Source organism: Equus caballus, chromosome 26, assembly GCF_041296265.1.
Source record: "Equus caballus isolate H_3958 breed thoroughbred chromosome 26, TB-T2T, whole genome shotgun sequence".
NCBI lineage: Eukaryota > Metazoa > Chordata > Mammalia > Perissodactyla > Equidae > Equus > Equus caballus.
In genome coordinates this window covers 44965171-45107281 of record NC_091709.1, presented here as the reverse complement: position 1 = coordinate 45107281, position 142111 = coordinate 44965171, and the positions used below count along the sequence as shown (strand labels likewise).

Sequence of the window (142111 nt, the reverse complement as noted above, 5' to 3'; positions counted from 1 at the left end):
GTCTCAGAAGTCGAGCAGGTAGGTGGACGCACATTCACTGAGTATTATTTTGTGACAGGTACTGTTCCAGGTGTTAGGAGCACAAGGTTCCTGCCTGCACAAGGCTTATTTTCTGGGGAGTGGGGACCACTGTGGTTGGTAGATGATCAGGAGGGCCTCTGAGGAGATGGCATCTGGCCTGAGGCTGACTGATGAGAAGGAGCCAGCCTCGAGCAGGCACGGGGCAGAGCTTTCCAGCAGAGGAGACAACGGCGGTGGAAACAGCCTGGTGACTGTGTTGGACTCCGTGAAGGCCGCAAGGCCTACGGGGCTGGCCCCTCCACGTCCACTCTCCATCCTGCTTCTGCTGTCCTGGGGCTGCCCATATGAACACACCAAGAGGCCTCCTTATCTTCTGGCTTCTGGTTGGGTTTAGCCAACAGGGAGTGCTGGCAGGAGCTCCAAGGGTTGGGGTAGATCTCAGGGCCTTTGGTCCCTGTGACCTTGCTTCTGGCTGTTGTCTCTTGACTGAAGGCCTCTGCTCTGCTCAAGGTGGTCTCCTGTACATGGCCATCTTCTTTCAGGTTCTTGGTAAACACTTACTCCCTGACCACTTTGGCCCAGGGTGGTGACAGCTCCACCACGACTGACTCCAGGTTACTGCACCATTCCTTGGGCCTCTCCTGTACCCTGCCCACACCTTTATAAATTCTAGATTTGTTTCCTGTTGGGGTCCTGAGAAGGTAGTTAGTGCAAGGAGTGGCCCAGAAAACAGAGCCTCAAAGTGGGATCCAGGATTGTGTTGGTCATATATTCGGGGAGCCCAGGAATAACCTCCTTGGGGTGGGGCAGCGGGCGGGGGGAGGGAAATGGGGCACAGGTGAACACAGGCGAACCCAGGTGATGCGGCATCTCGATGATTCCCACAAGCACCAGTGTCAGCGTGGACTAGAGCGAGGGGGAGGTGGAGTCCTCGGGGAGGACGTGATGTTGTGATGACAGTGGTGACGACTGAAGAAAACCCGGTCTTCGGGCTTCTTCCTACCCACGTAAGGAAAGGGAGAATTAAAATGAATGGACATGCAACTAAGAACCAGAGTGGCGGTGCTAAAGGAGCCCTGTAACCCCTGTGTCTCCGGAAGAGTCCGCCAAGACCAGGGCCCAAGGGCACCTGAACGTGGCTGAGTCTCTGATGCCCAGGATGTGCTCTCAGACTGGGGAGGACGTGTCCTCAAGTGTGATGTTACCTCCCAGGGGACATTTGGTAAAGGCTGGGGATATTTTGGGTTGTCCCAACTGGGGAGGGTGCTCCTGGCATCTAGAGGGTGGAGACCAATGACGCTGCTCAACATCCTACAGCGCACAGCCTGCTCCCGCAGCAAAGAAGTCTCTGGTCCCAAATGTCACTGGTGCTGAGGTGGGAACCTCTGGGCTGAGATGAGGGCCCGCGTGGGTAGAGTGGACCCCCGAGACATGGGATGAAGACACGTGAGCTGAAAATTTTGAACTTTCAAGTTCCCTGGGCCTCCTGTCCTTCCAGAGACAGTCTCTCCCCGTTATCTGAGGACACCGCCCTCCTCTGCATAAAGCATTGGCCTGGAAGCCTTAAAACCAGAGTGTTCCTGGGCTTGTATGCATACCACTTGGATCTCTGTTTCCATCTTCCCATCATCTTGCCCTCTGTGTGTCTTCTCCCTTCTCTTCTAAGGACACTTGTCAATGGATTTGGGGCCCACCCTAATTCAAGATGATTTCATTTTCAGATCCTTAACTTAATTACGTCTGCAAAGACCTTTTTTCCAAATAAGTCACATCCATAATTTCCAGATGGATGTATCTTTTGGGTGGGTGGGGGCCACCATTCAATGCACTACACCTGGCTTTCATGGAAACCAACTCACCAATAATATCTTCAAAATCTACTGGTTTGCTAGATCCTATGTTTTTAGGGGTTTTTCTATTGCCTATTTTTTTAGAGCATTTTAAGGTGCACACCAAAATTGAGGGGAATTTCAGAGATTTCCCATATACTCCCTGCCCCCCACATGCACAGCCTCCCCACCATCAACATCCTCCACTGGAGTGGCACATCTGTGACAAGTGATGAATCTGCATTGACTCGTCCTAACCACCCAAAGCCCATAGTTTCCATCAGGGTTCACTCTTGGTGTTTTTAATTGAGATTTTCCCATGTTTGACAATTTCTCTTAACCAAGTGGTTATCTTAAATAATTTTTAATTAAGTTGAAGTAAAAGGATAATTCATTCCGTTTTGATATAAATAAAATAAACCAATAGTGTTGTGAGTTTTGATACACCTACTTTTCAACTTTTCAAAGACTTGAATGATCTGGGGAAAAAATTACCACATAAAATCTGTTTCTAGGGTGCATCCCCTTCCTTTTGCTTCCAGCTCCGCTATGGGTTGGCTCAGCACTGCTCAGGTATCAGACGCGGGTGGGGACAGCTGGAAGTCACGCTGGTGGCCTGGCACTGAACAGGTCTGCCACAGCGACCCCCAAAGATGTAGTTTGGATTAAAGGGGCAACCCGTGTTGTCCCTCATGCAGGCCACTTTGACTATCCCAGTGTCTTTGCTGTAGAGGGACACCTAATGGAGACTTCCTAGCTAGGAGCTTGACATGGAACCATTGTCTGATCCCCGTGTGGGGCTGGGTGGGTCCCACATGCAACTGCCATGGCCGAGGCCCTGATGGTGCCCCAGATGGACAGGAGTCACGTCCCAGAGTGTGGGCTCTTCTCCTCAAACCTCTGTTGGACTCACCCTCTTGGCATGGATTCCTAGGCTACAGGAGATGTCCTGTCCTCGGAATACACTTAAACAAGGAAGCTTGAGACAAATTGTATGTTACTTTGGAGTCCTCAGTGGGGAAGGAACACAGACAATTTTATGTAAAAACACACTGAAGTAGTATATAATTTGAACAGCTTTCGACTTTGAGCTGCTTCTCTGCTGGATTTGTAAAGGCTGGGTAAATGCCTCTTTTCTTTTCTTTTTTTGGTGAGGAAGATTGGCCCTGAGCTAACATCTGTTGCCAATCTTCCTTTTCTTGCTTGAGGAAGATTGTCCCTGAGCTCACATTTGTGCCCATCTTCCTCTTACATGCCTCTTTTCTGATTTTACAAACTGGGCCCCAGGTGTCAGCATGAAAAGATCCTGGACAGTGAAAGATTGCAGGTGGGGCCAGGGACCCCACTGCAGTGATGGGCTCTGAGGCTCCCCGAATCCATGGTAAAAGCCAAAATTCTGTGTGGATCAGGTCCCCAGAGGGCTCCCTGCCTCACTGTGGAGAAGGGCCTCCGAGGACAGGTTTAGTGTCTGTGGGCCGAATGGCGGCCCCTTCAAAAGATACCTCTGACCTGCACCGTGAGTGTGACCTCATCTGGAAAGAGTCTTGCGGATGTATTTACGTTGAGGATCCCGGCACCAGATCGTCCTGGATTTACTGTGGGCTCTAAACCCAAGGGCAGGTGTCCCTCCGAGAAGGAGAGGACATGGAGACACCGAGGGGATGGCCGTGCGAAGATGGAGACAGAGACTGGAGTGACGCATTTGCAAGCTGAGGGTCGCCAAGGACCGCCGGGGGCCACCAGGAGCCGGTACAGAGCACGGGACAGACTCTCCCTGTGGCCTCCAGCAGGAACCAGCCCTGCCGACAGCTGGATTTTGTCGTCCCGGCGCCCAGAACTGTGAGAGGACGCATTCTTATTGTTCTAAGCCACCTCCTCTGTGGTCAGTGGTTACGGCAGAATTAGGAAACTAATACAGTGTCAAAAGGATTTCTACAAATCCAACTTTTGTTTATGACTTGAAGTGTCGGTCCTGTTCTGAAGGGCGGGAGAGTCTTGACTGAACTGGGTCTCAGAGATCCAGCCCTTAGAACGTGTGCGGGGCGGGCGGGGGGCTGGGGACCAGACGGGAACCGTGGCTGAGAGTGAGGGAGACGGGCTCCGGTTCCGTGTGTCCAGCGCTTCTGCAGACCTTAGTCAAGGGGGAGGCCGGCTGAGGAGCGGCCCCGGGAGAGGGACTCCAGACCGTGCTGACTTCCGTCCACACCACCCGCCCCGCCCCGCCGGCGCCTGCTGTTGTCCTCCTCGTAATACCTCACTCGCGGTTTTAAAGCTCCGGACCTTTCTCGCGGCCGCGAGCACAGTCCTGCGCGTGTCAGTGCTCCGCGGGAAGTTCCGCTCTGTTGCTTCAGTGAGACTATTTCATAGACGCCTAAACGCCCCACACAAGCTGGGGTCGTGGAACTTTCCATTCCTTCCTGGACGCCCAGTCCTGGAGTTGGAGGCACATAATTTAGCTCGGCCAGGCAGGCTGGATGCCAAGTGTGGACGAGAAGCAGGGACGAGGAGTCTGTCCTGGAGGAGGAGCAAAGGCAGAGTTTGGAGCTTCCAGGGCTGCAGGCAGTGTGGGCTCCAGCAGCCGCAGCATCCTCGGCAGATGGGGTCAGCGGCCCTGGCTTCATTTCTACCCGTTTTCCCAGCCTGGGTCTGATGCCTTCCTGCCAATGGAATGAGCTGCCCAACAGCCTTCAATAATCCCTTTTCTGAGCAAATCTGCCGGAGAGCAGAACCCGGCCAATATGTAGGAAACAGTGTACCCTGTGCTCATGGAGAGTAGGCCGTGTGTGCTGCCCTCCACCCGCAGTCTCCTTGACCCCCTGTCCCTCCTGCCCCCTCACGTTGTTACACACTAAACCACAGCTGGAAGTCCCTCCCACCTCGAAAGACCAAAGCTCGGGAGTCCTTTGGTGCGGGCCCTCCAACACTCGGCTGAGTGCCGGGCCATCCCACTGTCCGAGAGATGGGATCCCGACCCCAGCGGTACCCGTGTGAACAGCACAGGCATGGGTGAGGCGGGCAGGCCCAGGAGAGCCTTGCAGTTCACTTACTCCAAGGGAGCCCCAGACAGTCGTGGGGCTGGAGAGGAGGAGATGTGGTATCAGGGCGAGGGTAGTGACTTGGGAGAATCAGGGGCTCCTGGGGGACAATGTTCTTGTTTTTGATCTGGGTGCTGGTTAGACAGGTGTGTTCTTGTGTGGAAATTCATGAAACCAGGGGCCGGCCTGGTGGTGTAGAGGTTAAGGTCATGCACTTCCCTTTGGTGACCCAGGGTTTGCAGGTTTGGGTCCCGGGCATGGACCTACACACCACTCATCAAGCCACACTGTGGCGGCATCCCACATACAAAATAGAGGAAGATTGGCACAGACGTTAGCTCTGGGACAATCTTCCTTAAGCAAAAAGAGGAAGATTGGCAACAGATGTTAGCTCAGGGCCAATCTTCCTCACCAAAAAAAGAAAAAAATTCATGAAACTGAATACTTATGATTTGTATGCTTAGCTTTATGTAGGTTATTCTTCAATAAAGAGTTAAAGTGGATTCAGAGGAGACAGAGCTTGGGGGTGGGTGGGGAGGTGCAGAAAGCTGGGTGTGGCTCAATAAACCCTAAACTCCTTGTCTCCCTCAGGCTGTAGCACTGTCACAGGAAGGGGAGGGAGGAGGGGGAGGAGGATGGTGGGGAAGAGGAGGGGAGGAAGGAGGAGAAGCGGAGGAAGCTGAGGAAGGGGAGGAGAGGGAGGAAGCTGAGGAAGGGGAGGTGGAAGGTGTGGAACAGAAACGAGGGGCGCCAGCCAGTCGTGCTGCACCTGGCTGGGAGCAGCAGGCTCTAAAGAGGGCTGGGGAGGCTGGCTGGCGCCTGGACACGGGAGGAGCCTGGGCAGGTGCCCTGGGGAGCAGTGGGAGTGGAGCACAAGCCCACGGTCGCCCACATGAGCCTGGCTGTGCTGTGGAGAGGAGAGACCCCCGTGTCAGACCCGGGTGTCAGTGGTGATGCCCGGAGGGCGAGGACGGAGCTGAGGCTGTTCAGAGGAGGTGAGCGTGTGGGACCTTGCTGAGTGGGTAAAGCCAGCGCAAGAGTATCCAGAAAGAGGAGACGGAGCAGAGTGCAGAGACCCTGCAGGGGCGCAGGCCTGGCCATTCCTGGAGGCCGGTGGCTGAGGGTACAGGGAGAGCTGGGGCCTGGTGGCGGGGGTGCTGGGAGGATGGCTAACGGTGGGGTTGAGCTGCTGGAAGCTGGCAGTTTACGGCCGGGATGGTGCAGCTGAAGTTGCCGTCTCAGTGAGCCAGAACACATGTCCTGTGTGCCTGTGGCCACGAGCCGCCTGGGGGACATGGGCGTCCTCCCACCCCACCCCCGCTCTTCCTGCATGCCCAAGACTCCAGCTCAGAGCCCTGCTGCTCCTCTCTCCTTTCCTGCCCTGGCCCCGGCTAACGCCGGCCTCCCTCCCTGGGTCTCAGCCTGGCAGCCCTTCGGGGGCCCCTGCTCTCTGGCCGCCCTCCTGTGCTTCTCCAGCGCCCACAGCAGACCCTCGAGAATCTGTGACCTGGGAAGGTCACAGCTCAGCACCCCCTCGGCCACATGCTGGGTGGCTGCACCTCATCCTGCCCAGCCTCGACTCCGTGCTGGACCACCATGAGGCTTGGAGGTGAGTGGGGGATTCAGCCGCATGGGGGAGAAGCCCAGTATTGTGGTGGGGTGGGGGCTTCCCAGGACTTAGAGTGGAGCGGGCCAGGGGAGGGTTCTCCCTCGAAGGATGAGGGCAGAGGACCAGAAGGGGCGGCAGGATGGAGAGGGGGTCGTGTTCGAGCTGGGAGCCCCACGCAGCTGCGACGCCAGAAAAGGGCCTGATGCAGAGGAGCGATGAAGATGCGGCAGAGAGGGCCATGGAGAGTCAGCTTCCGGAGCCCCGAGCCCCTCACCGTGCTCCCACTCGGTGCTCCTCACTCCGGATCAGCGGGAACCTTACAAAGGGCTCTGGGCGGGAGCACATTTACAATTTACTAACGTGTCGCTCGCTGGCTCCTTTCTGTGTGTTAAATGTGAGGGTTTTGGCACTCTCAAGGTTGGCTTTTGTACAGAAAACACAATTCAGAAATTGGCTTTGGTCTTAAAAAATAATCTTTATTTTACCAAATTTGAGAATTTGAATAACTATTTTTTTCTTATATTTAAGTTCGGTTTATATTTTGGGTAACTGGAAGCTGTCCCTTTAATAGGCCTTTGATTAACATAAGCAAATCTTAAACACCTTGGAATATCTTAAACTGCATATGTAAGTTGAGCGGAGTTGATTTTCTCCGTGAGCACTTCAGGTATTCAATTAAGACGCCAAACTTTCCCATGGATCTAATTATCTAAGGAATTAGCCTTATAAACACGGTGATTCTCAAGTTCTCTTAAATGTTCCAATACTGAAAACAAATTTAGTAAAATTTCTGTGTAACATCGCAAATCTAAATCCATTACTTTTATTTTAATTGAAAAAAAAAAAAAGCCAGGCAGGTCTTTTATTTCAATGAGCCAAATTATGAATACATGAAACTTCAAATATTAATAAATTCATTGACTTGAAAATATTGACTATGGGTTTGATCTTCTTAAAATTTCTGTCCCTTTTACCTTCTGTAAAAGGTCCTAAGAGGTGAACCCTAAAAGGCCACTATGGCCACGATGACACATCCGTAACCACTTTGGGGGCAGCAGGGTCATCCGGGGGCCATTACGTGGTGACCATCTCTACCAGCCAGGATGCCAAGTGAATTATTTTCGACAGTGCATTTGGACATATTGAGCCCCACTTACAGTCTATAAAAGGGCTGGTTTCATAACAAAATCCCTTATTTAAAAAGTCCTGTCTTGTTTTCACATCCCCAATATTTAAGCTACATATGACCCGATTTTTCTGTCCACTCACAGAAGTCTTCAATTCCCACCAATATTGTTGCTAGTTCCCTTCGAGGCTTCGCCGAGACTGGCCTCTCTTTGGTGCTGAAGATATTATAGTTATGAAAATTCCCAAATATGCACAAAATTAGAGCAATAGACCCTCTGCCTCCACCATCGGTTCCATTCACTTAAGATGCTGAAATAATTTTTGATTCTTCTCCATCGACCTTTAACTTTATGGAATTCTGTACTTTTTCAGTCTTTCTTCTTTCTCATAGATATTGAAGTGATACATGAATGAATTCTGGATTTGTCTCCTGTTTATTTTTTTTTTTTTCTATTTGGTTACAGCTTCTAAAATGAGGGGAAAGGATCGTAGAAAACATCTAAAAGAATCCTAAAGAAGACAAGAAAGAAGAGGAAATGGTATAGAAAATGGTGGGCAAATGGAAAACAACTGACGAGATGAGAGTCACAAGCCCCAATATTAGAAATTACTGAATTAGATGAAAAAGGTCTAAAAAGTTAACAGGAAAAAAATGGATCACATAAGCATCACGTGAACTTGAAGACAGAGTTTCTACTTCCCGCTTCATCTGCTGCCTGCTCTCTGGCTTCAGGCGAGCCCTGCCTGTTTGCAAACCAGCGCTGCTCCTCGGAGCCAAGCTGAGGGGGTGAGAGGAGCATGGCCCATCCCTCCCAGACCCGAGCCTGGTCTAGACGCCGCCCGAGAGATGCCCAGACTGATGCAAACAGTGCAGCCCAGGAGCACTGGAAGGCAGGTGCGCGGTGAGGCTCCCAGACAGCACGTGGAACACTTTAAATAGAGTGTTTAGGAGGAAAGCAAGAGCACAGCAGTGCGGGAAGTGTCTAAATGTCTATTCTTCCCGCCTACACCTGTCGAGTGACACTGCACTGAAGAAGGAGACGCTGGGGCCGGAAGGAGGAGCTCAGAGCTGGAAAGAGACAGGCTCGCACCCAGCGACGGGCTGCAGCTGAAAGCTGAGGCCTCGTGGCACCAAAGGCCAAGCAAGGACTCCTCACCGATCAAGGACCTGTGGTCACTACGGATCGCATCCTCCTCCGACCCAGTTCACGTTCGTGGAGGTCAAACTGGGATACTTCCCTGCGTCTCCTTTTCCAAATGCCTCTGGGGTTTCAAAGATTCTCAGGAGCATCTGCCTCTATACCTTGACTTTGAAAGCTCACGTTTCCTCACAGGGCCCTTTTATTTATTTATTACTTTTTTAAGGTATGTGTTTTTTGGTGAGGAAGATTGGCCCTGAGCTAATATCTCTTGCCACTCTTCCTCTTTTTATTTTTCTTTTTTCTCCCCAAAGCCCCAGTACATAGTTGTATATCACAGTCATAGGTCTTTCTAGTGCTTCTATGTGGGAGGCCGCCAGAGCATGGCTTGACGAGCGGTGTGCAGATCCACACCCAGGATCTGAACCAGGAACCCTGGGCTGACGAAATGGAGCATGCAAACTTAACCACTGTGTCACCAGGCTAGCCCCAGGGCCCTTTTAAATACGATGAGACGGCTGACTTTGTAAGATGAGACAGACCCGTGCTGGGGCTGCCACCTGTCTAAAGACAGAGTCGACACCCAGGGCAGGCTTTTTATGAAGCCTGGAGGAGACTGACCCCACAGAGGTGTCTATAAGGTTCCACATCTCAGAGACGGAGTGGAGGTGCCCGCACCCACAGAAACAGGAGCCACAGCAAGGCCCTCACCCACTTTAGTTTGAGGGAGAATGCCACGCCCTTTAAAGTTGCCGGAAAACAACACCCACTGAGGACTGGCTGAGGTTAAGCGGGAGAGGGAGGGAGGGCTGCCCTCCGGGGCCCACGGGCTGCAGTTTAAGAGACAGCGTTCCCAAGAGGGTGGAGGCAGTTGACGCGGTGCTCTCTCTGAGCCCAAAGGAGTTTCTTTCTCTTCCCAACACAAATACGTATTTATTTATTTAAATTGAGGTCACATTGGTTCATAGCATTATATAAATTTCAGGTGTACGTCACTGTATTTTGACTTCTGTATAGACTACCACATAACCCAGCTATTCCACTTCTGGGTATTGATCCAAAGAACACGAAAACACTAATTTGAAAAGATGTATGCACCCCTACGCTCATTACAGCATCATTCACAACGGCCAAGACTTGGGAACAACCTAAGTACCCACGGAGGGATGAATGGATAAAGAAGATGCGGTCTAGATACACGGTGGAATACTACTCAGCCATAAAAAAGCACAAATATCTATTTTAAAACAAACAAACAGCTTCCAACCCAGCATTTAAAAAATCTGTTGGGCAGTCTTTAACCCAGAAGATCAAAATCCCAACAAAAAATAATCCACTGCCCAGAGATCCACGAAATAAAATGGCCCATTCCTCCTGGGTGGGGTAGTGGGGACCTCCGACTGCCCAGGGGATGTCTCCAGTGCAGTGACACTCTCTGCCACAGGGACCTCCTTTGGTCATGATCCCCCCGCACCGACTTCGGAGGGTTAAGTGCGTCATCTGGGCATAGATGTAAACTCTGGATTCAAAGCGAGGCTCTGGGGACAGCCCGGCCAACTCTGCAAGGCCCTGTGTTTTCCCGCCAGCTTCACACCCTTCCTCAGCCCAGGGAAGGCTGTGTGGACCCTGCTGCCCCTCACAGGCTTCTCCCTTCCAGGCGGGCTTCCCTGTCCTGTGAGTTGACACAATTGTAGCGGTTTCATTTGTCATCTGCACGCTTTCCTCCTCTCTCTGTGCAGACCACGGCCATAGAAACCCTCCCCACTGCTTGAAGGCAGCAGAACGCCTGTTTCATACAAAATTTCCCCGTATACATTGGTGGATAGGAGCAGCAGCCATTTCACCATATTGTTTTGGAAAAGAAAGAATAGTTTCTGGTGTGATACAAGCTAAATTAGGTCAAGAATTTCACAAGAAGTCAATATTTTAATTCAAGCAAAGCTGTTCTGAGGGATGTGTTCCAGACCCGGGGACAGGCTGAGTCCAGGGGAAGACAGTCTGTTAGAGCTCTGAGTCCTCAATGTGGGAAAGCTTTTCTAGCGGAGTGGGGGTTCTCAACTCTGGGTGCCTTGGGTGTCCGCTAGGGAGTATTTGAAAATGCTGATGCCTAGGCCCTACCCTAGTCCAAAGGAAGCAGAATCTCAGAGGGCCGGCCTGGGGATCTGCATTTTTAAAAGAGCATCCGGGTGGCTCCTGAGAACCACTGCGTGGAGCTTCTCACCACTGCAAAGTCAAAATCCAACTGGGAGCCAAGAGTTTTGTGGCTGGGGCTGTGCTGATTGGGGGGTGTTGCTGCGGAGGAGTGGGGTCCCCTTGAAATGTGGGTCCCAGCCTCCACAGTCAGGTTCTGTGGGAAATCCTATTGTCTCTGCCCCTTGGTCAGAATTATCCAGGTGGGAAGGACGATTGTCGTACAGGGAGGTTACAAGGTGACCAACACTACCCAGGCCCATCCCATCCTGACAGCATCTCAAAGCGGTCAAGCCCTCATTAGTTCCTCTTCAATATGAGTCATTATCCAGCTGCCCCTAAATTAGTCTGTGCAGATCTGCATGCGTTTCAGAAAAGCGGTGACTGACAGCTTGTCCCCAAATGGAAATGCAGATGACAGAAACTCAATCAAAATAGAATAGGCAGTATTTTTGAGACCCCACACGTTGAGGCACAGCTTGCACTGGCAATGAAGCCGACGCGGCCTTGAATCAGAGTGAGCTGAGCTACGAAACCGTGACTCAGCAGTACGAGGGCACGTCTCTCTGGGGGTGTCCCCCACTCTGATCATGTTTTACCCCCCTATGGACTGAAACTCCTCCAGGGCTGAGACTGTGTCTTACTCATCTCAGTGATCTCCACAGCATCCGGAGTGATGTCAGACACTCAACAGGAATTCAACCTTTTTTTGAGGAATGAGTGAATAGAGTCAGCGATGTCTGGAAGGTAGAAGATGAAACCATCCTCCACGAGGCTAACGGGAAGCCCATCTCACTGGAAACTGAAAGATTCCTGCTTCCCCAGGACCACCAGGGAAAGAGGCACCCACCAGCTGGTGTTTTCAACATGGCGGTGAGCCATCCTGTACTAAGTTTGTAACAGCGAGATGGTAAGTTAACACGAGGGAAGCCATCTTGGGGAAAAGAAGCAACATTGTAACTCTGACCCTGACTCCCTAGTCTCTGTGAGTACATTCGAGCCTGCTCACAGCCTAGATGATTAAGCACCTCTCGCTTTTACCAAATACCTGATCTGCTAGTTCTATGACTCTTGCTTACGCAAGTCTCCCAGCTGTGATAAGACAACTTTGTTCTCTGAGGTCCCCAGGAACATGACGATCTCCAGAAAGAAAAACTCTGCATTGGTGCCCATCACGAATGACAGAAGACAGAGATAATGTGGCGCCTTGAAGTTTGTCACACTGGAGGGTCAACATCCCTAACCCGCCCCTTCCCCGCCCGTTTCCCCGTCTAACTGCCTCAGGATCCTGTATCATTGGAAGACGGTTCTTCAGGACACTAGTCTGCCATCTTCCGACAATGCTGGCTAATCGTGTAAGTTTTCCTTTCTCAACCACCGGCTTGTTTGCCATGGATTGGCACCAGATCGCAGCGAGCAGAACGAGTCTGTTTTTGCTCGGTTATAAGTTCAGTCATTGGAAGGTGGGAACAAGGGAGCAGAGGGCACTTGAGCAAGTCTTCAAGTTCAACAGGAGTGGGTGTGTTTCAATGGCTAGATCTTGAATGTCAACGAGCGCCGGGCACTGAGCTGGGCCCAAGGATCCAGGTTGAGTGACCGTGGCTTGCCCTCATCAAGGTCATGGTCTAGTGTGGAGACAGACTCGGACACAAACAGTTCCCACTCCATTTGAGGGATTGAGATGGTGCACGAGGGGCACAGGGACCCCAAGGGGAAGCACAGACCCTGCGTGGAGAGGGGAGCGGCCACATCCGAGGGCTTTACCGACCTAGAGGAATGAGGGCAAGGATGCGTGAGGTCCTTCTGCTCTCTGGCATTCTGACCAATTAACATTCTGGCTAAACGGTGCTGACTTTAGAAGGACAGTGGGAAGAAGGCCTGGGGTGGGGGGAAGGGTGTCCATCTTCAGAGCAACTATGCAGAATCGAATATGTTAGAACTGCCAAACGGGAGTATTGGACTCCTAGTTTACTATGAAGTAGAATGAAACGCCTACCTCCTGAAAAACTGCAGTCACTAAACCGCCAGCCTTGGGTGACAAGAACCAGAGGGCTTTTCCTGGTTCATGATGGTCAAGGGCAGTGCGAGCTGTTTGAGGATGGAGAGTGGGTCTTCCATGTACAATTTCATCATCTTTACTCTCTCACCCACGTCTCCCGCCATTTCCCAAGAAAGTGCTGCTGATCAGCAGGATGAGCTTAACGCTTGAGCGAGCGCATGCCCCTCCCTGGGACAGCTTCTGTTGCCCCTGTCGAATGTCTTTGTGTTTTAGTGGTAGACATTTTCTTATTTTCAGCTTTTGACTGCATTTCGTTGGAATACTAGGACAAATGAAGACGGTTTCGATTTTGGGACGGGCTCTCGCGAGTCCACACGGAAGACGGTAGGCCTTGGAGCAGACGTTTACGTTTCCGCTTGAGATCCGTTATTTCACCAGTTTCTGCTGCCAGAACCTGTGCCTTGTCATCTTCTTGAAGCAGGGAAACAGATCAGGTTTTTCATCAACTTTACACAGAACATACAAGTACTGGAGAGAGGAAAGATGACTTCGCTCCAAGGGCACAGCTCTGTACCACGGCGTCACTTTGCAGGGGACATCAGGTAGTGCCTGCCAACGCCAGCTGACAATCATTCCTGTGAGCCGTGGCCTCATCACTTCACCTTCACACTCCTTTGCACAACGAGGGGGGCTTTCAAGGGTCTTCGCTTTGAACGAATCACATTCACGTGGGCATTTCCAACGCAGGCCACCCCACTGTGACAACAGGTCAGGCCTCAGTGCTGTGCCTAAGAGAACAATGGACGGTGTGAGCTGCTGGCAAGGGGCACAAGGTGAGGGGTCAATCCTCAAAGGGCTAACGAGCAAATTTTTCCAATTTCAGAAGTCTGAGTGAGTAAATGGGCCCGTTGGAGATTTTTGCTTATGTACACACCTGAATTCTCCAGGAGGACCTGTCTGCATGTGAGACTCGGCTATTTTGAAGCCACTTAAAATAACTTCAAATCCTTGTTTTGCCTGGAAACACCACAACGAGAAGCGAATTAAGCAAAAGAGAGGGCTGCGGTCTGTGAGCATGAAGGGGAACTTGCTCCCGGCGTGAGGATTTGGCAGCCCCTGGGGGCCTTCGTAAGCAGACTCACGGTGGTGAAACCCACTTTAATTTGCCAAGTGAGTCCTTAAGTCTCCTTTGTAAAAGTTCTTCAAGAGGCAATGCCTTCCGGGAAAGAGGCGAGCTTTTGTACCAAGACACAATCGGGCAGTAACGAGCCGCCAGGGGGTCGTGAGAGCGAGCATTGTTGAGTAAAACAGGCAGTGATGGGTGTGCGCCAGCGGTTCAGGACACGGTCTGTTTCTCCTCTTCTTAACAGACAATGACGGCTTCGCTCTTTCTGATGAGAAAAATCATCAATCGCAGGGAGTTTCCTCTGCGACAAAAATGTTTTTAATACATCATTAAAGAGTAAACGATATTGACCATGGTCTAATGGTTGGCCTGCAACCTAGAAATAAAGTCAGAGCTAATTACACCAGCATAACAACAAGCCTGCTTGTGGCCGTGAAGACTGTGTACACTCGGGGTACCTGCCCAGTGGTCTAGTCAGGGGTACCTGCCTGGTGCATACTCAGGGGTACCTGCCTGGAGTATACTCAGGAGTACCTGCCCGGTGGTATAGTCAGGGGCACCTGCCTGGTGCACACTCAGGGGTACCTGCCTGGTGCATACTCAGGGTACCTGCCTGGTGTATACTCAGGTGTGCCTACCTGGTGCACACTCAGGGGTACCTGCCTGGTGCACACTCGGGGTACCTGCCTGGTGCACACTCAGGGGTACCTGCCTGGTGCACACTCAGGGGTACCTGCCTGGTGTATACTCAGGTGTGCCTACCTGGTGCACACTCAGGGGTACCTGCCTGGTGCACACTCAGGGGTACCTGCCTGGTGTATACTCAGGTGTGCCTACCTGGTGCACACTCAGGGGTACCTGCCTGGTGCACACTCAGGGGTACCTGCCTGGTGCACACTCAGGGGTACCTACCTGGTGTATACTCAGGGGTGCCTACCTGGTGCACACTCAGGGGTACCTGCCTGGTGCATACTCAGGGTATGTGCCTGGTGCACACTCGGGGTACCTGCCTGGTGTATACTCAGGCGTGCCTACCTGGTGTTCCAAACAAAAGCACCAGCCTGGATTTTTGTTTTGAAACAACAGAAACCCACTCTCACTGAGTCACCCATAAGCCCAGAATTGAGGAGAAGCCGGAAAACCAGGCTCAGGAGAGGCCGGGGGTCTAGGCAGGCCCGGCAGCTGGGAACACAGTCGGATCATCCCCAGGAGGGCCCTGCCACAGCTCTGCTGCCCTGAGACATTGGCCATTCCGGCACAGCCGCCTCTGGACACACTTTTCTCCCCCTCAGCTGCAATCACGGACAGCCCCCATCCACACATTGCCCCTACAGCCGTCTGGCCAAGAGCCGCAGACCCACGTCCGAGCTTCCGGGGAGCGGGGAAAACACTTCTCTTCTCCTCCTAGGCTTTTGTGGGAAATGGTGGGTCCCTGCTTTCAACTTAGAGAGATTCCCGTGACAGGAAGGGCGTTCGAATGTGGAATCGCCAAAAAACAACTGGAAACTGCCTGGTCAACTCTGTTTTTCAGAAAGACCACAGAATCATCGGATGGGGCACTACCAGATTAGTGAGGCGTTATTAAAGTAGACATTGGCATTGATTTGGTCCAAGCCTTGCTTCTTCCTCTCTGGCTTTGCGTCTATCACCGGTAACGTTGCCTAAAGAAGGAGGTAGGATAAACACGGCTATTTGTACGATACTGTCCGAAAACAGCCATGACAGGTCCTCAGTAGATGTTCATTGAATGAATCAATTATAATGTTGGGCAGTGAACAATCAATTAACTCTTTTAGACACTAAAAATGTCACCCTTAAATCTAGACCATGAGATTGGCACCATCAAACTCCTTCCACCACCTGGTGACACTCTATTCTCGTATTAGTTTAATTCTTTCATATGGTAGCAGACGTTGTTGGCTCCTATCCTTTTTTCTGGCTGACAAACCTCAATTTTATTTGACTGCAATTTTCCCTGGCCCTAGGATTAAGCATACTCTGGTCCAAGCCAAGCGTGGCTGTCTTGTCCGTCTGTCCCAGTGAGTGTCTAGAAGTCTGCATGTGACCCAGCTCCGGCCAATGGGATGTCACTGGGTGCTGTGGAAGCCACTTGATAACTGTGGGAAGGACATGTTCTGACCCTCTGGGGGTGGCAGAGTGGAAATGCAGAGGGAGCTCGAGCTCTGTCGTTCTGGGGTCCTGACATCTTGGGGGGTGGGGTTAGCGGTTGGGTAAGTTTTTAGCGTCAGCGTTAGTTGCTTTGTTGCAAGCTTATCAGTCGTCGATTCACAAGGCCTCCCCACGTTAGGGCTCAACGTTGAGGGTTTCTCTTTCCTTACAATGAATCCGGACCACGAGAGACCCCATCAGCCACACTGAACAAACGTCTGTATGTTAGCGGAATGTCTCAGTTAGTTTGGGCTTCCATAACAAAGTACCACAGACTGGGTGGTTTAACCAGCAGACACTTATCTTTCACAGTTCTGGAGGCTGGAAGTCCAAGGTCAAGGTGCCCACAGTTTCGGTTCTTGGTGAGGTCCTCATCTTAGCTTGCCGACAGCCAGCTTCTCACTGTGTGCTCACGTGACCTCTTCCTCATGTGCGAGGAGATTGACAGCTCTCCTCTCTCTTCCTCTTCTTACAAGGGCACTAATCCCATCGCGGGGCCCCACGCTCATGACCTCATCTGACCCTAATCACTTCCCAAAGGCCCCACCTTCTACTATCATCACACTGGGGCTTAGGGTTTCAATATATAAATTTGGGGGCACGCGAACATTCAGTCTGTGACAAGGAAACAGCAGAAAAAAAGTGTTGCGCCACCTGTCCTGTTTTCCTGGGATCCTGTTGTCCGATGTCTCCTATGATTGCTGGGCAGCCTGGGGCTGGAAGAGCACCGCCCGCCATCAGCCCCGTCCAGCACAGGACGGCCACTGACCCGCGCTATCCCCCTCAGGGGTGCATTTCTAGGATGCCTAGAAAAATATATCTCCAGCAACTATGACAAAAACTTGTAAATGTTTGTAGTGTGTGCAACGTAAAGAGCTTATTCAAATCAGTAGACAAACTATGCAGAGACGGAATCAGGAATCCACGGGGGCTGTAAATACATCCACAAACACATAAAACATCTTCCGCCTCACCAGTGATGCCACACATGCAGAATGAAGGAGCTGTGGGACATCATTCTTTATCTATCACATTGGCAAGGATTAAAGAGAAGTTTGGAACTTTTACGTTCGCAGGTTGCCTAAAAGGCTTCCAGTAGGTTTTGTGGCATCACCTTCCTGTGCTGCGCTTCTGTCCTGCAGAGGGCTGTCTCTGTGCCTCGGCTCCATCCTTCTGTTTCTGAAACTGCCACCCTTTAGAGACCTTTGCTGCTTCTCATTCACAAAACAGTTTCATTTTCTCTCTGCGCTCGTGATGAATGGGGGCCAATGTTACACCTTTTATTATATCACAGGACAACTTGGGAATAGATGGAGAGAGAATGTTCCCTGATCAAAATGATAAATATTGGTGGAGCTAGAACAATTAGTGACCAATGCAAGGGTGACCTTGGTCACGGACCAAGTGTACGTGTGCTTGCACGTGCACACGTTTCCATGTACACACGTGTACATGCACATGTACATGCGTGTGTGAGAGAGGGGTCACATCCAGCCCTGGGTCGGGACAGTGAGACAGCGAGGTGGGCTGGAGGGCGGGCGGGAACGGGCTGCAGGAAGTCGTGTCCTGGCTCTGCTCCCCTCTTCTTTGGAATTTTGAGCAAATCATTGAATCAGCTTCTGTGTCAGAAGTCCCTAAATCCCTTTCAGCTTGGGTCTTAGGCTCTGCGTGCGATCCACAGGGATGGGTCGGCATTAGCAGAAGTTTTTGCCGTGGAGGGGCTGGTCTGGAGGTACATATGGAGCCCGCCCCATGTGGACACAATGCACTAATGACCCCATAGGCCATGCTGGCTGCGCCAGACCCGCAGGTGAGGTCCAGGGCAAGGCCAGTCGTGACCATCTGAGGAAGCACAGAGAGTCACTGCCAGAACGTAGTCTCTGTCCACAAAACACCTTCCTGTCTCCTGGACTCCTGTGGAGTTTGCCAAGTTGTGCTTAGAAACCAAGCCATCAGGGAATAAACAGCTCATACTTGCAGGGGTCATAAATGTCAAACGTCCCCTCTTGCCTGTAAAACCCAGAGAAGTCCCTTTTGGAAAAAAATTCAAGTTTGGTTTGTCCAAAAATAGCCCCTCGGTGAATGTGGTTTTTCTATACAGAACTCTGATCAGACAAACCCCATAAACCACAAGAACAGGGTTTCATGGAGAAATGCGAACAGCGCCCGAGGCCTGTGAGCGGAGCGCCGAATGTGGGGCAGGGGCCCTGGGCTGGCCAGCTGTGACCTCGCAAGGATTCTGGCCTCCGTGGGCCTCACTGTCTTCATCTGTGAGATGGCGACAGCCACGCTGACCACACGGCGTGGCGTGGGGAGGTGGCGAGGGGCAGGCTCGGCTGACAGTCAGGAGCTGCACAGCTCTACGGTGCTTTGAGGACCCCCGAGCTTCTCCGCGTGCCCCTCTTGTGGCTACGTCAAAACTTGGAAGGTTTGCTGTTTATAGAAAAATTGAGTGTAACAGACAGAATTGTCCGTTAAAGTGAACTGTAGGCAGCCGAAAGCTGCCAGGAATGAAAACTTGACTTGGACTTGTTTTTAAATGGATAATAAGCATAATAAAAATAAAGAAGAGCAGCAGCCCCATAGCCTGTGAACGTGTTTGATTCATCTGAGACAAAAATCTAAAAACTGTGACTCCAGAGAACCCTGGTCTTACAGATGCCCAGTTTATAAACACTCACCAATACCAGAGGTTACATACCCCAGGGAGCCCCTCCCACTCCCATCCCCCATCTCCCCCATCACTGAGCGCCTTTGGTACAACAGGGACACCCTCCAACCCAGAGCCACTGGAAACGATCCAGACTCCGAACTTGGAGAGATGCCTAGATTCAGTGTCGGAGGGAGAGAAAGCGCTGGAAAAATCCCTGCTCAAGGGAACCGAAGAGATGAAGTTTAGCTTCTCTCCCCCAGATAATTCCACCAAGGTTCCCTGCAAGCTTTCTCTTCAGTGTGACCTCTGCCACCTGAAATGGTCGAGTCACCTGTGGTAACAGGTGCCTTTTCCAAAACTTCAAATACAGACGGGCAGAATATCGGTGTGAATCAGTCACAGCAGCTTCCTCCCTCCGTCCGCTCTGAACCGAGCTCGCCTGCAGAGAGGGAATTTGAGATTTTATTATTGGAGAGCAGTGAGATGAGTTGGGAGCCATGGAGCACCTGGGGTGGGGGTAGGTGGGAGAGACTCTCCCGTGGGTCCTGGGACCCCAGGAAGGCACAGGTGTCTGGAGGCTGGTGCTCAGAATACACAGAGAGGCGGGCAGATGTCAGGGCAGGGCGAGCCTATTTATGTGTTTTCCTGAGCCCTCCTCTCCTTGGCAAAGAGGAGGCACCTCACGTCTCTTCTTTTTGTGGTTCCCCCCCATCTGCACCCCTGACTCCACGGCACAGAATTCATGTGGCCTCAGTGGCTCAGCCCCACAATGGGCTTTTTGCGGGCTGGCCTGTCCTATGTTGTGGGGACATACATTCTGAACTCTAGACAACCCACTTACAAATGAACTTTGGGATGGAGACTATTCAGAGTTGTTAGTCAGTCTGCACTCAAGCTTCTGAAGTCTGTAGGATGTTTGGCTGTTTTTTTTTTCCCATTTGTATTCAGAGTATAGAACCATGTAGTCAGGCTGCCAAAGTGAGTATATTTGAAGCTCTGATCTCTTGATGTCAGAGGAACGAGAGTCACTATTGAATTCACGGCAAGAAAAACAGTGTGAACACTTCTGTTTCCAGTGACAGGGAGCTGAGCAATTTGGACCAGCCCTCCCTCTGAGGACAGCTAGATGTATTTGAACAAAATACCTGAAAAATATTCTTGAATACTGATGCACTTATAAGATAGTGAAAAGTACAAGGCCAGCATCAGAGAGAAGGTAGAAATTTGGAGAGACGAGCCCAGCATCTGGGGCAATTTTTCCACTGGGAGTGTTTGCCGATCGCGGAAGAGTCAGCTGGGGGGCTGAGCTGCACCTTCTGCCATCCCACAGGGATGGAGGACAAGATGCTCCAAGTTTGGGGGTCATTGAAGCCCTTCCTTGGGTTGGGACCCTGAAGAGTTGCATCTAAGGAAAAAGGTGAACTGGAACTAAACAAGCCCTCACAAAAACTTCTGTTTTCAGACATCTGGATGTCTCAGAATGTTGCATAAAATTAGACTAAGATGATTGCACATTGTGAATACATCCAGGTGCCTGGCAGTCACAAAACATCCTCAGAGAAAGATTTCACCATCAAATTATTTCTTCAAAATGCTTTTTTCCCCAAATGCAATGTCCAGTATGCAATCTAGAATAAACAGACACACAAAGAGAAGTGATGACAAGGACCAAATGAAACAAAGGACAATAAAATTAGATCTCAGAGGCTCTAGACATTGGAATTAACAGGGAAAATGCTAAAATAAGTGCAAATTGAAAACTATATAAAAAATAACATAACACATTTGAAAATATACAAATACAGATTTGATAACTGCAATATACAATTATTGAAATTAAAAATCCAATGTGTGGGCTTAACAGAATGTTAGATCAACTAATGAGGAAATTAGTGAATTTGGGTTAAAAGAAAATATCCAGAATGAAGCAAGGAGAGACACAAAGATTGAACATAAAAAATAGAGGGCAAAAGACATAGGGGAGACCATGAGAAGTTTCGTAAATATTTACTGGTGCTCGAAAAGGCGAGAAAAAAAATGGCAGAAGCAGTATTTGAAGAGATACTGGCTAAGAATTTTTTTTAAGTTGAAGAAAGGTATTTAAGACGAAAAATTTCTCTTGAGACATCCCGTCTCTTTTTGCTGCATCCCATGATGTCTAAAATGTAAGGATAAAAATGGTTTAAAACAAAATAAAAACATGCTATGTGAACATCCACGAAAAGAAAACTAGCGTACATATATTAGCAGACAAAATTGACTTCAGGCGTAAAATCACTAGAGACACAAATTTACTGGAGACAAAGAGGGACACTTTGATTCACCAGGAAGATACAGCAATTTTAAATTTGTATGTAGTTAATAACATGATTCCAAAATATATTTAAAAACTGATGGAATGAAAATAAGTAGAAAAATCCACAATTGCAATGATAGCAGGAGATGTTAACACACGTGTTTCATTAACTTGTAGATAATATAGACAAAAAATCAGTAATGATATAGAATATTTTACTAAAATCAATAAACTTGACATATACCTGGAACATTGCACCAACCTCACTAAGAAGTCAGTGGTGGCCTCCTCTGTAGACCAGGCTCCCTGTAGGACAGGCCGTCAGAACCTGGCTCACCGGAGGGACCCAGGGAACCAGGCTCACGGTAGGAGGTGCCGTGGGAACTCTGAGAGCAACGGAGATAAAAACAGAACTGCAGGAGCAGGTGTCAGTGTGCAACTGTCAGAAGACGGGTGGATGTAATCACTGCCGTCAGAGAACAGACTGGTCGGTGTGGCAGCCAAGGGGCCTGACCTGCAGGGCTGTAAAGATGGTTAATGGAACACAGCATCCTTAGGGAAAAAATATGCATGCTAACAAGGGTACCCTTCAAATCAGACCATAGGAGAAAGCAAGGATGGATGATCCGGAGGGTGAAGACAGGTGCCCCACTAAAGAGCCATGAGCTTTGGCCCCATTTCTGGACCTGCGCCATTTTCAGACCTGGGGCCTGTTGACTGAAGAGAAGGCTGAGTCTCCAGGAGAGAGGACCACGCAACCCCACAGCAAGTGAGCTTAGCACTAGCTCTCCCGTTCCTTCCCCAGAGAGACCTCCGGCCGTTTACTGGGGTAATTGTGTACTGGGAGAAGGGGAGGATTTCCAAACAGTGTAAGGACCGCTAACTACAGGGTTCGAGTCTGTGTTGGCATTGAAGGACCCAAAGCTTCATCATGGGCTGCTATTGAAGTGGGGGTATATGAAGGCCAGGTAATGATTGTGGTCTTAGCCAAGGACTGCCTTACAATGGGTCCACTGGGTCCCTGGCCCACCCCCCAGGGGACATGTCCTCCATGCCCAAATTATAATTAGGATAGACAAAGTTGGCCACGGGTGCAAGCTCACTATGAGTCCTTGGTCAATGGGGTAAAAACAATCGTAGTGGGGATGACAAAGGAAAGCCTCTGAAAGTGCCCCTGACCCTGGTCAGGACAGTAAATAAAAAGCAGTATCGCACCCCAGGTGGGGATGAGGGAAGCGAGTCCTACACTTAAGGATCTGAAAGATGCAGGGCGGCGGGCTCCGCCATGTCTCTGTTTCGTTGATCAGTCTGGTCCTTGCAGAAAGCAGGAGAATTCTCAAGAATGACAGTGGACTTCAGCACGCTGAACCAGGAAGAGCCTGAAGCGCAGCTGCCCTGCCTGGTGCAGCGTCTTTGCTGGAGCAGATCGACACCTGCTCAGGCACACGGTTTGGCCTCTTGAGTGGGCCAGGGCATTCTTTTCCATTCTCATGAGAGAACAGTCTGCATTCATATGGAATGCACCTCAGCATACATTTTTGCTCTGCCGCAGAGCTGTGTTAACTCACATACTCCACGCCCTAATGTAGCCCAAAGAGATCTGGGTGACCCGGGCAGCTCCAGGAACATCACGGCAGTCTACCGCATTGACGACATCATGCTAATTGGTGGTGAGCAAGAAGTGGCTAACACGTGGGAAGCCTTGGTAAGATACCTGAGCTCCAGCAGGTGGGAGATAAACCCTAAGAAGATTCAGGGAGCTACCGCACTAGTAAAATTCTTAGGAGGTCCCATAACCACGAGTGTACCGGGCAGGGCCCATCCAGAGTAAAGGACCAATGATTGCATCTTGCATCTCCACCATGAAGAGAGACAGACAATGCCGGGTATGCCTCTATGGATGCTGGAGGCAGACATGTTCCATACCCGGGAAGACTGCTCCAGCCCATATACTGTTGACATGAAAAGCTTCCAGCTGTGAAAAGCCCAGAGCAGGCAAGGGCTCAGCAGCAGGTCTAGGCTGCGTGCCAGCAGCCCTGAGCCTCGGGCCATACAACCAGCCAGACCTGTGCTGTCAGAGCTATCAGTGGTAGGAAAAAAATGCTGTGTGGCATTTATGGCAAGCCCTTATGTCAGAATCACAGTGCAAGACCTGGGGATTTTGGAACAAAGCCACCCCATCTGCAGCAGAAAATTCTGCACTTTTCAAAAAACAACTGCTGATGTGCTACTGGGCCCCATAGAATCAAAACACCTGATCATGCATTTGGACCCACCCGGGGTGAGCCGGATTCTATCACACCCGCATGTTGTAAGGTCATGGGGCTCAGACATAATCCATCACGGATGGGAAGTACATCTGGGACTAGCCAGAGCAGAGGGCCAGCAAGCAGCATGTTGCCCAGCAACCCCCTGGCTCACATCCAGGGCCCGATGGAGGAACCCTCCAGGTGAACTAGTGGAGGAGGAAAAAGCCCCACCTTGGTTTATGGATGGGTCCGTCCAATCTGTGGGGCCAGCCGAAGCTGCACGGCTGCCACAGAACAGCCTCACTCAGGTCGTCCTTTAAATAGAGCGAGGAGGGAAAATTCTCCCAATGGGCAGAGCTTTGGGTCCATCTGGTCCTCCACTCTGCGTGGAAAAAGAAGTAGCCCCAAGGTTAGGAGATATTTGAACTCATAAGCAATGGCAAGTGACTTGGCCTGCTGAACAGAGGTGGGGACGTGGAGAGATGTGAAGAGCAGGGACAAGGGGGTCTGGGGCTGAGGCATGGGGTGGGCAATATGGGAGTGGACAGGAGGTGTGGAGATCCTTCTGTAGTGGGTTAACACTCCCAGAGAGCATCCACCACGGACGAGGCGCTCAGCAACCCAGTAGGGAGGATGAGGCTTTGCTGTTTCGGCCAACGTCGGCCAACCCCAGGGGCCACTTTTGTTTCAGATTTCTGCATGGGGGAACCAGGGGTGTCTGGTCTGCACTGCAGTTCCACTTCTCCTTTGCCGTGTCCTTCTCTGTCCCCTCCTTCTCACAGCTGCTGGTCCCAAGGGCACTTTCTAATAAACGCCCTGCACGCTAAGTTCTGTCTCACAGCCTGCACCCCGGGAACCCATCTGAGTCACCTACCACACCCCCAGAGTGGAGAGAAGCTGAAGGAGCTGAGCGGCACCAGTGCCCATGCGTCCAGCCATGGGGCAGGGTTCACTCGCCTCCAGAGGAAGGATACGCCCTCCCTCGCCACCCCAGAGCTCCCCCTCAGCCCTGCACCAAGCTCTAAGGCTCTCTGGGTGGTATGGGGGAGTCTGCATTGACTGGGGGTGATGCCCAGGGTCCCCATTGGGTCCAGATGGGCCGCTTCTTGATTGTGAAATGAAAAGACAAGTTGTCCTCCCCCTTTCAATATAAAATGGAAGGACAGGCATGGGATGACAGCCTTCAGTGCCTTATGTGGGGAAAGGCAGAACAGCACACACCAAACAAGGGTGAGGATTGATTGACGAAAATGGTGTGACCAGAGGCTTGCAAAAACAAAAGGCTGTATTTCCCTCGGGAGTGACGGCTCAATATCGCTAATTCCGTGTCCATGCAGAGTCTATAGAATATAACTACTGCAAATAATGAGAATTGACTATTTCCTTCCAGGTTTGCAGTTTCTTTGGTGGGACCACCCTCTTAAGAATGCAGTCGGCTTCTTTCCTGCAATTATGGAGAGAGAATGGCTAGTCTCTCGAAGCCATGAAGCTTAGATGGGAGAGCCACCGCCTTCTTCTCTTTGCTTGTGCCCACCTGGAATGATTCACTGGGCATCACCTTGATCCACTCAGAGGTTTTAGAAATGGATGCAAGCCCACGCCTTGATGTCGTTCTTGAAAATGGCTGCGTTTACTCAGTGTTCCTTCCTCCGGGTGTTTCTCAGTCTTCTCGCTTTGCTGTTGGTGTTGGAGAAGCTGCTGCTTCTTTCGAACCTTGCAAGTTCCTGGATTTGTTCTCTCTCTCTCCTCTTTCATCCCTGCTCGCCAACCAGAGAATAACTTTCTGAGCTCATCTTTTTCCCATAATATCTTTCCAACAGAATCCCACAGCAACCAACACTCGCTACTAAAATCCAGCTCCCAACCGCATCCCCACTCACCACCCCGAGCTGCGATTTCCTTACGTGGAAGGTCTGCCGCCCACGGATACGCAGGTGACAGGTTCGCCGGGCGAGTCGCCACTGCCTGAGAATTACCGTCTTCCTGCCTCTGGTAGTAGTTCCCTCACTGCCGCCCACCAGCCCTTCCGTCCTCTAGGTCACGTGGCTGGGACCGTTGGGGACCGTCAGGGACCGTCGGGGGGCTCTGCCTCACAGCTCAGGTAGGCTTATCGAGCAGCCAGAAGTGACACGCGTCACCCCCACTCACAATATGTTGGCCGAGGAAGGCAGAGGGCTGGCAGTGCCATCGCTGTGTGTGCTTAGAAGAGGTGAGAACTGGAAATATTTGGCAGAATACGCTATGACCGCTACAGAGGACCAGAGAGATGGGAGGACTTTTCAGGGACTCACGAGGAGCAGACACGTTATAAGCCTAAGTGACATACAGCTGGGGCTGGCGGAACGGCCCTCTGCAGAGGGGGCTTGCCAAGGAGGTCAGGAGAGAGCGCACGCTTGGTTCACAGTCCGTCCCCTGCTGGGGCTCGCGCCGGCTGCCCCAGGATGGTGTCTGTGAGAGGGCTGACGCTCAGCTCTCCCGGCTCGAGTAACACACCTGGTCGCACCCCCGAAGGCCCTCCATGGTCCCTCTGCTGCCCCTGAGGGTCCTCATTCCGGGAGCAGGAGCTGGAGCCCTGTTCTAGCTGAGTTTGGGGGCCCTTGAAGCGCTGACCCCTCGCTGCTCCCCCTGCTGCCTTTCAAACGATTCTGGAGGCTGTGGAGGAGAGCTGGACCCGTCCCGGAGGCTGTCATTACACGACCCATTTGTGGCTGAATTGAAAGCCCTGCGGCTGTTCCGAGTCCTGATCAAGTCCCTCCCCCGGGCTCCTCTGAGTCACTTGGATGGTTTTCTTGCATTTCATACAATTCGGAGGCATCGATTTATCATTTCCCCTACTTGGTATTCTAGAGACATTCATATTGCATCTCATACTGCAGTTTCTAAAAATAAAGTTGGTGGTAACTGGTAGCTTGAGTTTCTTATTCATTTCTCTTCCCTTTCCACACCAGGTGGTTGGATTCACAAAATACTGCGGCTGAGGAGACGAGTGGAGGACAGTACCCTGGGCTGGTCTTGTCACCCATGCCCACCTCCTGGTTTGGTCCAGGTGGCACAGGGGCGATGACCTGCTGAGTGCGGTTCGCTCCTTCCCACCCACGAGGGACGTGCTGTGTGATGTCCCTCGCCTCTCTGGGCTTCCATGACTTCATCAGAATGGCGGAGAGCAGGGTCTGAGTTTGCTCCTACAGAACGAGAGCCTGAGAGAATGCCTGGTGAAGACAGTGAGGTCATTTGGGGCGTGGTGAGAGGACTCTAGAGTTTGCTTAAGATGCATAGCATTATAAGAGGAAAATGAAGATGAAGTGGCAGGGCGGAGATGAAACAGGAAACGCTAAGCCTTGAGGCTGGGTGACGGCGGGCACGTGGAGCTAATTATGTCATCCTGTCTATTTTTGGATATGCATGAAAATTCCCTTAATGAGAAGTGTAGAAAAACTAAAACAAAACCACAGGAAGCCTGGTTTGCTCCAGCCTCTTGGGTCAGAGAAGAGTGAGTTGGGCCTCCTGGCCTGGCTGGGGAAGGAAGGATGGACGGACGGATGGTGAGCTGTAGACCTGGGCTGGATGCTCGCCCTGGCTCAGCCACAAACGGCCGAAGGAGCTTCAGCAGGGTAACCTCTCTGGGCCTGAGTTCCTTCACTTTTTACTAAAAGGAGGATGACAAGGCCCATGAGGAATGTTGAGGGGAGTGCATGGGGACCGAATGTGGAAGAGGTTCCCCGTGGGGGAGCTGACAAATGTCGGTGGGTTTTCCTCCCCCGGCCCAGCCCTCCCCCTTCCCCGGCTGCGCCCAGCCCCCGAACTCCTTGCCTCTGCCTGCAGGCCCCTCCGCCCCCTTGTCCAGGCTCCTCACACCTGCCCTTCGGTTTCTCCAATCACATTAAATGAGACAAACGAAGCAACAGACCCTCTGACAGCCCCACCCTCGAGGGAGGCACCAGGAGGGGTTTGCTGGGGAGCGGGTGCCGGGTGGGGCTGCTGTGCCCAGGCCCGGGGAGGGGACCCAGGAGCAAGCGCCCAGGGTCCCAGATCTTCCCTGCCAAGGAGCGCCCCTGGACTCGGAGGCTGTCCTTCCTGCAGCTCCTTCAGCGAATTGGCCCTGGGAGGCCCTCTGGTGGCAGCAAAAGAATCTGGGTTAAATTAGAACAAAACAAAAGAAAACAAAACCTGGGGTCTCAGCCTTTCAGACTCCCAGGCCGGAGCAGCTCACAGGTCTCTGAGGTCACCAACCCCTCGGGCTGTGGGGGAGTCCTGGGTCTTTCGTCAGTGGCCAAGACCGTGGTGCAGTCCCTGGCTGGACATTGTGGCACCAACCAGCGTCCACCCCCAGCCTGTGGCCATGGCCGTGGTCGTGGAGCGTGGACAGCCGGCTCGTTGTGGAGGGCAGAGGCGGCACAGGGGCTGGGAGGGGGGAGCACCGTCAGGGCGTCTCCAGGTCGCCCGGAGTGGAGGTCAGCTGGAGGCTGTATCTACATAGGGCGGAGCAAAGAGCAGAGAGCAGCGCTCTGCACACCTGGCTCTGGTCTCCACTCGGCCTCTCTCTTTGGGCCTCAGTTTCCTCAGCCGTCGAGTGGCCCCTGCAGTCGCCGTCAGCTCTGAATTGTGATTCTCTTGCTAAAACTGAACCTGTTACTTTTCGCCCAGAAATGGCTTTCCTTCTGGCCACTCTGTTTCTGACTCTTCTCAGCGTCTCCTGTTCAACAATTTCCCCAACTTCCCCTCCCCTCTGCCCCCCTCAGCCCCTGCTCCTGCCCTCAATCCTGCACCCTTGTCATTGCTGACGTCTACACCATCTCCAGAGGCTCTGCGCCGAGGGCCTGCCGACCACCACCTTCTGCCTGCCCAGATCCGGTCCTCAGTCCACGGAGCCCACCCATTTCACCCTCCGTCACGCACCTCTTCACCCCGCTGGACCCAGCCTGGCCTCCAGGGCCTCACTTTCCCCTGCACTTCCTGGTCCTCCTTCCCTCCGCCCTGCTTGTCTGGAAAACCCTAATGCGGGCTGAAGCAGTGTCCCCAGGGACCCGTGCTCGCTGACCCTCCTGCCGGCTTCCCCGGGTCTGCACGGGCTTCCCCTAGATGGCGTGCTCCACCGTGTCACTGAGTTCTCTGCTCAACCCCCCTCCCCAAAGACGACCATCCCACGTGGAACAGTCTCCCTGTCCTGACCCCTCATCCGGGCTCAGTTTCTCCCTGGAACTTGCCCTCCATGAAATGGCTCTATCCATCTGTTTGCTTGTTGTGGCCTGTTGTCCCCACTAGGAGGCGACTCCACAGGGACAGGTCCTCACCCTGTGTCATGGTCTCCCCACACTCACTCTCAGCGCTTGGCAACATGTCATGAATGAATGAATGAATGAATGAATGATACCAGTCATGTACATAGACACACACACACACGAAGAGATTACATGTATAACGAGATTTATTCCAAGGAATTGGTTACACAATCGCAGAGGCCGGCAAGTCTGAAATTGGCAGTGCTGACTTTCAGGCTGGATGCTTCGGGCCAGGAGCTGACGCCGCAGCCCACAGGCAGCATCTCTTCCTCCTCGGGGCAGCCTCAGGTTTGCTTTTAAGGCCTCTGGACTGACCGGGTCAGGCCCCTCAGGTTATTGAAGAGAATCCCCTTTCCTTAAAGCCGGCTGCCCGAAGATGGTCACCATGTCTCCCAGCGCCTCCCGCAACAGCGGGGTTGGTTTTGATGGAGTAACTGGGCACCACGGCGCAGCCAAGCTGACGCAGAAAACGAGCCGGCACGACGTGAACAAAGTCTGGAAGGGGCTCTGCGGATCAGAAAGAAAATGACAAGCAGCCCAACAGGAAAAGGGGCAAGCCATAAGGAGGATGGCCCAGAACAGGGGGCCATGTGGCCGACAGACGGGGAAAGATGAGCGCCCCCACTCACTGCGTTAAACGAAAACGTTACGGTCAGAATGATGTTTACCTTTAAGGTCGGGAGGGCCCAGGGGCATTTCTGGTGCTGTTAATCCTCCAGTTCCTGCCCTGGGAGCCAGTTATGGGGCGTGAATGTACGGTGTTGAATCGTGCACGAAGGCCACAGGGGCTCCGGGGCCGGGTCTGGTCATCAGGACCGGGGTGGAGAGAAGGCAGCAGTGGGTCAAAAGCAGTGGGTCCCAGACAAAGTGGGTGAGCTTGCTCCTGAGCTGAAATCACGAGCCTTCACCAGAATTGGTTGTCACACAAAGTAAAGTTTATTTGTCACCAATGAAGGAGACTACGTAGAATTCTTTCCAGAGCTGTGGGTCCCCGAGCAAAGGGCAGCAGGTCCTTTTACTTCAGGTGGGAGTGACTATTGAAAAGGGAGGCTTTGTCACCACACCAGCGGTGGGTCTTAGCTGGTGCAGGCAGTCTGAAGACGTGCTCTCACGTACGTCGCACGTTAGGCTGACAAGGGTAGGCTCCTCCTGGGGCGCAGATCTCAATATTAAAATGAAGACAAGGGCGCCTCAAGGTCACCTCCCGCATCTGAGCAGGTGCTGCTCTTGCGCTGGGGGCTCCGTGTGGTTGGGCTGGTGGATGCTGGTATCTCTTCCTAACACAGAGCTGAAAGGCAGCCTTGAGGGAGTGTAAGCACGTTTAAAACTCCCTTTGAGCTGCTTAGGGCACACGCGAGTGACAGGAGCACTCAGCCTTTGAGGCTGGACTGATACCAGCTCAACAAAAGGTTGACATAATGGAAGCCATATTGTAGAAAAGAAACCATATTGTAATTTTGAATGACCTCTGATTAACTAGACCAGACATGCTCTGTAGATTTTAGGGCCCCTCCCAGCTGCTATAAGTTGATAACTTTGCTTCTGAGTTCCTTAGGAATGTGATGACCCCCGGGCAGAGAGTCTGTGCTGACAGACATCATCAATGACAACTGAAAGATCAGGGTATGGGGCATTGCTCCATTCTCTGAATCATGTCCAGTAAACAAAGGACAATCAGGAACTGGGAGCAGACGCCTCCCCCACCGGAGACCCGCCCCGTGTATAACCGGCCTGTAGTCTTTGTTCTGACAGGTGGTTCTTTTGGACCTGAGTCGGCCGTCTTCCCTCTTGCTGCAAGCTGTAATAAAGGCCTTTCTCTCCTACCTCCCTGACTCCTGACGAAGGGCATGTCTTGCGGCGGGCAGACGACCCCCTTGAGTGGTACCAGGTCCACGCACACGTTTACACACACAGGATGTGTCCGGCCGTCCTGCGAGCCACTTGGTGCTGCGAGGACCTCACCGGTAGGTCAAAGCCAGTGGGAAGAGGAGAGGCGGAGAGGCGAGGACAGGCCTACTGAGGCCTCTGGACTGGAAAGGAGGGGAAGTGAACGCGTCAACAGGTGCAGAATAGAGAGGCTGCGCGTGCGTGTTTCCCGGCCTGGCTCCTGTGCGTTGTCTCCCATGTGGCTTGCTATTGCCCCACACGGTCAGCAGACTGGGCTCAGCGTGGCTCCCCGCACGGTGCGGGTCCGTGGGGCCCTTCAGACGGTGGGGAGCCTTCCTAGCCTGTGTCCGGGCCGCTCACTCCCGTCGGCCGGCTCCTGAAAAGACCCAAAGATCTGCCGGATGTGTTTACTGTGCGGGAGGCTGAAGACCTCAGGCTTACGGTAGCCTGTGTAGACTCCTCGGCCATGATGTCTGGCCCCGCAACGTCCCAGGAGCTCTACGTGCAGGCAAGGTAAATGCCAAGGTTTTAGCTCTCACCAGAAGGAACTGCAAACAGCTTCTGGAATGTGCTGACAAACCAAGTGAGAAAGATTCAGAAATGGAGTGTCCTCCCCAGGAGTCCAGGGTGACTCTGTCCGTCTGTGAAGTGGGGGGGACACTCCGTGGGGAGCCCTGTCCTTCCCACCTGTGCCCGAGGCAGCCCTAACACCAATAGCAGGTGGATGCTGGCGTGAGGATGTGGGGACGAGGAGGAAGAAAGCCATAGCGAAAACTGGTGGACACGGGAAAGAGAAACCAAGCTGACGTCACAGGTAGCTCCTGGGAAAATGACCGCTCAGTGAGGTCGGCAGACCCAAGACCACTGTCTCCTGGGAGCCTTCTGGAGGAGTCAGGAAATAAAAGAACATGGCGGCCATACTTCCACTGAAGACACGCTATTCACGTGAATGGGTTCCTTCATAATATTTGTTTAACAAATGAATTAATTAGCATGTAAATATAAGAAGTGCTATTTTTCAGACATTTAGCTCTAGAACTTTAGTGCTAAAAGGTGCCCGGGAGTCAATCTGTTTGAAAACCCTCATTTTAAACAGGCAGGGCTTGGGGGTGGGCGTGGGGGTGGGAGTGGGTGTCGTTATTTAATGGGCATGGCAGCCGGTGGCCTCCCAGATCCACACAGCTCCTTCTGATGGACTCGAGGACGTTCTGGGGTGTATGGGGCACATCTGAAGACCCTGAAGCTCTTTGGGCCATGGGCACAGTGATTCCGTAAGAGCACATTCGAATTCTCTGCGCCTCCACTCACAGCCTATCTACCCAACACGCACATAAGGCACGAATTCTAACAAATAGCGGAATATCCCATTTGGGCCTCATGTTAGAACTCCGAAAAGGGGCAGGGCTGTCTTGCTTACTAACAAGTCAAAGAAGAAGGTGACAGAAACTCAGGTTGCGATTCTGAGTCAGTTTTCATTAGTAGCCCCAAACAGTCATGACGTCCCAGTCAGCGATCCTGTCCTGGCTGACAGATCCCCTTGTGCCTAGGCCAAGGCATGACCATTTCAAAGGTGTCCTAGAGGAGGTTGGGGACCAAGTCCCAAGATCAGGGACTTCTCCATCGGCCCATGCTCCATTCCCTTCTTCCCCTGGAATTTCTGCCCAGGGCGTGTCGCCCAGCCCAGCCCCGATGCAGGGGATGACCGTGCCCCACTGCCTGCCCTCACCCTCTGCCCACCTTCTCAGTGGCGGGACATGGCCCCGTTCTGCCCACGGTGGCCTGTCTGCAAGTGGCTCAGTGGGGACGGGACCCTGACAAAAATTCACGCAGCACGGAGCAGGCACGCGAGTTTTGAAGGTGATGCTCTTGGGCTGTTGTGGAGTCGTTTCAGTGGGAAGTGACTCAGCAGTTTGAGAGCTGGGCTTCATGCCTGTCACGCGTGCCAGCTCCTTTGTTTTGTTTGGGGCGTGACGGAGTCCAGCTCCCTGGTCTGGAATGCGCTGCATGGCTCTCAGAACCTCTGCCCGTGAGCACTTGGTAGGGTGGCTCTGCATCAGCTGGCACCCCTCTGCAGTGACGGGGAAGGGACAGGTCTGGGGATGGGGACAGGGCCAGCAGCCCTTGACCCACAGAAGCATATGAGAATGTATGAGCCTTCAGGCGACAACGACACCAAGCTGACTGGTTAAGGATACTTAAAAGGAAGCAATGGGCTCCAGTCAGAAGCCACGCTGGCCCCGCTGGAGAAGGCTTTGAAAGACGAGCTCGGAAACCTGCTTTCCTTCTTTAGCAGGCGGGACATTTTGGTACACACTGGAAAAGGGAGCCCATGTGGTGGCACTTAACCTGAACTGGCTGCGTAGTATCGAGGGGCAGCACCAGGGGAAGCAGACCAAGTGAACCCCGCCTTCCCGACTGGGGCCCGGTGCCAAATGAAGACACGGGCCCCTTACTCAAAAAGCAGAACAGAGTGCTGTTCAAGGTACTAAAATACAAAACGTTTTCCTTTCTCGCACTGTAGGAGGCCATAGGAGGCAGGATCACGGGGGACCCAAGGCTCCAGTCCCCCAGCACCTGCTCCTCTGTCCCACCCAACTTCACCTGCAAACCACAAAGGCAGAGATGACACCATTCAGAATTCCAGCACAGCAACCACAGGGCATCAGACCCCAAGCACGGGGCCCTTCTGAGCGCAGGGCCCTGTGTGACTGCAGTGGTCATGTGCCCATGAAGCCAGTCCCGCTGTCACAGCAAAATGACACTCCCTCCGACATAGAACAGGAACTGAAGGCCAGATTGAGAGATGGGCTGGTCCTAACAAGCCCCCAGTTGGAGGAATAGAAGGCTGCCTGCCTTTCCTGGCTTGGCAGGCCCGGGGGTGCCCTGGCAGTCAGGCTTCGAGGCTCGTTGGGGACACTCCATGCAACACATGGTGGGAGCCCCTGTGTACCGAAGGCCAGCCTCCAAGCCCTCTCCCTTGCAGCAACCCTCCGGCCCCACCATCACCTGGCAGGGGTGGGGGGGTCCCCAGGCCACAAGCCCTCTCCCACGCGCCTCTCTCTCCCACTCAGAGTGTGGTCCAAGGGTGTCTGTGAACCGGCGCAGTAAGATAAGCAGAGACTGGAGTGAGCACGTACAGACCTCCAAAACAATGCGGCAGAGTGGTTTTATGTATGTTGACCCTATTGATAAAAAGCCAGCACTTGTGTTTCTTTTCAGTTCATTGTTTCTAGTAATTTATTTTTATTGGATTTTACAAGCTGGCGATTGGAGGCGTGGTTCTGCTTTCTGGCTTCAGGGTGCTCTTTATCACGGAGAGCTTCCAGGAACGGCTTGTCCTCCCTTCGTGACTGGGGCGCTGTAGTCCCCCATGGCTCTTTCACTGCCCCTGTCACGAGCGTGCACTTCAGTCGTCCTGGGAATTTTTGGCAGATCTGAATAGGAAACCCTTAGGGACATACAGATTCACGAAAGGCAGAGCCACATTTCCATACCAATGCGGGCACGTGTGCATCGTAACCGGCTATTTGCAGAAGGAAATCGTCTCAGCTGCTGCTCGGGATGAAACGAGGGCGTATTTTTATATTGAAATCACGTACTTTTTTCCCTAAAAGTCATGATGAAATCTTCCATTCATGGATCCAGAATGTGTTTCAGCTGAACTGATTTAAAAAAATAGCCGTGTGTGGGGCCGGCCCGGTGGCACAGCAGTTAAGTTCACACGTTCTGCTTCGGCAACCCCTGGTCCGCTGGTTCGGATCCTGGGTGCGGACATGGCACCGCTCGTCAAGCCATGCTGTGGCAGCGTCCCACATACAAAGTGGAGGAAGATGGGCACGGGGGTCTTTGGGGAGAAGAATAAAAAAAAAGATTGGCAATAGTTGTTAGCTCAGGTGCCAATTAAAAAAAAAAACAGCTGTGTGTACTCCTCACTTTCGAAAGCGGCCGACTGTGTTTCAAAGGGCGTCATTCGGGCTCCCTCCGCGGGCCCGGGACTGCATTGCTCATCCTCTGGGGGCTGGGGGACTGTCTTTACTTTTTAATCCCTGAATTGGGGAAAACCAGCCAGAACCTAAAAGCTGCCTGTTGCTGAACCACTGTAGATGGTGGCACTTCGGGGAAGGTGTGACCCTGAGGTGGGCTGCTCACCTGGCCGTGTCACTGGGCAGGAGAGCACGGCTCTGCGGAGGCGGGCGGCGAAGATCTTAAGAAAGTTCTCTGTGTATTCCCGAATGGCACGTTTATGTCAGTCTCACGCCTCCCTTTGTTTATTCAATTTAATGTCGAAACGGACCAGCTAGAAGGCCAGAGGCTGCGTGGTGAGCAAATGAGCTGCAGCCTGCAGGGGCGTGGACAAGCCCAGGCTGCCGTTATCCCAGGGGGCCAGGTGAGTCAGGGTGCGCAGAGCCAGGGGCGGGGAGGGGACAGGGAAAGGGGCCACCCCTAGCACACGGCTAGAGGTGCAGGAGGGCACACAGACGGGAGAGGAGCGGAGGGAGAGAAAGACGCGAGCTGAGAGCCTAAGAAACGGTACGTAACCCACTTAGCATTTACGGAAATTCTATTTTCAGTAGTAGGGAATGTTTAAACTGTGTAAGTAACTTCGGTTATTGAAAAATGCCAGCCTGGTTGTGGGGACGACTGCCTTTCAGGAGACCCTCATCTCCTCTGCCCTCTCTGGAGAGCGTGCAGAGCCAGTGCCCTTGTGACAAGGGTGAACTGCGGCGTGGCCTGACCTCCGCCCTTGGGCTGACAACAGGAAGCCTCGGCATGCTCTTTCCGTGCACAGGCAAGTGCCGACACTCGGCACTGTCCGGGGGCAAAGGTCCGTCATGCAGACGGAGAAGATGCCTGTTTCTGAGAGGAAGCAGGATAGCCTGCACCCCACTGTGCAACTTGACCAGCAGCCCTGCGCCTCTTGGTGGGCTGCTTCATGCTCCAGGACAAACCTCCTGATAGCCCTTGAGTTGCAGGATTTGCAAACTATCCAGCTGCGCTTGCTGGGGCCCGGGCTCGGTCTTCTGTGCGCACCAGGGGCCCCTCCCCAGCGGGGTGGCCCCTGCTCTGCGGACGAGGTCTCAGCCTCCAGCTGCACAACTGCTGTGTCCAACCCCGAGAAAACCGAGAACACGAGCTCTATTTGGAAGTTTTCTATTTAACATGATGGAAACATAAGCAGAAATGATCAACATTCTGTTGACTTTTTTTTTAAAAACATTTTATTTCAAAGGGCACATAAGTATTTTGCTGGGTAACAATCGAGAAAACAAGTGGTCAGAGGACAATTGGAGCTGGTCTGAATAAATAATAAACTGCCGTTTGTGTTTCTGAAACTTCTACAGCATAGAACACGTTTCAAATAAATAAGCTCGCCCCGGCACTGTGTGGCTAGAGACAGGTCCGGTGTCTGGAGTCTGCAGTGAAACGAGGTGCTGGACTGGAGACCTGTCCCCTCCCAGGCTTGGCCTCGTCTTTCCAGCGACCCCCAGGGGACCAGCAGCGTTGTGGCCCTTGGGGCCCCGATGGCGGGACTCCTGCGGATGTCTGGGGCTGGCACTCCGACCTGGCAGGCTCAGACAGCCTGAGCGCTGGTCCCTCCTGGACCGTCCGTTCTCGGGTTGGTCCAGAGGAGGAGGTGCTGGGCAGGTCTTTTGGGGGACGTGACGGTCTAGGTTCCGCCGTGGGTGGGATCCAGCTGCCGGGTCTCCTGTCCTCACAGAGGCCGGGCGCTTTGCTGGCTGCCTTCCAGGCACGCAGCATCCTGACTGTTGTCTACACGGCACCTCCAGGTGGCACCTGGTTCCCGCCGGCGCAGTGCTCCCCGCCTCACAGTCCATCTGAAACACCCGAGAGACCGAGGCGCCCGGTGCTGTCACACCAGGCCCGCGCTGTCACACGTGCCAGTGGCGCAGCTGCCAAGCCCCAAGAGTGCCCGCTCACCCAGCCGTCTGTCCCGGGCTCAGCCTCGGCAGACAGCCCTGCTCACGGCCTCCTCGCTGCTGTCCTGAGCTCACGGCTCGTCTGAAACAGCACCAGGGCTTCTCACGGCGACGTTTGTGTCTTTTCCAAGTGCATGTGCAAAAGGCAAGGTACATGAATCTTTTCAACACAGGGTCCTTTATTTGAACTTTTCCTTGAAGAACAGTATGTGGAGGACGGGCCCAGCCTCCCTCCACGGGACTCGAGAGCTCACTGTTCCTTAAACCTGAAAGAAGAGCGTTAAAGAGCAGCTGGTTACACAGCCAGCAACGGCCACAGGACAGACGTGGAATCCACGCCAAGTGCACAAACCCCCCGAGCGCCAGCCTCGCCCCGCTTCTGCTGGGGTCCTCCCAAAGCGAACTGGGTGACGAGTCTTACCGTCTTACTGCATCCCCACAGCCTCGCGGGGACACAGAGAGAGAAGAGGAAGAAGGGGGCGGGGGTGGGTGGGAAGGAGGCCAGGCGGAGCTCAGAGAGAACAAAGGAGGCCATCTGCCTTCCACTTTTCACTGAGATTTTGAGGAGAGATTGGCATCATCATATCCACCCTGAGGCATTTGTCAGGACAGGACAATGATTGTGGATGAGCCGTGCAATGACAGAGACAACCGGGGAGTTTCCTTTTCTTCCTTCTTTTAGGAAAGCCAGGTGTGGAAGGCAGATCAGCCAGAGTGACACTCCAGAGCTGCGCTTTCCTCACACGGGGAGAAGGGCCCGATCGAGGACTTACGGAACTTGGTTCCCCATTGCAGACCGCGGGCAGCTCAGCTCCTTGTGTATGAGGCGGATCAGGAACTGCACCCAAAACAAGGAGGAGACCCCCGTTATTGCCTGAGTAGATGAAGGGCGGCCTGCTGGCACCGCAAAGATGCCAGAGTCAGCCCCATGCCCATGGGAGCCCACTGCGCATCCAGGGGTCTACCCCAGGGAGACACCATTTCTTCAGGACACAGGGACAGCCGGCCTAAAGCAGAGCAGCAGGGAGCCTCCAGCCACCAGCCTGAAGGCCCAGCCTGATGGCTGCTGCTTATCAGTCCTGTGGATCACCACCGAGGCTGTGCTCCTGGAAATACGGCTTCAGCACAGATTCAGGCAGAACGACCTCCGGGTTCAAGTAAGATTTAAAATGAAATGACTCCAGTCATAATTTGTCAAAATTGGAAAAAGAAGATAAAGACAAGGGGACGCGCAGGGATGGTGACAGCGGGCGAGGCCTCTGAAAGCCAGCTGAGCGTTCACCAGCCGTCGCGCTGGGGGCTGAAGGAGCTGCCACTGGGACAGCCAGCTTTGTGGGGAAGCTTCTTGGCGAGCACCTGGCCCGTGGGACCCAGAGTGCTGCTCGGCGGCAGCCCCCGCAGTCCCGGTAAGGCAGGGCTGGCTCTGCCTGTGTCTGGGGCAGGCTCTTTTCCTTCAGATTCCTTTCCATGCCAACGGGCTCAGAGTCAGCTTACAAATCCAGACCAGTGACTCAGCGTCGCCCCAAACTTAACTGGTTTTCTTTGTGTCTGAGGCTGTGGATCAGCCTTCCCCGAGTGTGACAGCAGCCCCGGAAGAGCCCGACAGTGCACAGAGCCTGGGGCCTGGAAACGCGTTCTCAGGGAGTCCTGCTTCTAGCGGCCCCCACTTCTCAGAGGGCAGCGGGCGCTCTCAGGCCCAGGGGGACCACTGGGCCAAGAGGCTCAAGGCAGTGGGGGTACTGGAGGGGAGTTTTGAGGGGCTACTTAAAAACCCATGCAGCGACACAGGACAGCCTCAGTTGGAACTCTGGAGGGCAGAAACATTCATTCTGGATGTGCCGGGTGTGAGCTGGGAACCCTGCAGCTGGGCTGAGCTTTGTCCCTCTCAAATGGTTTCGGATTTGCTTCTGCCTAAGAACCAGATATATCACCTTTCAGGACCAATTTTACTCAATTTTTGTATATATTATGGAATATTTATATAACACAAGCTCAAAAATGAAAGCTCACTAGAGGCAGGTCCACAGCTAAAAATTCTCAGGAAAGATTTCCCCCAGCCTGGGGAACAGGCAAAGATGACATGGACGCTCGTTGTCTTCTGCAGCCATGTGCAAATGCACACCCCCCCACTGCGAGCACAGCCCTCTGCGGGGCCTGCTGCATGAGGAAGTCCCCGGTTCCCTCGCCCCATCTGTGCCAGCCCAGCACCTCGGCTCCCGTTCCTGGTGGCCACAACCACCCAGCCCTCGAGGCCTGAGACGGACAGCTGCCCGGGCTGCTCCAGCAGCAGCTGGCGGACTCGTCTGTGTTGCTCCACATTCTTGGGTCCCTCCTTTCTGAGGAGTTTAGCTAAGCATTTAAGAGGAAGTTTAATATATGTTACCCGGTATTTCTGAAATAGAAGAGTTGTCAGTCTTTGAATAGCCGTAATGATGGGAGTTTCATTACTGCTTAGTGCAAATGATCCGGGAACTTAACTAAAACCCTCAGGCCTCTCAAACAAATGATCTGAGGAACAGCCTTTTAAAACCTAACAGGTCCTTCAATTGGGAGTTGGTATTTGATTCTGTACGAAATGGGAGGAGCTGTGTTTTAGGGCTCCCTAGGATTAAAATATAAAACTTTCATTTAATTGATGGAGTTGATATTTCCAAAATCCTCAACTCATTTTTATTGGGATCCGGTTTTTTCTGGTGGAGCGAGAGGAGACGCGGGCCCCAGGTCTGGGGACTCTGCGTACAGGAGGACTCGCTCGTAAAGTACTGCCACGGCCACCCTCGCGGGTGTGCGCCCCACGACTGCAGCTTCACGACTGCTCTCCTCCATCCTAAAGAAAACCTCACACCTTCTCGGCACAGAGGGGCCTGGACACAGGGGCCCGGGGAACAGCGGGCAGAGACCAGAAGCACTCAGCGCCTGCCTCCGCGGCCTCGGCTCCTTTCCGCTCCTCCGTCCCTGTGGGTGCAGGGAGTCAGCCTGCTTCTTGACAGCAGGAGGAAAGCGACAATGGTAACGGCCGCCATTTAGGAGGCCAGCCATTGCGCATCATCTCTAACTCCCGCACTCGCCCTGTCGCTGGTGCCATGATCATGCCTGAGTATAACTATGGCAGCTTCGGGACAGAGAGGCCAAGGGGCCTGCCCCAGTGGCACACACAGCCGACAGGCGACGGGCCCGGGATTGACAGCCAGGGAGCCAGGCTCTTGGCCTCTAGACCATGCTGCCTGAAACTACAGAGCAACAGACCAACCTGCCTCTGCTTCCGGCATTTGTTTAAACCAGAAGGAGAAGGGGCCTTGGACCACGAACCTTTGGGGAGGCTGGGCTGTGTCATAGGCCCTGGCTTCCCTGAGCACGGCAGGGTCCACAGGAGAAAGTGTCACCAGTGTTTGGCTGGCATCCACAGAGAGGCTCATGAAAGGCTGCTTGCATCAAAAGGGAGCCGACTCACCAGTAAGGCACAGGCGTCCGCAAACATCAACATGTAGAACACGTTGTTCCATCCCGACGGGGAGAGGAGCCCGGCCAGCAGGGGGCCCAGGGCTGCTCCTGAAACGAGGCAAAGGGCGTGCGTGGATCTGTGAGGGACTCTGGTGCGCGACTGTCCCCAGCCCCACAAACACACAGGACGGTGCCCGACAGCCCCCTCATGGCTAAAGAAAACCACACTAAAACAACAAAACCGCATTCTTAGCTGTCACACGGGGGAGGGGTAAAAGCTTAATAACACTCAGCACTGGGGAGGGCAGGACCAACACCAGCTTCTTTGGAAGCAAATCTAAACATAGGTATTGACATGAAAACGTTCATTCTTTTGATCCAAAAAATCCCACATACACATTTATTATAAAGAAATCTGAATCTAATGTGCAACCTTAGATATTCTTCTGCTAAAAATATTATTTGGTAAAATATGAATAGGGTTTTTAGACACTAATAGCGTACCAATGTTAATTTCCTGATTCTGATAATTGTGCTGTGGTTATATCAGGGAATTTCTTGTTTTTAGGGAACACATACTGAATACATAGTTATCGGTAAAGGGGCAGGATGTCTGCAATTTACTCTTAATTGGTTCTGGAAGAAATACGCATGTGTATATTTATAACTGTGTATGTGTACATATACGTGTGTTATAAATCTGTGAGAGGAACGATAAAGTAGATGTAGTAAAGGTGAATTCTTTGTACTATTTTTGCAACCTTTCTGTAAGTCTGAATTTGTCAAAATAATTTTTGAAAAAACCTATAAAGACAAAAGGAAGCAAACAGTGCTGAACGCGCCGCAAGGGCCTGTCCGTCCGTCTAGGAGCACTGCTGCAGGAGCCCGGCTCTTCCTTTCCCAGAAGGGGGCTGGACCGGGTTCCCACGTCCCCGCAGGACGGTTTGCCGTTTGGGCGTGGGAAGAAGCATGGAGCCTCCAGCCCAGGTTACGACTGAGATCTGACCTCTGAGATGTGGGCTTACCTGGGTCTTCCCTACCTCATACATCCCGAGAGTGTTTCAAGTGCTTACAAAGAGCACTTACTACTTTTGTGATCTGAGAGCCACTGCATCGGTTTTTTGTCACAGGAGAACTTCCAGGTAAATATGGCAGACTGCTCATGGGTGCGTATCTCTCCACCTCCCAACACCACAAAATGGACCACAACTGAGTTTAAAAATTATAAACCCCGAGAGACGGGCAGATGAGAGAAGGCAGCGTTCCTGGAGGATGGCATTTAAAGGGCCTGACAACCGACAGAGCTCCGGTTCCCCTAGCTGGGGGGAGACTCCAGCGCCTCGGCGCTCAGGCCTGCCCGTCTGGGCGCAGGAGGGCGGGAGGGAGGCAGCAGAAGAAAACAAGGCCGCTGGCGGAGAACTGGGACAGCGCCAGGAGATGTGTCCCTCTGCCTCCTCTGGCCCTGGTTCCTCATCCTTGATGTCGCTACTGCGGCAACTTGCCCTCTGCAGAGCTTGAAGCAGAGGCTCTGGGCTCAGGGATACCAAGCCCAGTGCAGGGCAGGAATGAGGCATCAGCCGAGCACAGGGGAATGCCGGGAAGGCCACCAGTGTCCACCCAGCAGCACCCGCCCTCCCACACAATGACGAGAATGCTGGCAGCTAGGTCCACCCCGGGTACTGAGGGGTCTCTCCTCCTTGAGGTTCCAGTGGGATCCCACTACCTGAAGACCAGCAGTTGGCATGCCCACCCACACAGAAAGGGCTTCTAATGAGTACTTAGTGGCTCATTCTTAAATATGAATCTACAAGGGGATGGCCAAGAGGCACCTGGGTGTGAGGAAAGCCTCACTGTGAAAGCAACACACTAGCGGAGGGAAACCGACAGGAAATAAATCGAGGAGAAGGAAATTCCCTGGACATTATAACACTCTCAGAGAACTAACAGCAAATTAGAGTGGAACCATATGAAACTCCGACTTTCATATCTGAGAACAAATTCAACATCGGCAATTTCACATGATTCAATCTAACACACACTGCATCCAAGAAAAAAAAACTGGATGCACTAAAAGGGTGGAGAAACACCAATGAAGATGAATATTATGAGCGCCAAAATAAAAAGTTCAACAGGAAAGTTGGAAAGCAAAGTCAAGGACATATCTCAGAAAGTAGAAGAAAAGAACAAAAAGGCAGGCAGGAAGGGAAAGAAGAAAGAAAAGAAAATGGAAGGTTAATCCAGAAAGTTCAACATCTGACTAAGAAGTTTTCCAGGCAGAAAAAACAGATAGAGTAGGGAGAACTCATCAAAGGAAAAACAGAGCCCAGTTTCCCAGAGATGAAGGGTGTATGTTTCCAGACTGAGCAGCTGCCAGGGCTCAGGGCCCAGGGGATGAAGAAGTGAGCCCCCAGGAAAAGAAGTGGTCAGAAAGGAAGGCCTAGCCAAGGACGTCACAGATTTCTCCACGGTGACAGGGAAGCTGGAAGCCATTGGAACTCTGAAGAAGAAGGACTTTGGACCCAGAGTTGCATATCCAGACAGACTGTCCATCAAGCAAGAGGGCAGAATCCAGACACCACAGACCGCCCAGTTCTCCAATCTGCCTCCTGTGAACTGCTACTCAGGAAGCTTCTAGAAGACATTTTCCACCAAAGAGGAGTAAACACGGGATCTAGACAACAGGGCCCAATGTGGGCAAGAGATGAGGAATCCGTAGGATGCTGGGGAAAGCAGCTCTGGGATAAGAGCTGAGCAGCAGGTGGAGAGCAAAGCAGGGGAGGAAGGTGGCGGAGGACGCCCACACAGGCTGAGGCGTGGGAGGCTGCGGAGGGGCAACAACTGCCACAGAAACTCAAACAAAAGGAAAACATGAAGCATTCGTTAGTTTGGGGAAGAATGAAAATGTCCATATTAAAGATGTATAATTAAAGTTGAATTCTTGGCTCAAGAGCGAATGATATTAACACAGCCAGAGTACTGGATGGGGAGGAGGGAAAAGGAGTATGGGGGTGAAAGAGCCAGGTCCCCATCTTCCTTACTGGAAGGACAGCAGATACTGTCAAAAACTGATAATTCAAGAAACAGGTGGGAAAGACCAGAAGGAACAGGTGACAGTGACGGCTTCCAGAAAGAGGGGCTGAGGGGCATGGGGCAGGGGCCTGTCATTTTGCGTTATAATAAGCTTGTGAGACTATCTGGCTTCTAAAGTTACAGTATGTTTTACTTTGATAAAATAAAGATTAACCTGAAAAAATTCATGGCTCTATTTAATGGCTCTGCATAAAATATATCAGAACAACAAGGCTCGCAGCCTCCTGGGACGCCCTTCTAAGTGCTGTGGACGCACCAACTATGTCACACCTGTGCCACTAGAACCACACGGCTCTGTGAACTGCGAGAAGGCACTGGCGTATTTACAATTAGCCATGCTTGTCTCCATTGAAACCAACGTTTACACGTAGTAAACATTTGAACCACCTTGTCTCTGCCTTCTGTCCCACCGAGGCCTTTGTCTACAAGGGGTAAACGCCCTCGTGAGGGGTTTTTGCTGAACGGTGCGCCTCTCCACTCGAGCCTGGCTTTGCCTCTGTCTGGTTGGGAGCACTTATGGAGAGACACAATGATGGAGATGCAGTGGTGGACAAGCATGCGTGCCGTTTCCACGGCAACTGTCTCCTCAGGTCCTCGGGCTCTGGAGCTGGCAGGGCCCGGGAATCCAAGTGCCCACCAGCCCTCCGAGGGTAGGCGCTGTGGAAACCAAGGGGGGTTTGACGGCTCCACCATGGTCAGTACGTCGAGCAGGTTAGTGAGGAGGGCAGAGATGGTCCGAGTCGCCTCCTGCCATCCCTCCATGGGGTCAAAGGCACCCAGTGCTGTGCTTTGGTTCCTCCTATGGGGCTCAGAGCATGCCCTTCTTTACAGATGCAGATGACCCCTAGCCATGGATTTCTGCTTCCCCCTTGTTTATTTTTTAAATTATTTTTTATTTTTATTGAGGTTATAATAGTTTACAACATTGTGAAATCACTGTTGTAGATTATTATTTGTCAGTCATCTTATAGGTGCACCCCTTCACCCTTTGTGTCCACCCCCAACCCCCTTCCCCTGGTAATCACTAATCTGTTCTCTTCGTCCATGTGTTTGTTTATCTTCCACATATGAGTGGAATCATACGGTGTTTGTCTTTCTCTATCTGGCTTATTTTGCTTAACATAATACCCTTATGGTCAATCCATGCTGTTGTGAATGGGACCACTTTATCCTTTTTTCTGGCTGAGTAGTATTCCATTGTATATATACACCACATCTTCTTTATCCAGTCATCAGTCGATGGGCACTTGGGCTGCTTCCATGTCTTGGCTGTTGTGAATAATGCTGCAGTGAACATAGGGGTGCATGGGTCTCTTTGAATTGCTGATTTCAAGTTCTTTAGATAGATACCCAGTAGTGGGATGGCTGGGCCATAAGGTATTTCTATTTTTAATTTTTTGAGAAATCGCCATACTGTTTTCCCATAGTGGCTGCACCAGTTTGCATTCCCGCCAGCAGTGTATGAGGGTTCCCTTTTCTCCACATCCTCTCCAACATTTGTTATTTTTTGTCTTGGTTATTTTAGCCATTCTAATGGGTAAGGTGATATCTTAGTGTAGCTTTGATTTGCATGTCCCTGATGAACAGTGATGACGAGCATCTTTTCATGTGCCTATTGGCCATCCGTATATCTTCTTTGGAGAAATGTCTGTTCATGTCCCCTGCCCATTTTTTAATCCGGTTGTTTGATTTTTTGTTGTTGAGTTGTGAGTTCTTTATATGTTATGGAGATTAACCCTTTGTCAAATATATGATTTGCAAAGATTTGTTCCCAGTTGGTGGGTTGTTTTTTTGTTTCAATTCTGTTTTCCCTTGCCTTGAAGAAGCTCTTTAGTCTGATGAAGGCCCACTTGTTTATTCTTTCTATTGTTCCCCTTGTCTGAGAAGACATGGTGTCCAAAAAGATCCTTTTAATACTGATGTCAAGGAGTGTACTGCCTATATTTTCTTCTAGAAATCTTATGGTTTCAGGTCTTACCTTTAAATCTTTGATCCATTTTGAGTTTATTTTCATGAATGGTGTAAAAGAATGGTCTATTTTCATTCTTTTACACGTGGTTGTCCAGTTTTCCCAAAACCATTTGTTGAAGAGACATTCCTTTCTCCATTGTATGTTCTCAACTCCTTTGTCAAAAATTAGCTGTCCATAGATGTGTGGTTTTATTTCTGGGCTTTCAATTCTGTTCCATTGGTCTGTGTGTCTGTTTTTGTACCAGTGCTATGCTATTTTGATCACCACGGCTTTGTAGTACATTTTGTAGTCAGGGGTTGTGATGCCTCCAGCTTTGCTCTTTTTTCTCAGGATTGCCTTAGCACTTCGGGGTCTTTTGTTGCCCCATATGAATTTTAGGATTCTTTGTTCAATTTCTGTAAAGAATGTCATTGGGATTCTGATTCGGATTGCACTGAATCTGTAGATTGCTTTAGGTAGAATGGAGATTTAAACTATGTTTATTCTTCCAATCCATGTGCATGGAATGTCTTTCCATCTCTTTATGCTGTCATCAATTTCTTTCAGGAAAGTCTTGTAGTTTTCATTGTATAGGTCTTTCACTTTCTTGGTTAAATTTATTCCAAGATATTTTATTCTTCTTGTGATTGTGAAGGGGATTGTGTTCTTGAGTTCTCTTTCTATTAGTTCATTATTAGAGTATAGAAATGCTACTGATTTATGTAAGTTGATTTTGTACCCTGCAACTTTGCTGTAATTGTTGATTACTTCTAATAGCTTTCTGATGGATTTTTTAAGAGTTTTCTATACAAAAGATCATGTCATCTGCAAACAGCAAGAGTTTCACTTCTTCGTTGCCCAACTGGATTCCTTTATTTCTTTTTTTTGCCTAATAGCTCTGGCCAAGACCTCTAGTACTATGTTGAATAAGAGTGGTGATAGTGGGCACGCCTGTCTTGTTCCTGTTCTGAGAGGGATGGGTTTCAGTTTTTATCTGCTGAGTATGATGTTGGCTGTGGGTTTGTCATATATGGCCTTTATTATGTTGAGGTACTTTCCTTCTATACCCATTTTATTGAGAGTTTTTATCAAAAATGGATGTTGGATCTTGTCAAATGCTTTCCTGTGTCTATTGAGATGATCATGTGGTTTTTGTTCCTCATTTTGTTAATGTGGTGTATCACATTGATTGACTTGTGGATGTTGACCAAGCCCTGTGTCCCTGGTACAAAGCCCACTTGATCATGGTGTGTGATCCTTTTAATGTATTGCTGTATTCGGTTTGCCAATATTTCGTTGAGGATTTTTGCATCTATGTTCACCAGTGGTATTAGCCTGTAGTTTTCCTTCTTTGTATTGTCCTTATCTGGTGTTGGGATCAGGGTGACGTTGGCCTCATAGAATGTGTTAGGAAGTACTCCATCTTCCTCAATTTTCTGGAATAGCTTGAGAAGGATAGGTATTAAATCTTCTTTGAATGTTTGGTAGAATTCTCCAGAGAAGCAGTCTGGTCCTGGACTTTTATTTTTGGGGAGGTTTTTGATTACTATTTCAATCTCTTTACTTGTGATTGGTTAATCTATTAAGATTCTCTTTCTTCCTGATTCAGTTTTGGGAGGTTGTAAGAGTCTAAGAATTTATCCATTTCTTCTAGGTTGTCCAATTTGTTGGCATATAGTTTTTCATAACCTTCTCTTATAATCTTTTATATTTCTGTGGTGCCCATTGTAATTTCTCCACTTTCATTTCTGATTCTATTTATTTGAGTCTTCTCTCTTTTTTTCTTAGTGAGCCTTGCTAAGGGTTTGTCAATTTTGTTTATTTTCTGAAAGAACCAGCTCTTTGTTTCATTGATCCTTTCTACTGTCTTTTTTGTTTCAATTTTATTTATTTCTGCTCTAATTTTTATAATTCCACTCCTTCTACTGACTTTGGACTTTGTTCTTCTTTTTCTAATTCTGTTAGGTGTAGTTTGAGATTGCTTGTCTGAGATTTTTCTTGTTTGTTGAGGTGAGCCTGTATTGCAATGCATTTCCCTCTTAGGACCTCTTTGCTGCATTCCAAATGAGTTGCTACGGTGTGTTTTCATTTTCATTTGTCTCCAGATAATATTTGGTTTCTCCTTTGATTTCTTCAACGATCCATTGGTCATTCAGTAGCATGTTGTCTAATCTCCACATCTTTTCCCCTTTCCCAGCTTTTTTCTTGTAATTGATTTCTAGCTTCATAGCATTATGGTTGGAAAAGATGCCTGATATTATTTCAATCCTTGTAAATTTATTGAGGCTTGCTTTGTTTCCCAACATATGGTCTATCTTTGAGAACATTCCATGCACACTTGAGAAGAATGTGTAACCTGCTGTTTTTGGATGGAGTGTTCTACATATATCTATAAAGTCCATCTGTCTAGCTTTTCATTTAATTCTACAATTTACTTGTTGACTTTCTGCCTGCATGATCTGTCCGTTGGTGTTAGTGGTGTGTGGAGGTCCCCTACTGTTAGTGCATTGTTGCTGATATCTTCTTTTAGTTTTGTTAATAGTTGCTTTATGTACTTTGGTGCTCCTGTGTTGCATGCATATATATTTATAAGTGTTATGTCTCCTTGGTGGACGGTCTCTTTTACCAATATACACTGCCCCTCTTTGTCTCTCTTTACTTGCTTTGTCTTGAAGTCTGCTTTGTCTGATATGAGTATGGTGACACCTGCTTTCTTAAGTTCGCTATTAGCTTGGAGTATCGTCTTCCATCCCTTCACTCTGAGTCTGTGTTTGTCTTTGGGGCTGAGGTGTGTTTCCTGGAGGCAGCATATTGTTGGGTCTTGTTTTTTAATCCATCCTGCCACTCTGTGTCTTTTGATTGCAGAATTCAATCCACTTACATTTAGAGTGATTATAGAAATGTAGGGGCTTAATGCTGCCATTTTATCGCTTGGTTTCTGGTTCTCCTGCCTTTCCTTTGTTTCTCGTCCCATGTATTTTGGACTACCAATTCAAGTAGGTAGTTTTCTATGCTGGTTTTCCTTAGTTTTCTCCTTATTTGCAATTTGTGTCTCTGCTCTGTTTGTTTAGAGGTTATCCCCCTTGTTTTGAAAAGAATATCAAGAAAAAGGTGTTTTTTTCACATAATTCATAATTTTCCTCTTTTTAAACTCCCATCTTCTGCTTTAAAATAGCAACCAGGGCCACCAGCAGAGCTCCAAATTTGCTTTAAGAAAAGGGTTTGACAGTGGAGTTGGACTGACTCAGACAAAGGCCTCTGCGGGACAGAAGGCAGAGAGAAGGGTGTTTGGTTACACAGTGCATGAGAACCGAACTCAGCCCAGGAGTCTCCTGACTTCTGACTGAGTGTGTCTTCCAGGCTGTGGAAGGTTCTCGTGTGCTACGTGAGCTGGGAGAGCAGCGACCTGCCCCACACGGGGAGAGCTGTGTTGCCTGCAGATGCCCGTCCCGGCACAGCACTGTCTTCCTTCCCTGACACGTGTGCAGGCCCCGAGAGGGCCCTGGCAGGGAAAGTCTCACTTTAAACATCAGAAGGGTGACACGAACACTGTGCAGCAAACTCACAGTGACTCCTGGGACCAGCGAAATGAAGGAACCAATGCCGAGGACAGAAACAGGGCTGGTGAGACTGGGGAACAGCAGAAGCTTGAGCTCGCCTTCTGAAGCACAGCGGCCTTGTCTGGTGTTGCCCAGAACAAGCAGGGCCTGCCTGTGAAGCAGGCAGCAGAGCCCCCGCGAGTGGCAGCAAGAGCATGGACCTGGGGTTCCTGTGACCCAGAGGTGCACTCACTCACTCACTGGGCGCCTCCTGCGCTCCCAGCCCGGCCCGTGTGCAGTCCAGGTGTCTGGGGCAGCTGCACTCGTTCACTGGGCACCTCCTGCGCTCCCAGCCCGGCCCCTGTGCAGTCCAGGTGTCTGGGGCAGCTGCGCTCACTCACTGGGCACCTCCTGCGCTCCCAGCCCGGCCCCTGTGCAGTCCAGGTGTCTGGGGCAGCTGCGCTCACTCACTGGGCACCTCCTGAGCTCCCGGCACTGTCTAGGAGCTGAGAATCCAGTAGAGAACAAACTGGGCTCCTGTCCTCGGGAAGCTCCCATGTGGCAGGGAGAGAAGATGACACAAAGCACACGGTGGAGGTGCTGTGGAGGAGAGCAGCCCAGGGCAGAGTAGCCCTGAGGTGGGGTTAGGGGGAGGGGTCCACGCCTCCCAGACAGGGTGGGTCGAGCAGGGCTCGCTAAGAGAGTGACATCTGAGCAAAGACTCCGAGGGCACAAGGGCACATGGCATCAGGTTCCCTGTGAGGGGAGCCTCTCAGGCACAGGGCACACCCGTGCAAATGTCCCACACGGGGACCAGGCCGGGTGCTTCTGAGGAACAGCGGGGGGGCCGTCAGGCTGTGACAGTGAATGGCTGTGACGGTGAGGAGGGCAGAGTGGTGGGAAGGACTTTGGATTCTGCACTAAGACAGCAGTCGGTGTCCGCAAACGGACGTGGATCTCTCTCTGCGGCTGGCCCAGAGGCCACGGGAAGAGCCAAGAGGAAAGCCCAGCTTCCCACAGTGGCGCAGAAGCCAGCCCCACGTGCCAGGCTCCGCGCAACTTGTTCTCACTGAGCCGCCTTTGTCCGGCAAGCATTTGGTTTCTCTGCTATGAGAGTGTCCCAGACCCCTGGGTGCCTGTCTCTACCTGTCTGCCCTCTCTCACTGTCCCCCTGGGTAGGGAGCCTGGGGCAGCAGGTGACCAGGCTGCAACTCAGCATCCTCCTGATGAGCCATGGGAGCCACATGAGCCATCCCCCGAGCTTTGGTCTCCCGTATCCAGAGAGGGACAACCGATGACGGCAGAAGCTGGTGCAGGACAGGGGCCTGTACGGCGGCTTCAGGATCTCTGGCAGGGACATCCTTGCACGAAGGCTTGAAAGGCCAAGGACGGCGCCATCAGCCTTCTGACTCACTGATAAGAACAGGCTTGGCGGTTTACCTGTTCCCACCTGCCCGTTTCTGAGGGGAGGAGAGGCTTATTTGCCACCTATCTTTAATTCAGAATATACTACTGAATTCTCTCCAAGAACCTGAATGAAGCTAGTAACACTCAAAATCCTGTGTGCTTTGGGACCCGTTAGTTTCCCTCTCATTTATATTTAAATAAGATTCTGTCCTCCTGAGATGACAGTGATAAACAGTGAACGGTGGGCCATAGGCTGTAGTTGGCCAGTCGTGGCTTACATGAAAACCTGGGCACACATTCTTTCACACTGAGGCAAGCTTGTTCCAACCAGCCATATGCCCACATCTCTGGAATCATCCGATCACACAGGACAGATGGTGCTCACATGCCCATTTCCCCAGGTTTGCATACACTTTTCAGCTGCTCATAGTGTGAAAAGGCCAGCCCATCCTAATATTACCAAAGCAACTGGAATCCTTGGCATCTATTAATTAGGATGTGACAACGTGGTTTCCCCATGACCACAATTAACCTCTCAGAACTACACATACCCACGTACCTACAGAGCCGGTGCCGTCGATGATGGCCGTCACAGTGGCGAGGGCGTGGGAGTTTCCTTTCAGGCTTTTGTGGGTGCCCTGGAAGAGAGGGGGAACGAACATGAGACAGGCCCCGGCCGCATTACAGAGAGGAACAAACCTACACCTCCCACAGGACGGTTTACTCAAATAACCGTGCAGAGCAATTCGAAACAGGGGATGCCTTCCAGTAGGAAATTTAAGCTCTACTCCATTCCACACTCACCACGGAAAGATATGCAAAGTTTCAAGGGTATTTAATCAAAAAGTCAAAAACCATCAGAAATACTTGTCCAAGCATACTTTAAAGGACTCTTATAATTCTCTTCAAATAAACAAATATTTATTCAGCACAGTCGTCCTCTTCACCGAGGCACCACACCAGCCAACGTGGAGGCTAAGAAGACAATGAAAACTCGTGTCCGTCCCTCTGCCGTGCCAGCATCAACGCCCACGTTCACGTTTCTGCGAGGGGCCCTCTGTGACACATTAGACAGCTCTGCAGTGTCTAACAGTCAACCCGATTAATGGCAAATGCTGGGGAGGATGGGAAGAGGGCAGGACCCAAGAAACCAACGGAGGCAGTGCAAATCTTAAAGGTGCTCTGGTTTCCAAAAAGCCACACATGTGAGGCTGGGGAAAAAATGCGCCAACTGAGGACAACCAAAGGAAAAAAACAAATCAGGAAAAATAGCGTCTGGAAACCGAAACCATAAAAATAAACCAAAGCTTGTAAAAATAAACGTGTGCACATTTGTGTATACACAGCTATATAATGTAAAATAAGGCACACATGCAAACTAATAATCACCCCTAATCCATGTTTTCTGGGGTCTAAAGAAGAAGAGAAAGTCCCTCCTCTACCCTCTAAGCCCATGGGGGCAGACCACTGCTGCTGGTCTGGTGTGGACTTTTCCAGAATTTTCTCTGCCCCGACAGGAGCATGGACACGCTTCATAAAGGGGGTCTGAGCACTCTCTTGACATAAAGGTGGGCTGTGCTATAAGTCAGCCACCTGGCGGAAAAAAGTCAAGAAAAGCCCAGCTCGCCAGCCTCTCTGCCCCATCCGGACGAGGCCCCCAGTGCTCTGCAGGGGAGAGAGTCGAGATGCTGAGGACAGCGGACGAGGGCCGCTGGATGCTCCAACAGGGCCGGGTGTCAGGCATCACGCTGCCCGCAGCCCTGAGAGAAGGGGTACAGGGCAGGCACGGGCACAGCGGAGCTGGCCTGCTGTTTGTAAACAGGAGAGCAAGCTGAGGGCTGGGAGTCAGGGTCTGATTCTGGAAGGACTTCAGAGAGATGCAGAAGAGGGGGAGACCACTGGAGCCGCAGGAAAGTTCCAGGGGACCCGGGAGTCGGGGGAGTGCTGGACCGGATGGCCGAGAGGCCCGCCATGCTGCCAGGAGTCTAGAAACCACTTTTGGTGAAGTGCTTTGGTTTTAAATAAGCTTTGCAAGTTAGAATAGTCTTAGATTCATGGAAAACTTGCAAAGATGGCTTACAGAGCTGCAGTTGGCCCGCACCCACTTTCCCTGCGGTACGCTCTTCTGACGTAATTAATGACCCAGCATTGATGCATCAACATTAACTAAAGTCTATGCTGTATCCAGATTTCCTGGGTTTTTATCCAGTGTTAATTCAGTCTTTCTGCTCCAAGACCCCCTCCAGAAAGCCACACGACCCTTAGTAGTCGTGCCTCCTGAGGCTTCTCCCGGCTTTAACAGTTCCTTAGACTTCCTGGTTTCTGCTGACCTTGACAGTTTTGAGGAGTCGAATGTCCCCCACTTGGGATTTGTCAGGTGTTTTCCTCATGATTAGACGGGTGTGTGGGCTGTTGTCCACAGAGGTGAGGTGCCCTTCTCACCACATCAGGCCCAGGCTGTCCACGTGGCCTGTCACCATGGCTGAGGACGTGACCCCTGGCGGAGCGTTGTGTAAGGTCTCTCCACTCGACAAGGCTCCGTCCTCCCTACGCTGTCCACTGCGGGAGGCGCCACGCACAGCCCACCCCTTGGGACAGGGCAGGCGTGCTGCCTCTCTGTGGACGGGGGAGCCGCACAAACCCTGCTGTGTGGAGACCTGTCTCCTCTCCCCTGTAATTAGGGAAGCCGCCTTTTCAAAGGGCCCTCCGTACCCAGCGCAGTCTTCCTCCAGACGCCCGCACCTGACCATGTGTGAAGTGTCTGTCTCTCACGTCAGGCAGACGAGATGGCCCCGACCACGAGTTGAGCATCACTTTGCCCACAGCCCCTCCTCCAGGAAGGGCTGGTCCGTAGTTCCTGTGGATCCAAGGCCCCGGGTGGTTCCTGCCATGTGGCATGGGCGCCTACCATCCTGTGCATTAACTACGTCTTTAACATGCCAGCTCCTTCTCTGGACTATGTCCTCCCAGGGCCAGTTCCCCATCTGGCTTGTCTCTGCAGTCCCCAAGGCACCCAGAGAGGGCGGGACGAAGGGGAGGAGCCAAGCTCACGCTGCGGAGGCACCGTGGGCAGGCTGTCCCTGGGGTGCACAGTCACCCATCTCTGGGGCTGAGCATGGGCAGCTCGGAGGAGTGAGCCAGGCTGCTGGCCTCTGATGAGCCCCTTCCTCTCCTCTCGGCCCCTCGTTGACAGAGCAGGGGCTGCCATCTCTCCTGCTCACTTCAGAGGACTCTCACCACACACACCAGCCACCACCAAAAAAGGTGCTTATGTAAATGCACAGTTCTACCAATAGAGACCATCGTTTGTCACGAACGGAATTGGTGACCACTGCGGCCAGCATTCGGCCCCCCGGCTCTGTGCTGAGACGTGCGGCTACTCACCAGGTCGGCAGAGACGGCGGTCGTGATCAGTGCGTATGGCCCGCTGACCAGGGCCCCGCTGAGCAGCAGCATGGCTGTGGAAACCAGAAACCAGAAGGGAGTTAGTGCACAGACGGCACCCCCGGAGAGCCCCCACGGTCTCAGAGACCCTCTAGGTGGGGGCACCTGGTCTCATGCATGGGTCCTGGCCTGAGTGGATGCAGGCGGGTGCTGGACAGCAGCCCCACATCCTGGGGGTGGCAACTGCCAGGGCAAGTGTCAGGAGTGTCCTCCTCTAAACTGGCCCCAGGATGTGCTTTGTGAGTCCACTCACACTTTCTCAAAGACTCAGGCTGTGCTCAGAGGACCTGGGCCTCTGGTTCCTCGACCCTCAACGGGCAGCAGCTGCCGACAGAGCGAGAGGCAGCAAAAAGCCCGGCGCACCGAGAACAGCCGTGACTGGGTGAGCGAGCGCTCCCTGTTGTGGTGTCGCGTCTCTGCACCCACAGGTGCAGACGGCAGCCCTCATGGGAAACCTGGAGACCCAGCGCAGCTGAGTTCCCGCAGGCAGGACAACTGTGCCTGATTTGGAAACACAGTCACTTTCCTAAACCGTCCTCTAGGCTCGTTCCCAAACTCTCCTCGGGTTCACATTCCTCTGTGCAGAAGCGCCTGGACCGAGGGGTCGCAGGAAACTCCACAGTCCTCGCACAGCAGCAACCTGCCTTCTGGGTAGCTTCTAATGGCTCACACCAGCCCCGACTCCTTCTAATCCACACTTCTGGCTTGTCAGGTCAGGACAAGCATTTACTAAGTATCAAAGCCATGATTTGACAGCATTGCTTGCAGGAGGTTAAAAATAGTCCTGCGGGGTTACGCGGCTGCTCCCAGAATGGTGGCTGACAGGAGCCAGCTGGGAGGTGGCTGGAGCCTGCCCCGTCCCTGTCCCGTCCCTGCCCCGTCCCTGCCCCGGCCCGCACCTGCCAGCGCTGCAGGTCTCAGGCTGCTCCAGGCCCTCCCGCTGCCTGCCAGCTGACATCTGGCTTCTGTGAGTGGCTCCTGGCTCATCACGGCCCGGGACCAGGTGGTCTGCCCGCTCCCACGCTCACTCTCAAATCTGCCCCACCCACGGAGGGACGCCGGGGCTGTTTTAGCCACATCATATGCTCAGTTATATCAGCTGAATGCTTCTTTCTTGATTTTTTATTTCATTTCACCACACTGTGCAGACAAAAATTGTGTGTGAAAGAAAAGAAGGCCCCATGGACTCACCGATGGTGGCTTCTAGACCCATTTTGCTGATGGTGGAGAATATGTACAGCTGTGAACAGGGTAGAAACAGGGTAACAACAGTGGTTTACTACAAGCAGCTGACAGACTGCCCGGTAATCTCTATGTCTGACAAGCCAGGCAGCCCCCCAGAATGGAAACTCCGAAACATGAAGGCAGGTCATGCTGCCTGGGCTCAGCTGGCTGAGGACAGGCGTCTGGGGAGGGCTTGGCAAGTTGCTGCCCAGAAGCGCGGGTTCAGATCCAGCACTCGGTGGGCTGGGAACCCACTGGGGCGCCCCCGACTTGCAGCGCCTGCGGCAGGTGGCCACAGTTGGGGCAGCCCTCCCTGGGCCCCGGGCCTCAGTCTAACGATTTCCTCCCCAGGCTGCCGCCCCGAACAGCTGCACCTGATGCAGCGGGAGCCCTCGCAGCAGGGGGCCACCACAGCCATCTCTCCAGCAAAGGTCCTTTGAGTGTCTGTGTTGGGCAGTGTACAAGGCCCCAAGAAGACCGAAAACTAGGCCTTGTTCTAGGGACAGTCGTAGCCTAGTGGAGTGGCAGATGGGCAGATACCCCCAACGCAAGCTGAGGAGTAATAATATTACTTATATTATCGCTATAAAAACAGCAACACTAGGGGCTGGCCCCATAGGTGAGTGGTTAAGTTTGTGCACTCCGCTTTGGTGGCCCAGGATTTTGCTGCTTCGGATCCTGGGTGCGGACATGGCACCGCTCACCAGGCCATGCTGAGGTGGCGTCCCACGCGCCACAACTAGAAGGACCCACAACTAAAATACACAACTATGTACTGGGGGGCTTTGGGGAGAAGAAGAAAAAAAGATTGGCAACAGGTGCTAGCTTAGATGCCAATCTTTAAAAACAAAAAACCCCAGCAATGCTATAATAATGTCTCATTTAATCCTCACATTCCTCCTGTGGGGTGGTGCTATTGTCATCCTGGTTTTTCAGATGAGGAAACTGAGGCACAGAGAGGCAAAGTAGCTGCCTGAGGTCAGGTGCTACTAAATGTGTACAAAATAGCATGAACCTGGTTATGCTGGGTAGGGTCAAGGCTGCCTGCGGAGCTAGGGAGGGAGCTGGGGATTCTAACCGACAAGTAGGAGCCTGGGGGTGGGAGGGGGAGGGCGTCCCAAAGGGAGCAGAGGCACGTGGGAGCCAAGGATGATGAGAAGCAGCGGTGCATGCAGAGGGTGGCTTACAAGTGTGTGGCAGGATGGGGAGGCTGAGTGGAGGTGGCCTGGAGGCAGCTGGGGATATGCAGGCCCGAAGGGAACATGAGCAGGGTGCTGAGGCGATGGCTGGTACCCAGAAACCGCGAGCCACGAAGGGAGCGGAGCCCGGGCCTGATGGGAGAGTGTCTGCTGGTGGGGAGGACAGAGGCGGCTGCTTCCAGAAGCACTGGGGCACAGACGGGGCAGGGGTGGGGCGGGCTCACCGTTGGGGCTGCGAGCAGCAGCATCAGGCCGCAGGTGGAGGCCCTCTTCTCCAGTCGATCGGAGATCACACCTGCCAGGATCCCACCTGCAAGGCAGAGCGGTGGATCCTGAAGGGGCTCGGGTCCCCAGGGCAAGATCCCATGGAGAGGAAGCGGGACATATGCGACAGCAGCAGGGGGAGCCTCTCCTCTCTCAAGTCCCTCCCCACCTCCCCACTAGCGGGACGCCCAGCTGCACCGGTGCCTGACCTCCCCACGGGCTTATGCGGCTGCGGTCAGACCTGAGTGACTGGGGCGTCTCCCGGTGAAACTAGGGGGGTAATCTTGGCGTCTGGTTCTAGGCTGGCCCCAAAGCTCCTTTCTTGTCAGGGTACTAATCCACCAGTCTGCTGCCTATGGGAGGCACACTCCTATTTCTGAGGGAGTGCTAGCTCCAGCTCAGTCAGGGCTCAGGATGTAGAAAGAGGATGTTCCCTAGGGTGGCGGCCGTGCACCCACTCAGGTGACATGACGCCGGGGGGAGCACATTCCACTCAGCAGTTCATCAACTCCAGGGGACCCCAGGCCACAGGCTCCCGGAGCAGAGCAAGTGGCCACGAACTCACCGAAGATCCCACCCACGTCAAACAAGGTGGACAGCTCGCCGGCTTTTTGGGCATCAAGGTGATCTATTAACATGACAACAGAGCGTCAGTGAGGACGTCACAGATGTGTAAAATCTACACTAACATCTTTTTTTAAAGATTGGCACCTGAGCTAACATCTGTTGCCAATCTTCTTTTATTATTTTTTTTTCTTTCTCCCCAAAGCCCCCCGGCACATAGTTGTATATTCTAGTTGTGAGTGCCTCTGGTTGTGGCATGTGGGACGCCACCTCAGTGTGGCTTGGTGAGTGGTGCTAGGTCCGCGCCCAGGATCAGAACCAGCGAAACCCTGGGCCTCTGAAGCAGAGCGCTCAAACTTAACCACTTGGCCACGGGGCCGGCCCCATGCCTAACATTCTTTTGTTTCATAAGTATGATTTAAACCAAGTAGCAATTATTAGCTAACTCAGATTAAAAGAAAAAAAAGCAGTCCACTGCGAGGGTAGACACATAGCAAGGATGAAAACCAGACACTCTTAACCAGAAAATGAGGACTCACCTGGCTCAGTCTACTAATTATCCCACCTGGGGCTTAGTGTCCCCTCGGGGTGGCTGAAAGTTAGATGCTGCACAGAGGCTGCCGCAGAGGCTCTGGCACTAGAAGAGTGCCCCGTCACACAGCCATCTGACCGCAGGTTTTGTGTCTGGGAGGGTCTGCAAGCTTCTCACACTGCAGATGAGGAGCCGAAGCTGCATGACGCCCAGCTCAGGAGCCTCCGTGGGACTGCACGAGCCCTGGGCTCTAAGGAGGATTGAGGAGGGCCAGTGCAGGGGAGAGGAGACTTGGAGGCATCGGGGACGCTGATCAAGCCCAGCCTGTCCTAGTGTCCTGAACCGCACGCACAGGGGACTTTGTTTTTTTCCAACAATCCCTCAGACTGGAAATGCCAGCAATTCAGGACCCGAGTCCTAAAAATGTCACCCCTTTTGCAATCACAGGGGAACAAAGGAAGAAGGTACAGTGCCTGTCTACCCAGGGCTCCTCTGTCTAGACTGCGTGTGGCTTGCCTGCCCTAACACACTGGAGTGCTGGACAGGGAAGGAGGCTCGGAAGCCCTGGGGAGCTCCTTACCGTCTTCCCATCCCCCACAGGTGCTGTCCCTGCTAACGTGGACCGGTCCCCTCGCTGCTTCCTCAACTTCCACCCCTGTGAGATTCAGCCCTCCTCACCTGGTTCATGTCCAGCTCTGCTTGGCCTTATGACACGGCTGGGGATATGAGGTCTGCACTCCGCAAACCCCCGCGCTCCAAGTTTCTCCTCTTCGTCACATTCACCAGAGTCCACATCTCCTGGGGACCCTGGTTTCTTTTCTCTCTCCTCGAAACCCCTGACTCCGGGGCCCAGAAGCTGTGGGGCCCTCCTTGGCCATCCCGTGTCCTTTTGGCCATGGTGGCAACGCCTACACTCAAGGATCTCTTCTCTAAGAACTGTTGGTCCCTTGTCTCATCCTTCCTGCTGTGGCCACACACAGTACGGGAGCGCACATTACAATTGAGCCGGGACGTTCTGTCATAATCTACAGCTTCAGCGCCTGCTGGACTTCGGAAATCTAAGACAAACTGTCAGCTCTCCTTAAAATTAGAGCTCATACCCAAGAAGCACTTTCCAGGTCAGATTATTAAGCATGCAGTATCTCAGATCCCCAGGGCCTCCAGTGCTGCTTGCTGGCTGATACGACCTGAAGTTCCATGTAGCCTAAATTTAAATGCAGGCTGCCCCCAGATAGGAGAGCCCGACCGAACTGGTAGCCACAGCTGGGACCTAACACGTCCACCCTTTAAACTTTGTTGAGCTTATTATTACGGTAATAACACTTTCATATCCGAATCCTTTTTCTGTACATTTCTACTGATTATGTTTGATTCGAAGTGTGCCTCTCAGAGCACCATGCCTCAGCACGCCTTTCCCTTCCGCGGCTACAGAAACCAGCAGAGGAAAGCAAGTTCGGATCGGAGCACTGCCCAGAACGCAACGTTTGTGCTTCTAGCAGCAGACACTCACCCACATTGGTGATGTACAGCGGCAGCCAAAAGAGGAAAGTGTAGCTGACCAACTTCGCAAAGAGCAGACACAGCGAGAACTCGATCACACCCTGAAAGAGACAGCGAGCCGGTGTCTGCCCCACACGTGTACTCAGCAGGTTTGTTTAATCCATAACAGCATTACAAATTACCTCGTTCCCACAAAAACAGCCCGCATCTCTGGTCTGGTTTTAGCACCTCTAGCTGCATGCAGGGAGGGAGCACGTGGTAGTGCTGTTTGTACACTGCAACCTAAGGGTGTGAGATCACTGGAAAACTGAATACAGACCCCCACAGCGCATGACTACCCCTGAAGGTCGAAACCCAATGTCTTTACACCAGATCAGTCAACGAAAACACATACTGATCTGATTCTCTCAGCACATCGCTCTGAACACTCAGCTATTACGTTCTCAAGGAGCGTGGGCATGGTGCAGAGCCACACAGCGGCTGAGCATTCAATGCTGATTTCTTTTTCCCTTTAAATGGAAATCCCTGCAAATTATACAGCGACCCAGAAACACATGGAACAAACGACTCTGACCACCCTGTGAGACACACAGACGACCGCACCCCACCTGGGGCTAAACAGCCCGTGGGTGCTGCAGACAACACCGGGAAGAGAAAGGCACACCTTCATGAGGAAATCGTGGTGTGGATTGATGGCTGCTGCGAGGTTTGTTTGCGTTTTATTTCATGTCTGCTTGGGAAACTGGAGTGAGAACTTGAATGACACCAGGTACCGCATCCCTGCCCCCTCCCATGCTGCAGCTGCACAGGAGCGTCCAGCAAACTCAGCGAGGAACACAGGCTCAACCCACGGGAAGGATTTTGGAATTAAAGAGCTCGTGTTTCACAGCAGACACCCCAGCATGAGGCTGTGTGACATCTGCACGCCTGTCCTGGGCCTGCCACTGTACTCAGTGCTGTCCTTAAGGGTCTCGTCGAGTCCTCAGGACGTGTGGCATTACGCCAGGCACTGAGCTCATATTACAGATGAGGAAATGGAAGCTCAGAGTGGTTGGGACACCCTGCTCACTTGTCTCGGCAGGGCCATGGTCAGGCCAAATAACTTTTTATTTAAAACCAGCATCTCCTACGGGCCAGCCCACAGAGACCTTTTTCAGTGACTCCAGGAGGCTTCTCCACTGGCCAGAGACCGGCTTTGGGTTCTCTGCGGGCCCAGGTTTACCCTGGCGCTGGCAGGACGTCGTCCTAAAGCAGAAGTTCTCCTAAGTTCTTTCATTTCTGTGATGTTATTTTAAGGTTCTAGGTCGTACCATTTACGTTTCTAGCCCCACACAATTGTGGGGGCCTCTGAGTCTGTGCTCCCTCTGCCCTTTCTCACCGAGGGCGAGCATCAGTGAAGCCAGTCTTGTCTGGTGTGGGAGCCACACTTGTTCCTATGGATACTGGTAGGCGAGGGCAGTGGCCCAACGTTTCTACGTGTGGTCCTCGAGGCCTGGCCACCCCAGCCCACGGGGCCACGTGTGCTCTCTCCTCTCCACCTGCTTCTGCTCCTGTGCTCTGCCTCTGCTGCCCTCCAAGGCTCATGGGTTAGGACAACACAGCTTCTAAACATCCTTTTACAGAGCTCCCAAGATTCTCTGCTGAGGGAGCCCTGAATCTAATAAAAGAAAATCTAAAGCTACAGGAAGTCTCATCATTGCACACCTCCCCAACCCCTGTTGGGAATAACCTGCCCCCTGAGTCTCCTTCCTGCCCTGATCACACACAATCCCCCACCCCAGCAGGTACCATGCCTACTGTCCAGAGTCTGGGCCAGCCGCCCCCCCCCATGGACCAGCACACCTGGTTTTTAAACAAAGAACAAGCCCAGAGTCCACGGACCATCAGCCCTGTGTGTGCAGGAGTGGCTTCTTTCTTCTCTTTGGTCTCTGCACAACCCCATTCCTTCCCTGCCAGCACTCACGGGTCAGTCAGACCAGGTCTGTGTTCCTAAAAGTGCTTTAAAGGGTAAAGGAAACCGAGCTGGCTCCTCCAAGCCTCAGAGCAGAAGGCGGTGCTTCCCGGGCTCACACTCAGGGTCTCTGGGCGGCAGGCAGGCAGGCCCGGCAGGGGGCGCACCTCAAGGGCCCTGGCCAGCGGGGTGCAGGCCTAGGGCTGCCAGATTTTCTGGTTTTTCAGGTGAAGATGGGAAGCCCTATTTGTTTATGAAATTTCTGAACTTCTAAATGGAAACAATGAACTTCAAACATTTTTAAACACAGTACGAGGTAAACACAACGCGGCAGCCCCGTCATCCCGAGCCTCCAGGCTGAGATTTGCAGTCATGCTGTGAATTTCCAACCCCTGGACTACAGAGTCATGGATTCCTTTTTGCGAGCTTGACTATTGACAAGCCCGTTTCTTTTCACAGCAAGCACAGGTGCCCCGTTTTGAGACTCTCCCCAGGCACGAGTACTCACGGGGATTTTCAGGGCCCCTGTGAAGCTGATGGCCGCCACACCGCTCCCGGCGTCGGCCGGGAGAACGATGGTGTGGTTCTGGTGGGCAGAATGCTTCCCATCTGACAGCAGCAAGCACTGCATCTCTGGGTCCTGGAGACGAGTCCCAGTGACAGGAAAAAGAGAAGAAGAGGTGTTACCCAGTAGTCCATCTGCTGCAGCGAGGCCACAGTTACTAACGACCGAGCTGCTCCACGGAAAGTCCTGGGGACATCTTGGACAACAATCTCACCTTAGTCATTGCTTTAAATCATTAGCATTCATGTGTTTTAAGGAAATACTAACTAAAACTCTGCAAAATCCTGTGACTCCTCCCATGAGGACAGATGCGGGTCCAGCACGTGGCTAAGTGATGCCAGAGCCGCTTTCTCTCCATTCATATTTCCGCCTCGCCCACCTCCTTTCTTTGTGCATTTCCTCATTAAGTCATTAAGAATCACGTCTGGCACACAGGAGAATTAAGCAGTACTATCTGAAAAGCGGTAGCGATCAGGGGACTGGGTACCGCTCAGCTCTGAGCCCAGTGGCTCTGAGCTGGGTAAGTCTGGGAAAGGGGACACCGGCGTGTCCTGCAAAACTTGTGGGACATCCTGCCTGCTGACCCAAGAGCCACTTCCAGTGTATGAGCTGCTCCTGCTACAAAAGAGCAAGGCACCAAAGCCTCGTTAGTGCTCAGAGGCCTTTGCAGGGGCTGGCTGAAAGGGGACACCGATCGACAAGGGCCAACACCTGCCTGGTCATGTCCACATCAAGGTCAGCCTGTGGTATGGCCAGGCCTGAAATAAGACCTGCCAGGGCTTCTAACTATAACCGTCTCTCTGGTGACATGCTGGTAAATAGACCTTCATAGAAGGAATAGAAAAGGGAAGAGAAGTTATACTCAGGAGACAGGGCTAGCTTTACTAGGCAGTAACTACACCAGAACACAGGGCTGGGGTTCTGCCTCAAATGGAAAACTAGGTCTTTGATAACAACTGGAGAGGAATTCCAGCCACGCGGACATCAATTAAGACCTGATGCTACAGAGCAAATATTTGTGGCCCTCCAAAATTTATATGTTGAACCCCAATCTCTATTGTGATGCTACCTGGAGGTGGGGCCTCTGGTCACGAGGGTGGAGCCCTCATGATGGGATTAGTGCCCTTATAAGAAAAGACCCCAGAGAGCCTGCTTTTCTCTCTGCTCTCTGCCAAGTGGGGATCCAATTTTAAAGCATTTCAGTTGAATTTCCCTAAAATCCAAGGACTGAGATGTATGAGACATCATTTTCCCCTCTTCCATTATTTCAACCACCACAAATAAATTTCCTTAGGCAATGAAGAAAAAAAAGCAAGAAGACTGTTTAGTGCATTTATCCTTTAAGCTGATTTAAAAAGAAAATAAGTTGTAATTTCAATGATTAAAACCAAATCTATAATGCCCCTGTGGGTCAGTGCAGTGAGCCACGCAGAAGCCACACGAGAAACTTCTTGGAAGTTTCCTGAAAGGGAAGGGGTGGGGGAAGGCCCAGGTGTGGTGGGAGACCGCTGGGCTACACTGCGGCCTCCCCACTTCCGAGGAGGACAGGCAGGTAACTGAGTACCTCCGTGCTTCAGTTTCCTCCTCTACACAATGTGGAGTGGACGGACAGAGGGCTGGAAGATGACTTTTTATGTTATCTCTTGGTCCCATCTCATACTCCCAGCCCACCCTGCGCTCCTTCTACCTGAAACCCCTTTGGCCCAGGTACATGCAGACCCGTCCCCCCACTCCCTCACAGCTGGATACGATGCCACCTGCCTAGGGAAGGCTCCCGAGACCAGGCCTGGGGCAGCTCACCCTCTCTCGGCAGGCTCTGTCTTCCTGGCATTTACAGCAGGTGTTCTGTCTGTACCCTGACCCCATCCCCTGGAACGTGAGTTCCACAGGAGCAGGGGAGACATTGTGAATGATGCTCGTGGTGTGGCCGAACCTGGGGCAGTGCCTGCAACACTGAATGCTGGCAAAGAGTTGGTGAATGAGTCCCTTTCAAATTTGATTGAAAAGCTTAAAATAAGCTTAGCTTGCTAGCCAAAGAAGTCTAACAAGGGCAAACTCAAATTTTACTGTAGAACCACGAGGCCCAATTTTGTTGAGACCCTGGATGTCACCGAGGCAGCGGCTGTGACTTTCGACTCCGCGGCATCTGTGCCTGACTCACCAGAGGCTTGTTCTTCTCCATTAAGACGTGCTTCTGCAGCCTGAGTCTGTGCATGCCATTCTCATAGCCCTTCGAATGCTGGAGAAATATTTTAATTAGAGCCATTACTCAATCAACAGCCAGAAATTACACCTAATTCACCGTAGCAAGGATACTGACTATTCTCACCAAAGGGAAATGAAACAAAGCGCTCATCAGCTTAATGTCAAGGCTCAGACCCTCAGACAACACAAGGTGAAAATACAACCCTTTCCGGGAGAATCATCCAAGACTGAGGTACAAAGAAACATGAGAACGCCAATTGAGGCAACTTAACTTTCCTTAAGGGCTTTGACATTTTTAACTGACTTTGAAAGGAAAGAGCCTTTAGAAATAACACAGGCCAATGTTTTTCGCCAAGTGAGGGACAGAGGCCCTTCCTGTGGGCAGATCGATTCAGGAGGAGGAACACGTCCTTCAGCGGGAGAGCGTGGCTTGTGTGACAGCACGCAGCTCGCGCGCTGGGGCTCCGGGGAGTGTGTGTAGCGGTCATGTGTTCACTTCTCTTGGGCGTGCACCCAGGAGTGGAATTGCTGGGTCATACGGTAACTCCATGCTCGACCTTCTGAGGAACTGTGTTTCCCACAGTGGCTGCACCATCTCACATCCCCAGCGGCGTAGGAGGGGTCCGATTTGCGATTGTCTGTCTTTTTGGCAGAGTCATCTTAGTGGGTATGAAGCGGTATCTCACTGTGGTTTTGATTCCATTTCCCTGATGGCTAATGATACTCAACGGCTTTTCCTGGGCTTATTGGGCATTTGTATGTCTTCTTTGGAGAAATGTCTCTTCAGAACCTTTGCCCATTTTAAAACTGGGTTGTGTTTTTATTACTCAGTTCTAAGTGTTCTTTATACCGGTGTCCCTCAGCATCCACAGGGGATTGGTTCCAGGACCCCCACGGACACCCAAATCCGTGGATGTTCAAGTTCCTCATATAAAATGACGTAGTATTTGCATATAACCTACGCATATCCTCCCACATCACCGAATACAATGTTAATGCGGTGTTAATAGTGTTATACTGGATTGTTTAGGGAATAATGAAAGGGAAAGAAGTCTGTGCATGTTCAGTACAGATGCAGCCATCACAGGCCTTTGATCTGCAGTTGGCTGAATCTGTGGATGTGGAACGTGACTATGGAGGGCCGACTGTATATTCTAGTTACAAGTCTCTTATCAGATGTATGATTTGCAAATATTCTCTCCCATTCTGTGGTCTTTTCACTTTCTTGATGGTGTCCTTTGAAGCATAAATGTTTTCAGTTCAGATGAAGTCCAATTCATCTATTTTTTCTTCCATCCCTTGTGCTTTAGGCATCATATCTGAGAAGGCTCTGCCTAATCTAGGGTCTTGAAGATTTGCTCCTATATATTCTTCTAAGAGTTTTACAGTTTTAGCTCTTACACTTAGGTCTTCGATTCATTTTAATTTTGTGTATGGTATGAGGAAGGGTTCCAAATTCATTCTTTGCATGTAAGTATCCAGTTGTCCCAGCACCACATGTTGAAAAGATTATCATTTCCCCAGTGAACGGTCTTGGCACCCTTGTTGGAAATCAACTGAGCATTAAGGGTGAGGGTTTGTTTCTGGCCTGCCAGTTCTAGCCCACTGCCCTGTGCGTCTGCCCTTGGTACCACACAGTCTCAACTACTGTAGTTTTACATTAAGTTCTGAAACTGGGAAGTGTGAGTCCTCCAACTTTATTTTTTTTCATGGTTGTTTTGGCAATTCTGGATCCCTTGAATTTCCATATTAATTAAAGAATCAGCCTGTCAATTTGTGCCGAGAAGCCAGCTGGGGTTTTAATACCAATTACGCCGACTCTGCAGACAATTTAGGGGGAATATTGCTATCGTAATGATACTAAGTCTTCCCATCAGTGAACATGAGATGTCTTTCCATTTATTTAGGTCTTCTTTAATTTCTTTTGACAATGTTTTATAGTTTTCAATATATGTCTTGCACTTCTTTGGTTAAATTTGTTCCTAAATATTTTATTATTTTGATGCTATTGTAAATGAATTAGTCTTAATTTCATTTTCAGATTGTTCATGGCTAATGTATAGAGAGACTATTGATTTCTGTATACTGACCTTGTATCCTGCAACCTTGCTAACTTGTTACTTAGCTCTAGCAGTTTTTGGTGGGTTCCTTGAGATTTTCTATATGCAAGCTCATGTCATCTGCAAATGGAGGTGCTTTTACTTCTTGTCCAGTCTGCCTGCCTTTCATTTCATTGACTTCTTGCCCAATCTGCATGCCGGAACGCTCTGGCTGGGGCCTCCCACGCAACGCTGAATAGAAATGGCAACAGCATGCATCCTTGTCTTCTTCCCGATCTTGAGGGAAAGCATCCAGTCTTTCACCACTGAGTGTGAGGTCAGTGGTGGGTGTGAACAGACGCCCTTGATCTGACGGAGGAAGTCCCCTTTACTCCCAGTTTGTTGAATGTTTTATCACGAAGGGCTGCTAGATTTTGTCAACCGCTTTTTCTGCTTCTATTGAGATGATCACATGCTTCTGGTCCCGTATTCTATTTATATGGAGCATTGCATTAATTGATTTTCAGATATTAAACCAACCGCATATCACTGGGATAAATCTCATTTGACCATGGTGTATGATCCTTTTTATATGTTGCGGGATTAGGTTTACTAGCATCTTGTTGAGCTTTGCATCTACATTCATACGAGATATTGATCTATAGTTTTCTTTGCTTGCGATGTCTTTGCCTTGTTATCAGGATAATACCTCACAGAAGGGGTGGGAAGTGTTTTCTTTTATTTCTTGAAAGAGTTTGTGAATAATTAGTATTACTTCTTTAAATGTCTGGTAGAATTCACCAATGAAGCCATCTGATCCTGGGCTTTTCTTTGTAATAAATTTTTTAAACTAATAATTCAGTTTCTTTCCTAGTTAGAGGTCTATTCAGATTTTTTATCTCTTGGGTCAGTTTTGCTCGTTTATGTCTTTCTAGAAATTTTCCCATTTATTCTAAGTTATCTAATTTGTTAGCACACAGCTATTCATAGTCGCCCTTTATAACTCTTATTCCTGTAGAGTTGGTACTACTGTCCCTTCTCTCATTCCGGATTTTGGTAATTTGAATCTTCTGTCTTTTTTCTTGGTCAGTCTAAAGGCCTGTCAATCTAGTTGATTTTTTCAAAGAACCAACTTTTGGTTTAATTGCTTTCTCTATTGTTTTTCTATTCTTTACCATTGTTTTTAGGTGTCATAATGGTATAGTAGTTATATATATATATATTTTTTTAATAAAAGGGTCCTTATCTTTTAGAAACATATACTGAAGTAGTCAGAGACAAAATAATATGGCGGTATTTGCTTACAAAATTCATCCTGAGGAGGTGGGGGAAGAAGCATCGGAAGTATTGCTGAAACAGACGGGCAGAGTGATGGGTGCATGGGGTCCATTATACTATTCTTTTTACATGTTTTTAAATTTCCGTAACAAAAACTTTAAAATATCGGAAAAAATAAGAACTTGGCCCAGAGGACAGCACCTTCAAATGGGAACATCCTGGAACGTGGCTCTATGTAGCGCAAGTCACACTGAAGCGTCTCGCACATGCATTCTGCTCCGCCCAGAAGCTCCGTTTACAACAAAGCAAAGGTAGGAAGGGACAGTGGCAGGTGGGGAACTGGCCAAACTTGCCCTCAGCACCCCAGGGCTCTGGGGCCTCTTGAGAAGGCCCCGTGACAAGGGTTTTGCAGCATCCTACAGAAGGTAGATACAGTTCCTGTGGGAAAAAGAAGTTTGGGGGCTGTCTGCAGAAGCTGATGAAGTGTCTCCAGAAATCCGGCTGATCTCTCCAGCCGTGACCAACCCCTGAGAGGAGGAAAGAGGAAGAGGAGCCATCCCCCTGAGCTACCCGGCCCCACAGCATCCTGGGGCAGCCGGGCACCCCAGGAGCTCAGCGGGCTCAGGGAGGATTTGAACGACACAGCCGCCCATCCTGAATCATACACATGGTGCAGAAACAACCGCTTATGCTCAGGCGCACTCTCCCGGACTCCTGAAAGCAGTACATGAGGAAGAGTCGCCCCCTCCTTAAAGTCCCTGTACACTCGGTGCCTAGTTCCCATCCCCAGAAGATGTTCCAGGGTGGAAGGTGAGGGCCCAAACTCTCCCCAGTTCCCGAGGTAGCTGGTGAAAGTCAGGGTGTCCCCACTCCACGTGAGGCTCGGCCAGTCCCTGACCTCTGGGTCCCCTCTGCTGGGAAGCCCTTAATCCGACCGCATTGAGCTTCCCATCCGAGTTTCTGTTGTGACTGTCATCATCAGCCCTTCCCTGAAACTGCCAGTATTTGGAGGGTGACTCATGTTCACACTTTGTTACCCACTGACACTGCACAGACGAGCCCAGGCTGGTGACAGTCATGAGACATCTGGCAGATGGCACACTGTCCTAGAGGACAAGAAGCAGAGAGCGAGTCCTTACCGCTGTCAAGGTGGAAGAGCAGGCGATGTCCCTCGGATCTGAAACACCAAACATGTGACAACGTGAACCCTGGGCCGGAGTTTTCACTAACACAAGAAATTAACCCAAACAAGACACCATCTGATACTGTTACTGAATTAGCAACAATTCAAGAAAAAAGACAACATCCGAGGAGCATGGGGTGGGGTGAAGGCACAGCCCAACCATGCGGCCGAGGACCCACGCCCCCGCCCTCCTCAGGGCCCTGTGACTGTTAAGGCCTGTACTGAGGCGGGTGCAGCGAAGCCACCCCAACACTGCAATGCGGGAACACGAACACGGCTGTGCTCCGTGGAAAGCATTCCACACGCAACGAATAACAATGAGCAGAGCCCATGTACACCACGGTGACTGGCCACGACAGATACGTTTAAAGGATAAGCATCAGAAGGAAATACAAAAACACGAAAGTTTATCAGAGTAGTGGGGTCACGAATAACACCAGGGCTGAGTTTTAAAATGTATGGAATTAATTAGAAATAAAAACTAGTGGGAACAAAGCATCTATCTTGATATAAAGCAAAATGCCTTTTATCTAAACCCAAGGAGGGAAGGAGGACACGAGAAAAGCAACAAAAGCAGAAGCTTTTTTCACTTTCCTACTTGAAAACTACACCAGTGACCTGTGACTGGGAGATGTGGGACCACAGCCAGACTTACAGGCACGGGGAGCGGGGGGAGGCAAATGCCACTTCTTCAGAAGCCAGAGGCCGCCTTTTAAATGGCTTCATTTCTCTCTCCCCACCACCCAGAATCCTGGCCTTTTTATAACTTTGGGTTAAACAGTTTAACTGCCTGGAAACAAACTGAGCTAAGGGCTTTAAACTGCCCACAGCCGAGGTCCCTCCCTGGTGACGCAGAGGGTGACGCCTGTGGAGGGCCACACCGAGTTGAGCACACTTCTGCCGGCCTGGAGGCCCTCCGTGCCTGCCCTCTGCGGTGGGCAGGGGGAGCGCTGGGGGTCTGGACGGCCCACCTGAGACGTGTGGTCTCCACTCACTTGCGTGATTTTCTGCAGCCACACTGGGATGCCCCAAGTCAGTCAGGAGGCCTCCTCTCCTCCTGGGATCTGGCCAGCCCCCCACGCTATGGCTTCTTCTCGGCTTTCACCTTGCAGGACATTAGCACACAAGACCTTGGTGGGGACATGCTGAGAGTGGCTTCATGAGAAGACCTGGAGGGACCCACAAGCAGGTGCCCTGACCTTTGGGCCTCGCCCTAGGCAGAAAGGAGGAGCAGGAGAGAGCTGGGCCCTCAGCCGGTCACGAGAAGGGGCTCACCGGAAGCCTTCACTGCCACCCCAGGGTCAGTGACTAGGGATGAGCAGGGCGCAGAAATAAACCACCACGATGCACATGGAATTTGTCTTTCCTATCTGCAAAGGGGCTTCTTCTCTGGGCACAGTATTTGCTCACCATTACTTACAGCTGGCTGTCAGCATTCACGCACACGTGCCCGCCCCGTCACGAGGGCAAAGAACACGTTATCGACTCTTCTTGGCAGGATGGGTCCAATGGCCTTATTTTTGTTCTGCTAAGGACAGAGAGCAGCCCCCTTTGGATCGACAAGCCTTGTGTCTAGGGTGGACTGGGGCTGACAGGTGGCCTCTGGCCCATGGAGCTTGCTCCTGTCAGGTCAGAGAGGCCTCCTTTACAAGGGCCCGCGCCGGCCCTGAGTGAGAAGGAGGAGAAAGGGGTTCAGAGCCTGCATACCAGGTTCCCCTTGCCCACAGAGACACTCATGGACACAGGGCCCTGGTGCCTGGGGTCCCCTCACTGGAGGGCTACAGAAATGCCTCCTCCAATGACGCCAGCCGGGGGAGCTGCTGCAAAACGGACATCTCAGAGGCACAGCACAGCAGCGAGCGCAGGGCAGTCCTTCTCAAAGCTGTGGGCACAGAGGGGCCCCTCCAGACCTTGGCCCCAGAGAGACGGGGGTGAATGGAGCCGGGCTCCCCAGACAGTGGAGCGGGTCTGAGTAGACAGGCCCACCTGGGGATCAGGGGCTGTACTGTGGTGATGGGGTCCCCCTGCCAAGAGGTACAGAGCAGATGGGGGACGTCTGGCCTGCGTGCCAGAGTGAGGGGGCCCTGGTGACCTGCTCTTGATTCCTTGGTGGGTGGGGGTGCTCATCAGGGCCTCTAAGTTCCCAGGGGGGGTGGAGAAGGACCTGGATGCAGGCTCCCACAGGTGCTTGGACGGCACAGGGGAAGGAGGGCCGGGAGGGAACGCGGGAGTGGTGGAGGACTGGAGCATCCGCAGCGAAGACGCGAGTGTGGGCTGCGGGCGGGGACAGAGCGGGTCCCATTAGCCTTGATAATCACCCATTTAATCAGGAGGAAACAGGGAGGGAAAGCCTCAGATGACAGAATGATGTGGCTGAGAAGACACGATACATGGTATTTCTCAGATGCTTTTTAAAGAAAAGAGTTCCCCCAGTCCCCAAGAATAATCTTTATCTCCCAGAGTTCCAGGGACCCAAGTTTGAGAAACACTGACTTAAGAACCCAAACTCCTATTGTACAAAAATATCTTTCAAATGCATATTATCTCTATAAGAGAAGACAACATTTATAATTAACAAGTTTTGTTTTTTAAGATTATCATCTAAATGAAACAAAAATTTTTAATTGAACCCACAAGAACACATCCCAAGGACCTAAGGGGTCCATGGCCAAAGTCTGAGAAAGCCTGAATAGGTGAGCTGGCATTCAGCACACCTCAAGGTCACCACTCTCCGTGTGACCTTGGGCAGGTGAGTGAGCACCCCGAGACTCAGGCCTTCCTTGGAAATCCGTGAAACAGCATGTGTCCCGAGCCTGGCATGGCGCCTGGGACACAGGAGGCATTCAGTATTTGGCAGCCACCCCCCACCCCTGATGAAATGTCCTGATAATGACACGGGAAGAAGGAGAGCCACAGAGTGTGAGCTCCGTAATTGCTAGGAGAGTCTGAAAGAAGCCTTAGACCCAATGTAAACACCGTCGCTCACTGATGGGGCTCAGGTATGAGGAATGCCCTGTTAGGTGATTTCTTGTGCTGCGAACGTCACAGAGCTTGCTTACACAAACCTGGATTATGGTGCAGCCTGCTACATGCCTGGGCTCTGGGGTGCTAACCTCACGGGACCACCATAGTATACGTGGTTCCTCGTCGATAAATGTCATCATGCGGCACGTGACTGTAACAAAGTCAACCTCAGATTTTAATACGAGAGGGTAGATGCAACCTCAGAGGCATAGCCGACACCCAGTGGGAGAACACAGCGAAGGACAGGCTCAAAAGGAAGACATTCAGTGGGAAAGTGGAGAAACACCAGGCCCAGAAGGTTTCTGCGGGCTGTGAGCCAGGCCCTGGGGACCAGCCTGAGCGGGAGCTGGGAGGGGAGAGAGGGAGCAGCCAGGGGGCATTTGACGAGGACGGCCAACCTGAGCGGAGCAGAGGGAGAACCGGCGTCAGGTGACTGGGCGAGATACACTGGGATGCCCCAGGGCTCTGCTGGGAGACCAGAGTGCACTGAGGATCCACGAAGAATGCTGGTGTGGGGTGGGCAGGGCAGGAGGAGCAGTGAGAAGAAGTTTTTGGTGGTACTGGTAAGAATAGGACAGGGAGCTACCTTGAGGGTCTTGTATAACCAACCATACACTTACCAGTAATGGCTACAGGCTAAGACCATAGGTAAGAAACCCCCCACCAACCAGAGGAATGTGATGAGTGGAGACAGAACAGGATGGCCTTTGTGGCCAGGCCTTCAGTCCCACAGCACCCGCTGCCCGCTTGCGGTGCCTTGAGACTCCCTGTCAGCGCCAGCTTGCCACTCTTCCCTCCCAGAGCCAAGGGGCAGCTGAGAGCAGGGGGCAGACACAGGCCGGAATGCACTCATCTGTCCTCCACTTCAGGGTCAGTCAGATCTCCCAGGAAAACCTTACAGGCGGGGTCCCCCGGCCTCAGAGCCTGGCGGGCTTCGAGGAAGCTGCAGTTCTGTCTCAGAGTGGACCCGGGAGGGGAGCAACAGCACTCCAAGGTCACCACACCTCAGGAGGGGGAAGCCGCAGGTCAGCCCACGGAATAGGAGGGAGGCACTGACAATAGGTGATGGGCAGTGATGGGAAGGCAGGTCCAGCCTGCCCCTGTGCAGACCCTCTCAGCTCGGCCCCCACTCCACGAAGCCACTGAACGCTGGATCGGTGGGAAGGAGGCTCTCATCTTATTAGGGAAGACCAAGCCACAGCTTCCTCATTCTGGGAAATCCTGCCCTGGAGGAGACAAGGCCCCGCAGGATGACAGCTGAGCAGGGGTGGTGCTAGGACCCCTGCCAGGCCAGCAGAGGGGCTCACGCCTCCTGCCGCAAAGAAAATAAGAGCCACTGTGGACTCCAGACCTCCCAGGGCCCCGGCACTAGTGAGGAGGAAGAGCCTGTTCCCCAGGTGACTGACGTGGAAGGAACACCTGGAGGGCAGGTGCTGGGGAGCCAGCCTGGAGGAAAACAGGTGATGCGAAGGGCCTTTCCCGGAACTCTGGTGACACTCAAGCTACAGTTGGATGCCACAGGTTGGCATGTTGGTGAGGGAGTCAAAATACCACTCTTAACAACTCACTCACACTGGCCATTTTGAGACGCTGCTAAAAGCTGAGAAAATGGTGAAACTGGGAGGTGAGCCTCAGCCCGTTCTGCTCCCCCGGTGGGCCTGCCTCAAGTCCTTGTCTGAACGCTGGCAGACAAGGCTGGCCTGGAGCCTCAGAGCTCCTTGGCTAGGGGGTGGTTATCTTAGAATTTAAAAGGCTAGCTTTAGCAACAAGAAGAAGAAGTGAGAAACTCAACAGAACATGCCTCACCTTCCTGGACGATAAAGCCGGCAGCTTGGAACGCCCAGGGGAAGCTACAGTCACTGCCCAGCACGGGTGGAGTCATTTGACCTGGAGCACCCCCACCTGGGGCTCAACAGTGGGGAGCTGCCTAGTACCACACGATCCTATTTTGCTTTCAGTCTAATTAAAGAAGTAAATGCCAACTGTCCCTCATCAGAATAGCTCGTGGGATTAGAACACCCCCACATTCAACAGCGAAGGCAGCACAGCCTCTGCACCATTGGTGTCATAGTTAAGAAGCCTTGTCCCGCAGGATCTCTATTTTAAAAATCAATTTCAAACTCAATTAAATAAAAAGTTTGATATTGAGTCTGGAATGGAACAAAGAATCTGATTTTCTGGGGGAACACTTCTCACCTAATTAGGATCTACGGTCTAAAGTCACACTATGCTTTATGACATGACCAGAAAGCAAACCATGGCTAACCAGAAAGCAAACAAGCAGGCGGGGCCTCCCGGGTGTGGCCACAGGACTGGGCGAGCAGGGGTGGCCACGCGGGCAGGCGCTCCAGCCCTGGAGGTGAGCAACGTGCAGGCCTGAGGAAGCTGAGAGACCCCCAAGCACGGGGAAAACCACACACACCTGCCGGGAGGGAAGGCTGCGGCGCAGGGGGACAGGGTAGAAAGCAGCTCAACAAAGGTTGCCCCAGACATCAGGAAACAGCCGAAAACCCAGCAAGACCAGGAGAGGGATGGCTAATTGGGGAAGTCTCTACCTGAGACAGGCAGTCCACTGGCAAGGGGAGGGCCAGCATGACCACATGCCTGCATAGGACTAAGCAACAGCCGCTCTCCTAAGAATGCGCCCCAAAGCCCCCGGGGTGGGTCAGCTCCAAGGCCGCCGGTACTTACGTTCGATGAGAAAGAGAAAGCACACTATCCCCATGGCTGCCACGATGGCCCCAGGCACGACGAAGGACAGGCCCCAGCACGTGGACACCCAGTAGCCAGCAATCAAGGACCCCAAAATGTTGCCCACGGAGGTGTGGGAATTCCAGACCCCCATGATCAAACCTCGCCTGTAACACAACAAAACACAAGACGGCAAATGATGTCGAGAAGCTCAAACGGGTCACTTGCATAGGACATGCTGCCTGCAACGCGAGAGCTCGTGTAGAAATAAACAAACAGGCAGTGCAGACACTCCTGCCAGCCACAGGACTAGAGGTGTTCACAGGAGAGTCCTGCTTGTACTTAGCCTCAGGCTGTGTAAGTACACATCTCTCTCAGTGCTCATTTATTCTACGATTAAACAGAGGAAAGAGGCTTTTCCTGAAATTCTTGGAAGGCCCCAAACTTAAACTTGTGCCTCGGCAATCTCAGCACAGTCGTGGGCTGAAATACCCATAACAGAAGCTCCTGCTGACCAGCCCGGATGGAGGGAGCAGGGCATCGGCGGAAGGCCCCAGGCGGCAGCTTCCCCATCTTGGTTAGTGTCTGCCACACTTCTCAGCCCTGGGCCTGGCCGCACTGTGCTGCGTGTCACACAGACGTTACAGCCAGATCACCAGAGGCGGGGGCAGCTCTGCTATTGGCAGTGGGTGACCCCGTTAGGACTTGTCACACTTCCATGCACCTTAGAGTCTTGTGAAAGTGTAGCCTTTGCTTCCAAAGACCTGGGGGGCCTTGAACTCTGCATTGCTCCCAGGTGCCCAGGAGGCCAGGCAAAGCCAACGCTGCTGGTCAGCTGTGCAGACTGACACAGCCTCAACCCGGCCCACCACAGCGAAGGCATCTCCTGGCACACGGCCCCACCTGAATTTCAGAGCCTCAAGTCCCAGAGGTTTCAACAGTCTTGTTTCATAGAGTAGACTAGTTAAAGTGTTTTCTTTTTTCCTGCAATAAATCTAAAGAAAAACTAAAAATAAAGTGGTCCGACTTTCGGCAGAATCTTTTAAAAAGTAAAAGCTGCTGGAAACACAGCTGCCTGTTCTCACCTTCCTTTTCCAAACCAGTTGCTGAGGCAAGTGACGACGCTGGGCCAGCCGGTGGTCTGCACCAGTCCGTTGACGATCTGAGACAGAGGGCGAGAGAGAAGACTCGCTGCAGGGGGAGCACGGTTCAGGGCCGCCTGGCGCCAGGCTCGCGGGAGCGGCCTCTTCTCTGTTCTTCAGAAGTTTGGGAGCCCCGCTGGGACTCTCGGAAGGGGAAGAGGGCAGAACCCTATTCAATGTGAGCCTCAACAGCCGAAGGTGTGTTTTAAACAATTTACATACATATATTTATCACAAAAGTAATACACGTCTATTGAATAAATTTTAGAATAAGCAGAGAAAAGAAGGAAAAGAAAATCTCTTGCTAGGAGATTAACTACTGTTAACAGCTTGGGGCCAAGCTTTCTAATCTCTCTCTCTCTCTCTTTTTTTTTTTGCTGAGGAAGATTCCCCCTGAGCTACCATCTGTGCCAGTCTTCCTCTATCTCGTGTGTGGGTCACCGCCTCAGCATGGCCACCAACAAGTCGTGTCGTTCCACATCCAGGCACTGAAGCTGGGCTGCCAAAGCAGAGTGTGCCAAACTTAACCGCTAGGCCATGGGGCCAGCCCCTGCAGTCTCCCTCTATTCTAAAACGTTTTAGGAAAAAATTTTCTTCTTTTTACAGAACAGTGACTGTACCATAAATATAGCTTATGATTGGCCTGTTTTCACTTCTTGTATCATGGAGAAAGTACTGTTGTTAACGATCCTCTGCAATGAGCATGCCCTCGACCTAGCGCCTGGAGAAAGTATCCGTCCGCTTTTCAAGAGCGCCCTGAGCCGACATGTTAAAAAGGGATTTAGGAAGGGGAAGTGGGTCTGCTTTAGTCTCGGGAGCACCAGGGGCAACTTTATGAGACGACATGAAACAAGGTCCAGCCTAGCGCCTCCTACGACCCCCGCTGGGGATGAGCAGCTCTCCAGGGGAGTGTCTGGGAGCCGCTGGTCTAGCCCTGGGCCAGCCAGGCTTGGCCTTCTCTCCAGGAACACGCAGGGACTCTGGGAAATTGATTTTTCCTTCCTTCTAATAGTCTATGTTACTACAAAGTGAATCACTTTTGTAATTAAAACAGCCAAACTTTTTCAAGTCCTATGGCAAAATTTTTAAAAGCGAATCACACACAAGTTGCTTTAATGATTTTATAACACCCCCCTCGGCTATTTGGAGAGCCTCAGAAGCTGAGCACCATTATTTTAAGTCATTTTCCTTTTCCAGTCAACATCTGTACACAAGGCTGTTGAGGGGCAGAGCCAAGAGTTCAGGACAGTGGGCCCAGCTGGAGGGCAAACCCGCCCAGCCTCTCGGCCTTCACTCCCTTCGAGCACCAGCACGCCCTCTCCTCTCCTCCCTGCCGACTGGCCCCATCCCCACCCTGCAGCTGACGACTCCAAAGTCCTCCCTTCCTCCTGCCCTCACTACACCCCAACCCTCCTGCTCCAGAGTGGTCAAATCTGTCACAGGACAGAACATCTCAAGCTCATCAAAATAAGTGGGCGGGGGCGGGGGGGGGGTGGGGACAAAAAATGAGGGCTTTGAGCTTCGGCCCCCCTGCTGGATAGGGACAGGATTTTTTAAGAGGCAGCTCTGGAATCTAAGGACACTTCACGGTTGCCGGACGTTCAGAGCCAAAGAGAGAAGAGGGCCTTTATATGCCAGTGCTGACCCTGACGTCAGACAAGACACAGTTCCGCCCCACTTCCATCATCTGCTGTCTTCTCTCTCTCGGCAGAGCTGGGGACTGTGACAAACACCATGTCCAGCTCATTGTGGACACCCCATCCATGGTGAGCAAGGACCCAGACCTTACCTGAGTTACGACGTAGAATCCAAAGCTGTGGATGTTGTAGAAATACCCCAATCCAAACAGGGCAGTAAAGGCGCCGCTGGCCAGCATCCCGAAGGTTAGGTAATACCTGATAGGCAGGCGCTCCCCTATTATGCCACTGGGAAAACAGAAAGACAAATGTGAGAAAACAAACACACCCATCATGTAATGACCAGCAATTTCTTTCCGGATGTTTCCACGCTGTTCTCTGAGCTTTTAGAACTCTAAAGCACTATAATTTCCAGGAAGATTTTATCACAACTGTTTCCCAGTAGAGTATTGATTAACTAGAAATTGGCAACTGACGACAGCTTTTAAGACTTTTCATTTCTAGTAAAAGCACTAACTGTCAAATAATAAATTTCGAATTATGACTTACATATGATGGCTGTCCACTAAAAAACCAAAAACTTGTCCTGCTAGTTAATCTTGCTTTTATATAAGCAATATTCAGTAAATGTATACAGTATTTTAAAATTTCAACCATTAAACTATAGACAAACGTCACGAAAAGGGACCACTTGTGCCCTTGAGTAAGTCTGTTGGCCTTCGAGCTGTCCTTAAGTCACCCGCGTTAAGGCTCTGGGCTGGACGGGCTCTGCCGACCACCCCCGCTGCCACAGGCACTGCCATCTGGTTTAAAGAGAGCTTTTCTTTAGGGGAAGGTCGGAAAGCTGGAGGAAGAGCCCCTACGCCCCTCCTGAACGCAACGTGACTCAATAAAGAGCTGACCTCTTTGGAGAGCTTCCTCCCAGAGCTGGCTGGGGCTCAAGGAGACAAACGCGGGTTAGTGCCTGGTAGGCGGTGGGGCCTCAACGAAGCAGCGCCGGGGCGCCGGTGAGGATGAAACGTCCCCAGTTTCACGCTGGGGCACGTATCTGACAGGCTTCCAACACCGTCCAAGCACACGACCTACAGCCACAGGAAACAGACTCTCTACTGCCTGACAGGAAATGTCACTACGGAGCAACTTAACACTGTGACTTACTAGGCGAACAAACAACTGCAGAACAATCACAAATGATTGCAAGCCTTGTGGGTCAAAACTCTGTGGGTCTCATTTTCTCCCGCATGATCTTTCTAGGAGTCAGGTAAATATGAAAGGGGATGAAGAACGACACCTGCCTGCCGGGGAGCAGTCCTCTGGGAACCATCGCCAAAATGCCGGTCTTTCAATACACCAGAGAGCTCTTCCTTCTGGATTTACCAGACAAGAAAGATCTATCTAGTATCACACAAATGACCTTTTAAAATACGAAAGCAGAGGAAGTAATTTAAAATTATAAACAACATTCCGGTGAAGTTTTAAGCTGAGTAGAAACTGATCACATACAAATTCAAGAGCATTCCAGAGCAAAACGAGTTAACCACTTCAACCCGCTGACTTCAAAGACGAGGAAACACATCCCAGAGGGATGGCTGATCTGCCCAAGGTCACAGAACACACGGCAGAGTCAGACGGGCCTCCTGAGAGCTGGGGCCACCAGCCAGGGCTTTGAAATGTTCTCCTGTGCATGTCTTGCTTGTTATACGACGTTGGGTCCAAGTTTCATCTCTACTGAAAAGTTTTTAAAGAAAAGGCCTAACGGAATGGACGCCATCCCACATTATGTCAGACTCACACAGGTACTAAAGGCCACCCCACGCCTGCTTGAACCTGCCAGGAATGACCTGGGCTAATGAAGGTGCCCACCATACTGACTTATCTCATTTACTACACAAGCCATTTCACTAGCCATATGCCATGATGTCACCAGAAGGCCAGGCAAGGCAGCACTGTACGCTCTTGCTAAGTCATGAGTATACTGTGGGTTTCACACTAGAATTGTGTAATAACCCTCATTGGCAAGTTGCATGAAAAGTTATCTCTGCCAACAAATAAGCAACAATAAAATCACTTTATTTAAACCAGGTTTCTTAACATCTTGAGCCGGGTAATGCTTTGTGGTGAGGGGCTGTCCTGTGTGCTGTAGCATGCTTAGCAGCATCCCTGGCCTCTGCCCACCAGATGCCAGGAGCACCTCCTTCTCCAACTGTGACAACCAAAGATGTCTCCAGACATTGCTGAATGTTTCCTAGGTAACAGAAAGCACTCCCAGCTGAGAACCACGTTTAAATACTGTTTCCTAGTAACTGAGAAAAACACATTCCAACCTTTGGGTCTTCTTACACTATAGATCATTGGTGTGCAGTAAGACTGCAGTCTTTAGAACTCGGGTGCCCCAGGCCCTGAGAAACCCAGGCTCACACCGCACTTCCCTTCAGTGGGGCTCGTGTTCTGCGGTGCACCACACGCTTCAGGCTTCGTATCGGCTATTATTCTCTCATTCATTCGGACAAGTTCCGCAGCACAACACAAGTAGGCAAATAGAGTAAAGCGGGAGCCATCCATTTCATCAGCAGAAGCTGCCTGACTGGGCACCAGCCACCCAGAAGGGCCCTGAGCCAGGGGGGCCCAGGTCCTGACGATGCCACACTCTGCGTGGTCTCAGGGAAGAAGCTAACATTTTCAGGGATCCCGGAGAGTCTCAAAGCTCTAAGGATCTCTGTCTCTGAAGAAAAGCCTCTTGGGCTAAAGGACTTAGTCCCTATAATGTTTTTAAACCTGGCTGGACTGCCACAATGCCAGTTTTAATCAGGCAGCCGCATGTCCCGTTACCCACAGAACACCCTCCACCTCCCGAGGTCAGCTCAGGAGGGGTCACAACCTCCTGTAGCAATGCTGGGAACCCACCGTGTCAGGCTCTGTTCCGAGCGTTCCACGTGAGTCTCTCCTTTACTCCTCCTTGCAATCCTACAAGGTAAGAACTATTTCCTCCATTTTGCAAAGGGGACACTGAGACCCAAAGAGGGATAGTATCTTGCCCAAAGCCACACAAGCAAGTGGTAGAGCCAGGATTCAAATCCCAGGAGGGTGTTTCTGGAGTCCACATCCCCAGTGGCCACACCACACAGCCTCTGTGCACCCAGGAGAGGTGCGTTTTTTGGGCTGAGCCGGGCATCCAGGTGGGCTTGCCCACATATACTGTGTAAACTGCTCTGACACTAGGCAGAATTAGTGATCTGGGATGTGAACACAGATGGCGGCCCCTGAAACCAGAGGAGAGGATGCGCTCTGCTGAGCATCACAGGGAGCTGCCAGTACCCTGTTCCTAAGTGACCACATCCCAGCAGGGTCATGGTGTGTCCTCAACATCAGGGCCACGAGGCCATCCACAACAGTCTGCCCTGATCAGCAAAGCTCCCAGGATGTCTAAATGTGCTGCATCACGGTCACACGCTGACCGACACAGCACCACACACACGCTGGCTTTCTCTTTATCCTCATCTCTGAGAAGAGACTGGAAGGTAGGCGACCTGCAGGTGGGCTGGTCTCACGCACTCCTATGTCCTGCAGCACACTGGACACGCTCTGCACTGAGCGGGCCATAGCTGGCCAGGGTCTTGAGAAGGCACCCAGACCTACCTCAGGTACATGCCGATGGCGTAGGCGCAGAGGAAGGAGTAATCCAGGGCCCCGAGCAGCTGCTGGTAGTTGTCCCGATCTACACGGGGAAAATCACAGGAAAGGCGGAGACTGTCAGCTTTCACTAAATATCGGTTCGTGTTCTGGAACGGGGCAATAAAATACAAAACGCCTGCTCTCCAAGTGTGGGTGGTGGACTCAGAGGAGAAAGGGTGGTTCTGAATACAGAAAATACGGCAGCACATCTTCTGTTTGGCTTCTCGACAAAGGGAAATAAAGTCGCCACATTTTCAAATAATCACTAAATAAACAGGAGTAGCTAAAATCCCCATTGCTCACGGTGAGCATGTGGTTTACTCATTTTGCTTCATACGTCACACTAGCTTTCCTTCAGCCTCCCCCACCCCGCCCGCCGCCTAGGCCAGCCCCACACCACACCTCTGGGATTTCTCTCCTTTCCACCCACAGTGCATGCTCTGCCAGTCCCAACTTCCAGGCTTGACAACTACAGCCCACGAAGAGACTCTCTTCTCCGGTGGCAACACCTCGGCACACAGGCCCCGTGGAGGCAGAGGCAACTGAAGGGGGAAGAACTGATGGGACAGAGCTGTCCCTGGAGACGCAGTCACGTTCAAGAACATTGTCAGTGCTGCGCAAACTGGCAAGGCTGGAAGTCAGGCAACGCCAGCCCTGTCCCGGCACTCGCCAAATGTGCAGGAGCCCTGTGGGACGGCCCACTTCAGTAACTGGACAGCACGGTGGCTGATGGAGAACTCACCAAACGGGGCCCAGCCGCAGTCAGTCTCGTTGTCTGGGCGCTGGTGAGGGGGGACATCACCGGCTTTCTGGTTCTGGCTGTTGAATTCGACTTCGCCCTCATTCACAGCAGCACAGTACCTGTGGAGCTCACCCTGGACAGGCATGGGGAGGACAGAACCAGAGGGAGAGGATACCCTCAGGAGAGGCTCAGCGGGCGCCACGCAAGAGCAGCTGGCCCTCTCAATGGCCTTCCAAGGTGACGGCGTTCTCAGGGGAAGCAGGCACCATCCGGGGCAGTCTACATGACCCATGGAATGTCTGCCGTGAGTGCGGTTTCTCGGGCTCTCCTGGGCACACACACAGCACGTACAGGGCCATCTAAAGATGACTGACCACTCAGAGCAGCTGCACAGCTGAAAGCTGACTGCCTGTCATCCTCAGACCCCCCGCCCAGAATGGAAGAATGGATTTATTTTGCTAGATTTATACAACTGAATACTGCCCAGCAATACAAGATAGCAAGTTACAGGTCCACGCAACAATGAGGATGAATCTCACAAAATAAGCCAGACACAAAGCAGCACAAATGGTGGGACTCCATTTACGAAGTTCAAGAACAGGAAATGAACCCACGGGAACAGTGACGAGAACTGCGGTTACCCGGAGGAGGGTTAGCGACCGGGCGCGGGGAGCCTCGGGGAGCCGGAAAGGGGCCAGACCTCAACCTAGGCAATCACTGCCTGGGTGAGCACGTAAATATTTGCCAGGGTAGACACTTAAGATCTGTGTACTATGTGCAAATCATACCTCAGTAAAATAGAAAGCTGAGGCAGAAGGCCACCAGCCCACCAAGCTCTCCAAGGAACCAGCAAGCAGGGCAGGAGACAGGCGCTCATCTGGGGGCGGGGCAGTGTGTGGCAGGGGAAGATAAGGTTCGGGAGCCCCATGACTGACTGATGGTGAGAGCCTGGGCGAGGTGCGCCCATCCCTGTCTCAGTGCCCTCACCTGTGGAACAGCTGTTGGGATCTGTGAGGCTGGACACCACGTCTTCAGCCTGCTGCTTGGGACAGGGTGGCCCACGAGAAATGGCAGGCAGTGCAGTGGGGCCTGGAGGCAAGCTTGTGGATGGGGAGGTCTGCCAGGGATGGGGAGGAGTGGGCAGAGGGGCTGTGCGCAGGCCTCCTCCTTAGGGCGCTCCTTAGGAAGAGGAGCTGACACTCCAGAAAAGCGCCACACGACAGCCGGGCCCCATCTTGTAATGCGGCAACCTGTATAACAGGTCACTTGTTCCATAACACACAGGAGGCCACAGACGGGACTCCACGCATCTGCCATAAAGCCTGGTGGCCACATGCATCCCCTCCCCAGATGGCCTCCCACTTCTCTCCTGCTGTGCGTTTTCTGGGTTTTTCGCTACAAGTGGTGCAGATGAACCAATCCATCAGGTGTGAGCGAGGGCAGAAAGGAGGTGTCCTCAAGACCAGGGAGGCAGCCCTCAGGGGCAGCAGGGTCCTGAAAGAGGTGTCCTTTAGTGAGCTGGACCCTAGAGAGGCCGAGGCCTGGAGGGCTGGCTGCGAGGAAAGCTGGCCGCGGAAGGAGCATCTACCCCAAGGTCAGGACACAGAGCAGGGGCAAGGAGTGTCCCCCGTCCAGCAGGTGGGGGGCAACCACAAGTGCTGTCCACCACCTTCGCTTTGTGCATCTCCGGTCTCTTCAGGCGGGAGCCGTCAAAGAGGCTGGTCACCTCTGAAAGGCTGCCCTTGTCAGGTCTCTGGTCAGCCTAGGATGGACACCTCTGGATTTTACATGGACACAGGCCACTGAGACCCGGGATGGCACGCAGGACTCAGCTGCTCTGTGGTTATGTGGCTCTGTCATCATCACTGGGCTGTTCGGCTATAATTTAAACATTGATCTAAGAAACTAGGCAAGGGCTCCGCTTTACAAATTCCAAGTAGCTATTTGCCAAATTGCTTTCCTCAGCAGGTCTCATCCTCCCCAGGCCGGGCTGGGTCATCTCGGATTGCTCAGGGGCCCTCCCCTGCTCCTGCCTGAGCCCAGCGCTCACCCACGTGGCTGTGACTACGACCTCAGGATGGAGCCCCGGGGAGGCCCACCGCCCTTCCTCTCCGTACGAAGCAGGCATTCTCAGCATCTCCTGCTCTCAGTTTCATGCCTGCCCCATCATCACCCTCGGAGGTCAGGCGTTTCTGCCCACCTTTCCTGCTGCTCCTCATGGAAGCCACGTGGGCCAGACCCTGAGGCTTCACCGATGCCATCCACCTTTAACCCAGAAAGCCTCAAGTGGGCGGGGAGGGAGCCAGTGAGCAGGGCTAGAGTGGGGTTTCTCCCGCACGCCTTACATGGAAGCAAGAGAAAAGGAATGCTGTAGACACTGTTTCAGATGGGATTTTCATGTCATCTTTCATCATCTAACATTCCCAGGGAGGAACCGTCCATGAGAAACAGAAAAGATTAGAAATGACCCCTTTTTGTTTCATAAATGAGCAGAAATGATTTTCTGTTTTGGTTGGTCCTGTGAGGAGAGGCGGCCTAGCATCCTGGCCAGGCACTTGGGCTCTGAGCTGGGATCCTGGTGGCACTGCTGGCTTCCAACCGTGGCCAAGTCACGTGAACTCCCTACCATCAGTTATGGAGCTGGTACAATCCGGCCTGTCCCAGAGCTGCTGTAAAGATCAACTACATGTGGAGAGAGCTCCTCTCCGGGTCCCCAGCCCTCGAAAGGGCTCAGTGACTGGCAGCTGTGAGTGTGGGAGTCCACCCGCACAGCGACTCCACTCAGCCCCTGCCCTCATTCGGCTCCTTTCTCTCCCCAGCCCTCCTCTTCCACGTTAGAAATGCAGTCTCCACCCCTCAACCTGTCGAAAGGCTGCACCAAAAGCAATACAAGATTATTACTCCGGCGTAAAGGGTTCTGAGGATAGCCAAATAGTCACGTGTTCGTTTTCCACAATGCTGCTATATTGTAATATTTCAATGAACTTTATTCCCAAAACCTGGTGTTTAATGGAAAATCAAGGATTAATGAAGCTAAGATGAACTGATCAGAAAACCCCCACAAGATTAACTAATTCTTATCACGAAAATCATTCAGGGGGAGCTAGACGTTTGCATTCATGAAAGCAGGCTCCTTTGCAAACGTTTTACACAAGTGCCTTTCAACAGGTAACATATAAAGTTAATCCACGTGTTACTCCAGGCAGTTATTAAAAGTCGATTAATCAAAAGAGTACCTGGCAACTGAGGAAAACGTTTGTGAAATGCCAAAGGAGGAAGAGCAGAATACAACATTCTAGGTACACGATCCTCACAATTATTTCAAAATGTCTAACACACAATGGAACAGCAACAACAAAATAAACAGCAAAACACCAGATGGATTGGAAGGTGGGGAGTGGGAGAAGACAGGTGTCGGCAGGCTGGAAGAAGAAAACAGCCATGAAGTCACAGGGCAATGTGTGCAGGGGAGGGGCGGAGCCAACAGTGGGACATGGGGCATTTGCACTCCTCTCCTATCCACAGGCTCCCTCTCCCATCTGAGCCCCTCTGCCAGCACTGGGCAGCAGAAGGGCATCCTTTGCACGATGGGCAGGCAGCTGGAGCAGGAACGTCCTTTCCAAAGCCCACACTGGAGCAGACTGAAGCTCCGTGAGTTCTACACTCGACAGATCCAGGCCGTCACTTAGGCACAAGTATCTTTTATACGAATGGACATTTAATGAAGACTCCGTTCCTTCAACTCGGAGCCTTGGCAACTTCACATTGAGAAACTCTCCTTTCATTCACTCATTCATTCCAAAAATAGGGGTTGGGGACCTCCTGGGCTCTCAGCTCTGCCTGGCCCTCAGGCTTCAGAGCCGCTGCTGCTTCTCTGTAACTGAGGCAGCCCAGGCGGGAATCTGCAAGGGGTGCAGAAGATGCCGAGAGGCGACCACAGGAAGGGCAGGATGGTCAGAGCGGGGGTGCAGGCCTCATCAGCAAACCCAGGAGAGGGTCGTGTCAGTTTCACGCCACCTCTCACGACACCTAGTGAGAGCTGAGTGTGTGCGCACATGTGCACGTGTGTGTACACACGTGTATACATAATCCATATGAACTGGATGTGTTTGGTAAACTTTCTATGGCTCATCAGGTTGTGTGGGTCCATTTATTTTAGCTCATCCTTTACACTCCTTTTATAAGGCTCTGGATTAAAACAACCCTCCAAAGCACTATCCAAAAGAAGTCCTAGAAGAGAAATGACAGTTTGGTGCCTGCTGTGGTCTAAATGTTTGTTTTCCCCAAATTCATATGTTGAAACCTACCTCCAAGGTGATGGCATTAGGAGGTGGGGCCTTTGGGAGGTGAGTGAAACCCTCATGAATGGGATTAGTGCCCTAATAAAAGGGACCCCGGAGAGCTCCCTCGACCCCTCCACCATGTGAGGACATAAGGCAGCGGCCATCTGCAAGCTGGAAGAGGGCCTTCACCAGAGCCCCACCATGCTGGCACCCAAGCTGGGCCTCCCAGCCTTCAAACTGGGAGTAACACGTTGCTGCTGTTTACAAGGCACGCAGCCTCTGGTATTTTGCTATAGCAGTGTGAGTGGATTGAGGCAGCACCCAGCAGGAAGATGAAAGAAGCTGTGCCCATTTACAAGAGCACGTGGATGTGGTCAGTTCGTCTGAGTCAATCACAAGTGCCACAGAAACGGAGCGAACGCCACAGGCACATGCGAACATTACCCACTCACAGGTACACCCAAATACCCAGGGATGCGTTCCCGTCACTGTTTGTTTCTGGAATCAATCTACAGTGACTTATGTACACCTTACGCTTACTCAAAATACCTCCTGCAAATCTTTCCGAATTGACTGGATTGGCTCTAATTAATTCTTTTTAAGTAGTTGCACATACCACAATGTGGATTTGCCATAATTTATTCAAACTTTCACCTGCTGATTACGTTCACATCATATCCAGCGTTTTTTTTCCTTTCAAACAATGCTATGATAAAGATGCTTATGCAGACACTCCTAAGTACAGGCACTTTTATTTTTTTATTTAATTAATTAATTTATTTAAAGATTTTTTTTTCCTTTTTCTCCCCAATGCCCCCCCGGTACATAGTTGTATATTCTTCATTGCGGGTCCTTCTAGTTGTGGCATGTGGGACGCTGCCTCAGCATGGTTTGATGAGCAGTGCCATGTCCGAGCCCAGGATTTGAACCAACAAAACACTGGGCCGCCTGCAGCGGAGCGCGCGAACTTAACCACTCGGCCACAGAGCCAGCCCCCAGGCACTTTTATTTTTATGGGCGAAATCCCAGTCAAAGGACTGAAGGATGTGTATTTTTTTATTTCAACAGGTGTTACCACAATGCTTTCCAAAAGGCTGTAATACTCACGCTTCATGGAAAGTCTTTTCTCCCCAGCACTGCCAGCAACCGGGGCTCTTACTCTGTTAAGCGTTTGCCAGTTGGTGGGTATAAAGTGGTCTGCGGTCATTTTAGCTGCATTTGTGAATACTAGCAGGCTTGCACACAGTTCATCCAGTTCTTGGAAACTCAGAGCCCTTGTCTGGGAACCGCCTCTTTGTCCCCTGTCTCCCGTTCCTTTGGGTTTCCCAACTTCACACCCCTAAGATGGACATAATGTTCTTGGATTTTTAATTTTTTACATTTAAATCTTTAATCCATGCATTTTTCATAAGCTAGGGATTCAACTTTACTCCTTTTGGGTGAGTAACTACCTGTGCTGGCAGCATTCATTAAGCAAGCTATACTTTGCCCAGCGCCTTTGCCAAACAGCCCCTTTTTCCTATTCTAGTCTACTAACCTCTTTGTCTATTCTTGTGCAATACCACAGGCTTCAAAAATGTTATCTTTTTCACACTTTTCTTGGTAATTAATTCTTGGACATTCTTTCATGTAAACTCTAAGATTATGTTATTTGATTGAAAAAGACACTGCTGAGATTTTCATTGGAGTTGCATTCTATATAACACAATACTGGGAACACTGGAACTTTCCAGATAGTAAGTTTCTCACCCAAAGCCACAGTATGCGCTTCCAGCTTTCCAGGCTGTGTTTTCCATCTGCCACTGAGGATTGTACAGCTTTCTTCTCAAAGGTCCTGTGTGTGGGGGGGGCTGGGCACCCCCACTCAGACCTGTCAATGTCACCATGCCCCCGGGCACAGGGCTCCTGCAGCTCAGACTCTGCCTGAGGACCTCCCTGCCTTCAGGTTTTTGCCCTGGCCCAGCCCCCAGCCTGGGGGAAGTGCCCCCAGAGGTGTCCCGCTGGCACGGCCCAGGCCCACCTGTCAGCCAGGCTCAGCTAGGAGGCTGCAGCTGGAGTAGGAGCAGCACTTGGACCCCACCTCCTCCCGGCCCTGTTTGCATCATCACCTCCCTCTTTTTCCTTTTTGCTATACTAAAATCAGAAAAGTATAATGTGTCAGCAGTGATTACAGGTAAGTCTGAACAGTTATGGTGGCCTAAATCTGACACGACACGTCACGCCTCTCTACAAACGACATTAAAGAATGTGAATCACTTTATAATTCACAACCCCTCGTGATCAATTCCAGATAAGCAAATAATTCTCATTTTCTTTTGCTTATAATGTGCTAGGACATATGGGCTATAGATAATTCAAACTGTTCCTGGAATCAACAGCATCATCACTAACTACTTCTGGTTTTGTAAATAAGAGGCACTAAAGAGTGTGAAAACTTTGTAAGGCATTATAAAGTTTCAGTTACCCTTATTTACTTTATGTAGGGTGATACCCTTATCTGTCTTAAAAGACGAAGAACCCAGGATTTGACATAAGGCCAATGCGTATGCAGGCAGAGCTAAGGCACTCAGTCAGAAAAGCTGGGTGTGGCGCTGTGAATGTTCTCAGTACTCGACACACCAGAGATCTCACGGGAGAGAGGTTAAGAGCCGAGACCCCGGAGCCAGCCTGACCCACGCAGAATTCACCTGAGATGACACTGGCCCTGCAGGAAGGAATTAAGCTCCTGAGTCTCAGTTTCCTCATAAGGATACTCACAGGGCTGCTGTGAAGTTTACATTAAATAATGAGTGTGCGCACCCAAGGTGCCCTGGGGCTTGACCAGCGGCAGTTACTGCGACTTGTGAAATACTCAGACAAGAGCTGCCCATGAGATCTCCCCTTCAGTAAGCCCGAAGCCCCCTGCAGGGCAGCCAGGAGAGTGACCTGGAACAATGCTGCATCCCTTCCTGGCTAAGTGGGGACCCACGTGACCACCAGATGGAATCCAAGTGCCCCGCCACAGAGATCCTCCATGGCCAGCTCACCACGATGCTTGTGTCCCAGTACAGACCCTCCGCCCATCAGGCTGGCAACTTCATGGTGATGCCCCACCCTCCATCTAGGACTCTAGGCATTGGCCCCATCATCCAAACGCAGCCTTTCAGGATCAATCCTGAAACGCCAGGAAGGCTCCCTGACCACTACTGCTCCTTCAGTTCCATGGTGCTACTAAGGCCTCTGCAACAGCCTCTTCCATTTTATGACACGCCTTGTTCTTGAGCCATACGTGTATTTCCGTAACCAGGAAGACAAGAAGCAGTAGTGTTGAAATTTACCGTGGCTGGCCCTTGGTTCTGATTTTAGAGTCACGGGTAGAGTGGATTAAGGCCCACCACCTCTTCTCCTACTCTTACCTCTCTTTTGAAAACCACATTTTTAAAGGTCTCCAAACATTTCCATAGTCATTACAACTTGGTGAATCAAAAAAGTGAGAATTTTGCAAGCAACTTGAGGGGCATGGAAAATTCCTGCTTCCTAGGGGTCAAGGAGGACTTTCAGAAGCTTTTGAGTAAACGGATGACGATGTTTGACATCCCCTGGGAGTCACATCCACTGTCCACAGAAGCACGGCCTCAGGGCTGCCTCTCCCACCGGCCTGAGCGCTGGAGGGCAGCTGGGCAGCTGTCTGGCACGCAGCAACTGAGGGAGTGGAGGAAGCACCAGCACAAAGGCCAACAGCATTACAGACCTGGCTCTTCGTCCCTGCCAACGACTATAAAGTGAGGGAGGGGGCAATGGAGCTGTCAGTGAGCGATCTTTGGCACTGGACAATTTCCTTATTCTTTTGACAAGAAAGAGTCAAAAGCCATTCAAGCCTGTTGACAGTCTATAGGCAACGTGATGTAACTCCAAGGAGGGTTACAAGGCCATCTTGCTTTTTCCCAGCTTATAACTACTATACCTGACTGTCCGCTTTAACCTTCTTTACTCAAAGTCTACTTAAATGCCTGCTTAACAACTTCCTGCCACCCAAACTCAAACAGAAACCCAGTGTTCTAAGAACAACGGAGACCCACGACCACAGCCAGACGCAGCACCAAAACGCAATGATCGTAGAAGCAATTTGGGGAACAACTTAAGACTGAATATATTTGGAGAGAAAATCACACAGGATAGAACAAATATTTAACTAAGCTTTAGAAGTCTGGGACTATCAACTAATATGACTGAAAGTGTACCACCTCTGAAATGATAAATCCTGAAACATTTTAATCTCAGAAAAGAGAATCGAAAAACCAAAGGAGCAAAACAACTAGCTTCTAAACAATCCATTTTCTCCATTTATCTTACCACCCTCCCCCTCTCGCTCCCCTCAGATTGGCTTTTAAAGTAACTAGTTTCTTAGAGACATTACAGGCAGGGTATGAAATTGAGTGCTTTTTATACTTTCTTACCTTAACTATGCTGATAGGCTTTCGAGATAAGTGGAAACTTGCATACAGCAAAAATGTCAAAATAAAAATGAAGGCTCGGTACCTGAAACACAAAACAGTGGTAGGAGATGACATAAAATAACATAAGATGCATTAAGAATACGTTATAACCGTATTCTTAAATTTTCTTATGCTGTATGTTATTCATTCAGTCCTATATCAATTATCAATCCTATTTATAATGTCACTACAGTATTACGTTTAAAAAATTTGCCACTTTTGCTTTGTCCAAGTTGAAACTATTTAAAAAAAACTATAATCAAAGAGAAATTTGGGACTCAGAAGACGAACACGTGTTTACAAAGCAGTCAAAAAGGAATGATTATTTAGTTTGTAACAAAATAAACTCCAAGTGTCTTGTAAGCCTGGTATCCTGGGCATTTAAGATCATACTTTCTAATTTTTAGCTTCTATGCAACTTTTTAGGACACAAGGCAGAAATAGAAAGATTTCACAGACCTCAGTGAGAACAACTCAGTGACGCTGACAAACTATGCATAAGGCTGATGACATTAAACATACTGGCCCCAGCCCTGCTGCTCTCTTTGGTTTATGAGAAAAGCAGTTCAGGAGGAAGTACCGAAATGTACGGAAGACTGCAGAAAAGAAGTCTTTCCTGAAAAGATAAACGTTCATTCCAGGCTAAACGTTTGAACCACTCTATGGAACAACATTTCTTAGGGGAAGAAAACAGGTCAGGAGGAAAAACTACTTGGCAGGAGATGAAGAGCAGGGGCTCCCACCAGAAGGCAGCCCTCTGTGTCCTGAGGCCCAGCCCCCGACCCTGAAGGGCCAGCCTGTTCTGGCCTGGAAAGGCCAATGTCTTTCAGATGGTGTGCTGGCTCGGACCCATAATTACCTAAGACAGAGGCCCAGAGACAGAACAAAGAGGGGCACGCTCCACCTCCACAGAGGGGCCACAGCCCCTGGGGATGGCCAGTCATTCCAAGGCCCTCGATGGTGCCGGCAGCCCTCCTCCTGTCTCACGCCCACATTTTCAACGTTGCGATTGACTCCTGAAGGGTGGCTTTATGTGAATAACAGACTCCTTGGGGTGCCTGCCCCTCTGGCCACCAGGAAAGGTAGGGGTCAAATAAATATTTCCAGATTTTTGTTTTCAATAAAGCTATTTCAAGTGAGACAAAAGCATCGGTGGAACTGTGGGGCTCAGACCTATAGCTCTGGAGTGCCTGCCCCTCAGCGAAAGGGGCCACCACACGGCCTTGAGAGGCATTCACAGAGACTTGCTAAGGGAGCAGGCGGGGGGGCCCCCATGCTGTCCGCTTCATCACGGAAACACACACTGACCTATTTCTAGGACTCTTTGCTCTCAAGGCCATGCCAACAACCAGATAGGAGAGGAATGAAACTATAAAAAATGAGTGTAGGGGGCTGGCCCCGTGGCCGAGTGGTTAAGTTCGCGCGCTCCGCTGCAGGCGGCCCAGTGTTTCGTTGGTTCGAATCCTGGGCGCGGACATGGCACTGCTCATCAAACCACGCTGAGGCAGCATCCCACATGCCACAACTAGAAGGACCCACAACGAAGAACATACAACTATGTACTGGGGGGCTTTGGGGAGAAAAAGGAAAAAAATAAAATCTTTAAAAAAAAAAAAAATGAGTGTATAATTTACCCCAAAGAACAAAGAGCATGCAGGTACAGTGAATTAGTTACGGAAGTCCAGGCCCTTGCCCCCATGTTTCTGAAAGTCACCCGTTTTGGTAGGGGAGGGAGGTCTCTCCAGTCCTCGCTCGAAGCCCTCTGTTGTCCCACGCGCTGCTCCTGTGCACTAGCAAGGAGGCTTCTAGGCCACTGGAACTTTATGAGCCCTCAATACCCAAACCTCCAGCCCAGGGCTAGACTTGCTGTCACTTACATCCCCACTGGTGGTAATTTACTAGGACAGGTGCAGCCTAGAGGGGACCTGCTCTGCCCCCATTTGGGGACAGGGCTCCTTTTCCAGTCTCCACAAGGAACATGAAAAAGTTCTCAGACTCTACCTCTGGCATGGCCCAAATGGAGTCAGAGAAGAATCGGAAACCCTTAAGGATACTACATGCCACTAGCTTACAGGTGTGTTATCAAGCAGGAGAATCTGAATTTCACACTCAGCCAGCGAAGAAGAACTTTGAGAGAGCGGCTCTACTTAAATAGACTTTGGGTTCACGCTCTACTCTCTACCCAGACATAAACAGACAGAATGTTCTATTTATAAATGTCCTATTTTTATTAAGTATATTAATATATTTATTAAATAGAATAACTAAACCCAGAAATAAAGAGCTCCTCTGTATGTCCAGTTAAGGTCTGAAGAGCCCTGGGGCCCTGAGACACCTGCATTCCAAGGCTGTCATGTGTCCAGCTTATTGGAACCTAGCGGCCATCCCTGGGCCAACGGTCTCCATTTGTGGGCCTCTGTCCTCCATCCCTGGGCTGCTGCCTCCTTCCCTGGGAGGCTGCCTCCTTCCCTGGGCTGCTGCCTCCTTCCCTGGGCTGCTGCCTCCATCCCTGGGTGGCTGCCTCCACCCCTAGGCTTCTGCCTCCTTCCCTGGGCGGCTGCCTCCATCCCTGGGCTGCTGCCTCCTTCCCTGGGCTGCTGCCTCCTTCCCTGGGCTGCTGCCTCCTTCCCTGGGCTGCTGCCTCCATCCCTGGGCTGCTGCCTCCTTCCCTGGGCTGCTGCCTCCTTCCCTGGGCTGCTGCCTCCATCCCTGGGCTGCTGCCTCCTTCCCTGGGCTGCTGCCTCCTTCCCTGGGCTGCTGCCTCCATCCCTAGGCCTCTGCCTCCTTCCTTGGGCTGCCGCCTCCTTCCTTGGGCTGCTGCCTCCATCCCTGGGCAGCTGCCTCCGTCCCTGGGCCTCTGCCTCCATCCCTGGGCCCTGGCCTCCTCCCCTAACTGGCAGTTCTGCATGTAGTGCTCACCACCCTGACCTGGTGGGGCGAAGGTAGTTCCCAGGACTGCCTCTGGTTGGGGGATGCTGAGCTGGAGCACATGCTCAGGGATGCCCCATGAACACCGAGCCACAGAGCTGAGCAGCACTTCCCTCTGGACATTTTCAGTTCAGTTTTGTGTGGAAACAAAACACCTTGATGAGTCAGCCCCTTTGGGAGGGGTAACTGCCTGCAGGTTAGCAGGGTTATCTGAGAGAAGCTGTCCTGCCGAATCAGGGCAAAGGGTCAACCTACAGTGCAGACTGGAATTTTCCTAGCCAGAATATATGTCTCCCTAAGAGGAGCCCCTATCTTTTATTTAGCCAGTGTCAGGCCAGCTCTGCTTCCTCTATTTCCAAATCCGTCCTTCCTCCCTCACTTTGCTCATCTTATCCCCATAGCACTCGGGGGAGGGGAAGAGCCAACAGCTGGAGACCGGGCTTCCCTCTCCAGAAGGTCTGGCCACAGCCCCCGCTGGTCACTTTGGAACCACAGCAGCTGCCTCTAGGACTGGTGCCTTCCTAGTGGCCGTCTCGAAATGCCTGTCCCGGAGAGTGAGCAGACATTTTACTGCTGCAGGACTGTCCTGGGTTACGGGACTAGAGTCCTAAACAACCCCCCGGAAGTCCCTTCTCATTCTGGAACTCTACCCTCATTTTCTTTCTTCCCCTATCATTCATGAAGCAAGGATCCTGGATGATATTTGTTTCCTTTTATCCATCTTGTACTGGGTTGAATATTGTCTGCCCAAAATTCATGTCCCCCCAAACCTGAGAACGTTATCTTATTTGGAAGTAGAGTCTCGCAGATGAATTAGTTGAGCTCACACTGAACTCATATATGACCTCAAGTCCAATGAGATCCTACATCCAATGACATGTCCTTATAAAAAGCCATGTGAAGACTCAGAGACAGACAGGGAGGAAGACCATGTGATGATGGAGGCAGAGCAAGACAAAGAATGCCAAGGAATGCCAGCAGCCACCAGAAGCTAGAAGAGGCGAGAAAGGCCCCTTGCCTGGAGCCTTCAGAGAGCATGGCCCTGCCCACACCTTGAGCTCAGACTCTGGGCCTCCAGCACCACCAGAGAGAAACGTCTGTAGCCACCCAGTTTGTGGTACTTTGTTACAGCAGCCCCAGGAAACTAATACAATCCAATACTTTTTGTCTTGTGTTACATGTAGGCTTGTGAGTATTAAATAAACACAATTAAAAATGAACTATCTGATCTTTCATTCATCAGTGTTCCACTAACTTTTTTTTTTAAAGATTGGCCCTGAGCCAGCATCTGTTGCCAAACATCCTTTTTTTTTTTTTCCTTTCTCCCTAAAGCCCCCCATTGCCTGGTTGTATATTCTACTTGTAGGTCCTTCCAGCTTTGCTATGTGGGATGCCACCTCAGCATGGCCTGATGAGCAGTGTTAGGTCCACAGCCAGGATCTGAACCAGTGAAACCCTGGGCCGCCGAAGCAGCGTGCATGAACACTTGGCCATGTGGCCGGCCCGCCACTTACTTTTCATAGTTACGTCTAACTGCAGCATTCTTGGCATCTACCAATATCGTAAGGATAGGGTTTGGGTTAACCCCAAGTTACCAGCAAAAGAAGCCTGTCTGGGCAATGACAGCACAGGACAGCTGTGCACCTGCAAAGCTCCCTTAGAAACACTCTTGAATATCACACATGTTCCCAGATGAACAGCAGTCAGCTCCCAGCTAGAGACTCAAGACAGAGTATCTGTTGCCTTGTTTGACTGTTATTTATCTCAGTCATATGCAAATAAGGAATAAACAAATGTTTTAGATGAGAGTTACTGAGTAGTATGATTTGGCATAGAAATTAGTCCAAAGACATCCTTAAATTTAGCAACAATGAAACCACACACAGCTGTGACGTGGGCCCTTTTCAGAGCATCCTAGGGGAGGCAGACGGTGTCAGTGACATTAGCGCTGATAAGTTGGTTAAGGTGCCATCTGCCAGATTGTCCCCTCAGTGAAGCTACAATTTTTCCCTCTCAGTAACTAACCAGGAACTTGTGGGGACATGGAGACTATGTGGAAACCCTCCAGGTTTCCCCCAATAGTGGGTGTCCTTTGACGATCCTCTCCTGAAATCAGCACTCCTCTGACGGCCTCAGAAGGCCGTGTTTCCACTGAGCACTCCTGCCCTGCTTGGCAGCTGGCACCGACTGTGGGGAAGAGCTCTCCTTTCTCCCATTTACGCATTTAGTTAATTAGAGCAGCGTGGACTCACTGCATTCTTATTTATTCAATAGGCTATAACTCATTTCCAGTATTGTTTATTTTAAGTCTCACATCCTCCCAGATTTGGCCAGTGACAACGCCTTCATCTTTAAGCACTTCCTTATTTTCTGGCACAGGATATTCCAGGCTCATCTCACCTTCCCTGCCCCAGTCCTGAGATCAGCCCAGTCTCCAAGGACGCAGGGCCCCTGCAGTGGGAAACGGCACCTGGAAACCAAGATCTGGCCCCAGGTGTGCTTGCTGCTGCTGGGCTGCTGCTGCTCTCAGGGCCTCTCAGTGGGGGGGGGATGGGCATCTGACACACATATCACACCCACACACCCCCCACATATATCTCTTCTGCGTTTCTCTCTAGTTTTTGAAGACATCTTTAATTCCAATCTAACACCATATGATTCATTCAGTGTCATGTTGCCCCCCCCCCCCCCCCCCCCCAATATCTGTAATCCCTTCACCATCAGTGAGAAGCTGCCTCCCTTCTCGGGTATTCCTGACAAAAATGCATAATCTGAATCTAACATGAGGAAATACGAGACACACCCAAAACAAGGGACAGTCTATAAAAGAAACGGCTTGTATCCTTCAAAAATGTCAAGGTCATGAAAGGCAGAGAGGGGCCAAGAAAGAGCTCCAGATTAAAGGACACTAAACCCACAGGACGCCTAAATGTAACGTGTGCCACTGGGCTGGATCCTGGGCCAGGACAGAGCTATGAAGGACATTATGGGACATTTGATACAATTTTGAATACAGCCTGTGGATAATAGTATTGTATCAGTGCTAAATTTCCTGATTTTGATCTTTGTGCATAGTTATATGAGAATGTCTTGTTCACAGGAAATACATGCTGAAGTATTTAGAAATAAAAGGGCATCATGTAAATGTGTAAATAAAAGAATATGTATATTGGGGCTGGCCCCGTGGCCGAGTTGGTTAAGTTCGCGCGCTCCGCTGCAGGCGGCCCAGTGTTTCGTTGGTTCGAATCCTGGGCGCGGACATGGCACTGCTCATCAGACCACGCTGAGGCAGCGTCCCACATGCCACAACTGGAAGGACCCACAACGAAGAATATACAACTATGTACCGGGGGGCTTTGGGGAGAAAAAGGAAAAAAAAAAAAGAAAAGAAAAATAAAATCTTTAAAAAAAAAAAAGAATATGTATATTAATAATAAAAGAATAATGCAACTTATTCTCAAATGGCTCAGAAAAAATGTGTGTGTGTACATATAAATACTCACATCTACACACACATACACACAGATGAGAGAGGGTGGAAGGAGAAGCAAATGAGGCAAAATGTTAAGAATCTGCCAGCGGAGCCGGGCCCCACAGCTGCACTCGATGCATTTCAACAGCCCTCTGGCCAGGTCCACCCTCCTCAAGACTCGACGTCGTGGGAGAGAGACCAGCGGCTGGCCTGCCTTAGGTCCTGGCCTGCCTCCTGTGGGACCTGCGCTGTACAGGGCAGGCCACGGGGATGCAGCCTCAAGGGCCCCCAGCGGCTGCCACAGTGGGACGGAGAGTCCTGAGGCTCACCTGCCTGTCACTCTGCACACAGGGAGGAAGTCGATTCCCCAAAGAAACCAAAGTGCTGCTAGAAGGGGCAGTGCATGCTGAGTAGAAAAGCCTAAAAACATCCTTCACAGGAATGCTAGAGCCATTCTCTTCTTTTATAGCTAAGGAAGCTGAGATCTAGAAAGGTTAAATAACTTTTAAAGGTCAAAGAGCAAGTTTGAGGCAGAGATGGAACAGAAATTAAGACAAATGCTCTATATCTTTGCTACCCAAAGTGTGGTCTATGGGCCTGCGGCAACAGATCTCTTGGGAAATGCAGGTTCTCAGGCGCCACCCCAGACCTACTGAGTCAGAATCTGCTTTTTAACAAGTTCTCAGGGTGAGTCACATGCACGCGAAAGTTTGAGAAGTGCTGCTCTATCTTTGTAGGTCTCAGACTCAAAAAAAAAAGAACCAGCGATATACAGGAGTTCTTTGTAACATTCTTACAATTTTCTTCTGTGAGTATGAAAACTGTATCAAAATAAAGTTACGAAACAGACAAAGAAGCTAAAGGGAACTCCCTCTAAATAAAAGGGACGCTCCGGAGCACTTGCGGCTGGTTTAGCAGTACATGAGCTGTCAGCAGGGGACACCTCTGGAGAGAAGATGTCTGAAGTCACACTTGAGACCCTGTCGGGGCTCCACCAAACTGCAAGGGCCTGAGGAGCTGCACAGGGCACGCAGGCCACCAGTGGGTTGTCATGATGAAGGGGTCCAGAATACGCCACTGTGGCATAAAAGTTACTTTGAGCAGAAAGCATCAGTTCCTGCAATCTCTTCCCTGCCTAGAGCAGAGCCTCCTGAAAGAGCTCAGCTGTCACCAATCCCTCCTTGGGAGCAACTGGGGGAGACGGCTCCTCTCCCCAGAAGTGAGAAGCATGCACACCACACCAAAGAGACACTGTCACACCCCAGCACATCTCCCATCTGTTCTCCTAAGTGTCCATTTAACTTTCCAAAAAGTCATTGTTTTCCCATAAACACCCTTCTCTTCCTCCTCTTCCCTTGTAAAATGGCATATAAGCCCCAAATTATTTGAGTCACAGTTTTCTGTGAACTCCCATACATACATGATTAAATCTGTCTTTTCTCTTGTGAATCTGTTTTTTGTCAGTTTAATTTGCATGCTCCCAATGACTGAACCTAATAGTGTAGGGGAAACTTGATCCTTCCAACAGAGATCAGCTGGGGAGAGAAAGCAGTCAGAGAGTGGGTTAGAGGCCAGAGATCCCAGCTCGAGACTCCGCTCTTGCCATCTGCTTCCTCCAAGAAGTGTGGGATTCATGAATCCACCCTGAGAAGGATGCTCAGAGCACGCAAGGAATGGTGCTCTCGGAAAGTGGCGTTCTGGTCTGCATCTAACTTGTTTAGATTTCATTTTCCCTCTGAAAGTTCTGCCCCAGCAAGGCCACTCACTGAGCTCAGAATTAATACACTTATTTCACCCACAGCCATTTTACAGTCCTGCCAGTAATCAGCAGTCATTTTTCTGTGGGGAACCATGATTATTACAGAAACCACTGAAGAGCACAAAAGAGTCCAAATGCTATCCGTCACCACCAGAAGCAAAGATGGACAACTCAGCAATGTTCCTGGACACAGCTTCCACCACCGACAGGCAATCGACAGTCACGGGGAGGCCAGTCATCCACGTGTGTCTTATAATGAAACCGGGGGAGGGGAGCCGGCTGCACGGTGGCCCTCACCCACCGCCAAGGGACAGACCTGCCAGGACTTACCACTGGTCTCGGGAGAATGAGACAATGAAGCGAATGCCGACGGGGAGTCGAGCCATTTACGTCACACTGACCACGGAGCTTCCGTCACGAAATAGGATGCTTCATAAAGAGGTTACGAATCTGGCTCCAAGTCTCTCCCTCTTGCCCCTGCAGCTCACACAGGCTGGAAAGTGCATAGAGAAGTCCAGTTTGGTCTCGGTTCCCCTCTTCCCCTCTTCCATCCGGCAGAGACTCAGTTCTCTACAAGGAGAAGAGGGAGTTAAAAAGTGAGGTGTTCTGATAGTGGCACTGTCGAAGTCCCTGGCAGAAGTAACTCCCTGTATGGCTGTTACTCAGCCCAGATCAAAGCTGGATATCCAGTGCAACAGGGAGCTCCTGCCCTTAGAGCCACCAGGCGGAAGTAGAGGGTCTGCCTCGGGCAGCTGAAAGGTCACTGGGATGAATTTCACATGACGTTCTGATGACCATCACTGATGATGAAGCACTGATTTCATCCGCACCTGGACGGAATCTAGAGATCAACCATTCACTCTTAACCACAATACTCTGCAGAACTAATATCAATATGCACATGAAACCAAGTATGTGCCCAGTGGTTACACCATGTGCTCATTGACCAGAACACGCCAGGGACTGGACGGGGTCAGTTCCACCCACTGTGGACCAGGCCATGTCTGAGCCACAGTAACAGGGAGGAGTGCAGGGCTGCACAAGACGGCAGGTCATCAAACCAAGCATTTAATTGTGGCTTTGCAATTGAATCGAAGAGCATCTAATGCTGTGGGAGTGAACTTCACCTTGTATCTGCCTCTTCATTTCTCATCTCCTGTGGTCACCTCACAGGTCATGGAAAATGACTCCCATCTGAAGGCAGGGCTGAAGGCAGAGCAAGACAGGAAGGAATGGGCAGAGAGGGCTTGGAGCCAATAAGGGGCCTCTGCATACCAGTCTCCTGTCCCAAAGCCAACCTCACACTTGTGCTATTTTTCAGTTACCTTTTACGCTTGGCGACAAGAAATGTTTTGGATCAATACATTAAATACCACAGTACCCAGTGTGCAGGAGCATGAATTGTTCTACCTGAATACTTACGGAAATTCCCAGGTTATGTAATTTTTTGAAGAAAGCTACTTTTGAGTAGACAATCTCAATTTAAAGAAGCTAAAATTTACTGAACGTTTTCCAACAACTTCCTTGGGATAAGTAATAGACACGTATAGAAAATCATTCAGATGTGGAGACTTAAACTATATTCCTACGTGCCCGTGTCTTCTCAGTTAGAAGGGCTGCCCCACCTTCACTCCTGCCCTCCCTCCAGAGCGAGCGCTCAAAAGAGGCTCCTTTTTCAATACTAACTTTTAGAAAAACATTCCAAGTTCTTGCTGAGCTTTCCTCCCAGAACTCCCCACCCTCCATCTCCTCTCAGGGAGGCAGTGGGGCCCCTCTTCTCCAGCCAGAACCACACCTCTGCTCCTGACACAGATGTGAGTTCCACCTGCCCCCACAGCTGACCTCGGGCTGGGTAATCCTGGGCATGTCGCTTAAACTTTCCACTCCCTCACCTTTCCTGGCTAAAAAATAGAGGTGGTGACCCCTATCTTTTAGCGTTGTCATAAAGAGGAACTGAGAGAACCCATGGAGGGCCCTTAGCCCCGAGCCTGGTATGAGAGACGCGCAGTGAACAGCAGCTGGTACCATTCTTGTGGCCTCGGGAGAGGAAGGCCAAGGGCTGCAGGTGACCGCCCCACTCCCGTTTCCTAGTTCAGAACCCAGCACAGAGCAAGCGCTCAAGGGTGTTGAATGAATTTCCACAAATGCTTCAAAACTGATTTTGCTCAAATCCCTAGATTTAAAAAAATATTTTACTAAATCTCTGCTCAGAATGAGTGGGCTCCTGTTTGGGCCTAAATGTACCTCAAGGAATAATTCTGCGATGATGACTTCAGAGAGAAGACTTGGTTTAGATTTTACAATGCGTGGAAACAGACGGGCAGGATCCAATTTCCTCCTCTGTCCAAACACTGCTGCTCTAGGCACAGCTTGTCTGGAAATATTCTATTGCCACCTACTGAATCAATTAACCGACAAATCTCAATTCAATTCTGGCAAAACCTGTAACCACAGGAAAAAAAATCCAGAAGGCACTGGAAAATCAGCTGGAGAAATCTCTATTTCCTTTTACAACAAGGCGGGTTCTTCCCCCTCTAAAATGGGTGAAGGTAAGCACCATAAATTCCCATCGTGGGTGCAATCAAGATGGATAAAGAGCGATTTTACATGAAAGGTGTTAAGAGCTCTATTTAATGAGGCCCCTTCCTCCAATGCCTGGGCAGTGCCCACTGACAACGCTTTCACGAGAGCTGGTCGAGACCTCCCCGTCACCAGTGACGACTCACGTGCTCTCCTGTGAACCCCACGACCACCCTGGAGAAGAGGCAGGGTGCACTTCAGAGAACAATGGGGTAGGTGGCTCGCCGGTCAGCTCAACTCTGGGGCAAATTCAGGTCGGTCCAGTTTCCCTAAGTCCCCTCCTCCTTCCCATCTCTCTCCTTCCAGCCTATCCCCTCCAAAGAGAGGGCAGCAGAAGGGCAGCAAATCACTTGGTCTAAACCCTGTTTTTGGCACACAGCCCAAGTACATAAAAAGAAAACACACTTTAAAAAAAAAAACGATCTTTATAGGCACCTCTGGAACTCACCACCCCAGCAGGGAAAAGTGTCCGAGTATCTGGTATCATACTACCGTCAAAGACAGTAATTTAAGAAACACCCCTTACAGCATCTCCATTAAATCTGTAAAACGCATGCCTTTATACCCATCTTCCCCAAAAGCACAACCTAGTCATCTACAAAACAGAACGACTGGAGGGCCCCGTGCATCATGCAGCCCCACCCTCAGACCCACCACTTGGTGGTCTGTCAGCCTCCAACAGTTCTGTGTACTCTTTGGAGACGAAAATAATGAGACTTGAAAGTGATGGCAAAAATAACACGGAAAGGGTGTTTCCAGAACTGAAGCGCCACTGTAAATATCAAAGCAGCATCATGCATATTTTAAATAACCGACAAAGTTTTTAAAGTGGATCTTATTTTAAGGCTAAGATGGGTGGGAAACCCATGTCTCCCAAAAAGTTTTCATACTTTTTTTTTTGCCGAGAGAAATAGAGAGAGAGAGGGAGAGAGAGAGAGAGAGTACAACTTCATTTCCAGAGAAAACACTTCCTATGGTTTAGATTAATGGCAATGGCCACTATCCCCTTCCTGTGGCTTAAATAGGAAAGGGAATCCTCTGTCTGTACCACTGTCCTTTTTCCGCCGACAAACAGAACGGCAAAAATGGTCTGCACAAGATAGACCCTGCAAATGCAGCTCCAAAACTGCATGGTGAAACAGCCAGGGTCTAGAGCCCTGGGCTTCCAGCTCCATCTAAATTAATGAAGGAGCAATGGGGGAAATCTAATACAGTTACCGACTCAAGCGACTTCGCTGGCTTAAGTTCAAGGGCAGGCGGACGCTCCACAGGCAGTGGGCTCTGGGAGGCTACAGGAAAGGCAGTCTGGCATTCCAGCTTTAGAAATTCAAACCTGGGGGTGGGGTGAGGGACTTGCCCGAATCCTCGGCTCAGATGCAAATCCTGACCAAACCGCTTCGGTCACCGGGTCACCAGGATCGGCAGCGTGGCCGCAGGGGTTGGGAGGGCAGGAGGGTGGGAGAAGGAGGAAAAAGATCCCGATGGTTGGTGGCGACCGGCTGGGGCACTTTCCGGCGCTTTAAGCCCTATAAATCCAGAAAGTCGCTGTCACTCGTGTTGCCCAGGAGGCTCACTGTCTCCGGGAACCAGCTGCTCAACAAACAACCCAGAGGCCCAGGGTGCTGGCGCCGCGAGCCTCGGGCGGCTGGTGCCCGGAGGAGACGGGCTGGGCGGGCACGCCCACGGCCCCGGCGCGGCCGAGAGCGCGGGGCTGTTCCTGCGGGGTCTCTGGACCCGGGCTGTCACCGCGGCGCGGGCGGCTCCAGCGGCCGGCCGCCGGCCCAGCGCGGCTCCCCCGCCTCCACTTGCCCGGAATCCCGCGCCGCCCGGTCCGGGGACGCCGGCGGGGGCGCCCGGCCGCTCCTGGAGCCCCCTCATTCCAAAGGCTTCCCTAGGGCCCGCACAAAGCCGCGCGGAGGAGCAGCAGCCCGCGGAGCGCGACCCCCGGCCCGGCAGGCGCGGCGCCCCTCCAGCGCGGGGCAGCGGGCGCCCCCCGGCGGCCCCTCTCGTCGCCCGCGGCGGCAGGTGCTGCGCGGTCCCGCCGCCCGAGTCTCGCGGCCCCGCAGGTGCCGGCGGTGGGAAGGGTCCCTGCGCCGCTTCCCCCGCCCGGTCCCCGTCCCGGTCCCAGTCCCCGTGCCCGCGCCTCACCTGCGCCGCCCAGGCCCGCGCACCACCGCCGGGCCGGCCGCCGCGGGCGCTTCCTGCTCGCGACTTCCTGGGGCGGCGCGTGAGGCCCGCGAGGCCCGCCAGCCCCGCCAGCCCCGCCGCCCCTTTCACTTTCCTGCGGCCCGCGGGGCGGCGGCGGGCGGCTCGGCCCCTCCCCCTCCCGCTCATCCCCTGCGCCGGCCTCCCGCGTCTTCCTGGGGTCCTCCCGGCCCGGCGCGCTCGCAGGTCCCTAAGAGCCCTGGGGATGCCGGGCGGGGGCGCCCCCACGCGGAGTGGTGCTGCCCGCCTACCGGCTGTTGGGGCCCCCAGGCCATCGCCCGCTCAGAATTCTGGGCGGTCCTGTGTCCTTGCACCTGCCGGCGGGCGCACCGGCATTTACTGGCATGTTCTCTATTGGCCAACGGGGAGCTCCCCAAGGGCCCTTTGTCCTCAAGGTAGGTCTTACCCAACAGCAGCAAAGTGATGCGGCCCCCAGGAAGGACCAGCGCTAAAGAGGGCCTTTATTCCTAGCGCTCCTTCTCGAGGGTCAGGATCACGAAACCAGCATTCTCTTAAGTGAAAATGGGGCCCACAGCTACGTGGAACCATCTATTATCACACCTGTAGGCGTGTGACAATACAGCTCACGTGGTTAAGCTGGAGCAGCCCAGCCTGGCCAGGTCACCTGCATCGAGGCACTCTTGCTGGTGCCACCAGAGAGTTCCCATCTCACCCCAGGAATAATCCACCTGCGAATCGCACTCTCACTTCTTGCCAAAAATTGACCTCGGGTAGCCCCAGAGACGGGCCTGGTTATTTTCCTAGGGGTCCCCGCAGAGCACCCACAGTAGACACGCAGCATCCAACGCCAGCCCAGGGGCCCCACTCCCAGAAGAGCACCTCCCAGAAAAGCAGCGTGAGGCAGCAAACACATTTTGTAAAAGAAATTCCAGGAAGGCTGCCCCTGGTAGAAACAACGCCTGAGGCTAAAACCAATCCAAGGCCAGCTGTAAATGACCAAAGAGGTCTGGATGGGCACCCAGGCAGGCGTAGAGACCGGCCCCACCCGGCACCCCTCAGGCCAGCCTGGAGAAGGCTTCATCCTCCCGTGCCAGGCCTCACAGTTCCCCCCTGGGGCCCTGTTCCATTTCCGGAACACCTGATAGCCTTTTCTGTTTGCTGAGTTGGGTAGTGTCAAATGCACCACGTTTTTAGGCTTCCGAGAAGCGTTCTCCATGCGGAAAGGACACCTGCCAGCCTCACTGTGGCCCCAGGGTTCAGCCACAGGACATCTGCTGGGTGCCCCATCCTGCAAGTGAGGTGGCCTTGGGCCTCCTGACTTTCCCGGTCTTTTTCCGAGGACCTCCTGTCTTGACCAGTTCCTTCTCCCTTTCCTAACTTTCCATTCCTGGTGATCCCTAAACCAGCCCTGTCTGGCCCCCACCTCTCCACGTCACCTCCTCCGGTGCTCACTCTGCCCACTTCCAGGCTCTCCTCACACACCCCCCCTCCCAGCTGCCTCCAGTCGCCTTCCTAGGGCAGATCGGGTCCGTCATTCCGGATGAAAACCCTTCAAGAGCCGATTCTTCTCCTTCTCTCAGGGAGTCTTTGCTGCATTTCTGGGGCACTGTAGAAACCTCTTTATCTTGACTCACTGCCGTGAGTTGGTCCTAGTGATTTCTAACTCCACGTCCTGGCCCCTCACCTGGGGTCGAGCCTGGAGGCACTCATCCATGTTTCTGAACTGCAGGAACGAATGCAGAAGGACACAGTAGAGGGGATCGTGACATTTTTCACATTTTCTCACACAGAAAAATAATATTTGCTGAAAATATTAATCTTTTAATTTTACAAAAAGATTAAAATATTAATCTTTTTATAAAATAATAGTTTTATGTTTATCTTTTATATGATTATAAGAAACATTTTTAAAATGAATTATGGGAGATAGTAAACTTGTGCAAAACTTCCAAATAAAACAGTTCCCATTCTGGAATGAAGACGTGATTGCTTCGATGAACATTCCAGGTTTTAGGCTTGAAACCACTGCACACAAGCTCAGGACAGAGGGGACAAGTGGGGTGCCACCATCGAGACACTTTCTTTGTGCAAGTAGATAACTTTAAAGCCGTTTTGTACAATCAAACAAAGTTTACAACAGTTGAAATTATATTTAAATAATCTAACAAGTCTTCCTTTTCTTTCCCTGACCTGTAATGTTAAAATTTCTTGTGAGAACTGAATGAGTTTCCAGTCCAGTTGAACTTTTCATATCCAGTGTTTCAAAATCATGACAAAGTGCGCCAGGATGGTGGAGGTGTGCCCTTGGGCTGTTGCTGACACAGCTGATGGCCAGGCTCCAGAGAGATGAGCCCAGGGTCCCAGACTTGGGGCTGCCAGCTGAGCGCATCTGCCTGGGTGGGCCTCTGCTTCACCTGGAAACTTCCAGGCTTGCTTTGAATTTGTTTTGATTTTATTTCCGTAAAAGAGGAACAGACAGAACAGAATAGGCACCTTCCCTCTTAGCCACCAGACGTTTACCGGGTGCTTGTGGGGGCCGGCCTTGTGCCGGGCACTGAGGCCTCAGCGTCAACAAGGTGCCTTCGCCTTTGAAGAGTTCACAGAGCAGAAGGCCTGTGGCTAGAACAGGCCGGTCCACTCAAAGGCACACTGGTGTGAGCGTGAGGAAGGGGCTATATTCGCTTCCTGGGGCTGCCATGACAAAGTACCTCAAACTGGGCGGCTTAAAACAACGGGAATTTATGGTTGCACACTTCTGGAGGCCAGAAGTCTGAGATCAAGGTGCTGGCAGGGCCACTACCTCTGGAGGCTCCAGGTAAGAATCTGTTCATGCCTTTATCTTAGCTTCTGGTGTTGCTGGCAATCCTTGGTGTTTTGTTTTGTTTTGCTGAGGAAGATTTGCCCTGAGCTAACATCTGCTGCCAATTTTCCTCTTTTTGTATGTGAGCCGCTACCACAGCATGGCCACTGACAGAAGAGTGGTATAAGCTGTGTCTGGGAACCCAGCCTGGGCCGCCGAAGTGGAGCGTGCTGAACTTAACCACTAGGCCACTGGGGTTGGCCCTTTAGATGCATCACTCTTATCTGCCTCTGTCATCACATGGCACATTCCTGCATGCCTGCATTCACATCATCTTCTCTGTGTGTCTGTGTCTCCGCTCCTACGAGGACACTGGTCATGTTGGATTTAGGGCGCACCCTACTCCAGTAGGACTTCAACTTAACTCATGACATCTGCAATGACCCTAATTTCCAAATAAGGTACCTTCCATTCTGAGGTTCCGGGAAGGACATGAATTTTGGAAGGGGAACACTATTTAATCTAGTACAGGGCTATGACATAAGTTCTGGCAGGTCACAGGGAACTTAATGAGGAAATGCCCCTCCCCCGCAAGGCTAGCAACATCAGGGAGTTGTTAGCACCCGAGGCCTGAAGAGGCCAGGGGAGTGAGCAGGTAGCAGGATGCGGGGAGCTGAGCTGCAGGAGGGAGGTGCTGGACAGGAGGAGGAGGAGGAGGGCTTTGGTAGATGAGCAGCTGCTGTCAAATTACGGCCCAGGAGGGAAGCAGGGGAGTCAACAGCCCGACCTCTCCTCCTGCCCTCCTACTGACCCAGTCCAAGAGGGAGCCCCATGGACCCTAGTGGATTCACTGTGAAAGCTCGTCTCCCTCAAAGGCTCTCCTCCTGGCTGGGAACGGCCCAGGCAAGAGCCTTGAACAACATTTACAGAGTCTTCCTCAGGGGGGTGTCTCTGTCAGTCCCACTGGGTCAGGGGACATGGGAGGGGAAGTCAGAGAGCGAGACCTCATCTCCAAAGAAGAGGGCCAAACTGAACAGAAAGATCGCACCGTACACACAGTCTTTAGAACCACGGCGGGGCCTCCAGGAGAGGAGGCTGAATGACAGCAGCTGCCTCTGAGCTGTGAGGTGTGGAGCAGAAGGGACAAAGCCTGGCCTTTCAGTACTAGTGGACTTTAAAACCACAGACATGTATGTTCAAGTAAAATAAAAATAAAGATTAACGTAACAAAGAAAGATAGGAGGCTGTGCTTCGCCTAGGTAGTGACTCATCAGCGATGGGATTTGTGACCCCTGAGTTTGGGACACATTCTGGGGAGAGGAGCTTTGCAAGCGTCCTGCAATACTACGGAGTCACCTGTCCATTAAGGGTGGCCCTCGGCAAACTACCTGTGCGAGCCAGGTGGGCGATCTCCCTGCCTCCAGCCCCCGCGGCGTGTTTCCTCGCAGAGATCTTTCTTCTGTGCGTGGTAAGGGGGTGGTTGCTGAGGAGATGCCCAGCGCGGACAGGAGTGACTGGATCCTAACCCAGCAGGGCTGGGGGAGGCCGCACTGAATGCAGGGCTTACACTGCTGGCTGCCAGGAGGCGGATCCTGGCAGCCCAGCTCCCCTCTGGGGCTCCCTTGTTGGCTGAGGTTTTCTGCGGCAAAGTTACCTTATTTTAAGACTACAGGTAGTATCAGGTCAGGGACCTGGACACAGGAAGCTGACCCATCAACTAGGCAGTCACCCCTCAGCTGAGCTGGTGCGTCTAAGATAAGCATGTGATAAGCAAGTTGGGACATTTTTATAAGGTCTTCAAAAGCCTCAATACTCTTTGGCCCAGGTGTGGTTTGGTAAAACGTGTGGCTTCAATCGAGGGGCTGTGCTTTAAAGCTCCCCTGGGCCTGTATTTGATGATTTATGAGCGAGGGTACTTTTAGTTTAAACAGTATGCTAAGAGCCTGGTGGGCAAAGGCAACTACTCCCGCTCTCCTCCCTGAGCCTCAGCAGGCTTGCTTACCGGGGTGCCTATCTTTTCCCAGCCAGCACGGGCTCTGGGAAAAGTCTGGCCTTGCACCAGGAGGCACTGTGCACCGTCAGCTGGATCCGCCCTACTCCCCAGGGGGTGACAATGCACGATGCCGGTGCCCCTCACCACCTGCTCCAAGGACCTCACATGCACTGTGGCCGGAGGAAGGCTGGCCCTTGGCTCCCCCTGCAGCTGTGTTTTCTAGTTCACTTATGGTTTAACTCCTATGGTTGACACCACTCGTTTTTAATCCTCATAATTGAAATCCTTTCTAAAAATAGACTTGTGCAACTTAAGAATAAAGACAGTTTCTTGGCTACGACATTTTTTCTTTACTGTTACTCACGATCACCTTTTTGAACACCAGTCGTGATCCCGCAGTGTTTAGTGGCCTAGCAGGAGAGGCTGGGGACCTGGAACGCGAATATGCAGGTGCACATCTTGCTTCCACCTTGATGCTGGGGACCCTGGGGGCATCACTGTACTCTCCCGCATGCCAGTTTTCCTCCTGCGCCTTCCTGGGGCTGATGTGAGGGGGAGGAGGCTGTGTGCAGGACAGGGGCCCCACGAGGGCAGAGACGTTAGCTGTTTTGTCCATCAGTGAATCCTTATCACCTGGAATCATGCCCGGCTCATCGGAGACATTCCGTGAAACTTTGGTGCTCAGTGACTTGGCACAAGTGTCCTTTGGGACAGTGAGTCAGCGCACAGGTGCTTGTGGCCAAGCAGATCACTGGCACGCGTGGCAAATCTGTATGAATATGTGACGACTCCAGGACACACACCGGGAGCTGGGGTCACAGAGAACTACGAAGTCCCTTTCATCAGCTTATTTTGTTGATTTGGATTTTCTTCTAAAAATGGCGTTTGATCCCCGCCCCTCATCTTTAATATAAATCCTGGTAACTTTGGGTCATGGGGCATAAAGTTAACAGAAGTTTTAAACCAAATATGCCTACAAAGTTCCCACAGACTATTTCATGGCTATCCTGCTGCGGGCAAATGCAGGAGCATCCGTGAGAGTACACGGCAGCGCCGCTTGAACTGAAGAGCGTCAAATCGGAGCTCACCACCAGCGGCTGTGTCCTCCCACTTCCGCCGCCACTGCTGTGCCGACGCTGGCCCGCCTATGTGTCACGTTGGGAACGTTCCTTAACCTCTTTGTGCCTATTTCTTCTCCTCTAATGGAGGGTCACTGAGCATTTTGATCTGTCAGACTGTCCCTGTTGCAAAGATGAACAGGACAGGTGCCATTTGCAGGGAGCTCCCCATCTAGCTGGTACAAAATACAGAAAGCCTCAAGCCACATAACCTAAAAAGCCCTCCAAACGCTTAACATGCTACAAATTTCCCAGTTTTAACTTAAACAATTTTAAAACTCTTTTAGAAAAAAAATCATGCATTTTTTGGATATTGGAATTTAATGAATCAAACAACATTCTGAACATACTAAGGGAACTAATGAAAGGAACGCACGGGAGACATGAAATTCTCTTTGCCTAACCGAGCTTGCTTAGTAGATGCGTATTTGTACCTTTCCACCCTTGTTCAATGGGGACACATTTAGAGTCCCCGCGCTGTGTCCCTGGTCCCAGCACCGCAGATAAACAGAACTAAGCTGATGCATTCCAGCACCGCCCGGAGGTGGCTGCCAGGGGCCTGGCGGGGCCCAAAGTGGATCCCAGCCCGGTTCTCTTCAGTGTCGGATCTCAAGGCTCAGACGGCACGATGCCAGTCCTAGGAAACCTAAAACTACCAGCCCGGTTTAACACCTTCCTGGCTCTCCTTTGGGAGGTGGCGGGGGGTTGATTCATTCAGCTCTCTTGACCACTGTATTTAGTCCGCAACTGCTTATGGCTTGTCCTAACAGCTAGAGCATTAAAAACCAGGCCTGGGGAGGGGAGAAAGACATATAAATAGGCACGTACGCTGGCAGAGCCATAAGAGGGGAGGCCAGCAACCAGAGCCGAGGAAGGCTTTCGCTGGCCCAGTGGAGGGATGAATGAGGTACCCAGAAAGACACCTGAATCAGCATTTTCTTAGTAACACAATGGAGTACAACTTCCCTAAGCAACCCCTACCTCCTTCAAACTCGCACTCAACATTTCCAGTCTCTCTTTTATCAAACCTTGAATGAGTCAAGACAGTTTTGGTATATCCTTAAGGTGAAACACTAGCCAGTCTTTCCAAACACTTTTGAAGAAGTTTTGATATGTTCACCATATAACGGTACGTGATAACAGCAAGTGATAAGTGAAATGACTCCAATTAAGTACAAACATACGCGCATTTAAAATGCTGGATGGGTTCATACCAAAACGCCAGTAGTGGCTGCCCTGGGAGGTGAGGTCACTGGTCATCTTTACTTTCTCCTTCATACTACACTGTATTTTCCCAATCTGCCAGGCATTTAGTAATTTTTAATAATCTGAGCCTCCACCACATCTCAGGCTCTGTGCTAGACTGTGGAGTCAAGGCCCTGCGGGCCCTCAGGGAGGCTGACCTTAGGGAAACACCAGGCACAGCTGTGCAGGGACTGCAACAGAGGTGCAGCCAGAGGGAGGGCCAGGAGGGGCTTGACGCAGTGAGGAAGGGAGCCCTGAGGAGCGCACCCCAAGGAAAGTAGGAAAGAATTGTTCAGCACGTAGAGAACATGGGAATCGCATTTCAGAAAGAGAGAACAGCATCTGCAGATAGGAGGGTGTCCTATAGAAAAATGATCTAAACAATTAACAATAGTCAGTATAGATGACAAATAAGCCTCTGGGGAAAAGTGCTTATTCTCAGAAATAATCAAGGAAACACAAAGTCAAGTCAAGTCACTGTGAGATGCTGTTTTGCCCATCAAATTAGCAAAGAAGAAAACTGACTTACAGCAGGCGAGGGAGCAGCAGAAATCACTCACTCTGGTGGGGAGGGCGGGGCCAGGCCGCATTCTAGAAGGCAATGTGGTAAGTAGTAAGCAGTCAGTTGTAACGCTCCTCCCCACCGGCCTGGGGACTCCTAATTCTACAGAAGTGAACTCCATAGAGCTGGATTTGAGATGTGGACAGAGATCCACGCACTCAGGTGGTCACAGCGATTCTATCCATTTTCTCACTCATGTCTTTATTTTTGGGATGGGTTCACAGGTGTTCAATGCATCACTTTGCTACATCACTGACATATGTGGACACACAGACTTCTGTATGCATCACATATTACGTCATCAGTGATTTAAAGCCTGGGTTAAATGTACATGTTACATTTCTGCAGCTCTGGCATTTCCAGAGCATTTCATCTTCATGGTCTCATTGGATCCTCATGACCTTCCTGCAAGTTGGGCAGGGTAAGCGTTATTCTGGGAAAAGAGGGGCATGTCACTCAGCTTGCAGCCTCCTCCCCTGCCCCTTCCTCAGAGAACCTGATCCATCCTTAGGCCCTGGAAGGTCATCTGTGATATGAAAATTAGAACCAACGTCATACATCCACCAGCAGGGAAGAGTGACATCCACTTTAGAATGAGGGACTAACACGTAGCCCTAAGGTATCAGAGTTTTGGGTTTTTTTTTTTTTTTTTTTTTTTTGCTGAGGAAGATTAGCCTTGAGCTAATAGCTGTTGCCAATCTTCTTTTTTTGCTTGAGAAAGATTCACCCTGAGCCAAGATTGTTGCCAATCTTCCTCTATTTTGTATGTGGGTTGCTCCCACAGCATGGCTGCCAACGAGTGGTGTAGGTCTGTGCCTGGGAACCAAACCCAGGCCTCCAAAGCAGAGTGCACTGAACTTAACCACCAGGCCACAGGCCCAGCCCCATGGTAATTTTTTTAACAGCATGGATTAATGTTGAATTTGCCCCAAATGGGTAATTTTTTTCTCACTTCTGCATAGCCCCCTAGTATATGACCCAGGGAGCCAGCACACACCCAGCTGTAGCTATATAACTGATGTACTGAGAGGGCCTCTGGAAAGTGGAATCTGATTTAAGAAGAACTAAAAATCAAGATCGTAAACCAGAAGAAAAAAATTGATAAACTTGACTTTTTCTTCTTTTCCGAGTGTTGAATAAAGCACAGCTCTGTTGCAAAACGATATCTAACATTCAGTTTGATAAGCATGCACCGATTGAACACTTACTGTGTGCCAGGCTCTGCGCTGTGTAGGCGGGGAGGGGAGCACGGATGAGCCACAGTCTCTATCCTTGAGCTGCTACCCAACGTGCCGAGCGAGTCTGCCCAATTTCCTGACCTCTCGTCTCCACCCTGGCTGACTCGAGTCCTGAGGCATTACTGAATAACCCCACTTCCTGGGTGGAAAAGAATTCGCATTCCTCTTTGACGACAGCATTTTCAGTATCCTTCCATTCAACCGCATATATACCTCAGGTAGGTGTGTGTGTGTATCTGGTTATTTCCTCCTTGTTGGTTGCCATTTTCATAAGAGTCATGACCTCAAACAGTTAAAATACTACTTACACTTAAGAATCTACATGTCTATATATTTCTAGAAACCTCCCCATCTTCTAGTCTCTTCCCACCCTCATGTACTTTAGTGCTAAGGAATATAAGCATTAAACATGATCTGCTCATCACAGACTAACTTCTGATTGCCACAATTACCTGGACAAACCCTGATGGGCAGTTGGATCCTCTTCAGGAAGAAACAACGATGGAAAAGGATTAAGGTAAACTGGAATCGAATCTTCCCCAAAGACCTATTGATAGAAAAAAAGTGCTCAGCTTACTGTATGAGTAACAACAGCGTGACTATTCACAATTCTGGCCACCATTTACCCAGGGCTTTATTGTGTGCTGGGCGCTGTGCTAAGCTCCTGAAAAACATCTGCTGTAGACCTCACAACCGCTCTGAGAGGGCAGTTAACTGTGACCTCCATTTTACAGATGGCTAAATCGACTTCAGAAAGAAGTAAATAGGGCTAGGAGTGCAGCTCTGGGTCTGACTCCTACCCACTAAACGTCATAAAAACTCTACTTCTAAAAAAGAAGTTGCAATTCCTGTATTTCTTATATCTATTTACACATACACCTACATCTACACGTGCATGTTTATATGTGTGCAGATACACGATGGTTCAATTTGCAAGAATACAAGTGTTGTAATAAACAGCCTCACATTTCCAAAGTTAGGAGGGGCAGGAATTCATTTTGTTGGAAGTCCCTGCTGTTATCTGAGCAGCTGCTACAAACTTAAAAAACAGGAACCCTGTTTGCGTTTTCCCGATGCCCATCAGGTCTTAAGGCCTTTTCCCTGCCTTGTCCTGGATAGTTCAGAAGGGACAGGCGGGCACTCAGACGGTCGCCATGGCAACTGCCAGGCTGACCCGGCCCTCAGCCCAGCGGTGGGTAGACAAGGGGCGCAGGCGGACCTGCAGGAGGGATTCGGAGACACCTCCATGCCCCTGGGCACCGTATCTCGGAGAAGAAGGCGCCCTCACCGCCCCTCTGCGCACGCGAACCGCGCCCAGCCAGGGACCCGGAGTTGTGCAGTCATTCCTTTTTTGGGAGGCTGGGGGAAGAGGTAGTGGAGAGAGGTGAGTTTTTCTCATTTATATTTAAGAAAGGCAAGAAGAGAATTTCTCACTGGGGAGATGGAGCTCGGAGGAACGGTGGGCCCTCACTCTCTCCAACCACCGAGGCCCTGCAGCCTCGGCCCTCCCTGCTCTGCGAAGCACTGCGTCTGCGCGAGGTCCCTGCTGGGGGATGATGGGAAATCGCTCCCGGGGGGTGATGGGAAGCTCCTCCTGGTGGGTGACGGGAAGACCTCTGTGGTGGATGATGGATAGTGCGTCCTGGAGGATGATGGGAAACCCCTCCCGGTGGATGATGGGAAGGGCTGGCTGGGGGGTTATACGGCGACCCCGGCCCGTGGATTATGGGAAGTCCCTGCTGGTGGATTCTGGGAAGTGTCTTCCTGACAAGACTAAGAGGTAGAAGAGGATTTCCTCCCTTTTTCTGGTGAAGAGGAGCTAAGCCAGCGTTTTGAGGGCCTTTGGAGTTTGAAAATGCTGCTTCTGTAATCACCAAGCACTTCCGGGTCACCTAGGGGGTAGGGGCCAGGGAGTTTGGGGCTGCCAGTATCAGCTTGGCCCGATGAAGTCTTCCTGGGACTCCCCAGGTCTCTCACAGGGCGAGAGTGGATGAGGCACTCTGTCTTGTAAATTTTAGGGTACAATAGTGCAACAGCTGGGCACCCAGCTGCTAATGATGTGATCTGGGACAGGGTTTGCTGAAGCCGCTTTTTTGGTTTGTTCAGTCTAAGGCTCTTTGGGCCGGTGGTTCTCTGCTTGGTAGATGGTTTCAGGTCAGTCTCAGAAGACCACGGTTATTCCTTTAAATTAGAGATATGGGAGGTAGTGGAGTATATTGATCAACAACAATAGCTCTTGAGTCGGATGGCTTGGTTTGAATTCCGCTGGCTGTAGGATCTGGACCAATGGCTTCACCTCTCTGTGGCTGCCTTTCCTGAGCTGTACCATGGGAAAATGATGGCTGGGATTTAATAAGATCATTCATGTAAAACCCTTAAAATACTGCCAACGCAGAGTCAGGATTTAGCAAACCTTCGTTACCGTCATTGTTAGAGCAGATGTGGAGGTTGAGTTTCCGTCGTTTATGTTTATATGCAAAGAGCTAATGTTCGCTTGCATATGCTTGTTTGCCATCCCAGACTTCTAACATTTAAACTGTTTTTGACATTTTATTATAGAAAGACACGCTCAGTTGTAGTAAATCTGGCAACTGCTAAGTATAAAAAATAATGATCATCTATTATTCCAATTCCCTTACTTTCCCCACAACAAAAACTGTTAAATTTTGGTGTTTATAATCTTTTCATCTTTGCATCTAGAAACAATACAATTGTAGTGTCTTGTGTGTTAATTTGCTTGCAAATTGTTCCTTTTTCCAGTAAGTGATGTGTTTGGGCCTGTGATGAGATTTGGTTAAGGCTGGTTAGGATTGCAACCTGCTATTATGTCATTATTTCTGAGAGAAAGGTCTACAGGGTATGTATGCTCCTGAACATCTGTGGATTATTCACCTCAAGGCTGCCAGCAAGATCAAACTCTGTGTTTACCAGTCCTCCCTCCTCCCTGCCCCTCCAGCAACAACAAACAACACCCCTTGCTGTGGGTGTGAGGGGCACTTTCTATTAATGATATGTGATATTTCTGTAATATCTTCATTGTTAACATTATGAAGCTATCATAATAGATAACAATACACTAATAAAGTAGCATCCTTGATCCCCATGGCAGCCCTTCGAGACTGAAAGGGTTTCTTCTCCCTAGTTAACAGAATAGGAACCTGAGGCTCAGAGGGCAGGGGAGTTGCCTGAGGTCACCAAGCTAATAAGCCATGGGAACCCCGAATTAGAACTTGGGCATTCTGACTTTGGATGAGTAACGTTTCCACTGAACAATGATGACTTTAAGACCTGTTTTGCCTCCATTTAGATCAAGTTTTTTGGATACTTAGATATTAGATTTGAAGAAATAAAATGATTGATATTATTTCTGTTGAAGGTATTAAATCTCAAAAGAAACTAAGAGCACCGTACCATATTTAGATTTAAGATGAAACACAGTTATTTCTATAATTTGCAAAAACACACTAGAAATTGGTTATACAAATGTACAATGGCCAAACCATATATGAAAATAGAACTCTGACCCACAGCCTGCAGCAACCAGCCCAGGAAGCCAACCCATTATGCAGAGTAGCCATCCCAGGAAGCCAGCTGGCTGTAAGTCAGACTTGCAGGAAGTTGGTGTGCTATCTCTACCAACTGATTCAGGAACAAACAATAACCCCTGTAACAGTTGACCCCAAATGGCCAGGACTTGATTAAAAACAGAGTTTTGCTAATTTTTGTCCCTACTTCCAACTTAGGGCCAACCAGAGAAAGCTGAATTTGCTCTTGCCCAATCACATAGGATGCCCGGCTTCTCATTAGCCCACCTACAGCACTCCCAGGCCAATAGCCTCCAATCAGGAGTGAGAAAGCTTTATTGTGGGGGAAAGGTATGCCCTGATTGGAGGCTGTTGGCCAGAGCTTACTGGGGCAGTAGGAAGGCCTGAATCTGGGGTGATGACAGAGGAAATGGGAAGGAGATCAGGAGGGGCCCAGGGCAGGCGAAGTGTCAGGTGACTGGAGGGAAGCCAGGAGGAGGGGCCCATTAGCGAGCGGGAATGAGTGCGGATGTTCATGTGTGTGTGCGCGCACATGTGACTGGGTGGGAGTGTGTGAGGGAGCAGATCTCCGTATGGGACCCCAGAGGGGGCTGGACTCACGTTTGGGGTTGAGGAGGGATGTCAAACCCTGACGGGCATCGGTGTGGACACGCATCTGCTAAGAGGTCAGAGCTGACTGTTTGAGTCAGGAGGAGATGTTTACAAACGCGAGAAAAGATCTCAGCGGACACGTCTCGGTGTCTGCCAAAACCGAAGGGTCGGAAGAGCCCCAGAAAGGTGAGGAGGAGCAGACAGGGCTTCCGGAAAAACCCGAAAAGCTGAGGGGCGGGGTCGGAAGGGGTAGTGCCCAGCACCGGGCAGGGTTGAAACTCTAAGAGCTGGCCCGACACGCCTCCTGTGCCCCTCCTCTTTAGGGCCCTGTTCCAAAGGTGGCTTCTCGTTGCAGCATCACCCGGCAGCCTACTAAAGGGATTCCAGGGACCAGCCACGTGGCGTCCAGGTTAGAGAGCTGGTGGGTACTTCTCCGCCCCAGGCCCCGCCCCCTCCCTCTTCTCAGGCGGCGATTGGTCGAGACGCCCCTTCCCGTTGCTATGACAATATCTTCTGGCTGCCATTGGCTCCACTCCGCGCCCTCTGCCCCGCCCCTTCCCGCTCCAGGCCACACCCACTCTTTTTTCCCCAGCGGCGATTGGCCGATCCGTCCCGTTGCCATAACAGCATCCCGGCTGCCAGACTCCTCTCCGCCCCTTCCCTCCCCTCAGCCGGCGCCGGGAGGGAGGCGGGCCTGGCCTCGTCTCCATGGTGACGGCGGACGCGGCTGTGCGGGTGGCTGGTACCTACCGACTAGAGAGGGGCCTGCGGCGGCGGGGACCGAGACTGGGGCAAGGCCATGTCAGACCTGGGCTCGGAGGAGTTGGAGGAGGAGGGAGAGAATGATATTGGGGTGAGAGCTTCGGGTGAGGGAGGGGCTTCTGCGGTGCGCGGTGGCGAGCGGACCCCCGCAGCCGGGTTCCGAGAGTGGGGAGGCCTGGAGGCCAGCCACAGTCCCCTCCGGCAGACCGGCCAGGGATTAGGATCAAGCCGGCCACAGCGGGCGCTGCCTCCTGGAAGTTGGTGCTGAAAAGTGAAACCTTGTGACGTCAGCTTGCCACATCCCTTCTCTCTCTCCTCCCACTCCATCCCGCCTCCCATTAAAGGCAAAGATTTCTAAGTCAAGGCTTTGGAAGCGCCCTCTTCCCTGCTGTTACCCTCCATCCAGTCAGTGTTCTTGGATGGCCGGGTAGGAAAGCTCCTTCCTGGCAGCCTTCAAGAAATGCTGAGGAGGTCTCAGGCTCAGCGAAGTCTTCCTGAAGATATTACCATATAGACCCACAACCCATATGTGCTTTCTTCACCCTTGTCGGAACTGACGTAGGTCGTAAGAGATGCACATCCAGTGATGTGAGCTGGGCTCTGTGTGGGCATATTTGTACTGCCCAGAGATTAGCCTCTCTAAGCCAGAGGGTAACCATTTTCTGGCTGACAGGTTGGGAGCCTCAACTGCTGTGTGTGTGCAGGGTACAGAGTTGAGATGGTTTCAGAATTAACTGAAAAATTAGTACCTGTGCTGTGATAGATGCTGTCAGTGCCTGCTCAGAACTTTTTGCTAACTCTGCACACCCAGCTCCCAGCTTCTGCCTGATTTGCTGTTCAAGACTAGCACCTCCACACACTGGAGCCACCTGGCTGGTAGGGAGAGCCAGAAGTGCGTGGGATCCACGTGCCCCTCGACAGCCAGAAGCTAGTGCTAAAAAGCAGGACAAATTGGAGCGGTTTATGCTCCAGGGTTCCCTGTGGATGAGGCTGAGTCTGGGATATCACCTGACATCAGCCATACTTGGCAGCCTCTTCTTTCATATCTGTTTCTCCACACCCTTTACTGGTTTCTCTGGGGAGCACTTTTTGTTTTTTTAAAAAATCACTTGCTCAGAATCTGCTTCTGAGGGAACCCAAACTGCCAAACCCACTCAGTAAGCTTTCTAGTTTATCTCCTCCAATGGCCCTACTGATTTGCAACTTTTCAGTGCCCATAATTTTCAGCTTCAAATCACAGTTGAGATCACTTTAAAGGACTGCCCTCCTGCTCAGCCACCCCAGCGGCTCAGGGTTGGGGGTACTGGAAGGCTCTTTGGGGCAGGAGGAGGGGCCTCTGGTACATTTTGATTTAGACTAACCCTGAAACAAATCTGTAAGGTCACAGACTTTTACCTTATATCCTGGTCAAGAATTTCTGAACCAAGCAGTGCTAGGAAATGACAAGAACTGCACAAATGTTTGTTTCTGAAGTCCTCAACTTTCCGTGTCTGAACCTGTCTTGTAATAATTCTCTACGGATCCAACTCCATCCATCGTTGCTCTGTGCCTTGGCCGTTATTTATGATGTGCACTCTACACTCAGGTACGAGGCGCTTGAGGAATGCTTATTTTATGAAGGATAGGGAAAAATAGGTAAATTTCAAGCTTGTGTTACATCTTTTATTGATTTACTTTGAAGATAGATACAAAATTATTTCCACATGGGCTATGAGGTTTGAACCTTCAGTCTTTTAATAAGGAGTGTAAAACTAAGATAAACTAAGTTGAGTTAGGAGATTCTTGTGACAGTGGAGCCCCATTTACTCCCCAGCTTCCTCCTGCCCTCTCCCTCCCATCCTTTCCCTTCCCGGAAGGCCAAAGCTGTCTTCAGGCCTCAGACTCCCCAGGCCTCGTTTGAAGGAAGAGCTACTTTTCTTAGGGCATTTGCATTTAAGTCCTGGATTACTGGAGGGAGCAAATGGGGAGATATTTTTGTGCCTCAGGACCTGTTCCGCCTGCATACGCTGTTTCAAACATGTTCTGCTAAAGAACACAATTTGGAGTACTTTATGTTTTTCACAAATTGGCTGATTTTGTTTATAGCGTAAAGGGTTATCGTAATAAATTGCAAGCTCAGATGTTGGAGGGGAAGAGGGTGGCTCCCACTGTGGACAGGTACCAGCCTCAAGGCCTTGGATCAACGCTCCTGTCTTCCAGGCTGGTTACCTATCTGTAGACGGGGCCAAGAATTGGGAGAATTCAATGGAATACTGTTTGCACAGTGCTTAACACGTGGTTAGCGCTTACTAAGTTGGAGCTCTAATAATTCTGATTTCTTTCGCCCAGGAATATGAAGGGAGTCGGAATGAGGCAGGTGAGCGGCACGGCCATGGGAAAGCGAGACTGCCCAACGGGGACACGTATGAAGGGAACTATGAGCACGGTAAAAGGCACGGCCAGGTCAGAGCTGCTGACTTGAAAGAGTGGTTTTCCCTATTTAATACTCTATTAGCAAGTACAAGATTCAGGAATGATACGGATTATATAATCGATGTGTTTCAGGGGATCTACAAATTTAAAAATGGTGCTCGCTACATCGGAGAATATGCCAAAAATAAAAAGCATGGTCATGGCACATTTATATATCCAGATGGATCAAGATATGAAGGTAAAATGTTCTCACGAAGCAGACTTATGTGTGGCAGAGGGCTTTTGGGATTGAACTTGTCTGTGTATACTGAGATATACGAGAAAGCGTAAAGTTCTCCAGGTTAGTCAGTCATTCAACAAACAAAAATTGTGTTCCTATGTTCACAGGGTTGGCCCAGAAACCAGAAAGCCTTGTAATCAGTGAATTGATCCAGGGTGGGAAACATGACTGTTCCCGTGACCAGCACTTTCTCTCCTGTGAGCCCGTGTACTGCGGAGCTAACACTAGGGAGGCAGCTGGCGAGCACAGGCCTCGCGCAGTTGGTTGGCCCCATGACTTTCGACGCTTGTTAGCTTCATCTCCTTGGACTTATTTCTGTTTCTGACACCCCCCCTTCTGATGAGCACACTGTTTCTTTAGACCTGATGGTTCCTTCTCTGAGGGCTTCTGGTCTGGGAGGCATTCTGTCTCATTAGGCTGGTGTTCCTATCTCTGCCATGTTCCTTACAGGCCAATCTTATGTCTCGGGAAGATCCTTGTTCCCTTATTTCCAAGAACCACACTGCTGCCCCACACACCATTGTCACCTGGTGTGGCTACAGTGTTAATCTTGATGAGGCGTGAAGGTGTGTCTGAACCTGGGAAGAGAGGCAAGGAGGGAGTGGGTTGTGAGCCTTCAGACCCTGTGCAAAATTCTATGTTCTAGGAAGTCACCTATTTTGATTAGATTGCCAAAAAGATCTGTGATCCCAACCCTGGGACTGTGGTGACAATAGGTGTGACCTTGTTCGGGCACCTCCCTGCTCCTTGCCTCAGCTTTCCCATCTGCAGTGTGAGGATTAAATGAATGAATACACATGAAACACTCAGAACCACGCCTGACCAATGGTAAGCACTCAGTAAGTGTCAGCTGGGCGACGATGCAGTTTGTGATCGCATTGCTTCTTAGTAAGGAGGATGCATCCTCAGAGTGCAAGCTGGAACTCCCTGTCTTGTTGCCACATAAAACCAGAACCAAGGGCTATTCTAGAAGGCTTCTGTGGGATCTGAGACCAAGGTGGAGAGTGTTAATGCTTTCCTGTTAGAGATGGAATTTCTTTTTTGTAAGATTGGTCCTGAGCTAACACCTGTTGCCAATCTTCTTTTTTTCTTCTTCTTCTTCTTTTCCCCAAAGTCCCCCTAGTATGTAGCTACATATTCTAGTTGTAGGCCCTTCTGGCTGTGCTCTGTGGGATGCTGCCTCAGCATGGCTTGATGAGCAGTGCTAGGTCCGAGCCCAGGAGCTGAACCGGCGAAACCCTGGGCGGTGGAAGTGGAGTGCGTGAACTTAACCACTCGGCCACGGGGCCGGCCCTGAGAGAGATGGAATTTCTGTTGTTTATTTCATCGATCTTAGAAGGCTTGCTCCAGAAAAAGCACCATCTGCTTTTTAAATCAACCTTAAATAATTTAATTTAGGGCTTGATTTAATTCCTCCCAAATCCTTATGAAAGTAATCTCATTGTTGTGATTTTTTATTTCAGTGAAGATGTTAATACAAATTGAACAACACACATATATATTTATATAAAAAGATACTCAAAATAAGGATTGAAGTAATGTTTAATACAAAGGTTAGCTAACGTCTAAAACTTCTCTGGAAATGTTGGAAATTTTTGTTCCTCCGTGTGGTTTCGCATCTTAAAGGGCGCAGGTGCGGTCACTCCTCAGAGGTCTCTCCTTTGAGGTCAGAAGCGGCAATATCAATTTTAGCTCAGTAAGTGTACAATCTTCCAGCCATCAAGTCCGAGTTCACACGTGGCTGAGTTCCTCGTTGCTGTGCATTGGCCGACTGCCATCGTGAGGGGCACTGAGTGGTTTCAGGCAGGGCGGTGTGCTCAGCCTCGGCCTGAAGTCTCCCAGACGCTGAGCCAGGCCAGGCCGAGGCCGCAGTGCTCGGACAGGCGAGGAGCTGGGAGGCGTTCCTGGCTCGGTGGCTACTTGGCCAACGGCAGGGAAACAAGGGTGCTTAGGGGAGTGAAGGAGGAGGTCGGAGGGGTGAGTGGGTGCCAGATTTTGGAGAGGAACCACCTCTGTAGAGCTCAAAGTCTGGGGATGGAGGGCCAAGGAGTACTCTGAGGCTGGAAAGGAAGGAAGCGTCCCCATCCAATGCTGCTCCTGTTGCCCGCCAAATAGAACTAGGAAAAACAAAGATGTTTAATAACGAAATTGTGGAGAAATAAAATGATTTGACGACTTGAAGCTAACTTTCCTAGAAGCTCTCAGGGGGCAGGAGCTGGAAGAAGAATGAGCTCTTGGCTATTGGGGTGCTTGTGGAGAAGAGAGCATGTTGTTGGAATAGACAAACCTGGATCTTTGTATCAGTCCTGCTGTGTGACCTTGGGCAAAGTGCATGATCTCTCTGGTTTTCGGGTCCTGCATCTGTAAAAATGTGTTTCAATTATTACACATCCCAAACGAAGTGCGAAGAGTCTAGCTGATATCTGGCACAGAGCGGCTCCTCGCAAATGCTAGCTCCCCTCTCTTCGGTGTCTTGCTGACTCAGCAGGTTGGGGGCCCACATAGGGAGCCAGTGACTAAAGTGCATTTTAGATGTGGGGAGAGAAGCTTTTTGTGAAGGCTTTTTATTTCAAATGGTCTTTAATCCCCAGATCGCCAGACCTGGAAGCCATGGGGATGAGGCAGTGCTCTCCCCGAGGGAAACCCAACCCCAAACCACCAACCAACCAGCCAACTCGAAGGGTTTCTCCTGAAAAGAAATGTGGTTGAAAAAAACTTGAGTTGACAAGATCAAGAATGATGAGAAAGTATAGGATTAGGGGTAGAAAGACTTAAAAAGTTAAGTGGAAATTTAAAGCAACAGCAATCAAGTTTCTCAATGGCATTCATCTCAAAAAAGAAAACCTGACTCATGCCTGTGGAGGACCTGCTCCAGGAGGCGTCTGTTTGCTTAGCTGCCCTCCTCGGTTCTGCACGGTCTACTGTGGTCGGACGATAATCTGGTGGGCAGAGTCTCTTAACAAGTTGTTTGTTAAGTAAACTTGGACTTTTAAAAAAGTTTGCTCACCCATCTTCACTGGCTTGAAATTTAGAGTCTTTTGCAATTTAATTTTTCTCTTACATTTTTTAAAGTTTTCTGCAAAATACCCAATATATTTTTCTTGTCATACCACCCTGGAGACAAGAGAAGAGGATGCAATATTTCCGTCATGGTCTTCTGCTGGGAAGAAACCAAAGGGTGCAAGGGTGTCAGCAGAGGTCTCTTTGGCCCCCAGCTGGGCAGGAGTCAGCTCACGATAGCTCACAAAAGCCAGCTGGGCACTTCTTTTTCCCAACTCCACGCATAGCTTGAAATTGGCCACGGTGGAAATGTTGATACCACAGAAACTGGCAAATGCTACAGGTCAGGGCTGCTGCTTCTTTGCTGTTGTTTTAACTGATACGTTACCAGGACACCACTGCCCCTTGAGATTCAGGCAAGTTGGGCTGGCCCGGTGGCGCAGCGGTTAAGTTTGCACATTCTGCTTCTCTGCGGCCCGGGGTTCGCCAGTTCGGATCCCAGCTGCGGACATGGCACCGCTTGGCAAAAGCCATGCTGTGGTAGGCATCCCACGTATAAAGTGGAGGAAGATGGGCATGGATGTTAGCTCAGGGCCAGGCTTCCTCAGCAAAAAGAGGAGGATTGGCAGTAGTTAGCTCAGGACCAATCTTCCTCAAGGAAAAAAAAAAAGATTCAGGCAAGTCCTCCAAGACTTCTGCATACTCTGCATGTCCTCATGGCTACTTTAGGTTCAAGCCCCTGCTTTGAAGGAATTATCTCAGTTTGGGGATTCTCTGTCTCTCTTGCTCATGTCATCCCTGTCACACATCACACCATGGAAGCCAGTCCTCTTTCTTTCTTTCTTTCTTTTGAGGAAGAATAGCCCTGAGCTAACATCCACTGCCAGTCCTCCTCTTTTTGCTGAGGAAGCCTGGCCCTGAGCTAACATCCGTGCCCATCTTCCTTCACTTTACACGTGGGGCGCCTGCCACAGCATGGCTTCACAAGTGGTGCATAGGTCTGCACCCGGGATCCAGGCCGGTGAACCCTGGCCCGCCGAAACAGAACGTGTGAACTTAACCGCTGCGCCACCAGGCCAACCCCACAGTCCTCTTTCTTAGTTGCTACCAACTGCTACCTCTTTCTTTTTGTGCATCTTCAGTACACCTGCCCTTTTCTAAACGGCTATCCACTCTCTGAAAGCATGCAGTGCGGCTCTTTCTGTTGCCTTACGCTGAGCTCTGCTGATGTGCGTGCGTCTGCCTCCCGCCCCGAGATGAGGGCAAGCTCCTCCAGGACGGCTCCGTTATCTGTACAGCTGCTTGTCTGTCTCCGCAAGTGCTCAGGACCTTGTAGGATTGAGGGAGGAAATATGTAGAAGTTCCCTTTTGTAGGTAGACTTCGGGGTTTGTTCATGTAAACACATATTTCTGGGATAATGAGCCTATTCTTAGCATGCTGTGTATTCTTCATCTTCATGCTGCACTGGATCTGTTTTTTGTATAAACCAGAAGCTTATACAAGTTTGGGATCCCTCTTTAAAAAAAGAACATAATGTTGGTATAAAAGTGAATTTTTATTTGTAATGAGAAATCAAAATAAATGAAAAATTTAAAAATACCACAAGCATCACAAAATCTGAGGAAATAACGTGAATTTTACAACTTTGTCTCTTACGCACCTCCCACATGCCTTTTCCCTATCTTCGTTAGCTAATAATGGAACATCTCTCTATTTGACAACAATTTTGTAACATCGTTTTCTATAGAGAAAACGGAGAATTCCATCTTTTCTCTTTGATCAACAAAGTGATCAAAATTCATTTTTTAAATTATTCATAGTCTAGGAAAGTGTCATTCAGCATAACTTGTTATTGGCAATGCCATGTTCATTTTTAGGGTAGTTGTCCACTTCAGAAACCTCTGCTAAGTGTCTTTCAAATGTGAGGTGTAAGATCTGAAGACATTCTGAGTTTCCTGGAGCAGGAGTTAATCTTCAAGAATTGACGACATTCACCAGCTTGTTAGCTGTCATCCTTATGGCAGAGGTGTGTTGTGAACATGGTGGAATCTTTGCTGGTTTCAGTATTTCCTATCAAGTCCACAGGAAATCAGCAGGAAAATGCCTGGAGGTGAGAGGGCAGGGACATTGACGTGAGGAGGCCGGGGGTTGGCAAAGGCGCAGAGTCCATTCACATGGACGTAGTGCACAGGTGTGTCGTATGTAGTCGCCCTGGAGACTAGGCTGGAAAGGTTGGAGCCAGGTGGCAAGGTGGGAAATGGAGGGAAATGCTGGCAAGTGGCTGGGATAGGCCATCCAGTCTTGACATTGTTGCTGGATCACTAAACACTTGCAAGGCAAACGGAGGGTGGTGGAGGGACCACCGGCAATGGGGCAGATACCCTGGTTTGAATGCTCTCCTGCGCCGCCCACCAACTGTGAAACCTGCTGTCGGCACATGCAGGCGACTGTGGCCCATGTACATACACCTGCCAAGATCTGTCCCCAGCGAACCCTCGACGCAGCCAGCTCCCCAAATGCTCCGCTACTCCACGCCCTCTGCCTGAGAGGCGCGGGAGGGAGGGAAGTCAGAGTGGAAAGAGGCAGTGGTGAAGGGCATCACCGCCTGCCTCTCACCCGGGTCTGCTTTCGTGTCGTCCTTCCAGGGGAGTGGGCAGATGACCAGAGGCATGGCCACGGCGTGTACTACTACGTCAATAACGACACCTACACTGGAGAGTGGTTCGCTCATCAAAGGTGCGGGTTCTCTCTTCATTCCTACAGCTGGATTCCTGTAACAAGAACATGACAACATCTTATTGAGAAACAGCCTCAGAGCAAAGCCCATTAACCAACCCTGCCAGGCCGTTCAAACCCTCCACGGCTTTACGGCGAGCAGCCGGATGATGCGTTCCTGGGCAGGGGCAGTCTCGAGTGGGGAGAACACGTGGGTCCTTCACCCAGGAGCCCCAGGGTGTGGAGGGCACAGAAGAACCTCCTGGATGCCGGAGCCACAGCTCCCAGGAGTGCTGCCTCTTCCCCGCGTGAACCAACTGATAGACAGGAAGGTCATCCAGTAGGCAGTGCCCGTCCCAGGCTGCGCGCACAGAGCAGGAGCATCCTTTGATCGGGCACAGATATAGAAGCCAAACGGCTTGTGAGCCTGTGTCACCCTAGGCTGCTCTCAATTTAAATATCTGTCTTATAAGCCTGGAAGCTTTTCACCAGGTGGAAGATGCATTGTGTTCCTTGTCTTATCCAGGCATGGGCAAGGCACCTATTTCTACGCGGAGACGGGCAGTAAGTATGTCGGCACCTGGGTAAACGGACAGCAGGAGGGTGCGGCTGAGCTTGTTCACCTGAACCACAGGTACCAGGGCAAGTTCTTGAACAAAAATGTAAGTCAAAGGGAAGCAACATTTGCCAATGAAATACCCTCCTCCCCCAGCCTATGTAACCGTGTGAGCCAAAAAACTAAGTAAAAACTTAGGGAAACTCTCCCACCGCCTCGTCACTGCCCCTGGACCCCTGAATATGGGAAATGAGGCAGCTGTGCCTCTCTGAGCCTCTCTGATAGCCACAGAGGGCATAGTGAGGAGGGGGGCTTGGCCTGTTTCTCTGCATCTCAGTAAAATCTCCCCTCTTCCAGCACTGATGTGCCACATATTATAACACGCGGGGGAGGGGGTGCATCTTGACCTCTTGTATGTGCTCCCTCTCACGGTAAATCTGATATGAAATGTTTGTTTGCCTGGAATGACTGAATATTTCCTGCAGTTGAGCATGTGGGCGTTTGGGGTTTCTTTCTGCTGGAGCTGCAAGGCTGGAGCCCCTGGGGCGGGGAACGGCGGGTGGTGGTGGGTGCATGGAGACCCACGAGCTGCTTCCTGGTGCTGCAGCCAGCCCACCAGCTCCAGGTTGTGGTGGGGTTGGAGGGCTGCGCAGAGCCCCAGGTCTTGGGTCTGCAGGTTTCCAGTTCTCGGTGCCGGCGATAAGTCATTTCTGTTTGGAGGACTCTGTGGCTTGGCTTGCCCTTTTTGTCCGAGCCCTAGAGGGATGCAGACAAACCCTGGACAATTCTGACCGGACCACCCTGACGTTTGTTATAGCTTTGATCAGGGGTCGAGCAGAAACTTCCCCCGAAGAAGGAGTTTGCTGAGCAAATTAAAGGCGTTAGAAGTTGCCACAGGGAACATTGAACTGATTTAATGAAGTCGTCTCAGACTCTCTTAAAGCTCGGTTTTCATTTACATATAATTCACGCCCTAATTACAGAGTCTACTTTTAGTCTTCATTAAAACAGCACATTCTCCTCAAATCTATACATCATGTATTCAATTCCCATGGGGTATTTTTTGATCTCGGGAGGTGGGCGGAGGGAAAGAGAATTTGACGAAAGTTAACGGGGAAGAATCAGTGAATGCAGAGAGCTAGACTAGTCTGAAAGAGAAGAGCGAAAGTGGATGCTTCACTCTGCTGGCTAGTGAGAACCTTAAACTTATACAAGTAATCGTGAGTACATTCTACCTGCGAACACTCAGACACGAGTCCTCTTGCCTACCTCATGCTCCAGCCCTCCCCTCCCCTTGCTTCTTCTCCCTGCAGGACTGTCCTTCCATGCCACTTTCTGTGCATCACATGCACTTATACATACAACAACACACACTTGTACAACTTATATAGAATTATAGGGTGAGGGTTTTAGTGTCATAAATGGGATCACATGACATCAGAATACACAAATATACACAAAGGAACATTATCTTTTTTCACACTTGAGAGTATTTATATAGGTTAGATACTGGAATTGCTGAATCCACAAGTATTGATATATATATATATATAAATTTTTTTTGTAAGGAAGATTTGCCCTGAACCAACATCTGTTGCCAATCCTCCCCCACCTTTTTTTTTGTGTGTGAGGAAGATTAGCCCCGAGCTAACGTCTGTGCCAATCTTCCTCTACTTTGTATGTGGGTTGCTGCCACAACATGGCTGATGAGTGGTGTAGGTCTGCAACCGGGATCCGAACCTGTGAACTCGGGCCGCCAAAGTGAAGCGTGAGGAACTTTAACCACTCAGCCACAGGGCTGGCCCCAGTATTGCTATTTTAAATCATGATGGATACTGCCAATTGTCCTACAAAACTGTGCCTGTTCATACTGTCACCCACAGAATATGAGAGTCTCTATCCCATTTTCTCATCCAACACTGGATATTATCAGTTTTCAATATTTTTTGCAAATCTGATGGGCAAAAAATGTTCTCTCATTGTTTTCATGAGCATCTCCCTGATTCCTAGTGAGGTTCAGCATCTTTGCACACTCTTGTTATTGGTTTGACTTTCTTCCTCAGAGAATTACTGTTCCCATCCTTGCTGACAAGTTATGGGAACATGCTGTAAAGCTTTGATTGTTACGGCAGTGTGATAGTGGGATGGAGATATATGGGTCAGCGAAGCAGGTTAGAAAGTCAGAGGCAGATCCCAGGTGCAAAATAATTTAGCACTTGAAGGGGGGGGCCTCTCAAATCAGCGGAGAATGATGGGGAGAGGCCAAGAAACGGGGCTGGGCCAGCATGGTAACCATTTGGGAAGAAAATAAAATCAGAATTTGTCCTCCAACGTGTAGAGGAAGAGACTTTCTAGAAGAAATGGAGATTTAAAGGTAAACTAGAAAATCACAGATAGAAAGGTGAATGTTTACCAACTTTGCAACAAGGAAAGAGAACCTTTTAAACCAACACATAAAGTGGAAAAACAATAGATTTAGTGTGATAAAAATAGTCCCTTAAAGTTTAGAAAATGCTATAAAGAAAATTTAAGTGATAAATGACCAACCAATGGGGTTAGGATATTTGCAGCATTTAATATATAAAACACCTGTGTCAATCAGCATGATTTAAATGGTCAAAATCTTGACAAAAATTCAACCTTACTATCAACTTTAGCGAGGCAACTTAAAATGATGAGGTGGTTTTTTACGTATTTATAAAAGTATAAAAATAGAACAAAATGTTTTAATGCCCAGAAAACACAAGGTTTTAAGGATAAGGGGGCTTTTCAGTGCTGTTGTGGTAGTGAAAATTATTAGAGCTTTCTTCTGGTCAAAAAAAAAAATATATGTAAGTACTTTTATCCAGAAATTCTACTTCCGAAAACTTACCCTAAGGAAAATATCAAGAGTGTACATAAAGATGTAACTCAGAATATGTTTCCTATAGTAGTCTTTGTCAAAGAAAAATGTCTGAACACCAAATGTCAACAACATTTGACAAATGGGTAGAACAGATTATAATTCATAGATGAAATGAAACACCAGGTTGACAGCTGGTGCTGTGGCAGAATATTTGTGAACGTGGGAAGTTGTTCACAGCATACTTCTAAATAAAAGCAGAGTACGAGTCAGTATGTACAATTATAATCAGATTTTTATAAAGAAAAATCTATGTGCTAGAAACAAGGTTACAGAGTCAAAATATTATTAGTTCCACCTCTGGCTAGTTTGGCTGTGGCTATCAACTGAATGAAAGTTTTGTAATAAATACATTGCTTTTATAAGGAGATAAAGTGTAGTTGAAGTTTCTAAAAACAAATGGAACAGGACCTCTACTTTGCAATTCCATCAGCCATTAGTTCATAAAAGCATTCTTTAATCTACGTGGGACTTTGCCCAATTACACGGTTTGGGCAGGTTCTATGGAGGTGACGTTACAAAGCATTTTGCACTTTCTGTGGGGTGTTGACACTTAAGAGCGTAGCACCTCTTGCTTTCTATTCCCTTTGCAGCCCGCTGGCCCTGGAAAGTATGTGTTTGATGTTGGCTGTGAGCAGCATGGGGAATATCGCTTAACAGATATGGTAAGTGGCAGAGTCTGTAACGTTTCCCACACTCGTAGGTGATGTCGTTCCTATAGATCCGACAAGGCTAGAAGTCACACCGATGCATGGGGACTTTCACTTTTTCATTTTCCTTCATTTGCATGTGTTGGTCTAGAAATAAAAGCCAGAACTAAACTATCCCATTTCACAGTTATTGCTGAAATCCAGACCTAGTTTTTGTCCAGAGGAACCAGCTAACTCTGAGTTGGAGAGCTCCGGACAGTGTTAGGTCCCAGAACCGACCCCTGCAATCTGTAACCACCGTGTCACCAAATTCATCCAATAACTCAGTGTTTCAGGTGTGTGACTCGCACCGCTTATAATTTTCTCTTTTTGTTCCTTGCCAATACTTAACGTTAATATGATGCTAAATTAATATTCCCTGGTTGATATGGAAATTAGCCAGCTAGGTTTGTCATTATTAGGTATCCAAATATATATGTGTGTGTGTGTTTGTGTGTGTATGTGTGTGTGTTTGTGTGTGTGTGTGTGTGTGTGTGTTGGGGTGAGGGAGGCCGCACTCGTATTCCTTTCATTATTGCCTGACCAAGGCCTGTGGATAATATAGTACAATACCCCCGGAACACCTCCCCCAGGCGCCCCACCCCACCCCCAACCAGGACACCCCCAGGGTCCCTCCCTCCAGGGTACTTCCCCAGGGGAGCTCCCCCCAGGCTCCCCCAAGTGCAACCCCACAGTCTTCTCCCTGTGTCTTTTCACATTGTCTCCCTCTGTGCATGTCTGTGTGTCCAAATTCCCCCTTTTTATAAGGACACCAGTTATATTGGATTTGAGTCCACCCCAATGACCTCATTTTAACTTGATGACCTCAGTAAAGAGTCTATCTCCAAGTAAAGTCACACTCTGAGGTGTATTGGAGGTTAGGATTCCAACATATCATTTTGGGGGACACAATTCAACCTATAACACTGGGGAAACAGACTCCCAGACTCTAAGATGTGCAGGCAAGATTTCCTGGGGAGTGTGTTGGTATCAGTTGCTGTAAGGGAGTAAAGGAAACCAGATTTGGCAGAAGGGAAAGTTGAGCTGTTCACTGGACCCCGTGGGAGCTCTGCAGCAGGATGGCCTTTCAATGTTTCCTAAATGGAGGCAAGGACCTTTGACCCTCTCTCGACCCATCATGGGGTGCAGGCTGCCCGTGGACACGGCATGATGCCTGGACTATGTGGCTTCCTTTGTTGGAGGGCAGTTCCTTGCGAGGGACTCTGTTATGAGCAATCAGCTGCCAACACTCCCGGCAGCTGGAGGATTGAGGCCCTGATCCTGGGGGAGGATCCCCCTACAGGAGACGACAGATCCTCCCAGGGGTGGTTCTCAAAGGGTAGTCCCTGGGCCTGCATCATCAGCATCCCCCGGGAATCTGTTGGAGATGCAGATAAGTGGGCCCCACCCCCGATGTGCTGAATCAGAACTCTAGGGGTGGGGCTGGGGACCTGTATGTTAACAAGCCCTGCAGGGGCTTCTGGTGCTGTTCAAATTTGGGCACCACTTCCTGGAGCAAAAGTGTTGCCCTTCATGGGAGGCAAAACTCAGAAATTTTGAAGCCAAGTGGACTATTTATTTCTGAGTGACTCAATGGAAGTAATAGGCAGGTGTCTGTCACTCGTTGTTGTAGGTATGATCGCCTACATGACAGTGAAGTTTTCCATATTTATAGGGTTGATGTTCAGATCCTTGGAATTTCGTGATGGCTACAAAACTGAGTAGTTAGAATACGCTTGGCAAGATTGACATATGTTGGCTGTGCACCATTGTTGGAATTATCCATTATTATAAAACATTCCGCATTTAGAAACGATAAACTCTCACTCTACCGTGACTGAACTTTACTTTTCCTTCCACGATCCTTGAGATTAGAGCTTTAGTGTTTATGCTCTTCAGTATCATTCTATGGTTGTCTGAGGATGTTTCTAGGCCTTTTCTTACCGTGATCTTGGTTTTATTATATATAAAGACGCTTAGAGCTGGAAAATGTGGCTGAGCAATTGAAAAGGGCATTTAGGCCTTAACTGCTCCAGACAGCTGGGAAGTGACAGCTGAAAGCCTTTCATGTTGAAAGCCTTTTGTGGTGTCAGTCGAAAGAGTGCAGGTGGAGTGTTGCATTGTACTTTGATTCCTCATCCGAGTTCTTTCAAGATCCACTTTCAACCCTTAGATTATACTACGAATGGTTGGCAATTGGTCTGATCACTGAATCGTGTTATAAAAATGCTCAGACGCAGCTCAAAACCTATCCCTTCTCCCCTCACTTTAAATATCCCACACCAAGTTTACACACATGTTGCTAAATTTATATTTTTTAAACTTAAAATAGGAAAGAGGAGAAGAGGAAGAGGAGGAAGAGACATTGGCAGCTGCTGTTCCAAAATGGAAGGCTACCAAAATCACAGAGCTGGCCCTGTGGACACCCACCCTCCCTGAGGAGCAGCCACCTGAGGGTGGACCTGGCCAAGAAGAGGCCCCACGAGCTGAGGGTATGGCGCCTCCAGTGTCAGAGCTGCGCATGTCCTCTTCACAGGCCAGTTGTAGGTTGGGCTCTCTGGGAAGTGGACTCTGAGTCCCTTTTTTGTGCAGGATGTCCTTAGGGAGAGCCTTTGGGGTCAGATCCTCCCAGGGGATGGAGAGGAGGGGAGAGCAGTAGGACTGATTGGATAGAGGGACGAGTCAAGCTATGACGCCGGCACTCGGCGGCCTCAGTTGATGCCATGGGAAGCCCATTGTGTCCTGTGGGTGTTCTGGCAACAGGTTCATTTTGCCCACCACCCGGAAAGCCAAACAGCGAGACGACGAGATTGCAGCAGAGAGAGGGTTTAATCACAAGGTAGCCATGTGAGGAAGTGAGAGCATGAGCCTCAAATTCAACTTCCCTGAAAATGGGGACTCAAGGACATTTATGGGATGAGGGGCAAGGTGGTCTGAACTGTGGAGAGAGGTGATTGGAAGTGAGGAGAGGTGAGGCAATTGATGATCTGTGCAAGCGCAGTCAGACTCCGTATCTATTCACAGGACGCATGTTCACAAAATGGCAGCATTAGCATAGGGTGGAGTTTTTAGCCTCTTGACATCAAAAGTCACCTATCGGACATCTGCGTGGGCCCAGTTGATTGGTTAGTGGTCTCAACTGGCTTGAAGTGAACAAGGGGTTCTAATTCCTGAAAAATAGCTCAAAACACCCATTGCCGTGGTGACCCAGGCTCCAGGGAGATGTCCTCTATAGGAGCCTAGTGGAAGTCAGACAGCATATTGCCCAAACAGCACAGTTAACAATGGGCGGGTTAAACAGCTAAACTATAATCAGTAATTGCAAAAAGGAAAAAAACTTCAGTTCTTAGCTACTGAATCATCAATGGCTAACTCTCTGTCGATTTCAATCCCTCATAGTCTTTGGTCATTCCTCATTCTTGAGGAATTTGGGGCAAAGACCCGTCTAGCTACTTCCTGCTGAATCGGGGCATAGATCTGGGTTAGAGGATGAAACTGTCTAGCACTCATTTGGAAATATTCTCTTGTTCCCGGCTTCAGGTTGACGTTTTACATGATTAGAATTCTGTGTCTTGCTCAACAGCTTTGGAACAACATCGAAAGACACATTTTATAATCAAGTATTAGAATAGAAGGATGAAAAGAACAGGCAAGCCAAATTTCAAGAGTCCTTGAAAAATAGACCTAATCTCCAGTATGGCCTCCATCTGATCTCCAGGTGGGGCAGACCTCTGGTCCCAGTTCCTGATAGTCCTTTGTTTACTGGATGTGCATCAGAGACTGGAGCAATGCCCTATATCCTGATCTTTCAGTTGTCGTTGATGATGGCTGTCAGCACAGACTCTCTGCTTGGGGGTCACCACATTCCTAAGGAACTCAGAAGCAAAGTTATCAACTTATAGCAGCTGGGAGGGGCCCTAAAATCTACAGAGCTTGTCTGGGCTAGTTAATCAGAGGTCATTCAAAGTTACAATATGGTTTCGTTTCTACAATATGGCTTCCCTTATGTCAACCTTGTGTTGAGCCGATATCAACGGGTCTTTACCCCCTCACCTTGGTCAGTGACGGGCTGCAGGTGACCTGGGCAAGGTGGCTGACAGCACCTGCAGTGACAAGTCCTTTCTGAAGAGGAGCCAGGCAGCACTTCTCCATGGCTCACAGCAGTCTTTCTGAGATGTAGGGAAGGTGCCCTGGAATGTGGGTTATTCTGGGTGGGAGTCCTTCTGTTGTGAGTAATTGAAAGACAGCTCAAACTGGCCTAAGTGAAATAATACTAATACTAATTGATTGGTTCATACAACTGGAGAGTCAGGCGTAGTGACAGCCTCAGGCATGGCTGGATCAGGCCTCTGCTCTTGTGGGCATTGGCTCTGCTGTCTTCCCTTTGGAGGCGAATGCTCATTGACTTTATCAAATTGTCACCGAATCAGCTCAAGAACCCTGGAGAACAGAGAGCTTCTCTTTCTCAATATGGTCATCGAAACTCTTGGGAATTAGAGTTATCAAACCAATGGTGCCCATCCCTGAACCAGTCACTGCAACTGGGATGGGATGCTCTGTGTGCCAGGCCGGTGGAACTTCAGGTGGGGAGGGGCTGTCCCCTGAGGGAGAAGCCGGGCCTGCTCTCAGCAGGAGGGAGGGTGCCTCGGGGGAGGGAGCGCCGCCCCATTCCTGTTTCTTTTGCTTCAGGCGCCGGAGAGCCTGCCGAGGAGGCCCAGGCTCTGACGGACATTTCAGAGGAAGAGACCGACTCATTGAGGCCCGGAGAGGAAGACGGAGACGCTGCCACAGAGGAGGGCCATGAGGACGGCGGGGAGGAGTTCCAATATGACAACCTAGACCAGGGTGAGCCGCTCTGGGGGAGCGAGGAGGGTGGGAGGGAAGCGAGGGCCGCGCACACACAGGGCCGAGCTGGAGGGTTGTCCACCTTGGGCCAAGGCTGTCCTTGGGCCGGGCCTGAGGGACTGGGAGACGGTCTCTGAGGACCCGCTAAGAACTCATGTGACACCCATAAGAAGGCTGCTTCTTCCTGGGTCCTCCTGCAAACGTGTGACTGCTGGGTGCCCTGCGTGTCCTCTTCTCCATCAGTTGCCAATCTCCATTTTCGCCAAGAGAGCAGGCCGCAGGGTCCTGTCAGCAGTTTATAACATGGCTCTATTTAACTGCACGATTTTTACAGTGGCTGAGTCACAGCAGTGTGAGCAGAGGCCAGTGGTGCTGGGAACCAGCTCTGTTTAAGTGGGTTTGAATGTACCATTAATCTAGAAGCTTCCGCCTCTGCAGGTCCTGGAACAGGGATGTGAGCAAGTTTCTTCTTTAACATAGCTAGCAGTGAGAGTTACAGAGCCCACTCAGCAACAAAGAAGAATTCTAAATTTCATGAATTTAAAATAGCATCTTATGAGAATGTAGCGAAGTCCTGCTTTTCTTTTTATTAATACAAGGGCCAAAAAGTGACATATTTCATTCATAAAGCTGGTTGCATTTGGACGGTATATACAGGTAAGAGAGAATTATTGAACATGCTCTCACTTACATGAATAGTCTTAACATTTACATTGAAAATATCTTTTGCCTAGTTTATTACTAGTACCAAAAGAAAAACTATAAAAGTATGCATAAAATTTAACCTTCCAGAGGCCAGCCTGGTGGCTCAGTGGTTAAGTTTACGTGCTCCACTTTGGCGGCCTGGGTTTTCTGGTTCAGATCCCGGGTGCGGACCTACACACCGCTTGTCAAGCCATGCTGTGGCGGCATCCCACATATAAAGTAGAGGAAGATGGGCACTGATGTTAGCTCAGGGCCAGTCTTCCTCAGCAAAAAGAGGAGGACTGTTGGCAGATCTTAGCTCAGGGCTAATCCACCTCAAAAAAAGAAAAAAAAAATTAACCTTCCATTTTTTGCCTGATAAATGCTTAATATTTATAATATTATTTATTACAAAAAGATCTGTTAGCAAATAAAGAATCTTAAAATAGAAAAATGTTAATATGGAGTATATTCTGTTTCTCTTTTCTTCCCAGGAAATGCTAGTTTTGAAGAAGAAGAAACTAGACAATTAGATCCACCAGAATGAGGGTGCAGCCCAACGCTTAGGAGATTGTATTGTGCAAATGCTCCGTTATGCGGACGTTACTTAATTCATTCACAGTAATCAGTTATTCATCTTTTTTTACTTAGTTGTTTGTTAAAATGGTTTACAATTGCAAATAAATTTCCTCCTTATCTTTAGTTTATGAGACAACTTCTGCTTCGAGTTCCTTCAACTGAAAGTTACCGGGTTATTTTGACATGGTTTTTAGTGGTGTGTGTGTGTGTGTGTGTGTGTGTGTTTTAGCAGTCTTCCCCTATTCGAGGAGAAAACTAGGATAAAGAAAAGTGTCACACAGCTGTAACCCTACAGAAGACGGTTAATGGAAGTGGATTTCAGGCTGAGCTAGTGGAGTAATTGTATCCTAAAGCTCCTCTCAGATTTCCCTCAAAGGAGTTAGAAAAACACCTAGAATATAAGAATTCCTGTGTGCAGTTCTCATTAAACACCACACAGTAGATACGCCTCGAGCTGGGGTGAGAAACCGTCAGCTGCCATTGGAGGGGCCGCTCCCGCCCCGTCCATGTCTTCAGCATTCACTGTGGATTTTGGCTCCCCGAAGGGTCCCTGCCGATGGCCGAGGGGCAGCGGCCCACAGGTGTGGTTTCAGCCTGTTGTGTACACTCTTCAGGTCTCCTAGAGGGGAGGCCAATGCCGAGGCCACATTCACGTTTCTTGAGTAGGGGCCCGTCCTGGCTCCTCCCCCATCTCCCCGGCACCACTGCAGGCCCTGCTGTTGTAAAGTCACAAACTCCGGGAGGAGCCCCTGCCTCCTCTCCTGCCAGCTCTGCTCACCCATCCTCCTCTGTCCCCAGGGTCGCTCAGCAAGAGTCGTCGATTCGCCCAAAAATGTCCTTCACAGTTGGTCTGCCCAACCCTGATCCCTCTACCTCCCCCGCGCCCCCTTTTCACCTAGCCTCCCGAGTTAGGAAAAACTCGGTCTACCTCCTGTATTTCTCGTTCACCCTCACGCTACTGCCACACTCGCAACACTGCTGACACAGATATGTGGGCTTTTTTTCCCCCACACCAAGCAAGTCTGTGACACCAGCTGGGTGTCCTACGATTTGTCTCGATTCTGACACTATCTACCAAGCGCCAGATCCCACAGGTTAAGGGCTCAGTCCACTTCAGATGCCAATCAAGAATGGTCAGGGCCCAGGTTCCCTACGACGTCTGTCAACTTGGCTACAAATCGGAGGTTCCCTCCTCTCCCTTGGATGCAATTATTTGCTAGAAGAGTTCACAGAACTCGGGAAACACTAACTAGTTTATTAAGGGATATTGTCATATAAGAGTACAGGTGAGCAGCAAATGAAGAGACACAGCATGTGTCTGGGAGGGTCCCGAGTGCGGGAGCTTCTGTCCTCGTGGAGCTGGGGTGTGTCACCTCCCGGTACACGGATATGTTGCCAGCCTAGAATTCTGAACTCCATCCTACTGGGATTTTCATGGAGGCCTCATCACGAGGCGTGATCGATCATTAACTCCATTTCCAGGTCCTCTGCCCTGTCCGGAGAATGGGGCGTGGGACTGAAAGTTCCAAGCTTCTAATCGTGGCTTGTTCTTTCTGGTCACCAGCCCTCATCCAGGAGCCATTCAGGAGCCCACCCAAAGTCACCTCATTAGAACAAAAGACACTCCTGTCACCCAGGAAATTACAAGGGTTTTAGGAGCCCTGTGCCAGGGACGGGGTCAAAGACCAAATATTAAAACAAAAGATGCTCCTGTGCTCACAACACTTAGGAAATTACGAGGGTTTCAGGAGCTCTGTGCCAGGAACCGGGGGGCAGAGATCAACCTACATGTGTTTTCTATTATCTCACATCACCCACCGTTTCACCTCCTCAAGAGGGTCTTCCCTGACGTAGGCTGTTTTAGGCCCCTCCTTGGTCTTCTATCTCCTAGCATTCTTTTGCTTTTCTTTATGCCATTTGCCATAATTTGCATTTCATTCATTCATTCATTCAATGAATGTTCCCGAAAACCAACTATGTGCCAATGTGCTTGGCGCTGGGGTTAGAGCAAGGACGCTCTCCAGGTGTGGATTTCCCCCTGTGAAGAAGTTGGTAGTGAAGGAAAAGTGGTCAGACTTCCTCGAACATATCGCCAATGAGCCGACCATTTAAAGAAGGCATCCTCGCTCAACCGCCATTCCCGTTCAGCGCCAGCCTCTTTCTGCCCCTGACCACCATGCCCACACTTTTGGCAATCAGTTTTTCTGATCCCACAATACGATACAAGCAAAATACCAACAGATGGCAGAGTGAAACTCTGAATCTTCCAAAATGTGTAGCATTTCATGGAATTGATTAAAGTCATCTTGGAGGGTTGCTCAGATCATACACTAAGCTACTGACAAAGAGGTTCTGGAAAAGTTAGACAAAATAACAATAGGGTATGAGCAAGCCAACAGAGGAGACAAAACAAGGCCTTCAAAACATGGTAGTTTAATTCAAAAGATTGTGAAGAGCTCTCGGGAAACTTAAAGGCCATAAGCATTTTTGTAAAAATGACCCTCTTGATGCAGGCACCGTGTAAGTCAAATGTGAAGCCAAAGATGCTGTATTGTGCACTCATAAAAGGTTGTCAGACAAATTTATAAGCACTCCACTGCCACCATTAACACTGATTTGTTATTTATTTATTCTAAGAGTTTGAGCAAAGCTGCAATTTTGCATAAATTTACCTTTTGGTAAATCCAAGGTAAAACTAACCCATGTCCATAATTTTCAGTTTAATTTATCAAGACAGAGTCTAAATCAAACCCTATTTCTCACTATTTCCTTTGAACTTTGGTTTCTGTTGTAACTGGATTCTCTCTGGGTGACTTTTCCTTGTCCCACCCGTCTCTGGGGAGGAGAACCCCCTGATGTATTGATTTTGATAATTGCGTCCGTAATGACCATCACACCCAGCGACATGAAAGGCCCGTGAAGGCATTGCCCTCTCAGATGGGGATCCCAGCAGGAAACAGGCGGCATTCTTCAACTTGGGTCATTCAAGGGAGTACTTAATAAAGGAATTGTCCAGAAAGGTGTGCACTGGGGTGGGAAGTGGCTTAGGTCTGGGGACTGGGGAGCAGCCACGAGGTAGTTTCTCTTAGCAGACCTGGGATTTTCATACCTACAAATGTCGAGCAGCCCTTAGCAGGCATCTCTTTCAAGTCCAGGGACCCCATGAGCAAGGAGCCAGCAACACAGATGCCGGTGGGTCCAGATACTACTGCTGGGCATTCTGTGTGCCTTCCTGAGGCCTCAGGCTGCCCCTGGCCCTGGTGGCTGATGGCTGCTCCCACCCCACTCTGGGCTCCCATCATTCCTGCTGAGATGGGGAATTTGGTGTCTGTGCTGTGCTCCCCAGCGTGACCTCCAGCCTGCGGAGGACAGCCCCGAGAGCTGTTGACCAACTCACCCGTGCAATTGTCAGGGCCCTCCGGGCCCCATCAGGAGAGAGGGATTGCCTATGATTAGGGAGTGCCTGAGTCAGCTGCAAACAATTGATCCATTTCTCCAGTTCTATTTCCCTGAGCCTTTGACCTCCATCCTGTACAGCAGGCCAGAGATTTCAAGCAGTTTTGACCTCATTAATTCCAAACCATCCTTGTTCAGGCTTCAATTAGTCAACCTGGAAGATTATTAACCACACTCTCAGGGCTTGAGCCAACAAGTAAATCCCGGGTGAGGGCATCTGTGTCAAAGATTTCAGCCTCATCAAGAGTTATTCCATCCCATTTGGTCCAGTACTCTTAGGTTCTACTCCCATGCTTGTCCCAGGCCCCTGCTGGTGCAGGCTGGAGCGGAGCTGGGGTTCCCTCCCTGTGTGTGCCATCTCCCCCAGAGAACTCTGATGCCTTGTCACCTGGGCTCTGTAGGTCTCAACTGGTTTCCGGGGCTGGAGCAATGAGAGGTGGTGGGTGGGTCCCGAGAAGAACTGGCATCAGATTGTGTGGCAACTTCCCCTGGACCAGGTGTTGAAAGGCTTTTCAACAGAGAAAGTTTGGTTTCCTTCGGGGAGGGCAGGGGGGAGGACAGGAGGAGAAAGAGGAGGAGGGCAAGAGGGAGGAGGGGAAGGAGGAAGGAGGGGGAAGAGGGGCTCTGCCTTGTGGAATGCGGGAGTTGCAGGGAATTTGCAACTCCGAAAGTTCAGCTTCTCCCCCATTTCTGCCCACGTCTCCACTGTGCATCTCCACTTCCACTCCTTCCCACTGGCACCCTCTCCTTGAAGAGATCTGATGGGGTTGAGCATTTAATTGGCACCTCAGCTTTGCCCCCCTTACGCTCAGACCCCACTCTTGGTCCTCAGCTCATCTGCCCGGGGAGCAGCCGAGATGAGCGACTCCTTCAAGCTGCCAAGGCTCCACGTTTGTTCTCATTCGTATGTTCACACTTTTTCATTCCTCTTTTCCCCTGTGTATGCTGTCTAGGGCCGCAAGAAGCAGCCAGGTGGCCATGCAGTTCATATAACCGCCGGTCATCACAGTAACTGAGAGTCACAGCTGAGGATCTCCTCATCCGTTGCATCACCAGTGACAATCTGAGTAACACTGCTGCGTGCTGTGGGGGACCCACGACCCATTTCCCACCAGCCAGGAGGTGACCTGCACACTCGGTGCATATGTGGGTAATCCAGAATCTGATCATGGGAGGAGCTGTTTCCGAGCCACTCTGTACCCATGACGTTATTAGTCAAGGTGGCAGCAGGAAAGGGGACACGTGGATAGGGATGGCCTGAAAGGAACTCTGCAAAAGTGAGGGGAGCTCGAAAGGGAAGGAGCTGTGGAAATGCGCCCCCGACCTCACTATCCTCCTTCAGGCCAGTCTCCCTGGGCTCCCCACTCACCAGAGGGGGGGGGAGCCTGGGTGACGGGGTCCACATAGGTCACCCTGGGGACAGCCGGGCGGTCGGAAGACCTCCAGCTCCACCACTGCGTCCCAGCCCTCAGCACAGAGTCTGGCACAGCGTGGACACTTAACAACGGATGTTAAAAGAACTCTTCTAGAAGGTGAAGTTTGGGCAAGAGTCGCCAATTTTATGAGCCCCACCATGTGCATGCTGCACCTCTCAGGCCCAACCCAACACTGCCCTGTGCACGCACTCTTAGGGTACCTCTCTGCTACGGGAGCCCCCTCCACGAATGGACGTCCATCCTGAGGTCTTCTCCCCTGGCCATCTGGAGGAAGATAAGAATATGATCATTAGTTGAAATATCACCTATGCCTCTAGCTTCCTGAGAGTTTAGGGTCTGATTTTGCTGAGAGTTAAATAAAAAGGAATAAGGTGGTTTGCTCAGGATCCCACCCAGGCAGCCACACTTTCCTTTGCACCTCTGGGGGGGGGGGGGTCTCATCCGGGAGCAGAAGACTCCGTATCCTGCCCCTCCACGTATGAGCAGTTCCCATGGGGCCTGCCGCCAAGACCTTGACCACATTTCGGTCATGGTTGTGTGAAGTCAGAGTGGCCACCTGCTGGCAGAGAGGCACACCAAATACCGGTTTCACAACCTCCTGTAGCCTGTGGGGAAATTATGTGGTTTTCTTCCACAGCTGAATTTTGGCAGCAAGAACTGGCTGCTCAGAGCTCTTGGTGAGCTCCTGCGCAAAGCCTGAAACACTCAGGAAGTCCATCAAGGATGGGTCTCAGGAGTTGTTATGGGGACAGGGCCACTGCTCTGTAGAGCCTCAGACCACAAGTGGTATCTGAATTTTTGTGTGGTGAAGAACCTGTTATTTCTTGATCAAAATTGTGAGAAGAAAAAAATACACACGTATGCACATACCTGAATGAATGCGCACATATATGTATGTATATATCTAGTTATGAAGTCATGGGACCATCTTCCTGTCATATAGGTGTCTTGCCTTTGAGCAAACCTGATATGAACACCTGATCATCCACTTCAAAGGGCCATTCTTTTTCTTTTTTCTTTTTTTTGGTGAGGAAGATTGGCCCTGAGCTAACATCAGTGCTCATCTTCTCCTATTTTGTATGTGGGACACCAGCACAGCATGGCTTGGTGAGCAGTGTGTAGGTCTGCGCCCAGGATCTAAACTTGCAAACCCCGGGCTGCCGAAGCTGAGTGTTCGAACTTAACCACTACCCCACAAGTCCGGCACCCAAAGAGCCATGCTTCATAATGCACTTGCAATGGGAGTCCTTTACAAAGTCAAGCCCCCTGACAGCAGGGGTTCTCAAACTTGAGCATGCACCAGAATCACCTGGTGAGCTTGTTAGAAACACAGATTAGTGGGCCCCACCCCAGAGTTTCTGATTCAGTGAGCCTGCGGGGACCTCAGAGTGCGCATTTGTAACGAGTTCCAGAGGATGCAGGTGCTGCTGGTCCAGGGACCACGTTCTGAGAACCACTGGCTGAGAACGCATAACATGACTCAGAGGCGCGGTGGTGAGGACCCACGAGCTGACTCGACCAGGCGCCAGGATTCAGGCAGCAGCTTCACAGCCAGCTAGCTTCGTGATCTCTGCAGGTAATGCAATTTCTTCACCGTAGATCTCAGAGTGCCTTGAGGATTGCAGTGAGATAACGCAGGAATGTTCTTATCGTAATAGCTCCAAGCAGTAAACGTTTACACAGCAGTTACAACTGCCGTATCACTGAGTGCACTCAAATTCATTTTATACACCAGTGACCCAGAACACAGCTGCTGAACCATAGCGATTTATTTAAAAACAGTTTTCTAGAATTTGGACTTTTGAGAGTATGCAAAAAAGATCACACCAAATTACCAGATTTTATTGTCTTTTGCAAATGTGATATAAATGTTTTTCATAAATGCCACGAAGTTATGAAGTCTGACGAATTACAGGATATGTTAATATCATAAAGTGTATTATGACTGGGCTATATTAGATTTATCCCCACAATAAAAACAACTACTGAAATAAATGGTAAGCCATTATACTCAGGGGACTGTCTCACTCGTTTGTCATAGGACCACAATGTATGGAACAGGGACTGTGATCAAAACACTGTTTGGAGCTGGGTTTGGGCAGGTGTGGGGGTGGGTAGCTGGAAGCAGCACGGAATGGCTAACTCACGTCCTGTCCCTCCAACGTTCCGGCGAACATACGTGCGCGGAAATAACCCGAAAGCACAGA

At 50.7% G+C, this 142111-nt stretch overlaps 2 protein-coding genes across 23 annotated transcripts; one reads left to right on the top strand and one right to left on the bottom strand.

Moving 5' to 3' along the window:
- Positions 1-36707: 36707 nt before the first annotated feature.
- SLC37A1 (solute carrier family 37 member 1) lies at positions 36708-116472 on the bottom strand. 21 transcript variants are annotated; one of them, XM_070252115.1, is made up of 22 exons: positions 116338-116472; positions 111904-111998; positions 110181-110242; positions 98080-98319; positions 89552-89633; positions 80833-80965; positions 80055-80133; positions 76571-76706; positions 74725-74801; positions 73640-73806; positions 67881-67918; positions 63381-63458; positions 61163-61294; positions 58714-58804; positions 56673-56735; positions 56068-56153; positions 54612-54660; positions 53361-53434; positions 50536-50614; positions 40000-40097; positions 37322-37386; positions 36708-36814 (listed from the first exon to the last, which is right to left on the bottom strand). In XM_070252115.1, the coding sequence occupies exons 4-22, from the start codon at positions 98133-98135 to the stop codon at positions 36799-36801; spliced, it is 1599 nt and encodes a 532-aa protein (XP_070108216.1). In that variant the 5' UTR covers positions 98136-98319; positions 110181-110242; positions 111904-111998; positions 116338-116472; the 3' UTR covers positions 36708-36798. The 21 variants fall into 21 exon arrangements, with proteins under 21 accessions (XP_070108216.1, XP_014591880.1, XP_070108219.1 ...); XM_014736394.3 differs by lacking the exon at positions 116338-116472 and adding an exon at positions 112886-113105; XM_070252118.1 differs by lacking the exon at positions 116338-116472 and adding an exon at positions 112886-113105 and having other exon boundaries at positions 98080-98242.
- On the top strand, positions 116199-135135 carry RSPH1 (radial spoke head component 1). 2 transcript variants are annotated; one of them, XM_001491059.5, is made up of 9 exons: positions 116199-116440; positions 118678-118791; positions 118894-118999; positions 124688-124778; positions 125284-125419; positions 128809-128880; positions 131237-131396; positions 133594-133749; positions 134928-135135. In XM_001491059.5, the coding sequence occupies exons 1-9, from the start codon at positions 116387-116389 to the stop codon at positions 134978-134980; spliced, it is 942 nt and encodes a 313-aa protein (XP_001491109.1). In that variant the 5' UTR covers positions 116199-116386; the 3' UTR covers positions 134981-135135. The 2 variants fall into 2 exon arrangements, with proteins under 2 accessions (XP_001491109.1, XP_023485997.2); XM_023630229.2 differs by lacking the exons at positions 124688-124778; positions 125284-125419 and having other exon boundaries at positions 116298-117934.
- The last annotated feature ends 6976 nt before the right edge of the window (positions 135136-142111 follow it).

What these genes read in the sequence shown, in the direction of transcription:
- SLC37A1 (XM_070252115.1), bottom strand. Translation starts at nt 98,135, where the DNA reads ATGGCTCGACTCCCCGTCGGCATTCGCTTCATTGTCTCATTCTCCCGA. An exon ending in GCTCTTCCACCTTGACAGCG is followed by an intron (nt 63,459 to 67,880) that starts GTAAGGACTCGC and finishes ATATTTCTCCAG; the next exon opens with CATTCGAAGGGCTATGAGAA. An exon ending in CGGACGCCTGTGCCTTACTG is followed by an intron (nt 37,387 to 39,999) that starts GTGAGTCGGCTC and finishes TTTTGGGTGCAG; the next exon opens with TTCCTGATCCGCCTCATACA.
- RSPH1 (XM_001491059.5), top strand. Translation starts at nt 116,387, where the DNA reads ATGTCAGACCTGGGCTCGGAGGAGTTGGAGGAGGAGGGAGAGAATGAT. An exon ending in AATATCGCTTAACAGATATG is followed by an intron (nt 128,881 to 131,236) that starts GTAAGTGGCAGA and finishes AACTTAAAATAG; the next exon opens with GAAAGAGGAGAAGAGGAAGA. An exon ending in ATATGACAACCTAGACCAGG is followed by an intron (nt 133,750 to 134,927) that starts GTGAGCCGCTCT and finishes TTTTCTTCCCAG; the next exon opens with GAAATGCTAGTTTTGAAGAA.